The following is a 144,179-nucleotide window of genomic DNA, read 5'->3' as shown; positions in this document are numbered from 1 at the left end:
GATTAGGAACGGGACATGGGCAGAAATGGTCACACAAGTGAGAAAGGCATAATAATGATTTTACTATTAACAGCCGTTCACACAGTTTCTTCAATACGAGCACCAGAGACATCGACCGGATGCTGTATAGCGCCAGATTTGCACCTTGTGGTCAAAATTGGAACTAAATTTTTACCAGCATTAATGCATTCGCGTATCTACCAAGTTTCGCTGTCATGCGATAACTGCAGGCCACACTGGACCCCTGCATGTAGCTGCACCGCAATTATAACCGCTCTACACAACAATTTGTAATGATCGATGTGCTTCTTAACACTCGTACCTTCTTCCCCAGCATCGTAACTCCACTCTCAGCAGCGCCACAGGTATCGTTCTGCTCTGTAGAGTTTTCTAATCTCCGGCGCCGACTTTCTTGGGAGAGACCAGTACAGTCATCGCCTTGTCGCCTGCTGCTGGTTTCATCGTCTTTCGCCCACTTTCAATAGATCGCAGCGCGTGAACTTCTACGAAGTGATGCTCACAGCCAGTCGTTGGAGCAGCACAAATCGCCTAAATCTGTAGCTTTCCCCTGCCCCCGCGCTGAGAGCCAACAAAATGGTTTATCTGTATTCCTGATTCAACTTTATATCTCACATTCTGCCTCAGGTACGCCACATTTAACCTGGGAGTGCTCAAACGCACGGCACACTGGTCGGTAGAACATCCTGGCAGACCGGTGTACGTCTCGGTTGCGCTCTGAAACTGCAGTGACAGCCATAAATTACTAGTAGTGAACGGAGCAGATTTCTAATTTTTATTATTCGTTAAGTATACAGGGAAGTGGACAGCGATAGCGGAAGATGAAGGATAAATATGAATACAGATGAAGGATAAATGCGAATACCATCTACAACACACACAAAAACCAAATGGTAATTGCAAAATTAAAATGAAAAACTAACACTTTATAAAAAAAAGTAAAAGTATATTTTGCATTTAGTCGTCACAGCTGGATAAATTTCGAAGCAAAAAAAGTAGTAAATGAAGCGAAAAAATCTAAAGAAGAACGAAGGTGTTAGGCAAACAAGACACCAATGCTGCATTTCGCAAACGACACTGTCTTCCCTGCCCATGGTTAAGAAATTTTCAAGAAAGTAAGGGAAACGTCCGTTCGATGGCGAAACCAGTAGACACGAAGCACGGGTTGAGGAATTATAGGAAATCATCGTTATTCTTTACAAAGGGGCCATCCCAGTAACTGCTTCAAACGGCCATGAAAAGCCTAAATGCGAGTGGCGAAACGGAGATTTGAACCAACATCCTGCCAAATTAAAACAAATGTTGAACTGACTGCATAGGCTGCTCGACAGCAAATTCGGGTGAAAGATAAACAAATCGATGATAAAAGTGTTGGGGACAGCACAGCAGAGATTTAGAACTTCTGAAAGTGGCAGTGGACTAAAATGAAGAACTCTGGTAGCTATGAAACAAGATCTCAGCAGATGCTTGACATAAAGGGAAAATAATGAGCTGATTAGCACGAGCGAATATATCTTCATGGACTCCATGTTAATATCAGGCACCTACCTAGAACGGAGGAACAACTTCCTGAAACAGTACGTCCGCAACTCAGCATTGTATGCATGTGAAACGTGGAGCGTGGAATACTGTGATTGAAAAATGGATGGATTTGAAATAGGTGTTGCAGATGAAGGGGACATAGTTCGAAATGAAGAGGAAATACAAAAAATTGTAAGGAAAAGAAATTGTGGACAACTAGTACCAGAAGAATCGATACCAAGCGGCCCCTCCCGTCGGAAGTTTGAGTCCTCCCTCGGGCGTGGGTGTGTGTGTTGTTCTTAGCATAAGTTAGTTTAAGCTACTTTAAGTAGTGTGTAAATCTAGGGACCGATAACCTATGCAGTTTGGTCCCTTAGGAATCACACACATTTGAAGAAACGATGTGTGTTAGTCCGAGTCAGGGGATCCACAGACAATTCGCTTCATAACGAAGCAAGCAGTTCGTTCATTCATTCATTCAATTATTCACACATCGTGTTCCATCAATGCCATCATAGATGAGAGCCTTCGTGTATGTAGGCCTGGCAGAGGCGACACTATCTGCTACTTCTGTGTGCTAGCAACCAACGACAACTGGTGCTGATCTTTTCACACTGATAATGATTATGGCTACTTCTGGATTACTTTCTGTAGACATACAAGGTGAGCAAAACAAAACTGTCTTGGAAAATATTTTTATTGTAAGCCTGACGCAGGACTCTTTTAATGAGCATCAGATGACGTCAATGCAATGCTATTTTCGATTTGTTGTACTGTGATACATGCGTGGCAGCTATGCCTGAAGGACAGCGGCAATAGTGTTTTCAATGTTCTATTGTCGCTCTTCCAACGAGCGAGGACTATTTTAGTATACGTGACTCTACAATCTCTACAATTTTCCCCACAGGTAAAAGTCACAGGGATGAAAAGGTGGTCTAGTTGCCGGGAGATTCCACTGCCCCTGTTGATTGTCCTCTCCTCGTACAGCACCGAGTGCACTCGTAACAAAGTTGTCAATGCTGTCTGTGCTTTCGCTCCATCTACTGTAGCTGAACGCATCCATACAGTCGTTCATCTTTTGTTAGTTGATCCTCATAAGGCTTAAACAGTGTTTAGACATATCAGTTAACATTAATATCTCGCTGAAAGAATCGTGTTTCGACTGGGACACTAGACATCGTGCACCAAACACTAACCTTGAGATTATGCAACGTGGCTCAAGAGTACTGATATCGGTTTTCTGATGCATAATTCCACATGTTCAGTGAACTCATGTACCCCGACAGGCTGCACCTGGCCTCATATGTAGAAATGAAAACTGAGAATCCAGCTGTCCTGACTGCACTTCACTCAGAAACCAGCGGTAGAGTACAACATGAGACAGTTCTCTTATAAATATATCTCGGGCCGGTTTCAGTTTGCTCTTCACTTACATAGTAAGTCAGCTAGGGTTTTATGCAACCTGCAACGCCTTCACATACCAGAAAAACCAAACAAACAAACAACAACCGAACACGCCTCGGAGGCCCAACGGAACCGACCGGCCGCCTTGTCATCCTTAACCCCAAGGCGTCACCGGATGCGGATACAGAGGGGCATGTGGTCAGCACATCGGTCTCCCGGCCGCTGTCAGCTTTCGTGACCTGTGTAGCTACTTCTTAGTCAAGAAACTCCTGAAATGGCCTCACAAGGGCTGAACGCTCCCACTTGCCAACAGTACTCGGCAGCTGCGGAGAGTGACCCATCCAAATGCTAGCTACGCCCGACAGCGCTTAACTCCGGCGATCTGACAGCGACTTATGTTGCCACTGCGGCAAGGTCGTTTCACATACCACGGACAAAATTTTCATATTCTCTCCCTCGCTATGCGCGATCTATTAGTCCTGCAGAAAAACCGAACAGGTCCTTTTTGTAGTAAATTTAATATAGTTAAATTTTGTACCAGGATACGTTTCCGCTGGAGGCCATACTTTTCGAATTATTGAAGAAAAATCTACAAACGTGACCCTCGAATATGTTTTTCCTGAACACCGTGGTCTCCATCACCTCACGCCATTCTTCGACTTTCCGCCCTTACCCTAACCGACGTTCGTTTCGTACCAGTAGTTCCACAAACCCCCATGGTTATACTCACCATTCCACCTCACGAAAATGATCATTTTCCCACGCCATTCGCAGCACCATTATACCATTGCAGTATTATTGTCACTGCACTGTTATTATATTTTAACTGTGATACAAAGACATTCTAAACATTTTAAAAATCATAAAAATTGATCACCAAACTGTATTATAGCTCCTACTAAATACGTATAATCTTTTTTCTGAACAGCGGTTTTGTTCGCTGCCACCCCATCCGCCGTCGTGGCGAACAGAAATTTAATAATAAAGAAATAAAAGAATGGGCGAGGGAAAGGGGAATCATTCTACCTACATACGCGCTGCAAGTATGGAAATCCAGTGACATAAACGACTTTGTTTAAGGACAGACTGTTACGGCCCGGTGTCTGGGAACAAGCATTTTGAAAACAGCGGATCTAGTCGGCTGTTCGTGTGCTACTGTCGTGAGCACCTAGAGAAAGAGGTAAAAGGAGGTGAAACCACGAGTAGACGACGTACGCATATTTCGGATAACACCATTCAGAGCACATACTTAAACATGCGGCTCTGCGGCAGGGCTCTGCGGCAGACGAGCCATACTTATTCCCAGTTCGACCCAACGCCATTCTCAGTTACGACTGCAGTGGGCATAGGTTCATTGACGTTGGACCGTGGATCAGTGGAAACGTGTCGTTCGGTCAGACGAATCAGGTTTCGTGTTACACCTCGTCGTGGTTTCATACCCCATTATCCTGACAAACGGCTGCTAGAAACATGCTCCAAGGCACGGACGCAAGCCGATGGGAACAGATTACGCTAGGAAGTACATTCACCCAGACTTCCGTGGGACCTGTGATAGTAATCAAAGGCTCTGTGTAAGTCATTGCGGACCACCTGCTTGATATCTTCCCCGACGGCGATGGCGTCTTCCAACAAGGTATCCACCCATTTCAGAAAACCAAAACCGTGCTACAGTGGTCTGAAGGGTTTGATACTAAACTAACATTGATGTCTTGGTCACAAATTCGCCTGATAAGAGCCCCATGGAAAACATCTCGTATGCTAACGAGCGAGAGACCCGCATCCACAATCCAGCAGCCCGTAAATTACGGAAAGTGAATGATATCTGGTGCCATATGTATCTCTCAAAACCTAGCAAGTATTCTGGTTCATCAATATACATAAGCAGAATAAGTAGCTACTTTAAAAAATTCACTGCTGTTTCTCTTATTCTACTCAGCTACTACTTTTATTTAATATTTCAATTTATTTAACATGTAACATTACCTCTTTTTTCTATGCCTTATTTTGAATATGATCCCCATGCACGAAGCACACTTGCATATAATGGTCTCATTACGTACGCAGGTGGCCACGAATGTTACTAAGGCAGCGTCTTTCGAAACATTTATCCCTGCAAGGCGTCTACATTCGTCTACCACACCAAATCAAGGAGGAGTTAAGTTTTTCTGATTATTAACATATTCGAGATCTCTGTTGATCCATTGTGGACGTGGGACAGCGGTCGTTCAAATATTTACCAAGGAAATTCGCCGAACAGCCGTATGTTTTGAGAAGTTATTTTATTTGAATAAACAGTTTCGGCATATCGATAATGCCATCTTCAGGCATCTATGAACGAGATATCTATACTTGCATAACTGGAGCCGTTAGTATCTGGATTCCTTGAATTGGGTTTTGGAGTGTTTACTTCGAAAACATGACAATAGTTGTCAAGACATCCACTGGCTGCCGGCGAGACGACAGCTCTGTCCACTTGGAGCTGCCCGAGACCGCCATACGGCATTGCGGTACATGCAGCCTATTAGCCGAGTGCCACTAGTGGCGCCACTTTTGCCCCATAGATCTGCGCTCGCATACGAGATGCCACTCGAGCAAGTGCTCTCAGTCCCGCAGTCCTTTAATAACTTTGATATAAGACATGTGAACATTGTTCTTGTTACAGTCCATTACAACATTGTTATTTTTGTAATAAGTAAATAATTGTCGAAACACCAAATAAGGGGGACCGAGAAGTGAGGAAATTAATAAACTGTTGGGAAGTAAATATATTGAATATATAAGGATCAGTTTGTTATACTGAAAGGTATCTTGCAATTGGGGCTGCCGTGATAGAAGCACACACTGACAAAACAGAGGAATTGAGTTCCTGGTACAGTACAGTAAAAAAAATCTCATTCCAGAAATAGAGGAGAAATCTGAAAGCGAGAAGAATGTTTCAGGTTAGTTTAATACTAATTCAACTACTCCAAAAGATAGTTAAACAGTGTGTGTAATACAACCCTCTGACCAATCGTATTCGATGGCTTCTCATTTTCCTATCGTTTCGGCTTTTATTTTTAGCCGAAGAGTGTGGAGAAACAGTAATTCATATGAATTCATTTTCTCAGCTGATAATTTCCCGATTATTATTAAAAAATGGCGCCACAAGTTGCGTGATTCATAAATTCTGTGGCAACTAGCGCGCCACTCGTGACGTCACGGAAGGTGCCACTAGTGGTTCAAAAATGGTTCAAATGGCTCTGAGCACTATGGGACTTAACATCTGTGGTCATCAGTCCCCTAGAACTTAGAACTACTTAAACCTAACTAACCTAAGGACATCACACACATCCATGCCCGAGGCAGGATTCGAACCTGCGACCGTAGCAGTCACGCGGTTCCAGACTGAAGCGCCTAGAACCGCACGGCCACACCGGCCGGCTACCCACTAGTGGTGTTCGGCTAATAGCGTTCAACAATTCGTCGACATCGAGCTCGTTAGACATGGAACAGTTTACCAGTTCGTACAACATCGACAATGGATCTGCCCAATGCCGGCCTGAAATGCTGTAGAGAAACCACGGAAAACGGAAAGCAACTTGGATGGACGGGAAACTGAACTGTATTCCTACTGAATATGTTATGACCAAACGAAACTACAATGGTGCGGCAATAACCGAGGGTTCTTTGAGTGCCTTGAGAGATGGCTCATTGGAACTACAACAGATTAAGTATTAGTTCACTGTATTACATGAATGGTAAAAGGGTTTACTTAACTTGATACAGTCCATTACCTCACTCAGTGTTTGATAATTTACAACTGTCTCTGACTATTAAAGCGTCACTAGATAAATACAATTACAACTTTTCTCTTGGAGTACGATGTTAGTTCTGCTCGATCATGTTGATTGCTACAGCTGAGTTCACGAATTGGGCTGGGTTCTTCCATGCTCGGCTCTGTATTGACTTCCGGCCGAGGGTGCTGCTCTGCTGCGAGAGAGGGCTTGTCGTTTCCAGCCTCTCCCATTCGTCATCGCGGATTGCAGTGACATCACAAGTGCCTAATGGACCGATGTGCGTTGCCGGCTTTGTTGCGGCACCGCGATGCAACAGAAGAGACGACACATCCTAGTCACCTCTGAACTCCTCAGTAACGCTGAATGTGTGGAATGGGTACCACTGTGACGGTGGCAGGCGAATGACGTATTTCATTTCCACTGATCTCATCACAACCAGTGCGGTAGGCTACAACAATGGAAATTATACTTATTGCTGACAGTCAACATTCTTCAGAATGGCTGGTGCGACACTACGTATCACCTGGATGAAGATTATCCAGTTTGATGGGCAATGAAACATATCTTCCACACTGGAATGCAGGAAAACCAAATAGCATTGCAGCTTTATGCAAGAATTTTTGATAGATGCCACCACAGCAGAAAAACGCCGACTCATTATCCTGTGTAGCCAGAAGGCCAGACGTAATTTCCAGAATATTTGCTCATCCCTATTATTTTCGCACATATTTGCACGTACAATAGTGTAAGAAATGGAACTAAGTATGACCAATGTGCTTGGAAAAGAAATTTTAGATAATTCTTCGACGTTTATTTCTGCTTGCCTTCCATATGATGTACACTAAGATTTCCATACTGAATAAAATGTCAATAATATGGATGCAAATTTAATGCAGAAACAATTCGTTACATATGTATGTATTTGTATACCGAAGTCCGCCTCCGTACGCAGTGGTAGCATTACTGCCTACCACGCAAGGGGGTGGGGGTTCGATTACCGGCAGGGGACTGGATGTTGTGTGTCCATCACCATATTCATCATCACTGACACCCAAGTCGCCGAAGTAGGGTCAAATAAAAAGACTTGCAATACGGCGGCCGAACCCCGAAGGGGATATCCCGGCCAATAAATGCCATACGATCACTTCATTTTTGTATACCGAAAAATAATAAAATAAGCACTTAAGATATGGGCACACATTGTTTACATAAAATGAACGTACTGCAGAAAAATCCATTATAATAGCAGCAAAACAACAAACATCAAGGTTACTTTCACGCACTGATGTTTATGCTAATAAGAAATTACGAAACTGATATCATTAGATACGGTCTCCCACATAGGGCAGTCATAGGAAGGAAGGAAGGAAGATTAAGATTTAACTTCCCGTCGACCATGATAAGTTGGCAGTGTCCTGTCGTGACGGCAGTCATAGAGTGCTGCACTGCACGCCAAATAAATGTCAGTTTCTTCCAGATGGGTACATGCTTAAATACTAGCCACCGGGAAGGTTACTTTTCCCGCTGTATTTTCGCATTCGTCACCGTCTTAAGGAAATAATGCAGTGACGTTGGCGCCGCACGTCCGAATGGTGCCTTACGCTAGCCTGTTCGTAAACATATTGTTGTAGTTGTCATAAGCAATCCTCCAGACGTGGCTTTTCAGTGAGACGGACTAAGCCATAGAACACAGCAGACCATCCCAGAATTATCGTAAGCAATTAATGGAAATGCAGACGAAATCTAAATATCGATGTTAGGCTAAATCTGAATAGACGACTTCTAGAATCACTCCACCACATCTCTCGTCGCAATGCAGTTGCGAATGAACACAGAACATCCGGAGATATGAATGACACCTGAAACTCGATCCGCTAAAGCCGTTTGTGGTGCTACTCGTGACGATAGAAGAGACTTGTTTACATTTAGGGAGACATGAGTGAGGTTCTTTTTTTGCTTACTCTCTTATATGAGTTCATGAATACATGGGTTGGCCATTTCATGGTCACGTAATTATTTCAAGTCCGTATTGCTGATCGTAAACCTACTGAGACCGCTACCGCAACATAGTGCAGCGGTGCTTGGTGCGGATGTAGATGATTCGAATTCTGAGGCGTAAGAAAGTTTCATTACCAGTTGTATGACTGATATAGAGAGGAGAGACAGGGACGTATAGATTCTGATCACCCCATGGTTTGCCAAAGTGTTTGCTTAAGACCCACAACACTGTCTTATTAAGCGAGAGTATGTGATACTATTGATGGTGGTCTGCGTGCCTCTAACACAGTAGGTCACATGGAACTATTCGATAGAAGTAGACTATTCATCGGCAGTGGGCTTCATGCATTTCCTTCTTACTATTATTTAGCTGCTTCTTAGTAACTTTACATAAAATTACACTACATTACTCTAGCATTCACTACATACATTCGCGTGACACAAATTTATTTATATCACCAACCGCATAAAGAGAAAAAAAAAATTGATTTTAGTCATGCATATACAGGATGTTACAAAAAGGCACGGCCAAACTATCAGGAAACATTCCTCACACACAAAGAAAGAATATATGTTATGTGAACATGTGTCCGGAAACGCTTACTTTTCATGTTAGAGCTCATTTTATTACTTCTCTTCAAATCACATTAATCATGGAATGGAAACACACAGCAACAGAACGTACCAGCGTGACTTCAAACCGAGCGAGGTGGCGCAGTGGTTAGACACTGGACTCGCATTCGGGAGGACGACGGTTCAATCCCGCGTCCGGCCATCCTGATTTAGGTTTTCCGTGATTTCCCTAAATCGCTCCAGGCAAATGCCGGGATGGTTCCTTTCAAAGGGCACGGCCGACTTCCTTCCCCGTCCTTCCCTAATCCGATGAGACCGATGACCTCGCTGTCTGGTCTCCTTCCCCAAAAACAACCAACAACCAACCGTGACTTCAAACACTTTGTTACAGGAAATGTTCAAAATGTCCTGTGTTAGCGAGGATACATGCATCCACCCTCCGTTGCATGGAATCCCTGATGCGCTGATGCAGTCCTGGAGAATGGCGTATTGTATCACAGCCGTCCACAATACGAGCACGAAGAGTCTCTACATTTGGTACCGGGGTTGCGTAGACAAGAGCTTTCAATTGCCCCCATAAATGAAAGTCAAGAGGGTTGAGGTCAAGAGAGCGTGAAGGCCATGGAATTGGTCCGTCTCTACCAATCCATCGGTCACCGAATCTGTTGTTGAGAAGCGTACAGAACACTTCAACTGAAATGTGCAGGAGCTCCATCGTGCTGAACCACATGTTGTGTCGTACTTGTAAAGGCACATGTTCTAGCAGCACAGGTAGAGTATCCCGTATGAAATCATGGCGGTGAATCGAGGAAGTACGGTACATACTGACGAAACTAAAATGAGCTCTAACATGGAAATTAAGCGTTTCCGGACACATGTCCACATACCATCTTTTCTTTATTTGTGTGTGAGGAATGTTTCCTGAAAGTTTGGCCGTACCTTTTTGTAACGCCCTGTATATGTATCAAGGTGCAATCCAGTAAATCATCTAAAAGTCATGAACGAAATTTTGTGTATTACTTGCTACTTCTTCAGGGAGTCATGGATTCTAAGAACGGTTTTAAATCAATTTCAACAAAATCTGTGCTAAGACACCAATAGAAATACACAGGAAGCGAGATTATAAATTAATGTCCTGTCGATGATGAGGTCATTACAGACGAATCCCAAACTCGGATTGTGGCAGGAAATCGCCCGTGCTTTTGAAATGAGATAGTCTGGCATTTATCTTAAGTAATTTAGGATAATAACATTACATCTCGACACACAAGCTGAATGGGGAAAAAGATACAGGAAATTAGGAAAAGATGAGCATTATTTTGTTTGTGAATTCGGAACAGGCAATAGTCTAATCCTTGAAACGACGAAAACGATGACGGAGCACCGAAATCAAGATGGCAGGACTGGGTTTTGAACTGCCATACTCTAAATTCCCAGTGTTTTACCACTGCGCCACTTGGTTCGGCTATGTTAGTGTACTGAAGAACGTAACACTCATTTCGTTTAGTGGAATGTGACACGTATCGAAACGAGAATTTAGGCAAATGATAGGACACATAGGGGCATGTAAATTTAGTTCCTTAACCACTAATCACTTACCCCCGATTCTTTAAAGAACCGAACTCCATTCTAAGAAAAGCTAGTATCTCATGCATCTCAACTTTTATGATGTTATATCTCCTAAACTAAGTGCAGTAATATAATTTTGCAGGTACAGTCAGCGATACATCTGGATACTGTGGGCAAAATGTGTTGCGCATAGAGTTAGTAGTAAAAATGCAATAAAATAAAAAAGTTATGCCTGATGCAGCGTTTTCACTGCATAAACAGCGAAAACGTAATGATCGATCAAATTTTTTCCCTTTCATCATTTCGTGGCCGAAGTCTGCGAAAAAAAGTTTCTTAAAAGTTGAAAATCATATCTAAAATTTGTTGGAAGTCACTACGTGCTGTCATGCTCTAATATTGGATGAATATAATTTGGGTAACTTGCGAGTCGTGACTTACGCTGATTCAAGACCTACGAGTGGGGGCGTTCAGTAAACAATGCAACACGTTTTTCACTGGAAGCAGGTTTTTTTCAGGATTCTGATACATCACATTATTGCCCACTCTTTCTACTGGTCAACGAAGGAGCCAGCGTGTTGGTGCATCAATAAACTCCCCATCATCCAGGTTCTGCTTCCCGCGGAGTTCGTCCTGGAGTTGGTAGTCAGAAGGTGCGAGAGCACGGCTGTAGGGTAGATGAGAAAGAACAGTGAGCTCCCGTCGCGTGCGCAGGCTTGCGTCAGGCCTTTCGTTTTTGTGGGCAAGAAGAAGTTCGTTTGCATTTTTGTGGCGATGAAGACGCTGAAGCCGTTATTTCGACCTCACAGCTGTGTAGCGCCAGCCGGGACGCGGGCCAAAGGACGAGTTTGTGCGACCTTGTTGCGATAATGCCAGACGCCTCGCTCAACTCACAGTGCTTTTGTGATCTTGTAGGCATTCTCTAAGCGCCTACGAATATCTGCGATGCTCTGGTTTTCCGCTAAAATAAACTCAATGATAGCTCTCTCTTTGGAACGCACCTCCGTTACAGGCGCCATTTTGAAGGCTATATACAGGGTGGTCCATTGATAGTGACAGGGCTAAATATCGCACGTAATAAGCGTTAAACGAAAAAACTACAAAAAATGAAACTTGTCTAGCTTGACGGGGAAAACCAGATGGTGCTATGGTTGGGCCGCTAGATGGCGCTGCCATGGGTCAAACGGATATCAACTGCGTTTTTTAAATAGGAACCCCCATTTTTATTACATATTCGTGTAGTACGTAAAGAAATATGAATGTTTTAGTTGGACCACTTTTTTCGCTTTCTGATAGGTAGCGCTGTGTTAGTCACAAACATATGGCACACAATTTTAGACGAACAGACGATAACAGGTAGGTTTTTTAAATTAAAACACAGAACGTAGGTGCGTTTGAACATTTTATTTCGGTTGTTCCAATGTGATACATGTACCTTTGGGAACTTATCATTTCTGAGAACGCATGCTGTTACAGCGTGATTACTTGTAAATACCACATTAACGCAATAAATGCTCAAAATGATGTCCGTCAACCTCAATGCTTTTGGCAATACGTGTAACGACATTCCTCTCAACAGCCGGCCGGAGTTGCCATGCGGTTCTAGGTGCTACAGTCGCCGAGCGGTTCAACTTTCCCCACAGAAAGAGATCCGGGGACGTCAGATCCGGTGAACGTGCGGGCCGTGGTATGGTGCCTCGACGACCAATCCACCGGTCATGAAATATGCTATTCAGTACCACTTCAACCGCACGCGAGCCATGTGCCGGACATCCATCATGTTGGAAGTACATCGCCATTCTGTCATGCAGTGAAACATCTTGTAGTACCATCGGCAGAACTTCACGTAGGAAATCAGCATACATTGAACCATTTAGATTGCCATCGATAAAATGGGGGCCTATTATCCTTTCTCCAATAATGCCGCACCATAAATTAACCCGCCAAGGTCGCAACCATCGTGGATTTTCCGTTGCCCAGTAGTGCATATTATGTCGGTTTACGTTACCGCTGTTGGTGAATGACGCTTCGTCGCTAAATAGAACGCGTGCAAGAAATCTGTCATCGTCCCGTAATTTCTCTTGTGCCCAGTAGTAGAACTGTACACGACGTTCAAAGTCGTCGCCATGCAATTCCTGGTGCATAGAAATATGGTATGGGTGCAATCGATGTTGGTGTAGCATTCTCAACACCGACCTTTTTGAGATTCTTGCGCAATTTGTTTGCTACTGATGTGCGGATTAGCCGCGATAGCAGCTAAAACACCTACTTGGGCATCATCATTTGTTGCAGGTCGTGGCTGACGTTTCATATGTGGCTGAAAACTTCATGTTTCCTTAAATAACGTAACTATCCGACGAACGGTCCGGACACTTGGATGATGTCGTCCAGGGTACCGAGCAGCATACATAGCACACGCCCGTTGGGCATTTTGATCACAATAGCCATACATCAACACGATACCGACCCTTTCGTCAAACGGTCCATTTTAACACGGGTAATATATCACGAAGCAAATACCATCTATCTACAGCGCCATCTATCACAAAGCGAAAAAAGTGGTCCAACTAAAGCATTCATATTTCTTTACGCACTACACGAATATGTAATAAAAATGGGGTTTCCATTTAAAAAAAACGCAGTTGATATCCGTTTGACCTACGGCAGCGTCATCTAGCGGGCCAACCATAGCGCCATCTGGTTTCCCTGTTCACGCTAGACGAGTTTCGTTCTATGTAGTTTTTTCGTTTGATGCTTATTTCGTGAGATATTTGGCCCAGACACTATCAATGGACCACCCTGTATATAGCGCCGTTGCCAACCGGTTCACGAAACTATGGGGACTGAAGCGGGAACACTTCACGATGTCCAACGACAAATTCCACATTTTTCCAACCGAAATTGACTGAGAAAACAATGTATAGCATCACTTATTGAACTACCCTCGTACATGCGGCTTCTAGGTGTAATACTTGATTTATTGTAATAAACCTTTGACGTGAGATTGTAGCTCTTCATAACTAGACTATGACAACAGTTTCTTTTTAAGTTCGGCCAATAAACGTATGAAATATTGAAACTCAAGTTTTTGTTGCCCCTGGCGCTGTTAGATGGGCAACTTGCAACTGGGAATGTGTCCCGGCTCAGCCGTTATTTATACAGATTCTCTTAGTTCTTGCGTCAAGCAACTTGTCGAAGAAAGTTCGGGTTTCTTTTTAATCAAATGGTGCATTTTTTTAAATTCCTGCACTTGCAAAGAGGAGACAGCGATACAGCGCTTGCTATTGCTGGTATTGAAATATCTCGCTCAAGTACCTGAGACACATGTTAAAAGTGAGAAGCAAGTACGCGAAAATCCACTATTGTGTCTGCTGCATGTAACGATGGAGTCTGTTATGAAAGCGCGCGTTGGTGGTATGTACATCACAATAACAGCTGAAGACGACGACCGGATGGACACCATAGAAGTAAACAGAAGAGTGAAATTGGTCTAGATTATATGTAGTATAATAAATTGGATTTTCAGAACTAACTATCACGTTCACATTCGGTATGTAACATCAGACTTGTCTTGCGGTCGTGAAGCGTGGAGTTCTAATGCAAAGAAACCCATTCAAAAACACTAACGATTTTTCAGAGAAAAACCGAGAGTTGAATGCTGGGAGTTACTAGGAAAAACAGGGTATCAAACAACTGAATCATGGAACAGACCAGAGTAAATGTGTAGTTCCAAGTAGATCGTAATGACATGAAATGGAGGTCTGCAGTACATGTAGTCTGGAAAAGGGATAGCAGTTTGTTCAAAGGATGTTCTTTGCTGCTTCGAAGAGATATGAAAAGATCGAGTCTACTAGCAAATGTAAGGTGAGTAGGATACATTAGGAAGCATATAGGAGAGACTGAGATGCGCATAGCAGTAGACTGTGTTTCATGAAAAAGGCAGGGGAGATCTTTCTTTTTTTCAAAACAAGAAAAAAACTATTATCTTTCGGAACGTGTCCATACAGCTACCTCAGCACTGGAAATGTCGTACCACAGTTTGTTTTAACAGTTCAGAGTATATATAGTTTAGTCTAATAAACTGGCTTAATAAAGAACTCCAACATAAAACAAATTTTGCACCCACAGTTTACTGAAACGAGTGAAGAAGACGAAAATACAATACAGAATATACAGAGGTAGTACGCTTGAAAAATCCTACTGGAAAAATTAAATCGCCATTGGTTCACATTTGACACATTCCCAATTCAATCCACGTGGCTATATATCTGAATTAGGAATAAAATGTTATTTTGTATCCTGTAAGAATTGTTTCAAAAGGTGTGGATAGAGAATTGAATATTAGTGCAGGTCTATAAGAACCAAAATGGTTCAAATGGCTCTGAGCACAAAGGGACTTAACATCTGAGGTTATCAGTCCCCTAGAACCTAACTAACCTAAGGACATCACACACATCCATGCCCGAGGCAGGATTCGAACCTGCCACCGTAGCGGTCGCGCGGTTCCAGACAGTAGCGCATAGAACCGCTCGGCCACTGCAGCCGGCTATATAAGTACCGTTTGGACGAACATGAGGACGGTGCAAAAGTACCATAGTTGGGTATTACAGCCATACGTATAAATAAACCAGTACTCAGACACGTACGTATAGGAGGTACATTGTGACACACATTTACAGGCTGAGTGTTCCATACTCTGCTGAGCAGCACGTGGGAGTATAGTAAGTTAACTGTGTTATGGTTTTCCCCTGGCATTTATAATTACCAAGCGCAGCTGATTTGCGGCGCAGGGAGCTATATCAGGATAATGACACTGTTGACGAACTCATACAGTATTTTATACGTCGCTATATCGTTGGATGCAAACAACATTTGGAGGCTACTTGGATGCTGAAGACGAAGAGCCCGAAGACTATTTGCAAGTACGTTTATGTGATATAGAGGAGATTTTTATGTAGCAAAGGATGACAAATAGTTGATGATGATTGAAAGGTTGAAGGTAGGCATGGTAGTCATTTCGCTCAGGCCTTGCGAAGAAAAAACAGTGGGAAATGCTCCCCACTAACACCAACTTCAGTGACGCTATCCTGTCCAAACTTTAACAAGGAATTGACCCACAAAGAGATCCAGACGGTGGTTTTTGTTTATCTGCTTTTGCTGAAAGAGAGGAAGCTAACTGTGGTTAGGGCTACCGATTCTCTTGAAAGCATCTCTTTAGTAGCAATACGAGAGCTTCTGTTAGGTATCGGCTGAAGAACGTGGTAATCATTTCGGCACTAATTTCAGAAAGTAAAATACCTTTACCATCTTTACACTTACATTACCTGCTATCTGTAGTTAATGGTACATATGAGCTCTGCTTTACTATGAACATGTGTATAATCGAGAAAAGAGGAAAACGCGAAGAGAAAAGGGAGCAATTACGGCAAATGACAACCAAGATTTATCCACAAACCAGAATTGTGCTACCCGCATAGGTAAGCAGTTTCTTTTTTTTTTTAACTTCGAACAGCATGTGATTTAGAGACAACTGAAATCCGCTCGTTATAATCCTAATGCGTTTTGGTTGTGAACTGAATGTAGCTTTCTTGTGAAACTTACAACGCCCTGTCATAATGGCGTTATCTGCTGATTTTTTTGTAAAAGCGAAATCATCAAACGCCTTTAAACTGCCGCAGACCAGAATTTCAGCAGTGTTTGGTGTGCGACAAAGTGTAACTTCAGTAACTTCAACGTCTTCTTGGAATATCCCAGGCGTAGGAAAAAGGTAGACTGTTAAAACACTCCTCAACAGGATCGACATCTGGTCTCAACTGCATCACGAATTACTTCGCTGCCTGCAAAAAAATCAAAAAAAGTGTTTTTAGGACTTGCAGCTACTCCAGAAGTTGCAAGGCATTTCCTGTTTCAAGACTTATCCGATTACGCTACGTTTGTGAACGTCTCTATAAGCCAGATTTCTTGTGATTGAAGCTTAGCGTATTGTGTAAACCTTCCGTCTTTGTGTTTAGCAAATAAGCTTCATTCTTTGAGCACAAGTGTTCACAGGTCTGACACATGTCCCGAGCTCTGCCTCAGCCCCCACGTCCCCTAATGGCAATCATTACCGTTCATAGCAGTTCTTTGCTCTAATAACATTCGCGCATCCCTTGTCTCGGTATTCTGCTTCCCCGCGCTTCCAGATCCCTGTGTGACCTGCTTAATGCTGTAACTACGGCGACTGGCGCCCAGAGAAAGCACTGAATTCCTCTCCCAAACCTGCCCCCGTGCCGACATCACCAGCCTTTTTTGTTTAACCTTCTTCGCTGCGTAGCCCGTTTGATCGTTTATTTAGATTACATGTCTTTACAGTGTTGTTAAAGGTAGACATTTAAATAATTATATTTTGTATAAAACAGTTTCAAACATGAAGCGTCACACAATCCTAAGTCTCACTGCTTCCAATAACAATGCGACTGATTTTTTTATTGTATCGTTCCCGATCAACACCACGCTGCAACAAACAAAGCAACAAATGCAAGAAAAACTCTTTATTGTTTCGCTGCGCTGGTTGACTTCGCATAACGAGAGTGGCACCATGTGGTGGCTGAAGGCAAGAAATAAGCATCTGCATCAGGGAAAGATCAGTGTTATAGAACTGTTGCTCAACACAGTCCAGTACGAATGACCGCAACTCTCCTCTTGACACATCTCCACCGCGTCTCCATTTTATTGCCCTTCACTCCAATTCCTTCTGCTTCTTCTTCTACTTCTCCTTTTTCCCCTCTCATACTTTGACCTCCCCCTTCCCCTTTGCTTTTGTACTTCATCATTTCTTTCGACTGGTTCAAAACCGCGCCCCTGTCTAGTTATATTTCAGATGTTCCTATAGCGATCGCAAATTTAATCCATGCCATCGGAAAATATTTTAGTTGGGGATGAGTTAGTTACATACACGCAAACAAGCTGTAGGCTGTGTGCCTGGTACCACCCCTGTATCGATCTTTTGATACAGTTGGCAGCATTTTACATTGTAATTTAATATATCATATGAAGGGCTTATTTCAATAGTGGTACAAGTCCATTACCTCCACTTTTCTGCCTATAATGCTTCTGAAATTATTGATCCAAACAAACAGAAAGGTTCATCTCTAGCAAGAAGCCATATGCTTAAATATTTCTGGTATCTCAACTCCAGATTTTTCAGCGCTCATTTAACTTTAGGACTCTGTATCTCAACATGAACAAAAATGGACTTGTACCACTACTGAAATAAGCCCTTTATATAATGTCTCCTGTTACGGTTAGTAAAACTAATAAGAAGCACTTGTAATTAAAGTAGCTCTTCATTACTATTTCAACCTAAAAATATTTCAGTTTCCACTCACACTAGTTTCAATCTGCTTATCTCCTTTTTGGAATATTTCCCTTCAAATTCACTATATCTAAAATGAAATACCGTTTCGGACAAGCATAATTTCTATTAAGCGCACGCTATCGCTAATCCTAAACGCTTTAGTCACGAAACGTCAGACGTGTTTCGACATTACTTCTCATTACACTAGTTTCCCCTGAAGTCTATTATTAATAAGTCTTCTTTTAAAGCACATCGACTTCTAACATTCAGTCAACATTTATCTCACTTGTAACAAATGCAATATTCGGCATACCACTTTTTGTTGTAATTTCGGCAGGATGGTATTACCTGTCACATTTCACGCGAAACAGTGGTCATCTACATCATATGACTTAACCTCTTTCTATTATTCTTTGGGGTTATCTTAAATCATTGGTGTAAGTCAACAAACCCCAAAACATACGCAAATAAAAAAATGGAAAAGCGGCATGTTGCTGGCGAAATGCAAGTGGAGTTTCGTCAGGCAGTAGTAGAGAATTTCACGGGCAGAGCTCTTCGTTGTAGGGGAAGCGATATGCCAGACATCATTTTCAGTATCTGAAATGGAGAAGTGTGATAAACATGTGTCTGTATTTTGTTAAAGTGTTTTGAAAAAATAAAGTTTCAAAATATTGATATCTCCAAATCCGACGTTGGGAGAATTTCAGCTAGATTATGTAGCTGTTTCTCAACAAGATACTGAGGAAATTACGAATGTGAAAGTTATAAGGGATGGTGAATTTGATTCTGATCAATACCACTCTAAAATTAGGTTAAACTTCTACGTAATAAAATGCAACAAAAATCACGAAAAATAAAAATATATAATACAGACAGACTGACTGCAACAAAAGTATCAGTTCAAAAATATCAAGACGAAATTAAAATAGGTAAACGTGGCAACTGATCAGAACTATCTAAAGAAATTAATAATGCTGAAAACGGAAAGTATTTGGATCAATAAAAAAGAAAAAGAGAATGTGATGCAATGAAATATGTGAAGAATCTTTAACAGAGAGGCACATAAAATGTAAAAAGTAGAGATGTTCCAGAAAAACTGAATGCTACGATCAGTTTGAAGAGAAAAGAAAGGAAACAGCAAGGATAATTAAAAGAACTAAAAGAGACTTCAAAAAGAGGAAACTTGCAGAAATTGAGATCAAAACTTTTCAAAAAATACTGCCCATGATCTCTATTAGACATTTAGACTGATAGAACATCAAACCAGAAGTGTGTGTTTCATACATAAAGATGGCACGCTTGTCTTAAATAGAAACACTGAAATTTGCGAAATACTTGCAATATATTTTGACAAGCTTCTTAACTGTCCACAATGAATCCATAAGATGAAATTCTCAGACACCAATGAAAATCTAGAAAACGATTTACTTCCGAGTACCAAAAATATTGAAAAAAGGAATTAAAACCTTGAAAAACAATAAAGCTAGAGAAGACTCTATTACAGTGGAAATTTTACCAAAAGCTGAGTTAAAACTAATCTCTGAGAAAAGTTGAAAAACAAAATAACAGGATAGTGTAAGGTAAGAAAGGCAATAAACAAGACGTTAACAACTACAGACGAATTTCTTTGCTACCACATGCACGTAAAATATTTTCCAAGATTTTACTAAACAGTTTAGAATCAACGCTGGACAATCATTTACACAAATATCATGTTCTGAACAAATATTTAATCCGAAGTCAGTCATTCCCGACAGATTTTTGAATTCAAAAGATATAGTAGTAATATTTATTGGTTCCGAAAAAGTCTTAGATTCAGTTGACAGGCAATCTACAGACATCCATGAATTTGTTGTAATGTCTAATTTAGCAAGTCTAATGCGTGAAACAAAGATGTAGTATCTAAACTGAAATTTATGGCAGAATCATCTCAGTCCTTCGAAATAAGCACAGGCATGCAGCAAGGTGATGACATCTGCTGTATCACAAATTAATGTTTTAGAAGAAATCCCAGTAGGATCAGCTTCAAATCATCATCATCATTGAAGACTGATTATGCCTTTCAGCGTTCAGTCTGGAGCATAGCCCCCCTTATAAAATTCCTCCATGATCCCCTATTCAGTGCTAACATTGGTGCCTCTTCTGATGTTAAATCTATTACTTCGTCCAGGTACCTTCTCCTTGGTCTGCCCCAACTCCTCCTACCCTCTACTGCTGAACCCATGAGTCTCTTGGGTAACCTTCCTTCTCCCATGCGTGTAACATGACCCCACCATCTAAGCCTGTTCGCCCTGACTGCTACATCTATAGAGTTCATTCACAGTTTTTCTTTGATTTCCTCATTGTGGACACCCTCCTGCCATTGTTCCCATCTACTAGTACCTGCAATCATCCTAGCTACTTTCATATCCGTAACCTCAACCTTGTTGATAAGGTAACCTGAATCCACCCAGCTTTCGCCCCCATACAACAAAGTTGGTCGAAAGATTGAACGGTGCACAGATAAATTAGTCTTGGTACTGACTTCCTTCTTGCAGAAGAGAGTAGATCGTAGCTGAGCGCTTACTGCATTAGCTTTGCTACACCTCGGTTCCAGTTCTTTCACTATGTTGCCATCCTGTGAGAATATGCATCCTAAGTACTTGAAACCGTCCACCTGTTCTAACTTTGTTCCTCCTATTTGGCACTCAATCCGTTTATATTTCTTTCCCACTGACATTACTTTCGTTTTGGAGATGCTAATCTTCATACCATAGTCCTTACATTTCTGATCTAGCTCTGAAATATTACTTTGCAAACTTTCATCACAACTAAGTCATCCGCATATGCAAGACTGCTTATTTTGTGTTCACATATCTTAATGTCACTCAGCCAGTCTATTGTTTTCAGCATATGATCCATAAATAATATGAACAACAGTGGAAACAGGTTGCAGCCTTGTCTTACCCCTGAAACTACTCTGAACCATGAACTCAATTTACCGTCAACTCTAACTGCTGCCTGACTGTCCATGTAAAGACCTTTAATTGCTTGCAAAAGTTTGCCTCCTATTCCATAATGTCGTAGAACGGACAATAACTTCCTCCTAGGAACCCGGTCATATGCCTTTTCTAGATCTATAAAGCATAGATACAATTCCCTGTTCCACTCATAACACTTCTCCGTTATTTGCCGTAAGCTAAAGATCTGGTCCTGACAACCTCTAAGAGGCCTAAACCCACACTGATATTCATCCAATTGGTCCTCAATTAATACTCGCACTTTCCTTTCAACAATACCTGAGAAGATTTTACCCACAACGCTGATTAAAGAGATACCTCTGTAGTTGTTACAATCTTTTCTGTTTCCATGTTTAAAGATTGGTGTGATTACTGCTTTTGTCCAGTCTGATGGAACCTGTCCCGACTGCCAGGCCATTTCAATTATCCTGTGTAGCCATTTAAGACCTGACATTCCACTGTATTTGACGAGTTCTGGCTTAATTTCATCCACCCCAGCTGCTTTATTGCACTACAATCTATTGACCATTTTCTCCACTTCCTCAAATGTGATCCTATTTCCATCATCATTCCTATCCCATTCTACCTCGAAATCTGAAACATTACTGATCGCATTTTCACCTACATTGAACAACTCTTCAAAATATTCCCTCCATCTGCCCAAGGCATCCACAGGATTCACCAGCAGTTTTCCTGACCTGCCCAAAATACTTGTCATTTCCTTCTTACCTCCCTTTCGAAGACTGCTAATTACACTCCAGAATGATTTTCCAGCAGCTTGACCCATAGTCTCCAACCTGTTTCCAAAGCCATCCCAAGATTTCTTCTTGGATGGTGCAATTATCTGTTTGGCTTTGTTTCTTTCTTCAACATAACTTTCTCTGTCTACCTGAGTTCTAGTATGTAGCCATTTTTGATAGGCCTTCTTTTACCTTTTACAGGCTGCCTTGACTGTGTCATTCCACCAAGCTGTTTGCTTCATCCTACTTTTACACACTACTGTTCCAAGACATTCTTTAGCCACTTCTAGTACTGTGTCCCTTTACCTTGTCCATTCCTTTTCCAATGACTGTAATTGACTACATTCAACTAACTGGTACCTTTCTGAGATCGCTGTTATGTACTTGTGCCTGATTTCCTTATCCTGAAGTTTCTCCACTCTTATCCTCCTACATATGGACCTGACCTCCTACACTTACGGCCTCACAATCCCAATTTCACTGCAGATTAAATAATGATCAGTGTCATCAAAGAATCCCCTGAATACACCTGTGTCCCTCACAGCTTCCTGAATTTCTAATCTGTTATTATATAGTCAATGACAGATCTGGTTCCCCTGCCTTCCCAAGTATACCGGTGAATGTTCTTATGTTTAAAAAAGGAGTTTGTGATTACTACGCCCATACTGGCACAGAAATCCATGAGTTGTTTCCCGTTCCTGTTGGCCTCCATATCCTCTCCAAATTTACCCATAACCTTTTCATACCCTTCTGTTCGATTTCCAATCCTGGCGTTAAAATCACCCACGAGCAGAACACTGTCCTTGTCCTTTACTCTGACAACTACATCACTGAGTGCCTCATAAAAACTATCCATCTTATCTTGATCTGTCCCTTCACAATGCGAATATACTGACACAATCCTAATTTTCTTGCTAGACACTGTCAAATCTATCCATATCAGTCGTTCGTTTACATACCTTACAGCAATTACGCTGGGTTCCATTTCTTTCCTGATGTAAAGCCCTACACCCCATTGTGCTATTCCTGCTTTGAGTCCTGACAGGTAGACCTTGTATTCTCCCACTTCCTCTTCTTTCTCACCCCTTACCCGAATGTCACTAACAGCTAAAACGTCCAGCCCCATCTTACTTGCAGCCTCTGCCAGCTCTACCTTCTTCCCAGAGTAGCCCCCATTGATATTAATAGCTCCCCATCTCATTACCATTTGTTTGCCAAGTCGTATCTTAGGAGTCCCTGGTTTGTCAGTTAGAGGTGGGACTCCGTCACCTCCAAAGGTCCGAGGAATTTTGCTCTGATTGTTGCCAGCATCATATTTAAAGTACCAGGGAAGCAGGTTGCTAGCCTTACTTGCCCCGAGTCCCATTGGGTTCTACCCCTAACGGCTGAGGGACTAACCGGTGGATTTGGTAGTCTTTGCCGTACGAGCACAAGGGTGACCACGACTCAGAATATGTCCGAGATGCCCAGCATTATTCCAAAGTAACTGGTATCCCGACTGTCGGGACCACTTACTTGGCCACTCATACGTTGCCCGTGGTTCATGAACTAGGACATGACTACAGGAACCCACACCATGAACCACATCAGCTTCAAAATTTAACAAATTTTTTAAAAACATTAAGAATGCACTGAAATTCTTGAAAATTGAAACGGTTAAAAAAATTAAATATCTTGGAGAAATAATCCAAGAAAATGGTTTGGAAGGAGCTGCTATAGAGAAAAGGATACATGAAATGGAACGACTTATGTTATAGCTAAAGAATCTTATAACAAAAAAGGCTTGTCTAAAAATGCAGAAATGCAGCATTACAACACAGTAGCGAAGTCAGAAAGTCTATATGAAAGTGAACCTGTAACATTAAACTATAATGTAGATAAATTAGAAGTACTGCGAAAGCGAAACATTAGGAAAATATTAGGTCCACGATAAACTATGGACACCTGGAAATTACGAAGTAAAAATGAAATTTATCGAAACACAGAAAACATATCTGCCCTAATGGTAGAACTGGTACTTTTTGGACATTTTTATCGAATGCAAGACGGTAGATTTTAAGCCAAAAAAATCTTCCGTGCGAACTTAATTACGTATATAGACCGTTCATTCATTCCGGGAATCGAGAATCTCGCCCATTTTTGCCCGTTATCGACGTTGATACTGGCAAGATATCGGTCATAGGAATTCCAAGATTATTGAGATTGTTTTAATTTTAATAATATAAATGTGAAACAAAGTCATACAGGAAGCAGGCGACCATTAATAATCCGTAATTCTCCATTAAGGCTGACTGGACCGCAATTGCAAAAGTCAAACATCAGGCAACGAATGACTTTATTGCTGATACGGCGTGTTTCGGAATTTATCCAGCGTCAGGTATGTAGGAACGACTACTGCACGACCTTACTTCTTGCCAAATTTCATGATTCTGGGCCAAAGGAAAGTATGCTATAGGTTCTGATGAGTGAGTCTGCGAGTATTGAACTATGTGGCGTAAATGGCCGTACATTTTGATTGCTTTGACTAAGAAGCTTCAATTTTTTACTCCGCCAAGGGATCGTAGACTTTAGTAGGTGATACATTTTAGCTTGATATGTCTACCCATTCCTGAGAAAAATGTTTTTACCGGTCGCTTCAGACAGACAGAAAGACAGACGAACAGACGGACAGCATTGCGATCCTATATAGTTCCGCTTTTACCGACTGACGCACGGACAGCGCCGGATTAGTCACGTAGCAGGAGTTAGCAAATGCTACGGGCTCCGCGCATTCGGGGGGCTCCGCACCCGGACGCGAAAACTCTTGTCAGGACAGACTATTTTTTTTCTTTTTTTTAGACTAGTGAAAAAGGTGAATTATCTCACCATTTGGTTAAGTTCGCAATATACTGCCAACTGTTTTGAAACATCTCTGTTAAATTCGTTTCATAATATTTAACTTGTATTTCATGTTGTCACGTCCAGTCATTTGTAATTTAGTTTTGTACTTTGTGTTTGTCCCTCTTCAGTGGCACACATTTACATTAAAGTATCAATTTTTCCAATAAGCACCTAACCCTACGTACATTGCCTATATTTTGTGCTCTCGAACTTCCTTTTTCTCTGTATCATCTATATGAGTGAGTGTGTATACTGAATTTGTCTTTTACACGCTAACAGTGCACCGTCTGGCTGTCTGCTGTGGTAGGAACAGTGTAGCCAACGTAGCTTTGTCAGTCAAGGCAAGGAGATTTGTACCCTTTCGTTAGTCATTCGACAGTAATTAAGTTGGTGGTGGAAATGACCCCTCTTTTCACTTCCGGCTATCTGGGGGAAGTTCGCTGCAGGGAGAGCGTGTCTCGGTACTTGGAATTAGACCTTTCGTGAGTGAAGACGGTACTCTTAAGAGCGACTTGGCGCTGGTGAGTGTGTTAATGAGTGATGGCATGTAGCTATACAACTGCTATACGCGATTGATCTGCTAGTTCATTTTCATGTTCGGTAGTCGAACTCTTATATTTTTCAGAGTGTACTCACGAGTATATTTTTCTGAATATAATAAGTTTTTCCGTTCCTCAGTTTGCGTAAGCAGAACACGAGGTGTAGGAAGTTCGTTGCTCCAGCACAGGTTTAAAATTCAGTAGTCTGACTTCAATTTTAACTGGAATTATGCGTGAACCTTTCTCGTGTGCATGTGTTTTATTTCTTCTATTTTTCATTTCGATTCAGTTTTAACATTGTCTAGCTTTTTTCATACCACTTAGTGGTGATGTCGCCATGTGTAATTCCAGTACCACGTTGAATAAGTTTTATTCTTAATTCCGCATGATATTTTATTGCTATTTGTGTCTATACGGTCTACACTTGCGTTCCTGAAGTTTTTACGAGTCTTAATAATTTTGCATTGTTCATGAATATTCACGTCATCTGCGGGTAGTTTCACGCAAGCGTAGCTTAGTTTGATGTACGAGGTGATGCAGATAAATTTCTTTGTTGGAAAGTGTTCCATAGTATTCTTATTCATAATAATTCAGTTATAGCGGTAGGGCTGAACCTCCGAGCCTCTGACTTACTGTGATGGGTAAAATTCTTTTCACCTGTATTCTTATGTGCGAATCGTGTGTCTTTGTGTGAACTTCTCCCATGCGCGCGTAAGATTTCATTTATCACCGCAATGTGCTCCAACATCCAATATAATAGTAATATGAGTTAATTAATTACATAACAGGCAACGACATATCATAGTTTAGAATTATTTTGTGAATTTTTAGTAAGATGTTTTACTTTAATAAACTATGTTAAACTGTGATGACTGTTTCTCAGACAAACCCCTCCCCTTTTGTTAGATTATCTTTAATACATTCCACCTGGCGTTTCTGAAGCTCAAAAGGCAGGCCTCATGTTTATAGAGTTTTGTCTGATTATCTTACTCTTTTTGCAGAGGCTTAAGCTCCTGCTTGTTCTGAGTTAGTTCATTCAACGTTTGTACTTAAATTGTTCCCATATGCTCATTCGACATATTCATGTGGACCTTTTTATTGATATTAATACGTTAGTAATGCTTACCAATTCCGTGATTAATTCAGTTCTTATATTAAATTTTCTGAAATTTGATTAAACTGCGTGGCGACCCAGTAAAATGTTATGGCACACGAAACGTACAGTAGACTACCGAGTTCCACAATGACTAAATTCCCCCAGTTTCTGTTTGAGAATCACTTTCCAGATAACAGTTCACCCATTAATAACCACTGAGTTTCGTTAGCTTGTAATTCAGTTTCTGTTGGATACTAGCAAGAAAGCCCGATTTATGTCGACATGAACGACCATTTAGGATGAAGTACATCACCAAGCCAAGGAATTTTACGCGGTTGCGAAGTAAACATCAGACTTAACAATTGTGCATTATGCTAAAACCTCAACCAACAGAGAGGCCGGAAAAATTATATATTGGACGAATTTAATGTGCGACCTTGGGTTGCTTAAGAAGGTAAACGAGAAAAGCATCCAGGTGACCTAATGTGGAAATATCCGGAACTTGAATCTGAGGTACATTCCTATGTGTAAAAATAAGAGGAAAGGCGGGATGCCAGTCTCGCCAGAAATAATCCAACTGTTTTCCTTGGAAACTGAAAGAGTCTTAAACGCGCCACAAGGAGAACTGCGTGTATTGGTTGGTGGCGTTGGCTTATGCAGAGAAATGGCCTTGCTCTCCGACTAAGTACTACATCAGTAAAGAGAATTCCAGTACATTTCGAGGAGAAACTAGTTAACTTCCAGCAGCATGTCATCTGGTTGTGAAAGTGTCTCTCACACTGCTGACGAAATGCCAGTATTTTTTGACATGCCGAGTAGTACGACAGTAGACATGAAAGGGCCGAAACATATCCCATTAAGAGGAAATGGGAATGAAACAAATAGAATAACCGGTGTTAGCTATTACAGTCAATGGGGGAAAGTTACCCCATTATGTCCTTCTTATGAGAAAAACTATGCGCGAAGAGAACTTTGAGGTTTAGTGATTCGCAGCCAAGAAAAGGACTGGATGACAAGACAATTGATTTTTCACTGGCTGTCTACCGCCTGAAATCGCAGACATCTACATCTACATCTACATGGTTACTCTGCAATTCACACTTACGTGCCTGCCAGAGGGTTGATCGAACCATTTTCATACTACTTCTCTACCATTCCACTCTCGGATGGCGCGTAGGAAAAAGGAACACCTAAATCTTTCCGTTCGAGCTCTGATTTCTCTAATTTTATTACGTAGGAGGGTATCAACAAAATATTTGCGCATTCGGAAGAGAAAGTTAGTGATTGAAATTTTGTAAATAGATCTCGCCGCAAAGAAAACCACCTTTGTTTCAGTGACTGCCACCCCAACTCGCGTATCATATCAGTGACACTATCACCCCTATTACGCGATAACGTGAAACGAGCTGCCCTTCTTTGCACTTTTTCAATGTCCTCCGTCAATCCTACCTGGTAGGGATCCCACACCGCACAGCAATATTCCAGCAGAGGACGGACAAGTGTAATGTAGGCTGTCTCTTTAGTGGGTTTGTCGCATCTTCTAAGTGTTCTGCCAACAAAAGGGCAGTCTTTGTTTCGCCTTCGCCACAATATTATTTATGTGGTCTTTCCAATTTAAGTTGCTCGTAATTGCAAGTCCTAGGTATTTAGTCGAATTGACAGCCTTTAGATTTGTGCGGTTTATCGTATACCCAAAATTTATCGGATTTCCTTTAGTATCCATGTGGATGACCTCGCACTTTTCTTTGTTTAGTGCCCATTGCCATTTTTCGCACCATACAGAAATTCTCTCTAGATCATTTTGTTATTGGAATTGATCGTCTGATGATTTTAGTAGGCGGTGAATTACAGCGTCATCTGCAAACAATCTAAGGTGGCTGCTCAGATTATCACCTAGAACATTTATGTAAATCAGGAACAGCAGAGGACCTATAACAAATGGTTCAAATGGCTCTGAGCACTATGGGACTCAACTATTGAGGTCATTAGTCCCCTAGAACTTAGAACTAGTTAAACCTAACTAACCTAAGGACATCACAAACATCCATGCCCGAGGCAGGATTCGAACCTGCGACCGTAGCGGTCTTGCGGATCCAGACTGCAGCGCCTTTAACCGCACGGCCACTTCGGCCGGCTCGGCCTACAACACTACCTTGCGGAACGCCAGATATCACTTCTGTTCTGCTCGATGATTTGGCGTCCATCACTACGAACTGTGACCTCTCTGAGAGGAAAGCACGGATACAGTCACACAACTGAGACGATACTCCATAGGCACACAATTTTATTGGGCATTGATTGCTTAAACAGCCAAGCTTTTTTTTTCATGATTTTAAGGAAGATCTAAGTACTGAAGTAAAAGATTAATTAGCTGCACAAAAGATAGGCCTTGTCGTAATACTCAGAGGAATCACCTCAAACTTACAGGTGCTAGATGTGCCCATAAACAAGCCGTTCAATACAACCTCCAGAAATGTATCCAGATTGGTTCCCGGAAGGAGATCATGCTCTTAAACCGTTTCGTAAGATTTAGAAGCCATCAATCATCCTTCAGTGAGATTGCATTTTTGGCCTTCCACATCATTGGATTCCATCATCAAGGGGTTCAAAAAATGAAGCGTATCGAATGCTCAGGATGGCGGCGAGGATGACGTTCCGTGGGAAGCGAATGAAGGAAACGATGGAAACGGAAGTGAAGAAGTGAACACCTGTACTGATAGTGAAGAGAGGGAATAAAACAAAATATGGGACTGGTATGTTAGACGCCAATGTGTTGTTATCATATGTTATATAACTACGAGGGCAACTATTTATTCACAAGCGACACAAAAGAGGTGCATGCTTGCACCTATTACTGTCCTTCAAAGTAGTCACCAGCGTTGTGTAGAACCCGTTGCCATCGATGTGGAAGGCGTAGAATACCGTTAGCAGATCCTGTTCTGTTGATGGCGCGAATGTAGCAGCGAAAATTTATGGTGATTCTCGTGTACGACTGTGATGGTGTTATCCTAACGCATCGTCTACGGCAGACGTTCAATGCAAAGTATTATTGTTCGTTTTTGGAGCAACATCTGCGACCAGCTTTGCGAAAGAAGCGGCGACACTTTCAGCGCAGCCCACACATTATTTTGCACGACAATGCGCGGGTGCATACAGTGCAAGCTGTGGCTGCCCTGTTCGGTCGATGGGACTGGGAAGACGAAGGAACCATTTCATGCCATTCGCTTCAGAACTGTTCCAGAGATTGGACAGGCAGTAGACCGCTCCATTCGCACTATGAACAGAACAGGCTGTGCTATCAGTATACTTCCACATCGCTGGCAACAGGTTCTACACAACGCTGGTGACTACTATGAAGGACAGTAACAGATGCAAACATGTAACTCTTTTGTATCGATTGTGAATAAAGAGTTGCCTCTATTTAAGTTCCAAAGAGTTGCCTCTATTTAAGTTCCAACCCTCGTATTTTCGGTAAATACTTACGTCTTATATGTAAGTACAATTAGTTCATAAGCCCACTCGAAGCGTAAATGGTTGCGAAAGCATACTTGACCTCTTAGCAACAAATAATCCTGGACAAATAGTGAGTTGTTGTTGTTGTGGTCTTCAGTCCTGAGACTGGTTTGATGCAGCTCTCCATGCTACTCTGTCGTGTGCAAGCTTCTTCATCTCCCAGTACCTACTGCAACCTACATCCTTCTGAATTTGCGTAGTGTATTCAGCTCTTGGTCTCCCGCTACGATTTTTACCCTTAACGCTGCCCTCCAATACTAAATTGGTGATCCCTTGATGCCTCAGAACATGTCCTACCAACCGATCCCTTCTTCTAGTCAAATTGTGCCACAAATTCCTCTTCTCCCCAATTCTATTCAATACCTCCTCATTTATTATGTGATCTACCCATCTAATCTTCAGCATTCTTCTGTAGCACCACGTTTCGAAAGCTTCTATTCTCTTCTTGTCCAAACCATTTTCGTCCATGTTTCATTTCCGTACATGGCTACACTCCATACAAATACTTTCAGAAACGACTTCCTGATACTTAAATCTATACTCGATGTTAACAAATTTCTCTTCTTCAGAAACCCTTTCCTTGCCATTGCCAGTCTACATTTTATATCCTCTCTACTTCCCATCATCGGTTATTGAGTATCGTAACGAGTACAGAGATTAGCGACCACAAGGCAGTTGCTGCTAGGCTGAATACCGTAACACCTAAAATCATAAGAAAGAAACGCAAAGTATATCTGTTTAAAAAAGCTGATAAAAATGCTCTTAACACCTTTTCAAGAGACAGTCTTCATCCCTTCCAATCTGATCATGTATGCGTAGAAAAGTTGTGGAATAGTTTCAAAGAGATATTATCGACAGCGATTGAGAGATATATAGGGGAAGGCGGAGCAACATGGGGAACCTAACTTTAAACCCTTACAAAAGGGACAAAAAGAAACATATTCAAGTAGGTTTGATTATCATTTCTTTACTTAACCATTGAATTACAATAGCATGCAAAGAAACCTGCAAACTTGTTACATTTAGTTAGAAGTATCTCGATTTGAAACATAAACTACCAATTCCCCGTCTTGGCCCATATGCGGGGTAAGATGGGGAACTAGCAGGAATTCATCTCTAAAGCTTAAATAAGGACTGGAATAACGAAATCATGTGACCATAAGGTTTCGAAACATGGTTCTGCGAATTGTAGACTCAGGTATTACGTTTTATTTAGGCCTCTTACTTTCACATAGCACACAAGTGTGGACAGCCTCGTCATCATCACTTTCCATCCCTGCACAAGTGTCGTGGGCCCAGCGTCCGCAGCTAACACACCGTATCCTTCAGAGAAGTCATAGCAGTATAAACATTCTTCACTCTCTTCCTCGTTGTCATTCGACCTCAGTTTATTATCCCTTGAGCATGAAGGGGTGGTTAAGACGTCAGTAACGTTCGTCACTTTTTCGTTGTCGTTATGTCCTTTTGGTGGTATCCCAGGTTTATTAAACGTCTTTGAGAAGAGTATTCGTTTACATGCAGCACGTTTGGCGACTCCTTTTCGTTTAATTTCTTCAGATAGTTCACTCCTATAATGAGATTCGGTTAAAACAACGGGTTTTCCACGCCTGTTAGATGGTTCCCCTTTGGTTTTTTTTATCCACCTTTGGAATAGCTAACACCATTTCAGGGCTGGTAACCTGAAAGTTAGACGAAACAGAGGCTTGATCGTCAGTTGTTAATTGTTCAGGCGTTTTACTTCTTGACAACATCTCTGGTATTTGGTCTTCCGTTTCTGTAACTTCAGATGTGTGAGATTGATGAATGTCTGTAGTTGAACAGGGAAGGTAATCACTTTCTTGAAACACATTTCTGTTTACTGGCCAAATGCCTGTTTTCCGAACCCGTTCACTGCTGTGGACATTGTAGCTGAATGAATGAAGGCTTTGCCAAATAAACTTGTGATCTGATGCAGCGTAACAACTTTTCCAGGATGGGTGCGAATCCACGATTTTACTTCATCTTCGTAAAATTTACTGAGAGGTTTTATAAATGCCACGTCCAATGGTTGAAGACGGTGTGAGCAGTGTGGTGGCAAACACAGCAAGACAACCCCATTTTCGCGGGCCACATCTATTAGTTCTAAATTCTTGATGTGCGTTTTGTGGCCGTCCAATATGAGAAGTATTGGTCTTTCCTTTGACGCTCCAGTAAATGCAATAAACTCCTTAAACCAAGTCAAAAATATTTCTTTCGTCATCCAACCAGTTTCGTGGACTTCTGCCCAGGCACCAGGGGGCAGGCCAGTCTCAAACGCTTGTTGCATTTTTTCGAGGATAAATTGACATAGGTGGTACGTAGCACCCCGACTCTGAAACACAGATTTCCGCAGTCACAGTCTGGTCCCTTTCTGATGAAGTAACAGCTCCTACCTGTCTGCGCTTTTTCAAAGCAACCACCTTTGTTTGACCTTTGGGAATGACTGTTAAACCAGTCTCATCACAATTGAAAATTCTGTCTCCCGTAAACTTGAATGTGTCTAATTGACTTTCTAACAGATCGAAAAACCGATCTACAGCAAGTCGATTAAAAGCCATTGCTCATGCGATTGATGTGGCCTCTGGTTTTCGTATTGTTAAGGTAGGATTTCGTGCAAGAAACCCATTTAACCAATCTCTTCCAGCAGATTTGGCTGCAGTATTAAATGGATGTTTGATGTTGTTTCGTTCAGCTAGCTGAAAAGCAAGATCACAAAGTTCTTTAAGTGTTAGACCAAAATACTGTCCTTCCATCTGTGTTAAGTAGTCTTTCAGTCCTGCCTCTTGTTCTGGGGTAAACACACTAGTGATTGGTCCTAACCTTTTCACAACTGTATAGCCAGGATTAGCACGTTTCTTTGCCACATGTCGTTTAATCGTTGTCTGTGGCACGTTGAACTGTCGAGCAGCCCTGAAAGAACCCATATGACCTTCTATAACAGCATTTACAGCGCCTTCCATTGACTCCAATGACCAATCTTGCCTAGACGTTTGTCGCCGATACTTGCGAACCATCTGAAATAAAACACGTGGAACGTACTATTGAGTCAGATCATTCCTGGTAATCTATATTATATAGTAAATACCATATTTCCAAAAGTCAGTCGTTAAAGCATAGCCAGAATACTGACTTTGCACGTTTTATGTATTTTTATTCACCACATAGCCTAAGGCATACTTTGTAATTAATTAGGAAACGTTGGAGTAACGAATACCATTCTATTTACAATTGTATTCAACGTATAATGTACGTGTTCAAAACCCGCAGCGAGGTAAACACATGAGACGATAAGAATGTAATGGTTGGACAAATAGTAGGGGCAAGACGGGGAAGATCCCCATCTTGCCCCACCCCGTCTTCCCCCCTTCCATGCTGTCAGGTTATGTTACGCCTACATGAACACTATTTGGTGAACATTGACTATTGACACAGCAGTTTACTGTTAATAAGACGTACTATTCAGTGCTATATATACAGTCTGGACAAATGTTCACGAAACACATGTTTTAGGACCTCGAAAGGTGTAAAACATTGCAAATCAGTATAACAATTGTACGTACCTTGCAAAGCTCACAGAAACCGCCACGAAACTAAGGTTCAGCAATGTCAACACACTGGGACCTGTGTATTGATGATGTTGACGTAGCTATCCACAGATGGCAGCACTCTAGCTTATAGCCCTTCCCCGTTTTACCCCACCTCCCCGTCTTGCCCGCCTTCCCCTACTACATAAATTAATAGGTGATGGTACTGATCCCCCATGGTGCACAAAACGGGTCAGATCGCTGTTTCGGAAGCGGCGAAAAAAGCATGCCAAATTTAAAAGGACGCAAAATCCCCAAGACCGGAAAAGTTTTGCAGAAGTTCGAAATATAACGCGTATTTCAATGCGAGATGCTTTTAATAATTTCCACAACGAAATTCTGTCTCGAAATCTGGCAGAAAACCCAAAGAGATTCTGGTCATATATAAAGCACACAAGTGGCTCCTGGCTCTGAGCACTATGTGACTTAACATCTCTGGTCACAAGTCCCCTAGAACTTAGAACTACTTAAACCTAACTAACCTAAGGACAGCACACAACACCCAGTCATCACGAGGCAGAGAAAATCGCTGACCCCTACACAAGTGGAAAGACGCAATCAGTACCTTCACTGCCCGATAACAACGGTGAAGTCACTGATGACAGTGCCACTAAAGCAGAGTTATTAAACCATGGAGGTAAAAATAAGAGGAGTTGTCATGACGTCACAAACTTGAAGCCGACCCAAGTGAAGATCCGCCATGTTAGCTACTCCAAAACATTCGCTTCTGGTGGTTTGATTCCGTGTAGTCGTGAAGTGTTTTGATAAAAATTGCCGCCTTGCGTCGCTTACGGGTGTATTAATCGTTCTGATTGTAATCTAAAGTTTAAACAAATCACTTTTCATTCATAAGTGGACTTAAGCGCTATTTTCTTATATATACTTGATATTCTGATGCACTGTAAAGTTTTACAGTATGGTTTTCTTTCTGTAATTTGACTTTAGATTTCCTATCAATCCAACGTGAAGAGCTCTCTGGATGTGAGCAATACACTTGGCTTTCATTGTTTGGTTATTCCCAAGTAACTGATAAGTCATGACAAGATACATCCTGGAAATGTTGACTAATGATTTAAAATGCAATAATTTTATATAAAAGCAATGTAACTACATGTAGTTAATTAAATCTTCAGTGAAATGTGTGGAACACCTGTTGCAGTGGTTAAATTATAAGTACTTAAAGGGTTACATATTTGTTAAAGCGAAGTTCCCTATCTAAGTCCAGGCTATTTAGATCATTACATTAATCGCTGTGTTGTCATGTTACCCTGTAAATTGCTGTTATTTGCCACATTGAATGTCACTTTGTAGGAACAATTTAAAAACAAAGCAGATGTGTAAACTACAATGGGCCTGACAATCTGAAATCAATTCTTTTCCTTCGTAATTTAACGAATCTTTCACTTTGTTGACATAACAGATGGCTTGTTTATATCATTCCTGCATTCATATATGGGACACCAAAGGAAATAAATTTGCATTTGACTTGAAAATGCAACGAATGCAAATCAGTGCCTCTAAACTATCAATAATTGCTTTGGAGTTCTGGCTTTATCAATTATCGACACAAACACAATGAAAGTGAATAGAAATGGATTTCGAAAGCACGCTTTTCATAGCACGTACTTCTCTTCTCGGTAATTCGAAGTGTATAAACAAAAAGGAATTGCAGTACTGAGGCCAGAAGCGTCATATTTTCGTGTCGTATTACTGTATCGAATACGCATTTAAGACCAGAAAAACGCTTGAAGTTGCGTTCCTTATGCTGTGTTGTTCACTAAAACAGCGTAACATTTACTATATAAAATAAATATCGCGTGCACACGACAGAAATAACGAACAAGAAGCAATTGTAAACACTCGTCTGCTAATGTTTTGGGGGATCCAAGATGGCGGCAGGCCCCGCCCACTGGCTTCAAAACAACGTACAGCCTAAGCCTGTAGCGCCATCTCCCCTTATTCTACCTCCATATATTAAACACGGTTTTCCGAAACTCCTTCACCAAAGCAGACGAGGTAAATATTCCTGAATTCCAATCAAGTACACCTGCCAAGATGAGAAACATAGAAGTAGATATCCTCCGTGTAACAAATCAGCTTAAATCACTTAATAAAGCCAAGACCTCCGGTCAGTTTGTATACCGACCAGGTTTCTCTCAGAGTATGCTGATACAATAGCTCCATATTTAGCAATTATATACAACCACTCGCTCAGAAAGGTCCTTACCTAAAGACTGGAAAATTGCTCAAGTCACACCAATACCCAAAATGGGAAGTAGGAGTAATCCGCTGAATTACAGGCCCATATATGGAACATATACTGTATTCGAACATTATGAAGTACTGTAAATAGGCTGTTTAGGTTTTTATGTTTGTAACGCCATGTAGCGCTCTATATGAAAATCACTGACTGTGCCGTGTGCAGTCTGTGGCTGGTTTGCATTGTTAGAATTTGCTATTGTAGTGTTGGGCAGTTGGCTGTTAACAGCGCGTAGCGTTGCGCAGTTGGAGGTGAGCCGCCAGCAGTGGTGGAAGTGGGGAGAGAGATGGCGGAGTTTTGAGAGCGGATGATCTGGACGTGTGTCCATCAGAGAGAGTAAATTTGTAATACTGGATATCATGAACTATATATATATATATATATATATATATATATATATATCGGGGCGGTTGGTAGACCCGCAACCGAGCGCCTCCCCAGGTGGCGGATAGGGGAACGCCTCCTAGATATAGGTGGTACCGAGGAAATGAAATACTCGGGGCGGACCAAAACTACTAGTAGCGTCCGTTCCCACAGCGGGCGGCTACAAAAGGCGTCTGCTCCACATGTCAGTGGCGGCCTCAACCAACCTCCTGATCTGGAAAGTCAGGTTGTACTCGGCAGCATGCCATACATTCAACTACTAAACATCATGATGGTACAACGAGAAAAATCTCATTACCCCGGGCGCCAGTCAATAGACTGGGATTGTCGTGAGCATCGGATTCCGGCGGCTCACGGACATCATGAGAAGAATCGGAGCTTCTCAAACTCCCTCAAGACCAAACGCAAACACTACATCGGCACACTCAACGTGAACACACTGATGAAGACAGGAAACATGAAACAACTGACAGACACTCTCGAAAAATTTCAAATCAAAATATGTGCACTGCAAGAAACACGATTCACAGACGAAGACCATTTCAACACGGAGAATTTCAGAATATACAAAGGAAAACCATCGAGACAACTGAAAAACCTAAGGCTTTTTGGCACAGGATTTGCAGTACACAGGTCCATCACGGACAGCATAATCGACTTTTCGTCACCAAACGAAAGAATCAGCACCATCACAGTGAAATCAGCCAATAAATTCTACACAATAATCAACGCACATGCACCGACTAATGACTACAACAGGAAATACCCGGACGAAATTGGTGACTTCTGGACGACAATGGAAGAAACTATCAGAAAAATTCCTGCACATAGAGTCAAAATAATACTGGGAGACTTCAACGCCAAACTCGGAAAAGAAAAGATATACAGACATATCACAGGAAAACATACTCCACACAAGGACACCAACAAAAACGGAAGACATCTGATAGACTTTTGCAAAAGCCACGACCTCGCCATTATGTCAACAAAATTCAAGAAACCAACACGAAAACTTACCACATGTAAATTCCCCAGTGGAAAGCAAGAACTACAAATCGACCACGTAATAGTGCAGAAAGACTCACAAAAATAAATTTTGAACATAGACACCCGTAAAGGCTACTTCGACTCAGACCACCACCTACTACAGATCAGGATTCGTCTTTTGCCCAATAAAAAGCTCCAGAAGAACAAAATTGTTAGACCAGATCCAGAATACGTTACTTTAAACCAGACACAAATATTATACAAAATTAAAATGGAGAAAACGACAGACTGGACCCAACTTTCACGAAGAATCCGAGAGGCCATGAAACTAGCACAAGCACCACGAACACGGAAACACCGTTGGTGGAACCACACATGTGACCAGGCTATTGACCAACGAATCAGTGCATGGAAAAAATTTAGTTGCCATAAATCCCAAGAGAATTGGATGAACTTCTTGAAAACACAGAAGCAATCAAGCAAAATCATTCGCAGTGAAAAACGACAGTATGACAAACGGCGACTGACAGAGATCGAATCGGACTTCATGAAGAACAATACAAGAAACTTCTACAGAACGTTCAGAGAAAATATGACTGGATATCAACCACCCAACTTGTGCTTCAGAAGACCGGATGGAACCCTAGAAACCAATACCAAAAACGATTGTGACATTCTGGCAAAGTACTTTCAAAAACTGCTCAACACGGACCCCCCCCCCCCCCCCCCCCCATGGAAGAAATGATAACAGAAACGAGCACATACAATCCAGATAGTGAACCTCCAACTCTAGAAGAAGTTAAAGAAATAATAAAGTCACTCAAGAATCGTAGAGCACCAGGAGAAGATGGCATCATCGCGGAAATCTGGAGTTACAAGACCCAGAACTCACCAAAGACATCCACAGGATCTTGGAAGACATCTGGAAGACCATGAAAATTCCTGACGACTGGAAAACTGCCCTGATACACCCACTACACAAAAAAGGTGACAAGACTAACCCGAACAACTACAGAGGAACATCCCTACTACCGGTCACATACAAGATCCTCTCTAAAGCTTTACTGAACAGACTAGAATGCCAAACCGACCACTTGATTGGGGAATACCAAGCAGGCTTCCGTAAAGGGCGGTCTTGTGCGGAACAAATTTGGAACCTGAAAATGATTTTACAACACAAACAGAACCTGATCATTACCTTTGTTGACTTCAAAAAGGCGTACGACTCTATCGACCGGAAAACTCTCTTCAAAATTCTAGCAGAATACGAAGTAGACAACAAAACACGGGCTATCATAGAGCAAACTTTAACCAACACGACCTCCAAAGTAAAGTTCTGTGGGGAACTATCAGAGCCCTTTGAAATTCGCACAGGTGTCCGACAAGGCGATGGCCTCTCACCTCTCCTTTTCAATCTGGTGTTAGATAAGGTCATAAAAGAATGGGAAACATCGCAACAGGGGATAACCTTAGAAAACCTACAGATTAAATGCCTGGCTTTTGCAGACGATTTGGCGATTGTCACGAAAGGTATAAAGGAAACAAAAGACGCTATTGAAAAACTGCACGAAATCGCTTCCAAAACTGGACTACAGATCTCTTACGAAAAGACACAGTTTATGAGCACAAAGAAACTCTCATCTCTGAACACAAAGTATGGCACGATTTACAAAACAGCAAACTTCAAATACCTCGGTGAAACACTACAAATGAGTGGACATAACAGAGACTCAAACGAAGAAAGAAAGACTAAACTGGACAAGGCATACAAAGTAGTGTGGAATCATTACAACAAGAAGTCTATCTCACAAAAAGCCAAATTACGCCATTACGACACGGTGATGCTCCCCGAGGCACTATACGCAGCAGAGACCACACTAATCCTAGGGCATACACGTATCAGACAATTAGAAAAAGTAGAACGGAAAATACTTAGGAAAATATTTGGCGCAACTAACAACAATGGAATATGGATCAAGAAACCTACAGAGGAACTGTACAAACATACGGACACAATCACAGAAAAGATTAGAAAACGCAGACTACAATTCTATGGACACCTATACAGAATGCCATCACACAGGCTGACCAAACAGATCTTTGACTGGGTAACCACTAGAAACAACAAATGGGTGGCAGAGGTAGAAAACGACTTGAACCAGCTCAACATAACAGCAGACACAATAAACGACAGAATAAATTTCAGAAACATCATTAAGAAAAGTAAACTACATGAGATACAATGCGACAAACGAACAGGCATAAAATGGACCGAAGAACGCAAGCAAGATCACAGCCAGAAGATGAAAGAAATATGGGCAACCAAAAAGGCAATCAAGATGAAGCCGAAGACACAAAGCCGACAAGAAGCATGGACAGAGGACCGGAAACAGAAACACAGCGAGCGAATGAGGGAAGTTTGGGCAGCAAGGAAGGCAGCAAAAGGAACTGGCCATGTAGTTTAGTCCAAATGCGCTCTTTAAGGGCAAAACACCAATAATATATATATATATATATATATATATATATATATATAATGACTTTTGAACACTATTGAGGTAAATACATTGTTTGTTCTCTATCGAAATCTTTCATTTGCTAACTATGCCTATCAGTAGTTAGTGTCTTCAGTAGTTAGAATCTTTTATTCAGTATAGGCGCACACTGTACTGCAGTAGTTTGAGTAACGAAGATTTTTGTGAGGTAAGTGATTCATGAAAGGTATAGGTTATTGTTAGTCAGGGCCATTCTTTTGTAGCGATTTTTGAAAGTCAGATTGCGTTGCGCTAAAAATATTGTGTGTCAGTTTCAGCACAGTCATTTATAATTTTTCTAAGGGAACGTTTCAGTACCTCGAAGAAAACAATTTACTGACACATAGTCAGCACGGATTCAGAAAATATCGTTCTTGCGAAACACAATTAGTTCTTTATACTCATGAAGAAATGAGTGATATCGACAGGGGATGTCAAATTGATTCTGTATTTTTAGATTTCCAGAAGGCTTGCGACACCGTTCCTCACAAGCGTCTTCCAACCAAACTGGGTGCCTATGGAATGTCGCCTCAGTTGTGCGACTGCATTCGTGATTTCCTGTCAGAAAGGTCGCAGGTCGTAGTAATACACGGAAAATCATCGAGTAAAACAGAAGTAATATCCGATATTCGCCAAGGGTGTGTTATAGGCACTCTCTTGTTCATGATCTATATTAACGATATAGGAGACAATCTGAGTAGGCGTCTCAGACTGTTTGCAGTTGATGCTGTCATTTACCGTCTTGTAGAGTCATCAGATGATCAAAACGAATTGCAAAATGATTTAGATAAGAGGTCTGTATGGTGCGAAAAGTGGTAATTGGCACTGAATAAAGAAAAGTGTGAAGTTACTCACGTGAGTACTAAGAGAAATCCGCTAAATTTCGATTACGTGGTAAGTCACACAAATCTGAAGGCCTTAAACTCAACTAAATACTTAGGGACTACAATTACAAATAACCTAAATTGGAACGATCACATAGACAATATTGTCGGTAGAGCAAACCAAAGACTGCGATTCATTGGCAGAACACTTAGAAGGTGCAACAGGTCTACTAAAGAGACTGTTTACACCACGCTTCTCCGCGCTCTTCTGGAGTATTGCTGTGCAGTGTGGGATCCGCATCAGGTGGGCCTGACGGATGACATCGAAAAAGTACAGAGAAAGGCAGCTCGTTTTATATTATCGCGGAATAGGGCAGATGGTGCCACAGACATGATACGTGAATTGGAGTGGCGATCATTAAAACAAAGCTGTTTTTCGTTGCGACGGGATCTTCTCATGAAATTTCAATCACCAGTTTTCTCCTCCGATTGCGAAAACATTTTGTTGGCACTCGCCTACATAGGGAGGAAAGATCATCACGATAAAATAAAAGAAATCAGGGCTCCCACAGAAAAATTTAAGTGCTAGTTTTTCCCACGCGCCGTTCGAGAGTGGAACGGTGGAGAGACAGCTTGAAGGTGGTTCATTGAACCCTCTGCCAGGCACTTCATTGTGAATAGCAGAGTAATCACGTAGATGAAGATTCTGTTAATTTTCCTCTTCTCACATGGAACCACTTGAGTGCGACGTCGCGAGTTCACCTTTAGTAAGGTTAATTTGAAAGTCTTGTGTTAACAATTATGACAGGAAAGATGTTAGTTGCTAATGACTCTCCATGTACATAAGGAGGGCGACAGAAAAAGAGTGTCCGGGAGCTGCCGAGATCAACCTTTTTGGGGTGAATGTGTTACACATCACAAAATGGACATCTTTAACATTCAAGAAATGTTCAAAACAAACCATTAACTTGCGCCAAGAACACCGAATGAAAAATGTCGCACCACAATGATCGCAAAGGTTCGCACCATCAAGATCGAAGGCGAACTCCTTGAGAGTTACAAACCTCGCAGGACGTTCATCCAGGTATCCACTCCTAAAAAATGTATATAGAATCATATTGGTGTAGCGGGGTGATGAGATCTGATCTAATGTGATGGCATACTACCGAATGAGAAAAAGCTTGTCGTGGAGCTTATCGTGAAACTGGCTATCCCATAACGGCGTAGCTGCAGATAGTGCAATAATATGTTTTATAGGCACGGAAAAAACAAATCTTCAGAGGCTGATTGTGTCCACTGGTTCCCGATTGTATGAATTGCAATGTGACACATTTTTCAGGTGGTATAGTTTGCTCTAAATGAGTATGATTTTTATACACAGACCAGAAATCAAGCAAAAGCAAGTTATTTTGGTCAGATATTGGCCAAAATCAGTGCTCATACCATAGTTGAGATTATCTTACGTTCATTTTTCCACTCTTCCGTGCTGTGAAGTAAGTATTTCCTACTGCCCTTGCAAGATCCGCACACGAGAAAGAATTGTAGGAGGCAGAGCACTTCCAACTTATAGCAGAACAATAAATAACCTTCCAGCCAATTTACCACCCAGATTAGCAGTCGGCATAATTGTATACTTATGCGTTAAGGCATTGATGTTAGTTGGTCTTGGCACAACCCTCATAGTAGCTCTAATTTCTATGGTTCCTTTCATATGCATTTCCTCTTCAAATCCCGATTTGTCGAAGCAGAAAAAAAAGGTCCTTACTGACCGATGAGACATGTTTGTTTATCTTATCTAAAAATTTTCTGGCCGATTCCGCAATTTGCTGTGCATCGTCAAGTTGACGCTTTGTTTGAACTTTCATTATCTTACGTCTTTCAATTCTGTAACACTGCTTGAAGTTATGCAGCCATTCAGTACTTCTCTTGAAATAACTGTAATCTATATCGCGCGCAATTTGATATGCATAAATTAGTAGGTCACTATCGTACACATCCTGCAAACTGTATCGAGCATCTTTGAAACGCACAAACACCTGTTTTTGTAACGGGTGCACCTTGTCCCGCCATGAATATCCGTAGTTTTTCTTATGCACTACACAGTCAAATTGCTGCGGACTTATTCGAAAACTGCTCATAATTGGCTTTTTACTATGCTGTAGATGATCTTTCGTGTACGTAAATTATGTTTAGCACCCGCTTCTTGGACAACGATTGTTCCTTATTACATTTCACTGGAGACGTGATTTATGGTGACCTGTCCCATAAGGATGATGAACTACATGGCGCGACACCTGTTTTGGTATCAGCTTTCACTTGCTAAGCACGTATCGTTACCATTGTACTCGACAAATACATTGTCCGCACAGACGAGCGTATACCACACCTCACAATTCCACTGACTCATCTTACAGAAATGCAAATACCGGTATTTTAGCTGCCACATCTTTCTCACTCTGCGGAATGCCTTAGGTTCCTTCCTGACAAAATGTCGACTTCGGCAGCTGTTGTAGATTAACACAATGTTTGCTTTATTTACCGCTGCCATTGGTCTGTTAACGTACCAACACCACTAGCACAGTAGTACTGTTGTGAGTTACTCGTCAACTAAGCAGTCCACCTGCGCTCCGTCGCTTCATGCTGTGCTCACCATTGGGTATCTCTATTCCCGCCCCGTGTTGCCATTTGCAGCCAATATTTTGGTTGCAGGGTAGACAATATGTGGGGCATCGAATGCCGTAAACATCATTGGCCTTTTGGTACCTCGCACTCAAGGGATTCCTAGTCAGTGTTTGGCTTATTTTCGCGCATTTTTTTAATGGTGCAAATGGCTCTGAGTACTATGGGACTTAACAAAAATCAAATGGCTCTGAGCACTATGGGACTTAACTTCTGAGGTCATCAGTCCCCTAGAACTTAGAACTAGTTAAACCTAACTAACCTAAGGACATCACACACATCCATGCCCGAGGCAGAATTCGAACCTGCGACCGTAGCGGTCGCGCGATTCCAGACTGCAGCGCCTAGAACCGCTCGGCCACTCCGGCCGGCGGGACATCTGAGGTCATCAGTCCCCTAGAACTTAGAACTACTTAAACCTAACTACCCTAAGGACATCACACACATCCATGCCCGAGGCAGGATTCGAACCTGCGACCGTAGCGGTCACGCGGTTCCAGTCAGCCTAGAACCGCTCGGCCACACTGGCCGACCTTTTATTTATGTATTCCTCGAAATTTGGTGGTGCGGCTTACATGCGATGGCGACTTATTATATGGCCAATGAGGTATAACGTTTTGATAATTGGACTGTTTGGAACTCCACGAAACGCGTCATACAGTAGCCGGTTGCACCTTCTGGACGTCTTCCTCCGCGGCTCTCGAGAGCACTCCAGGGCGGCGGCCTGTCCAGATACGCAGCCGTATCGCGATCAGTGAAAGTCCGTCGCTCGCGGTCTAATTGCTGGGACGCAGGCTGGATTCCAAGGTCGGCAGGAAACCGGCCGGTCCTCCGCCCCCGCGCACCCCCCACCCCTCCAACAGGCGGTGCCGCCTGGCGTCGCGACGCCACGTCTATAAGAGGGGCGGCAGCGCGCAGCCGCCTCCAGTCTACCGCCTGCTGCCGCCGCTGTCGAGATGTCCGCCCGCCGCACGCTCTTGCTCCTCTTCGCTGCCGCCGTGAGTACTGACGATACCGCACTCACGCCGAAACTTTCACCCTAATCACTCTTTCTCCGCCTCTATCATTATTATTTTACCTTCTCAAAAGACGTCCTTGTCGCCTTTGACTGTTAACACACATCAATCGCTTTCAAGTGGGGTACGGCGAATATTTTCTTCTTCGCTACCTCCAACAATTTAAAAAAATACGTAACTTGCATATGGATGTTATGAATGGCAGCTAGCTCTAAATGTAGAAGAATGTACGTTAATGCGGATAAGTGGGAGAAAGGAACGATTGACGTTCGGATACAACATCAGTAATGTCCTGCTTGACACAACCACGTTCTTTTAAGTATCTGAGAGTAACGGTGCAAAGCGATATGAAATGGACCGAGCTTGTGACGACTGTGGTAGTGGAAGGCGAATGGTCGACTTCGGTTTACTCGGAGAATTTTGGGGAAGTGTGGTTCGTCTGTAAAGGAGACCGCATATAGTGCAATCTATTCTTGAGTACTGCTCAGGTGTTTGCGACCCGCGCCAGTTCAGATGAAAGGAAGACATTAAATCAATTCAGAGGTGGGCTACTAGATTTGTTACCAGTTGCATGGAACAACACGCAAGTATTACAGAGATGCTTCGGCAACTCATATGGGAGTTACTAGAGGGAAGGTGAAGTTCATTTCGAGAAATTTAGAGAACCGGCATTTGAAGCTGACTGCAGAACTAATCTACTGCCACAAAATACATTTCGCGTAAGGATCACGAAGATACGAGAAATTAGGGCTCATACGGAGGCATAAGACAGTCGTTTGTACCTCTCTCTAATTGCGAGTGTACCAGGAGAGCCGGGCGGTGTGGCCGCGCGGTTTGAGGCGCCATGTCAAGGACTCCGCGGCCCCTCCCGCCGGAGGTTCGAGTCCTCTATCGGGCATGGGTGTGTGTGTGTTGTCCTTAGCGTAAGTTAGTTTAAGTAGTGTGTAGGTTTAGAGACCAATGACCTGAGCAGTTTGGTCGCTTAGGAATTAACACACATTTGTAGCAGGAAATGAAGTGACTAGTAGTGGTCAACGTACCCTCCGCCACTCAACGTACGGTGATTACAGAGTATGTACGTAGATGAAGATGTAGATGTGTCATCACTAACGACGAAAATCGACACGGGTGAAAGCATACGATAATAGGAAAAGCGGAACCTTGCCAGCGATCATGAGTGTTCAAACGAACGGTTTACGAAATAATGGCCACTCACTTCATTACAAAGTACTGTCCCAGCTAGTATGAATTTTTTTTATATTGTGAACTCTTCTATTAAGTCCCAGACTAATTGGACTCGAATATCTCTTGTAGCCAATGGTTCGTGAATGAGCTACATACTCCGTCAGTCCAAAAAGTTCCGAGTTTGGAGTAATAAATAATGGAGAAAAATTAAGATGGTGGTTTTATTGCTTTAGGCGTTCTACAGAGTCTTCATCCTACTTAAGTACAAAGCACACGACGCCCATACAGCCGTGTGAGTCAGAAAAATCCTTTGGGATGTTTTTCACTTCGCGGTCACATTGGCTGAATGTCGGTTATGTCGTCAAAGCATAGTGACCCGTCATGAGAATTTCTGCACTCGGTCGTTTTGTGGTATGCTCGTAATGATAACACAGAGTCTCGTCACCCATGATGACTTTTTTGGGAAAAAAATCCGTATTTTGCATTTCAATCAAGGTGTGACACGCGTACAAGTGTCGTTGTTTTTGTTAGGGAATCAAGGTGCATGGAACAAACTTAGCACACTTTCCTCTTCTTCAAAACGTTCTGGAGAATGTCTTGAACACTTCATTCGGAGACATTGTTCCATTGCGTTTTGTGACACAGCAACGCTGAAACTAGGGCCTAATGTCCGCTACGTAACACTGCCTGCTCACAACGTACTGGTCGAATGCACATCGGTCGTTAACAGTTGATAGTTCAAGCTGCCACCATAGTCACTGCTTATAAACCAGGAATAAAATCAGTCTCAGAACTTTTTGGATGGGCGGTGGGCACGTGTTGCTGCTGATGTATTGTAAGACGACCTCTACGGAACCAGTACAGTTCAAGATGCATAGGTTAAGCGAGCCTGCAACTTGGTTTCCAAGATCACCTTACCTCTATCTTCTATACTTTACTGTCTGGCATCACCTTAAAGTGAGGTATACAGCGTTGTCATTGATATAACAGAAGAATTGCAGCAGCAGATTCTTCCGTCTCGCCAAGATTTACACGGCTCTGCTTGCCAAAATTTTGTAGCTCAATGGAGAGAGGAGCATCCAAACATGAGGACGAACCGTGGAGCATCTTCGTTGACAGGTACAAGTGCGAAGTGAATTGTAACAAGTGACGTATTTCTTTTTAAGCTATGGCTTGGCTGAAATTTGAGCCCAGTTTAGATAGGGACCTCACCGAAAAGTCTACATATGCAACACATTTGTGCTAACTAGGACTATACTTCACACGGAAGTCAGTGGCGGTTCATAACCACACATTTACAGTTAGTTTGCAAATGGCTCGTTACAGACCGATGTTCATTGGGACAGTTTTGCTTCTATTATAGTATATTCCTCAATGTAAGTTAGATTAAATAGTGTGTAAGCCTGGGGACCGATAACCTCAGCAGTTTGGTCCCATAGGAACTTACCACCACCGCCATCAGGCAGTAAAGATATGTTGTGATTTAATGTTGTTTATGCAAAAGATCCCAACAACGGTGACCTTAAATACTGAAGCTATGCAGGTGATTTGACAAATACACATTTCAGACGTATTTTTAAATTTTAACATGTGTTGACGCACAACATTTTCACTGTACCCCACTCGACACTGGCTAAACGGGGGAAAATGCGCTACTGTACTTTATGAATAAATTATTTTAACAATCAAAGAAAACAACGATGGTTTTCAAGAAGTTTTATACGACTGTGTACCGCAGGAAGGAAAAAAATGCTTATTACACTTATTAACGAACTGCAACTGCTCGCCACTAACTTGAATGACTTTATTATGTTCTACACTAACATGTTTCGAGATTTTTGTGTCATCTTCAGACGTCTGTATTGAAAGCTGAGAGTAGCGCCATATTGTAACAACTAGTATAAAGAAAGAAAACCTTTCTTGAGGAAGTAGTAAATACGTAACATTTTCTTCTACAGCGCAGTCAAAACAAGGTAGATAAAAGGACTCCAATTTACTCCGGAGGAGAAGACGTGTTAACTTACTCAGCGCTTTGCTGTCGATACAAGTGACTCGAGGTCGACTTGTAATGTTTCTCTGTTGCACACACTTATTACACTCACATCATTATTGCCCAAATCCATCGATCTTTTACAGACGTTCTACACGGTTGTATGTCAGGCTTCAAATACAAATTGGCTACTGTTTAGTCTCCGATTGGCTCTAGGACTTTTTAAGGTACTCAAGTGATTTCCATCTCAATTGCAGTCATGTGTATCCGAAAAAAAGTCAACAGTACTTACTAGATCTGAAATATTGTGAAAACTACGGGCATGTGGTATACACCATTTTGAACTTTACAAGTGTGTGATGTTAATTTTAGTGATTAGAAAATCGAATCAAATTTACAAAGAACTCGGCAGTATGAGCACATTTCTCTGTATGGCGTTGCATCGTGTCTGGCCTGGATGCACGCACCGATTCAGTTGAGAAGGATGTCATAAAGCTGTTGAATCCTCTCCTGCAGCTAGCTGGCCAACAATTGTTGTAACTGGTCCTCGATATTCCGGACACTGGCCCTGGGGCGGAGTTGATGTCCGAGTCTGGTCCCACACATGTTCTATCGGCGCCAGATCTGGGGATCTGCCTGGCCGCAAGGAGGACGTCACCATGTCACCATCACGCAGACACTGCCATGTGCATACGTGCATTGTTCTACTGAAAAATGTCACCACGATATTGGCGCGTGAGAGATAATGCATGGGACACAGGATGTTCGTAACATAGTGTTGAGCCGTCAGAGTTCCCTCAGTCACCACCAGCCGTGACTTGGAGGCATACCGAACGCCATGATGCCAGCAGTAACACAACTTGTCTCTCTCCAGAACATTTGAATAATGGAACCTGTCCCTAAGAAGCCGCCATGCTCACCGACGATGGTCATCCGAAGAAGCGCAGAACGGCAATTCATCGCTGAGCCTTATACATCAGCAGACCATGCGTCCTGGCCACGGGAACCACTCCAAGTTCAAGGTCTGTTCAAAAAATTCCGGAACATGATTAATTTCTCGCCAAAGATGTGTTGGAGCGAAATGCGGTTGGCATCCCTGCATACGCCTGTGTTAAATGTGTAATTGGCGGAAGTTTCATTGTTGTGTGTCAGTTATTGTTCAGTCCTGTATTGAGTAGAACGTTTCGCCGCACAGTTTGCGAATTTCGAGATGGCAGAGTTAGATGAACAACGCGTCAGCTTTAAATTTTCCTCTAAACTCAAGGAATCCTTTACAGAGACACACCAAAAAGTTAAAGATAATTCTCGTTCACGACGCTCTTCGACGTCTACAGAAAACACTCACGTGAGCAACGTCAGCGAAATTGTAGGTGCCAATCGAAGACTGATAGTCCGAGAGATTGCACAAGAATGCAACATTTCAGCTGGATCATGTCATGAAATCCTTCCACAGCATTTTGGAACGATTCGTGTTGTCGCCAAGTCCGTCCCACAGCTCATGAGTCAAGACCAGGAAGACGTTCGCCTCGCAATATGTGAATTTTGATCGCGCAAATGAGAACGAGTTGTTCCTTAAAAGAAATAACTAGTGATGGGTCTACAGTTATTTATGATATGGACGAAGATTCATTCTTCACAATGGGCTGAGAAAGGTTCTCCAAGACCAAGAGAAGCTCGCTAGGTCAGGTCACTTGTCAAAGTCACTGATAGTTTTCTTTGACTTTGAAGGATTAATTCATCATTAATTCATGCCACTGGGGCAAACTGTTAATCGATGGTAGTATCGGGACTTACTGCGACGCCTGCGAGAAAATGCTTGCAGGGAACGGCCTGAAATTTGGCGAGAGAATTCATGGCTCTTGCATCACGATAACGCACCCGCACATTAATCACTGTTGGTGCTTGACTTTTGCACAAAAAACGAAAAGACTGTGCTGCCTCAACCTCCGTTCTCTCCAGACCTGGCCCCTGTGGACTTTTTTTATTTCCAAAGTTGAAAACCCCGTTGAAAGGACGAAGATTTGCAACGACAGACGAGGTAAAAGAAAATTCGCAGACGGCGCTTCGCACGTTCCAGAAAGAGGCGTACCAAGACTACTTCCGGAAGTGGAAAGGGCGTTGCGAGCGGTGTATCAATTGCGGGGGAGTGTATTTCGAATAAGACCATGCACAATAAGTAAAAGGAAAACGTAGAAAAATTTTCTGGACAAAGTTCCGGAATTTTTTGAACACACCTCGTAGAGGGGTTTCTGGTGTGTTGTTAACTTGGGCCTACGCAAGACACGGCTTTTTCCCTCGTTCGGCTGCTGCTAGTCTCCGACCAACCGTACGGGATGACGCAGAATGTTGCAACGAGACTCCTATTTGTTCTCGCGGGCTATGAAGTGATCGGTGCACAATACGGCGATCCTCCACTGTAGTGGTCAGACGTGGTAGACTGGAACCTTGAGGACAAGGATGGCTGTTCTCAGTCCCCCTTGCGATCCGACACTGGGCCACACTCACATTCGAATGCCCCACAAATCTGGATACAGCGAGATTCGACCTGGAGGCCAAATGGAGACCCACAATGTGGCGTCTTGCAAATTCCGTCGGGTGCTGACAACTCTGTATCACACGAGTAGGCGGTATCGCCGTGTTCTTCACAGTGATTACTCAACATCTGACACTGTTTCCGCCTCTTGGCCCAGTATTACACTATCATATTTCTTTGACAAAGATATACAATCAAATATTCATCAAATTTCCTTGACAAAACTCTTTGACGTGGTGCTAAAAAGGGATATTACACTGTCATCATATATTTCATCGAAGTTCAAGATGGCAGACAACAACTTGTCCACCTCCGTAGCGCAGCGGTAGCGTGACCGCCTGCCACCCTGGTTCGATTCCCGGCAGGGGACTAGGTGTCGTGTGTCTATCATCATCATTGACTCGCAAGTCGCCGAAGTGGCGTCAAGTAAAAGACTTGCAATACGGTGGCTGAACCCCTAAGGGGATATTCCGGCCAATAAATGCCTACGATAATTTCATTTTTTTACTATGCGACGCAGCTGTTTGTACAACAATTGCAGTATTGAGTATTTGGAAGAGAAGCGGCGGAAAAGCCGCTTGGGTGAAGCCGTGGGTTTTACGTCGAGATAAGAAAAGCATTCAACAAAATTTGTTACGTGAGGACGTCAAGTCTTATATAAATTACTTAGGAATGGATGAGAGTGCGTTTCGGTGTTTGCTCAGTAAAGTGGCTCCTCATATTACACAGCAGAATACTCACTTGGGAAAATCTGTATGTGCAGCAGACAGGCTCACCATAACAGTGCGATTTCTTACTAGAGAGAGCTACTCTAGCTAACAACACAGCATTCGAACACCATACTACACATTAAGCAAAATAATTCCATGAACGTATGAAGCGATTTATAAAGCACTGAATGAGAAATGTCTGAAGATAAATAAATGTTTAATACACTATATAGGCATTAAGAACTATTTTTAGTTTTGAATAATTTGATTAATAGAATCAGTGTTCCAAAAACTAGAAAACTGATAAAAAGAAAGAAACAGATGAAGCACTTTTTAACTTGTGCCACCCAGAATTCAAAATCAGAGAAAGTACAATAGAGAGCTAAGAATTTTTATTTTAGAGTGTGTCCTCATCCTCTATTCTGGGCCCGCATCTCGTGGTCGTGCGGTAGCGTTCTCGCTTCCCACGCCCGGGTTCCCGGGTTCGATTCCCGGCGGGGTCAGGGATTTTCTCTGCCTCGTGATGGCTTGGTGTTGTGTGCTGTCCTTAGGTTAGTTAGGTTTAAGTAGTTCTAAGTTCTAGGGGACTTATGACCACAGCAGTTGAGTCCCATAGTGCTCAGAGCCATTTGAACCATTTGAACCTCTATTCTGGCTTGCTGAAAAGCTTTGTGGGTGTTTCTACATGTAGAGGTGGATGGTTGTAGCTGCGATTGTGGATTTGAAGTCGCCTGCAGTATATTCCACGATTAATAGCATGTACTATGTCCCTTGCTCACCCCCCACCCCAGTCGAAGCAGGGCTATTAAAAAAGAGTCTAAGGAAAACACCAACTAGACTTTTCAGCCATGTTTGGAAAAAAAAACCACTACAGATGCCAAGACAGCTGTAGCGATGCCAGCGCTCCAACCGGTTACATTTCGCATTGTGGTGAACAGAAGACGAAAGACTTTTGTGATCAAATCTACAGTGAGGCCCTAGATTTGAGCGTATTTCCTTGACTAAAGGCAAGATTTGACAACGTTCCCTTTGACGTAAATATTTGACGTATCACCTTTGACAGATAAAATATGATAGTGTAATACCGGCCTATCACGGCTAGTAACAACCTTGAACAGCACTAATGCACTGTGATGGCCATTCCACCCGTCACAGAGACTAGGAACTCGAATCATATACATAATCGCAGATGATAAAGTCGATACGCCGTTTTCTGTATGAAATAAAAGACGCTATTGTATATATATATATGTTTACATGAAAATACATGTTATTACTAATTGCACAATTACCAAACAGATAATCCAGTCGCCGCCATTATCGATTACAGCCTGGCATTAGCCCTCTCTCCGGTAAATCACCCACGTTTCCAGCCTCTAAATATCGTTTGACACACTTCGCAACGAATGTCTTTAACTTCCTACGAATTTTAGCAGCAGCTCCATATGAAAGCTTTGGTCCCTTTGGATGATTTACAAGGAGGAACACTGCCTCACAACGCTTCAGATATTGCACACGTTTTAAACTGCAACAGACAAAACAAAACATTCAACTCTCACACTATGTTCATTATGTTTTAACTATGCCGTCAGTTTTTTTGGCGATAATATAAAAATATCGTTTATAAAAACTCTGAAGAACAACCCAAAGAAGAAAAAAAATCAAGTTCTGTCTTGGTTCTAATTCTACGTTAAATTGTAGGATGGTAGCGGCTGCATGAGTGTCTTGAGGTAAGAGGAACACAATGGGGATACCACATGTAACAGAACAATGCGTAGTAAAGGATTTTAATGTTTCGGGTTGATGGCTGTTTTAACTTGCAACAAAAGTTGCAACGCATCGATAACACGCGCTGTGATTACTTTAACATTGCAATGACCTCGAACGCGATAATACATAGGCGTCGTAGCACTGTATCACTTACTTTCACAAATTGAAATTTTCGATTAATTAAACAGATTAGATAATTATAACTTGCAAACTCCTGAAACTTATTATGAGTTATCAACCGCTGAAATGTCGCTAAAATATTGCACCCCCCCTGGACAAGACACAACAACAATTTACAAATATTAGCAAATTGCTTTCATTGTTTAATGCCAGCATTCAAATAAAATGAAATTAATATTTTCAAATAAAAGAATACCGAGCTGACGTCTTTTATTATGGGAACTGGCAGTTACTTAATTTAGATTTATTCACAAATTTTTCAAAAGTACACAATTTTGAATAATTCTATTAAATTCTGTTACGTATTTGCAATATTCGTTCTTGCAAACAGGAATCTTGAAATCAGAAATTTACTCCAGATAATAATGGCATCCATCAATAGTGTAGTGAAACACTTACACTCTATACTGATGCAAAATACCATTTTCTCAGAAAATTACTTTTTCAAAACAATCACTGGATGCTACAAATTAAGTAACCAATCACTCTAAGTATCAACCTTAGAGTGTCGTGTTGCTGGCACCGTCGTACGTCACCTTACGGTTAGTTTAGTAGGCGGCGACAATGGCGCATTATTGCTCCACATGCGAATGCCGTCGGCACGCGGGCATTACTTAACGCTGCCGTGGCGTTCTTCCTGCTATTTCTCGTTGAGAAACCATTTCGTCACGTGAAACACAAAATAAGTTCTCCGATGTTTCGGCAACGTGCCACGTAAAGTACAAGGCAAGAACGCTCAGTACGTTACGAGCAGAAAGCAAGACGCCATGCTGTACTTGTGTTCAACAGAATCCCATATTCGATGGGTTTTATGTTATACGCTACACTCTATAAACATACACTGTTATTAGGCACCAGCACGTTGAATGTCTCGAGATGGATCGTTACTGGTACGAGCTGTAATAAAATGACTGGGAAAGTCATACTGTTGCTTAAAGAATTTTCGTTTTTAGCTGTTTTCGTATAATAGCTCGTGTGTAATGAGAATAAGCCGTTTTTAATCAACGACCCATATAAGATTCGTGAAAACATGTCGTTCTTATGGTTTATTATATAATTAAGAATGAATAACATTTTGGAGAACAAAATTTTAAAAAATACTAAGCGTTGTTGGCTGAAACACTGCATCAGAGTACCCAATTTTTTTTGTTTTTCACCTTCACATTTTCCAAAATGTTGTTGGATTTTCATATAAAATGAATTAATAAAAAAAATTCTGTAATATTTGATGTTTTGTAAATATGAGTACGTTCTCTGTCAGAAGTGTGTGTGTATGATTTGGTGAACTTTTATAAGCTGAGTGGAAATGTATCTTCCATTTTTGTCTTATTACACGTTACGGGATATTAAAATTTTTATTTATGTATACCACAGAAAGAACAACATGATTAGCGTACGTCCAGGAAACGAAATGTTCGTTTTAACAGAGTTAAGGTAGGAATTCTAAGCACATCCATTTTTGTGAACGTACTGTTCGATTTTGCGAGCCAAATAAATCCGACACCGCCAGTGGAGAGCGCTGAGAGCGCAAAATCACGCCAACCAGTTCGTGCCACGTGCCGACGGCGCTGCGTCTCGTGACGTGGGATATCCCGCCTGCGCGCACGTTAACGTTAGCTGCCTCGTTCCGTCTGCCGGCAGCTGAAGTTTGCGACAATTCGTTAACATCGTGCAGCGCCATAAACTGTTGACCAAATTTTCTTCTCTGCCCACTGGGAACCCACGAGTGTCACGCTTGCGAGAAACCGTACGCCGTTACGTCACGCCACATAAAACGCATGAGAGCTCAGTTCCTCTGTTTACGAGATAGCCTCGCGTTTGTAGCCTGCAGCTATAGACAGACGCCTGCAATGCCCGAATCCTTCGCTCGAGCGACGCCCGCAACCGCGAACGCCAGTATCCATTCATCATTAGGAAGACGTACTACTCATAACTTTTACAATTCTCTTTGCCCTATAGCATCCCAGTGATTACAATAGTTACACATTAACTTGGTAAACATGTAATTCTTGATGAAACTGCACTTCATAAAAAGGACAGGAAACGATAAATCTGACTATTTTACTTTATACTTGAGAAACAAAAAAATTGTTCATAACTGACACTATGTTGGGACGTTACAGAGGGAGAGTTGGGTTTAATGCCCAGTCGACGAGGGGGTCAGTAGAGACGAAGCGCCGGACGCTGTGGCCGAGGAGTTCTAGGCGCTTCAGTCTGGAACCGCGCTGCTGCTACGGTCGCAGGTTCAAATCCTGCCTCGGGCACGGATGTGTGTGATGTCTTTAGGTTAGTTAGGTTTAAGTATTTCTAAGTCTAGGGGACTGATGACCTCAGATGTTAAGTCCCATAGTGCTTAGAGCCATTTGAGCCATTTAGAGACGAAGAGCATGTTCGATCTGATACGCAAGGAAATCGGTCTTGTTGTCCTGAACGCATGTATTCAGTCTTTCACCTTTAGAGGCTTAGAGAAACTACAGAAAACCTAAATCTGAGTGACTCCACGGAGATTTGAACTTCGCTCCTCGTGCGAGTCCAAGGGCTTCATCACTGTGTTGCCTCACTGGGTTGGCCTCATCGAGAGAATACTTTCAATTTTCGCCGGTAGTGAGTTACGGAATGAACGTAAAATCTAACCCAGAATGGTTGGACATCAAGATAAACATTTGAGCCTCTATAAAAACGAGCTAAGTGTATTAAAGACTATGGCCGTCTCGCTGTCAATAGATACACTGTTTCTTGAAACATAACCTGCAACTTCAGGAATTTTCTTATTTGAGATGTGTGATCGTCCAGCTGTTTAACGAATATGCACATGTTCAGAAACCAAAACGGGAAGGTAGATTAAGGTTTATACGAAGGGTTTCAGCGTCAGGGCATTGACTAATCAGGAGAGGAATAAGCTTTCATATACAGAGGGAATCGGCTTGGCATTCAACTTACATGGGTTAGCCAAATCATGGGTGGCGAACGCTGGATAGGCTCCCTCCATTAAGGCATGGTCGTTTTCCTTGCGCTGCTGAGTAGAAGCTCTGTTACCAATCACCGCAATGTCGTGTAAACTTCAGAGTTTAACTTCGAATTTTGTAAAATTTTTATGCGTTATACATGTGCAACACTACCACTGTGGAGAATAAAGATTTCCACTAATTGCACCATCCAGTCACCTTTTGTTTTACTCTTCAGCTTTTATTTTCCATTACCCGTTTCGAATTGCCTAGCGATTCATCATCAGATGGTACATATTTGTTGCATGTTAGCAGCATTGTAGGGATCGTGTAGCTGTGGCAAAATGTATAAACGAAACATATAAGCGCCGAACGTGGCGAGGATTATTCACTTTATGGGATTGATTGAGTTGCGTTACTTGCAGTTATTAGTGGGCAACTAAATCGATATCATTATGTGGATAATCCTAGACACATTTAGTGTTTACATTTTTCGTTTATACATTTTGTCACAGCTGCACGACCCGGTGCAAACATGCAATAAATATGTACCACCTCATAATGAATCGCTAGGTGATTCGAAACCGGTAATGGAAAATAAAAATTGAAGAATGAAACGAAAGGCGAGTGGTTGCAGTAATTTATGGACACCTTTTTTTTTTTAATTTTGTGTTTACGGCTGTTCCGTCGTAAGCTACATTCGTCGTCTTTAAAAACGAGACGCATGACATAGTTAAACACACACTCTCTGTAGGAATTTTGCGAGGAGTTCTTCTCTTTGTCCCGCATATGCACATGTTCGACATGGCTATTAAGGGATTTGGTACGGTTAATTTAAAGGATCCAGCATGAAATTTTCACTCTCCAGCGGAGTGTGCGCTGATATGAAACTTCCTGGCAGGTTAAAACTGTGTGCCGGACCGAGATTCAAACTCGGGACCTTTGCCATTCGCGGGCAGGTGCTCTACCAACTGAGCTACCCAAGCACGACTCACGCCTCCTCTCCACAGCTGTAATTTAATTTAAAGGGTGAACGGACACACTTTCTGTCGCCACCTCGGGACAGAATATGTGTACCTCAACTATCTGCGTGTAGTGTTATTCACATGAAAGTGAGTGAAAGGATTGAAAAATTTTGCATATCTTGTAACTGAGTTGAGGCTTGGGTACCAGCCCAGTCTTCTCCTAGTGAAATGTGGGAAACCACCTAAAAACCACATCCAGGCTGGCTGGCACGCCGACGCTCGTCGGTAATCCGCCAGGCGGATTCAACGCGGGATCGGCGCACCTCCCTGTCCACGCGGATATCCGGGCGAGTGGAATAGACTAGGAGTACCCTGGAGGAAGAACTCCGAAATACCTGATGAAGAATCCGTAAACTAATAATGCTTGGATGTGCAGGCGCTGTTACTTCACATAGCAGAATAATAACGTATTTCGTGTGACTGCAAGTACGTCCATTAACAACGCAGTGGTATTGCGGAACTCCATCAACAACAGAATATCATTTTCGGTTGTAGTATTACGATTTCGCTTAAACTGCGACTTGTTGTGATTCAAGAAGGACAGTCGAAATAATGGCGGAGGACATTCCCAAACGCCACGAACCTAGCTGGCCGAGCCGAACTGCGCTCAGTCTGCGTAAAATGCGGCTCTAATCCAGGGCGGACGGGATTCGTTGCGGGCGACGAATATCAGGACAACGGCGGAGGTGAGTTTCACTAATTAGTGAAAAGCCACAGCTAGTGATCAGCCACGGGGGACAGCTTGAGTAATGGCCTATCGGTCCTGTTAGAACTTCGGAGGGGAAACTGCTGAAACACGGACTACAGTAAGAACATTTAATTATTCACAATTTTTTAAGCTTCGGACTAATTTAGAGAAGGAACTGTTTGGAGAACGTTGTGCTGATGAAACGGCGTTGCTCCCGTTGTGTCCGTATCAAGCAATTATTATAGATTAACACGAGAACATGCGAATATATCTGAATCATATAAATAAATATGCGTCGCCTTAACTAGTCACATTCTTCCAATTAAGGTCAGAAGAGGAGTGGAATTTATGGGGAATATTCACAAGTACTACCAGCTCCACCTCTAAGCCCTGCATGAAACACTTTAGTCCAAGCGCAAAAATTCTGCTTTACAGAAGACTTACCCCCCGCCCTTACCCGATTCCAACTAAGGAAGAGAGAATGACATAGTTGAACTTTAAATGTTACAATAGGAATGTATAGAAAAATAATACGTTTGTTTGTGTTGCCATCTTCCGCAGCAGCTGTTAACATCTGTCTTGAGCTGACTGCAATGTAATTAAAGTCAATTATAAATAGTGCAGCGCAGGAAATAACGCAAAATGCCAAAAACTGCAGATATGAAATGAAGCCTTTTGACGTTAACCACTGCTAGCAAGAGGGGAAGGTGCAGACTATGTAAAGAAACCCCTTAACTAGCTTACAGACCAACTTCATAAAGAAAACACTGTTTTTAACCTACAAGAATAAAAAAATAAATATACGAATGTGTGTATCCAATTTACAGAATACCACAGAAGACGTTTTGTAAATAAAAGCGAAACTTGTCTGGAGTAATTTTTTTTAATTACATTGCAATCAGCTCAAGACAGATAACCTATAACAGCAGATATAGAAAAATAAGGGAAAAGGATAATCAGGACGAAAAAAGATGAAGTGTAGCAGAAAGGGGAGCAATAGCCTATCAAATAACAAAACTGAGGGATACGTAGTAGAACAAACAAAAGCAGATAGGAGGAAGATTGTGCAGTGTATACGAGACGAGGGAGGTGTTAAGAGCAACCTGGCACAAATGAAAAGCTTACGCCAGTTAACGAAATAAGAATTGCTCATATTTGGGTGTAACATTGTTCGGGAATGAAACAGAAACAGTAAAAACATGAGAAGACGGAACTGCAAGCTTCTGAAATACGGTGCTGCATAAGAATGACATTAATGGATGGATGTAGCAGAAAACAAAGAGATACTAGAAAGCATGCACGATGCAGTAAACATATTTAACGCCGAAATAAAGTTTAGTGAGATATGTGCTAAAACATTCAGGAGCCGAAGGCGAGTTTCACTAATTTGTAGAATGGACAGTTACAAAGGGCGAATCGGAGAGAGAAAAATTATACGGGAAACTGTAGGAGAGAATATCTAGTGTGACAGGTATAAAGAGATTTGCATTGGGTAGCAAGCGACGGAGGACAGCATAAAACCAATCTAAGTAGCGATGACAGTTTGACGAAATATAATGTTAAGAGTAGCACCATTCTATACTACGAGTACGTGTCACAAGATGTATAAAAGAACACATCGCTGTATTAGACTTGAAATATGTCATCATTTAACAGAAAAAATTCACAATATATTTGTACCCTAATTAGTTCATCACCTACGCAGAATTTTCACCTTTATTAGCTGATCAAATTATGCTGCTCGAGTACTTCACATCACCAGCATTGTATAAATACGATCTGTATGTTTTAAAGAGAATCAGAGTAAGAATATTATATGCAACGTAATCATCATTTCACTTAAATAAAAGCTAAGGAGTTGTGTGAACGCCTAGATTTTGCTTTATTATTCTGATTCAGTCGAACGAAAGTATTCTACCTAGTTCCTTTTCTCAGAAACTTCACTCCAGACCCTTTGTCTCAAATGTTTGTACGTCCAGTACTTCAATTACTATATGACGTCGCACAAAATCAGGCAGCCTCCTGTATCCGCACTACGTTACGCATCTAGTACAAAAAAGGGCCACTGTTTTGCCTTAGTGGTATGATCCATAAATATTTATTACGTCGAAAAGAGACCACTGAAAAGTACCGCATTGCAGATGGCAGGCTGTTGTTGAGCGTGTATTGTATTGAGAAACGAACAAAGGGCGCAAGGAAGCTTGTCGGTACCGACTGTATAAGCAGTAACCCGAGTTTCCTATCCGGCGGAAAGGCTTCCTTTCTCTGCAGAACAGGAACCACCTACGCGAGACAATGGCCCGTGGACGACGCGTGCAGAGACCCGACCGTGACCGACGGAACCCCTCAGGATCGGGAGAAAGCGGCCACCGTGCGGAAGTTTCCGGACTGGACGACTGGGCGGTCATTACGCCAAGCGCATATCCTTTCCCTTTCTCCTGGATGCCTCTGAAAGGCTGTTGTTCACGATTCAGGCTTAATGAGTTGCTGACAGTCCTAACTGCATGATCTGGTGGCATCAGAGGTGTACAAATTCTGCTTCCAGCCTGCCTGCCCCTATCTTCGCCGCAACCATTAAAGCAGCTCAGCCTGCCACAATGAATACACAAAGCACAGTTGTTAAAGCAGGTCAGCTTGGATTTCCGCAAGCCTGGCAAGCTTCGGGGACCAATTCAGCCTGCAACTGACAACAGGTTGCGCTATTAATCTAACGTGACTAGCTAGGTATATGTTTGCGTAGGTAGTTTCACTACAGGTCATTTATTGTAACGGTGGGAGCAACAAAATGAACAAATGAAACATAAAGGAGATTGAGAAGAAATTAACCAGTCACGAAACAGAGTCCAAGTCCAGCAGTGGAAAAGTTTACGTGTGTTTATGACGCAGCTTTAAACAAATCAGTAGATGTCCCGAAATGCAACTTGTATATAAAGTTACTAGGACTTGTTTTCAAATTTGACCAGCAGTTTGTCTCTCCATGAATATTCTGAAAAATGGTCCAAATGGCTCTAATTACTATGGAACCTAATATCTGAGATCATCAATCCCCTCGACTTAGAACTACCTAAACCTAACTAAACTGAGGACATCACACACATCCATGCCCGAGGCAGGATTCGAACCTGCGACCGTAGCAGCAGCCCGGTTCCGCGCCCCGAACCGCTCGGTCACAGCGGCCGGCGAATATTTTGAAAAGAGGGCGATGACTTACACGGCTTAGAAGTGTGCGGAAATGTGTGCTAAGGACTTGAGGCCTTTTAGCAGTGTAAATACTTTCTAAATTTAGAGCAAACACTGACTGAAATACGAAAAAATATCACTCAGTGGATATTAAAAACCACATTCTGGAGGTATGTAACATAGTGCGAAGCAATCTTGGTATAAAGGAAAAAGCCTCTTCATTTAGGCATGTAGATTTTAAATTAACATAATATGAAAAACGATCTGCCTGACTGCTACAACGCATTTGGAGAGTTTAGAATGAACTGTTTTGGCGACTTAGAATGAATTCAGCGAACTCGTAATACACATCCAGGAAAAAGTAATTAAAGTTTGTATAACTAGGGTTATTTTGGCTGAAATACGCCAAGGTTGCAGAACCAGACTTACAACACTTTACTTTAGTTGCCGTTCCTGTATAATAGACACCTTCTGGTTCTTAGGTGGAAAGGATCTCGACTGTCAGAGATGGTTCTACTTGCCACAGAAAACATGTGACCTGACGATGGTTCGAACTGAGAAAAGCCAATACTAGTCGAAAGGGCAAAGGTGCAGAGAAAACCGTTCATACCGAAATAAATAAATAAACTCGAAGTACGCCGAAAAGCAAGAAAAAGAACAAATAAAAATCCGCTATTTTCTGGACTAAAGTGACCCAAAATGATTGCTGGGGTAAAAAAGACTTTTTATCGACTTCCAAACCCTACTCATAACACTGCAATGGAAGTGTATACAATAAACTGGTAAATAGCGTAGCACAGCGGGAAGACGGCAGGCAAGCAAGACTTCTTTAGCCTTCTTTAGCCGCTGCGTAGTCTTTGTTTGTATACACAATGTAGATGAGTTACTTTTGGCTAATTTGTGCAGTAGTGCTGAATTGCTAACCACTTGGACGTCCAAGCGTATCATGTTGACATTTACTGCACTTTGTCTTCATAGTATTGCAGTTGTAATAACCAACAGTGTAACAATGAGGAATCCTACACAAATTATTGTGCCAAACGAGGTGCAGGAAGGAAATACTCACAAGAGATGACAGCTCTACTCTTTGGGGGCGTTTGTGTTGAGACGAAGGGTTTTGAGAAGTTAAAGCTGTAGGCCGGATTACGATTCGAATTTGTAATCTCGACTTTCGTGGGCAGTGTGCTACAGTGGGTTCGTCAGACGTCCTGCGGTAGCGTAATTGGTAACATATTGCTTCCGAAAGGTAAAGGAGCCCTGAGTTCGACTTATAAGCAGGCATTCATGTTTACGAGGGGCGTTCAACGACTAATGCAACACATTTTTTTTTTTTTTTTTTTTTTTTTTTTTGTCGGCCAATATCGGTTGAAAAAATGCAGAATTTTGTAGGGCATGGTGGAACATTCCTGCTTCAGCGCCTATAGTTTCATGAAGATCCAACATGGTGGCCCTAGACGTAGCTTTCGAAATGGCGTCTGTAATTGAGGTGGGTTCCAAGAGGAGAGCTGTCTTCGAGTTTCTTTTGGCGGAAAACCAGAACGTCGCAGTTGTTCATAGGCGCTGGCAGCATATCTACGGAGACTTAGCTTTGAACAAAAGCACAGTGAGTAGTTGGGCGAGGCGCCACGATCTCCTACGTACCGGCCTGTTGCACACAGCTGCGACTCCTGCAGTGTTGGGACTTCAACGTGTTCATCGCCACAAAAATGCAAACGAACTTCTTCTTCTCCAAGACAACGCAAGGTCTCACACAAGTCTGCGCACCCGAAAGGAGCTCACAAAATTTCTTTCCTCATCCAGCCTACAGCCCGTATCTCGCATCTTCCGACTTCTATATGTTTGGCCCAATGAAGGATGCACTCGGCGGGAAACAGTACGTAGGTGATGTGGAGGTTACTGACACTGCAAGACTTTGGCTCTGAGGTCGACCAGTAGCGCGGTGCCATGCGGGCAAACAGGCCCTTCAAGTAAGGTGTCCAACGGTGGTCACACTGAACGGAGATTATCTTGAGAAATAGGGTTTTGTAGCCAAAAGAGTGGGTAATAATACGGTGTATTGCAATCCTAAATAAAGCCAACCTGCTTCCAGAACAAAAGTGTCTCATTACTTGTCGAACACTCCTTGTATTTTGTCACAAATGTTTTAGCTACATACAGGGTGATTCAAAAAGAATACCACAACTTTAAAAATGTGTATTTAATGAAAGAAACATAATATAACCTTCTGTTGTACATCATTACAAAGAGTATTTAAAAAGGTTTTTTTTCACTCGAAAAAAAGTTCAGAGATGTTCAATATGGCCCCCTCCAGACACACGAGCAATATCAACCCGATACTCCAACTCGTTCCACACTCTCTGTAGCATATCAGGCGTAACAGTTTGGATAACTGCTGTTATTTCTCGTTTCAAATCATCAATGGTGGCTGAGAGAGGTGGCCGAAACACCATATCCTTAACATACCCCCATTAGAAAAAATCGCAGGGGGTAAGATCAGGGCTTCTTGGAGGCCAGTGATGAAGTGCTCTGTCACGGGCTGCCTGGCGGCCGATCCATCGCCTCGGGTAGTTGACGTTCAGGTAGTTACGGACAAATAAGTGCCAATGTGGTGGTGCTCCATCCTGCTGAAATATGAATCGTTGTGCTTCTTGTTCGAGCTGAGGGAACAGCCAATTCTCTAACATCTCCAGATACTGTAGTCCAGTTACAGTAGCACCTTCGAAGAAAAAGGGACCAAAAACTTTATTGGCTGAAATGGCACAGAAAACGTTCACCTTAGGCGAGTCACGTTCATACTGAGTTGTTTCCCGCGGATTCTCAGTGCCCCATATACAGACATTGTGACGGTTGACTTTCCCGTTAGTGTGGATAGTTGCTTCATCACTAAACACAATCTTTGAAACGAAAGATTCATCTGTTTCCATTTGAGCAAGGATAAAATCACAGAAATCGATTCTTTTAATCTTATCAGCTGCAGACAATGCTTGAACCAATTTCAGACGATAAGGTTTCATAACCAACCTTTTTCGTAGGACTCTCCATACAGTTGACTGTGGAATTTGCAGCTCTCTGCTAGCTCTGCGAGTCGATTTTCCTGGGCTGCGAACAAATGCTTGCTGGATGCGTGGTACATTTTCATCACTCGTTCTCGGCCGTCCAGAACTTTTCCCTTTGCACAAACACCCATTCTCTGTAAACAGTTTGTACCAACGTTTAATACACCACCTATCAGGAGGTTTAACACCATACTTCGTTCGAAATGCACGCTGAACAACTGTCGTCGATTCACTTCTGCCGTACTCAATAACACAAAAAGCTTTCTGTTGAGCGGTCGCCATCTTAGCATCAACTGACGCTGACGCCTAGTCAACAGCGCCTCAAGCGAACAAACGTACAACTAAATGAAACTTTATAGCTCCCTTAATTCGCCGACAGTTAGTGCTTAGCTCTGCCTTTTGTCGTTGCAGAGTTTTAAATTCCTAAAGCTGTGGTATTCTTTTTGAATCACCCTGTATATTGTTTTTAATGCTTGAATTACCCACGAAATTACAGAGATTTGCATCACTAATTATGGACCATCTACTTAGGAATACCTGGCGGAAGGAGACAGACTAAATCCATTAGGCAAAAAAATCGAAAAGAATCATAAAATTTAGCAGGCTTAATCTTGAGAATGGAAGTATGGACCTACAGGGAGACACTGAATCCTTCAACATGACTGCATAGTCTTAACCGTAATCGCGTCAATACCTGTATCGTTACAGCTCCAGATAAAGGTGGTAACGAACGAGGATCCCGACCTTATTTCAAGTAAACGTATTTGTATGTTCTCGTTCCACTACGGAGTGTTCTTTTTCCCTGCCAGTCTACATGTTGGAAACTGTCTCTGTAGTCAATGGACTCCTAATAACTGTAGAAGGTTCGCACTTCACCTTTGTAAAGAGACCTCAGAAGTCGAGGTCGAAAAATATTATGTTGTCTGCTCAACGCAGCTTCCTTCAATAAAATGTGTAATCGTGACAGTCTTTCAATGACGGGCAAGTCATTTGCTCCAAAAGATGGTGTTTTATATTTATTTTTTTATTCCTAGCAAGTAATATAAATTTAGCTTGTTCACAAATATCCTACATTGTCTGTCACATACTTTATCAAGTCGTCCAGATTATTTACAACCAAAAATCTCTACAGAACATTCAGGAATAGTTCAGACGCCCAGCATGTTCTGTGAAGAGAGAGGTCTTCGTATGTTTGACGCAAAGCTATTCCAACATTGTCGTAATTTAAATCATCGCATTTCGATGACATGTTAAGCCATTTTTCTGTTAGTAAATGATAAGCATGGGTTTTACGCCAACTGCTTTCTCCTCCATCGTTTCTATGGTTCTGTAAATCTGTTTCGTAATCGGTACATCACATGGTACGTTATTCCTTCCAGTAATGGATGAGTATGCTAGGTTCGTTTTTTAAAGACCCTGCAGCGAAACGTGGGCAGTGATGGAACATGTAGTTACCTGTTAGACCAGATATTCTGGAGATTCAGGTATCGTTCCCTAGATCGTCACAGGATATTTACCAGATGAGACTGAGCAATAATTAACGACCTGGATGCGCATCAAAGAGAAACGGGATTCATAACATTCGTCTGCCCATCCACATTTAGCAGTTTCTTTAAAATTTAAATGATGCCAGATTGCTGTTTTTGCTTCCGAAAGACAACGGCGAATTTTCCTTTGCATTTTTGACGAGTTCGAGTTCGTTCTCTGTCGCTAATGAATGTGCCAATATCTTTATTTAACCTGGAAAGTAACTCCATAGCCTCTGTTACAGCTCAGAAGACATTGTTGGCGTTTTATCTGTAATTCATTGTAATGACGCAGCTTTCAGAAGGTGGACTTCGGAACTAATACATCCCTCACACAAAAAACGAAAGAAGTCGGAACCTGCGAACTACGGAGGAATATCGTTGAGACCAGTAAGCTGTAAGATATTCTCAAAAGCATTACTGAATAAAGTGAAAAAGCAACTACATCCACAATCTCGTAAATACCAAGGAGGTTTCCGAAAGGCAGATCTTGCGGGGAACGAATCTTGAATCTGGAACAACTGGTAGTCACGTATCAAAAAACAGAGGAACAAGAATTTCGTACTCACATTTGTAGACTTCAAAAAAGCCTATGACGCAGTAGATCGATGAACACTGTTCAGAATTTTGGAAGATGTGACTCTGGATAGAAAAACCAGTGAACCGATTAAATAGATCTCAAGCAACATGACTTCCAAGTGTAAGTTCACAGGAAAAGTTCCAGAAACTTTCAAGATCAAATGTGGAATCAGACTTGGAGGCGGACTCCCCCCTTTGCTTTTTAATTGTGTTTCAGAAAAAGTGGTCAGTGAATGGCGACGAGATATAAAAGGTGTGGGTGGTATAGGATGCAAGAGAACAGGAATGCGGGTACATTGTCTGGCATTTGCAGACGGTATTGTTATACCGGTTTAAAGCAGATCTACAAATATCTATCGAGAAGACGCAGTATATTACGGGCAGTGAGACAGCTCCTCGATCGATACCAATAATAGAAGGGAAAATTCAGAAGTTGGAGAGATTTAAATTCGTTGGAGAATGGGTAGGGAAAAAAAGAAGCAAAGGAGCGTGAATAAACAATATGAATTTAGAGTACAAACTAACTATGAACATCTATAATAGGAAAAATCTATCAATGCTAAACTGAGACACTGCCACACATTGATCCGACCTGATGACATATGCAGCAGCAAGTCTGAATCTCTTAACAACAGCATTGCTTAAGAAGCTACATCGTATGGAACGAAGGATTTCCGGGAGGATATTGGGATCTCGAATAAAAGGAGATATTCAATACAGAGAGCGAGCGAACCAAGAACTGTATACCCATGCAGATAGAATCTCGGACACCATCAGGAAGAGGAATAGCGTATTCCAAGAACACATCCTTATTACGGACCGTGGGAGATTGAAACACCAAATAATACAATTTATTGCAACAAGTACGCTAACAAGTGACGTACAAAGGGATCTGGAACAAACAGACGTTCAGAAAAAAGAAATTTTCAGCAAGGTGACTTTCAAACAAAAATGTAGACAGTCACAGGTTTCTAGGGCAGAACCGAGAGTCAAATTATAATTTACAGAAGAGCGAATAATGTTCCGAAGCATGACAGCGAAATAATACTGGACAGATATAAAGACCAGAAGAATCAAAACTGACGCGAATTAACATGGTCTTCAGATGGTCGAAACGAGAAGAATAAGAAGAAAACGAAGAAGAAAGAAACTGAAGAAGAAGTAATGACCTTGTCGACGAGTGAAAATGGAATCAAAATCTTCGCTGATTCTTCCTTCCTGGACAATAGTAACTGGATAACGCTTTCTAGAGTAGTTTGCTAGAAATTTTCTGAATTCCATGTGATGCTTCATCGACAGACAAAGCGCAACTAGACCAAGCTATTTAATCCGACTGTGACTGTCTAGAAGGAAGTGGTAGAAGTGAAATCTGTGCCGAGTGTTATTGTTTTATAGAAGAACTGGGAGAAATCGCTCAGATGGTGGCAGGGTGCTGAGCTGCAAAACACGCTTCTGAGGGAGGGGCCGCCATCACGCTCTGGTGGCCACCAAGGAAACTACTGCACAACGATTCCTGTCGTCGGCTGGAGAAATTAACACGCAAAGAACTAAGCTGACCTTTTCTTGCTAACACTTCGGACGATTGCGCTCTGGCGACTTCGAGCTGTATGAAAAACATGTACGGGCTGTGATTGCGCAACCGACTTGTAAAAAGAGAAAAAAGGAGCAACAGCGGAAGGAATCGAAGGTAACCGACATTTCTCACACAGTTCAGTGAACAATCCGGATTGTGTCATTCACATCTACTCTGCGGACTACTTCCCCTGTTATTCGTGGTTGGTTGGCAGGACAAATGACTGCCTCACTTAACTGTAAGTGTGTTTATGCGGCATTTGTTTGGGTATCCTTAATCGTATTGAAATTATCGCTCTCGGTATTGTACGAATTAGTGTTTAACTCGACGTATGTCTTCTTTGTTTTAGCAAATCCCACTGTCTTTTAGCACGTTAGGGGTGTACGTTGTTCCGCACTCGGCTAACATACCAGACGACCTTACGTGACGAGTGACATTAGTGCTCCGCATCTACGACGTCGAAATTCTGCCTGGGAGTGTGCACATTGCACAGCGTTTCTACATGTTGTGCCACCATTGAGATCTTATCAAGCATTTCCACTCGTAAATGTTCTTAAGAATTAACAATGGAAATAACGTAGATTCTGGTGAGAAGTGGGTGATGAGAGCAGGTGATCTCGTCAACAACATTACTTGCTACTTTGTAAAAAAAATTCCTCTCATAACATTATCCCAGAATTTCAATTATTATCTGTGGAAAGTCTTTACCACTCTGTTCTTTTTGGACTGAAATTCTCATTCCCTAATGGAGACAGGCAAATGTCGGAAACTATGGTGTATCGGAAATTAACGTTTGGCCGCGAAACGAAAAGGGAGATTAGGCAAAAGAAAAAATAAAGAAAAAGAACACCTAATCTGCTACCAGCAGCTTGATGCGGGCTTCATAAACTTGTTTTATAGTTCTTGCCTTTTGCGACAATTGTCTACCAAATAAGACATCCGAAGCTGACTCATTGTCTAGTTTTGAGAGATAGCATTTTCTCCCTCTTTCAACTGATGATTGCTTCTGTTAGTAAAGGTGGTTGTTTGCCTTCTCAAGATAGTGTCCCACATTTCACTATCATCTCATATCTGTAATATACAGGGTGACCATAAGTACAGTTCCGGTTTCAAAATGCTGTAAAAAGAGAACCTTGCTCAGAATGACATTAAATTTGAGCAGAATATTATTGGCGCAGGGTGAAACGTCATGGCACAAAAAAACTTTAACGAAAATTTTACCATTAGATGTTACTGAAGGCGTCTTAGGCAAATGGGATCGGATACAAGTAACAGATGAATTGAAATATGACGGCTGTGGATTGAGTTCACATTACACCATCCGTAATGTTCAATGTGCATGACTGTACAAACTTGCAGTCAACAATTGTGGCACTGTTGCTTAGGTAAGGCCATCGGCCATAGGATAGGAAAAATCAGTTTTTAACTATGCTGAGACCAAAAACCGCATCAAACGCAAATCATCGGTTTTTACTTGTCCTAGTGCCAAAAACCGCATAAAAAGCAAACCTACAACGGTTGTTAATTGTCATTGGGTCAAAAAGCGCATAACAAAATGACTTTGGTTTCTAATTGTCGTGAGAATGGCCCAAGACATGTTCATTATGCTGGCCACCGTTTTCTGCCATTAAGTTGAAATCGAGAAAAAGCGTATTCCACAACAGATCGGAGTGTCTCGAGGGTCACGTTCAGAGTGTGTTGCGCAGCGCTTGCCTCGAATTCAGCTAGCTACGTTCATTGTTAGAGCACTGAACACAACATTTTCAACTACCCCGAGAGCCACAAATCAGACGGATTAACGTGATCCGGAGGACGTCAGGCTATAGGGAAATGATGGCTGATTAGCATTTCCGAAATGCTTGTGCAGCAGCTGCTTCACTGGCTGTGAATACGACTATGTGTAAACATTTCGTCTAAGTTTGAAATTGCTAAGATTCTATAACCTCTGATGACGAATACAGCATTAGGAGACGAAACGAGAGGCACAGAAATACGCACTGAAGCACATCCCATTGCCCATAAGACATAATTCACCAAGGAGCAACCGCACGGGGTAGCCGTGCGGTCTATGGAGTCCTGTCACGGTTCGCGCGTCTTCCCCTGTCGGAGGTTAGAGTCCTCCCTATGTGTGTTGTCCTTAATGTAAGATAGTTTAAGTTAGGTTAAGCAGTGCGTAAGCCTAGGGACCGGTGACCTCAGCAGTTGGGTCCCATAGTCCTTACCACAGATTTCCAATACCAAGGAACAAATAAGTAAATAATCAGTTAAATACCCTATAGGATGTCCCCAATCGCTACTACGAGAATTGTGAAAATGAGATTAGTTTCAACACAGCAAGCAAACAACGTATGCGTAGAATCATTCTTCTCCCGATCCGCCAGTGAACTGCAGGAAGTAATAAATTGAAAGTACTCTACATAACGTATTTCATTTCATCCTGATTTGCTTAGTACATGACGTTCACATCAAATTTAAGTCATTTAATAAAAATAAACATATTGCTAATATCTGACGATTTTGCTTTCGTTTTTTGGAAAGAGACTGAAACAGGGAGTTACGCAAATTAGGCCAAATCTTTTTCACTAGCGGTGCATTTGACGGTGCGGCAACCATGATTAACTTTCATCTTTCTGTAAAGCGTAAAGTAAATTGGAAATCACTGCCATCTTAACTCATAACATTATACACTTTCCTCTGAGCGAAGAATAATTATAAGAAACGGAAAAAATGGATTTCAGTCCGCTTTCAGCAATTCATGCATGTTACTGATACCGACGGCTCATAGGTGCCTAACGCATAGGTGTCTTGCCAACTGTCTATATGAAGGTTTTCAATCTTTCTCCTAAGAATTTAGACGAATGCCAGGCATTATTTTCTCCATCAGGAAGATAAGAGGGAACCGAAAAATTAAATTAACGAAAAGGAAGTTCCTTAGTCTATTTGCAAGGAAGTTACTGTATACAAATCAGTGTGAGAAGAGTGCCTGCTCTCCCGTTAGGCCATCATGAAATAATTATCCGTTCAAAGAGCGTATCGTGATTTTCTAAAACCTCTTCTCTCGGCTTAAAAACTGAAAATCTACTTTCTCGTAAAAGGCACTGAGCATAGCAGACAGATTCAGAACGAATACCGAATCGCTGGCGGTTGATGCCGCTGTCCAAATGAAGTGCCATTACAAAAGACCTATCCGGATTCATTGAGCAATAGATGAAATGACTTACAATCAAGCTTTAGAGGAATTCCAGGCATTATATTCCCGATATTCTTCTGTCTGAACTAATACTCTGTCACTCTTAAACTTTAACGTACTTCTATACTTTGAGGACACACATTACTACAGTCACATTTGACATTATCAGTGAGATAATAGGAGAGTACGTCACATGTGATCACGATACATTCTGCGTATACAAGCTGAACAATAAAAAGACGGTAACCATATTATGTTTGATGTGATTTAAAAAGCACTTTAACAAATACAAGGGGGAAAATACTAGTTGGTATAGGTGCAGAGAACATTTTTTGAAACATCTATATCTACTTAACTGTTCTACAAATCACACTTAAGTGATTGCAGAGGGTTTGTAGAAACACTTTCAGACTATTCCTCGAACGTTGCACTCTCGAATAACACGTGGAAAAAATGAACACCTAAATCTTTCAGTGCGAATTCTGACTTTTCTTAATTGGTTGCGATGGTCATTTCTCTTTACGTAGATCGGGGTCAACAAAATATTTTCACATTTGGAAGGGGAAGTTAGTGATTGAAATTTCGTGTAAAGAGCTCGCCGCAACCAAGAACTCCTTTCTTTCAATGATTACCTTCACAACTCTCTTATCGCACCCGTGACATTCCCTCCTCTATTTTCTTAATTTGGTCAGGGTCCCATATCGCGCAACAATACTCCAGAAGAGGAGGGACAGTCGTACTCCAGGCAGTCTCTTTTTCTTGCATGTCCTGTCAATAAAACGCAGACGTTGGTGCGACTTCCCCAAATTTTCTGTGTGATGATTCCAATTTAAGTTGTTCGTAATAGTAGTACCCAGGTCTTTAGCTCAGCCGACAACCTTCCAACTTACGTGACTTAACATGTAACCAAAATTAAACTGACATTTCAGCATTCATGTGAAGGACAACACATATTACCGTTTAGGGTCAACGCCAACTTTCCGCATCACTTAGTTATCTTGTCCAGACTCGTTTTGATCTTCTGATGACTTTACTAAACGGTAAACACGACAGCACTATCTGCAAACAATCTAATAGAATCGCTCAGACTATCTCCTAAATCGTTTATATTGATTTGACTATTCAGTTGTCGCTGTAGGTGCGAAAGTGGAACGACAGAAGCAAGTAGCACATCAGGAAATCGATGTGGAAGCTCTGCAGCGCCATTTTCTTTTCAAGTAAGCGGTGAGCTACTGCCTGAAGGGCTGTGAGAGATGGCCGTCGCTCTGATTAACAGAATATGCTTCACTTCATAACCAGAGAAGTGCAGCATTAGCGTTCAGCAACCAGACTTGCGGCTGGTGCTCTGAAAGAGAGAGATAAAACGAATTAAATGGTGCATAGCTTGCCCATAGCAACTTCATCTACAAAAGTGGCGGAGCTTCATTTTCAAATTTATTTATTTTTAGTTTTGGTGTCGCAACTGTGTAAGTGCTTAACAGCCAGAAGTTTTCTTCTTTGAGTCATCAGTTGGTAGTTTCACCGATCTGCTGAACACTGGTGGATCATATGGGAAACAGTTGCACATAAAACTTCACCAACGTCGCCGGAAGTGCATAATACTGTCCCAGTACTATTAAGGTCCGGAAAAAGCTTTCTGTCATTCCTTCGGACGACTCAACCAAGTAAAAGGCCTGCAGTTAGTTCACAGGCTTTTCCATGTAGACATTTTCTTCGATACATGTCGTCTTTCGGTTGCGCAGGATTTACCAGCAAGTCTATGCGGCGACTTGATCATCCCAAGGGAGTTTAAAGTATGAAGTTAATACTTGAGATCTGTACATCTCTTTCTAAATACCTGAAGTGGATACAGAACCATGTACTGCCTTGTTGCAGAAAACAAGCTATTTTTAGGTAGATTTGAATATTTTGGATACAGGTTGCAGAGAACTTATAATCCTTCCATCGACAGATGAGCCATTAAGAGGAAAATAATTTGATGTTTTTGTTAACACATGGGCACGTCATTTCAAAGATATACCACAGATTCTCGAGATATTCAAAGTAATTGTGCAACAGTAGTGGTGAAAGTAGTTAATTTCGTTAATCTGAACCGTGTACTGTGAGTAGCTCATAGACAGTACACCGTGAAGATTAGCCCGTCACCTGACGCTTCTTTGTGCTGCAATGCTGGTAATAGGCATAAATTATGGTTAAATAGTCTCACAAAGCTGTTAGAGCCGTACGAATAAGCTCACTGGATAGTTCTTGCCGTGAAGTTCCCCTTTCTAAACACTTTCACTGAAGTAGAATGGTGGATTACACGGACCGCTGAAAGCCACTGATAATTTCGCAGTACAGAATGTCTCATTGCAAATACTTGGGTAAGTAATTCATTCTTTAAATCGTCTTTCTGTTGTCTGTACCAGAGTCATTAGTTGCTTTTTTCTGCAAGAATAATTCCATCGTGGCTGTTGTCTCTTTCCTCAAGTAATAGATCTACGAGATAAGTGATTTAATGAGCCTGACATTCGTGATTGAAAGCAGAATTCTGTTGGTTCAGACTATGAGGACTCCTTATGATAATGTTTACAACTGTTTGAGCTTGAGCCTAGCAACCAGACTGGTTCAGACTCACACGTCCTCAACTATACACCCCTGCTTGCAATTCTCAAACAGTGTCAAGTATGATTAACTTTTGTCATCCCTCAAATGAAAAGTGTCATTTTCAGATTTGTGGTTGCCTGTGCATTCTTTATGATTGGGTACTTTAATCAAAAATTCCATGCTTATGATGTTAATACGCGACTATTGTACTCAGTGCGATAACGATAGAATGAAGAAAATTATGTAAGTTAGGGCTGGTATGTCATCGTAACAATAGCTTTGAAAAATTGACGTGTGAGTGCAAGAGCGCCGATATGACAGTTTGTAGGGGGGGGGGGGGGGGGAGGGGGGCAGCAAGACCTGGGGCCATTGAGTATTTTTAATATTTTTGAAGACGAATGGTGACTTTCAAGTAGCCATTAAAATGGTCGCTGTTGAAGGGCCCAGGCGAGGCGTACAGCTCGGTGTAGTGCAGTTATCAAATGAACACGAGTGAGCCTTCGGCTCCGAAAGCCCACATCAATCACGTTTCGTTGAATGGTTCCCACGTTGACAGTTGTTGATGGCCCAGCATGGAAAACTGCAGCAATTTGCGGAAGGGTTGCACTTCTGCCACGATGACATTGTAATTCTGTCAGAGACAGCAAAGGACTTGGAAGAGCAGTTGAACGGAATGGACAGTGTCTTGAAAGGAGGATATAAGATGAACATCAACAAAAGCAAAACGAGGATAATGGAATGTAGTCAAATTAAGTCGGGTGATGCTGAGGGAGTTAGATTAGGAAATGAGACACTTAAAGTAGTAAAGGAGTTTTGCTATTTAGGGAGTAAAATAACTGATGATGGTCGAAGTAGAGAGGATATAAAATGTAGACTGGCAATGGCAAGGAAAGCGTTTCTCAAGAAGAGAAATTTGTTAACATCGAGTATAGATTTAAGTGTCAGGAAGTCGTTTATGAAAGTATTTGTATGGAGTGTAGCCATGTATGGAAGAGAAACATGGACGATAACTAGTTTGGACAAGAAGAGAATAGAAGCTTTCGAAATGTGGTGCTACAGAAGAATGCTGAAGATAAGGTGGGTAGATCACGTAACTAATGAGGAGGTATTGAATAAGACTGGGGAGAAGAGAAGTTTGTGGCACAACTTGACTAGAAGAAGGGATGGGTTGGTAGGGAATATACTGAGGCATCAAGGGATCACAAATTTAGCATTGGAGGGCAGCGTGGAGGGTAAAAATCGTAGAGGGAGACCAAGAGATGAATACACTAAGCAGATTCAGAAGGATGTAGCTTGCAGTAGGTACTGGGAGATGAAGAAGCTTGCACAGGATAGAGCAGCATGGAGAGCTGCATCAAACCAGTCTCAGGACTGAAGACCACAACAACAACAACAACTCGTTAAATGGTCGTACGGGATGATGGTGATGATAATGTTTGGCTTGTGGGGCGCTCAACTGCGCGGTTATCAGCACCCGTACAAATTCTCAGCCGTTGCTCAGCCCAAATCCGTCACTTTCATGAGTGATGATGAAACGATGATGACAACACAAACACCCAGTCATCTCGAGGCAGGTGAAAATCCCTGACCCCGCCGGGAATCGAACCTGGGACCCCTAGATCGGGAAGCGAGAACGCGACCGCCTGACCACGAGCTGCGGACGGTCGGACGGGAAAATCCCCACTTCAACGCTACCTCGGAGACGCTACGTCCCATCACTCGTGCGCCGACTATAAAAACAACGTTCAGACTCCCTTAAACGTTGATAACTGGTCCTTGTAGCAGCAGTAACCGATCTCACAACTGCGCCAGACACTTGTCTTATTTGGCCGTTGCTATCCGCAGCACAGTCCTGTTTACGTATCTCTATATTTGGATACGCATGCCTATACCAGTTTCTTTGACGGTTCAGTGCAGACTCACCGGAGGAGAAACACCCCTCTGAAGATGTCCAGCGAAGCACTGGACGAAACGTTAGGAGCTGAAGAGTTTCATGGACCACGACCTTACATCCCGCAAGGTTTACCAGAAGATAGTATTAAAAATGTTCTTTCGCAGTTATTAAGCAGAGCCATTCCGACATGCTAAAATCAGTAGGCACGATACAGATTTACGTAACCAAGTTATACTCGCAGTCGTAGATTATATACACGGTACATCACTGCTGTAATCAATTGATTTTACGGTGAAGTTAGTCTGGCGACCGTGTTCCAAAATTATCCAAGTTCATTTCAAGAGACTAAATTGTTCAGACAGGGTAAATACTTTTTTCCGTGAAGGATCAGTACAAACTTTAATCTTTTTTTCTTTAATAATTCCACATCAATAATGTAGTGATTGACTGAGTCGACATTGCTTCGGTCGGCTCTGAGCTGTATATGTTTCTTAATTAGATTCGACAGTATTCGGAACCGACAGCCTTGCTTCCGAGATGTGTAGGCACACGATTACACGGACAAGCGTTTTATCCTCTTGGAGTGTGGGGGACGTTCAAGCTCTCTAGTATTCTGCGTGTCGCTGGGTCTGCGAGGGACCACCAAAGCTTAAACTTCGAAAATAGTGTGCAGTGCAAAAGCGACTCTTTGGCAGAAATTGTGAGCGGAGAGCGGATTCAACCTGGCCTTTTGGTCAACAACACCAGCTGTGGCACACAGAAGCTGGTATTTACTGCCCGTTGGAGTGACGGAGAGAAAGCCCAGTGCCGGGGGAGATACAGTGGCTGCACGCACTCGTGATGCTGTCACGTCGTTACCATGGTAACCAGAGCGGGACTTGGCTGCGGACGGTTGCCGGCGGCTTTTCCCAGCACCGGTCGCGGACGAGACTCTTTCAGAACCCCCTTCGCTAGGGCAGCAGTTGGAGTTTTCAGCCATGAGTATTTGTATTACGAGATGGTATCTAAAAGTCGCCGAAATTTTACTTTCAGTTGCAAATAGTTACGAGTACTATGAAATACAATTAAGTGTCTCCCCACACGTTCTTGTAGATTCAGTGTGGTAATGTGGCTGCGAGCTGATTGGTCAGGTTAATGAATGGTAAGCGTATTTCTGTTGTAATGCTCTAGTGTGTTTTCCTTTTTGCGATGGCTGATCTGAAGGAGCAGCGTTTTGTGTAAAGTTTTGCTTTAAACATGGGAAAATCGCTTTAGAAACGCTCCAAATGTTAATTCCAGCTTTTGGAAGCAATGCGTTAGGTATTTTAGTTCAGGCTCAGACTTACGGCAGGTGAAAGCGTTCCAGAAACCGGAGAACATCGACTGACGATAATGATCGTTTCGGTCGGTCATCTGCTGACATCAGACCAAGAAAATGTTCAGAAAGGAAGCGATCTGCTGCTCCAAGATCGTAGACGGACCATACAAGACCTCTGATACGCCTTCGGAATAAATTACGGTAAATATGAACGCCTTCTGTCAGAATAAATGAACGTAACAAGGATTGCCGCTAAGTGTCTTCTAGGTCTGCTTGAAGACAATCAGATGCAACATCGCGTGGAAGTCAACAGGGAAATTAAACAAATGCTTCAAGACGATGCGAACCTTCTTCCAAAATTTGTCACTGGAGACGAAAGTTTGGTTTATGGCTGTGACTCCGTGACTCTGAAACTAAATACCAACCGTCGCAATTAAATAGCTCTTTTTCACCTTTGTCAAGGAAGCTCGATAAGTAAGGACTAACACTAAGATCTTCTTCATAAAGAAATCGTCCCTCCTGGTTAGGCGGCTAGTAAACACTTCCATCACGACACGATGTCCAAAGACGTTCGAGGGAGGACATGTGGAGAAAACATGCACAGAAGTGGTGTACATACGACTGGGTACTCCATCAAGACACGTTATGAAAGTTGTTCTTCAACGGCAAGACTCACCAGATGTCGCTCCGTTTGACCTTCCCCTTCCCCACGATGAAAATCAAGTTGAATGGGCGGAGACAAGATACAGCGGATGAGATTCAGGTGAAATCACAGAAGGTACTAAACGCAATAAGAAAGAAAGACTTTCGGAATTCATTTCAAATATGGCAGAACGTTGAGCAGTCTACTTTGGAGATAACGGTACAGAATAAGATCTAAGTAAGACGTAATAATTTTAATTAACGTATTTAGGGAACTTCTGGATGCCGCCTCTGCGGCTCAAGCAGTGTCGCATCTATGAGTTACAGCGTTTTAGCTAAGAATGTCGCTCTGGTTGAGAAAGCAATATCACGCAAGATGCTTGCAGCAACGAAGGCGTAAAAATAAAACCGGCACACACGAGGTAAACTCTTCACAGTATAGGGATACTCCTGGTATTAAACGGAGGTGTGTGATTTAGGAAAAGTCCGAGACTGTGCCTTTGAACGTGGAAGTCCCTGACGATGACACAGTTAATTATATATGACGTTAGAAATTTCTGAAATTCTTGAATTAATACAACAATCGTCTTAGAATTTGGTCTCACACGTAATACGACTTTAGTCTGCGGATCTTATAAAACAGCGTCAAATCGCCTTTCAGATTCCATCTATAACTGCAGATTTCCCCATAAATGGCTAGATTAGTTCACCCACAGTTCTTAAACTGTAAAGTAAAGAGCATTATATGTTGAGCAGAATCATGGCTATTAGAATGCTACGTTGTTAAATCCAATCTTTCTTTGATGTCTGCCCTCGTTACGTGCAAGGATGAAGTGAAATGATGGCAAAACTCGGAAAGAACGAAACGAAAAATGTTTAAAAATAATTCTACCTGTGGATGATAAAAATCAAGAGAACATATAATGTGTGAAATGCAGAATTGTTACGTAATAGCTCAGACAAGAAGTTTGTGGTTAAACAATGTAGAAAGAGTAACGTAGAAAGGGCAACTTGACAGGGTGTTTAATAGCATAGGCCAGCTTAGCTGATTGTGCAGCATAAGTTGCGAAATAACTAGCGATGAAATTGAAAAATGAAGTAAAATTTATGAAGGACTAAGAATGATGTGATGTACACGAATGAAGGCAATTAAGACGTATACTAGTGAAACACTATTTATTGAAAATTAACACACAGGAAACGTGGTGTCACCAGGTGAACCACTTAGCTGTTTCAGCTCTAAACCAATAACGTGTAAATACCTGAACTGGAGTCCGCCCCGATAGCTGTGTTGTCAGCGTGACGGATTGCCATCCTACGGGTCCGCGTTCGATTCCCGGCTGGGTCGGAGATTTTCTCCACTCAGGGACGGGTTATTGTGTTGCTTTCATCATCATTTCACCCCCATCCGGCGCGCAGGTCGCCCAATGTAGCGTCGAATGTAATACGACCTGCACCAAGGCCGCCGGACCTACCCCGCAAGGGGCCTCCGGGCCAATGACGCCAAACGCTCATCTCCATGTACCTGAGGTGGAAACTGTGGATGTCCTTATTGATGTTTAGTTTAAGTGGAGACTGTTCAGATATGTTACTATGAAACACGAAGAATATGATTGTGTATAAGGAATATATTCGTTGGCTCCACGTTTTGGATTCTGTCGTTATTGTAGGCTTTCTGCGTGGGTTCATAGCCACCTTATAGTGAACATGTAGTCCAGACATTGTCACTCTGTATCTGGCGAGGATGACAGTTTTAAGTCAAATGCTGCCAATTTAAACTCGTTCATTTGCACGTTGGTTTGTGCATTCCCCTCAAGCGCCTTTGAGTCTCTAGATCTAAAGTATATTAAGTACTTATCTGCCACAAAATTAGCCACTTTCTATTCCACTCTTGGACTATTATAATAAGCTACCAATTTATGCATCGGACGTGAGATGCCCAACAAGTTTTGTTTTATGCAAAGTCTATTCGCGATTCACAATCGTCTATTGAGACAATAGCTTCATACTTTGTTCTGTAGTCGCTATGTAACAAAAGTGAAGGCTGAAACACTATTTTTTTCCGAATCTGTTTCAGTTGAGAAGTTTGCACTCGGCAGTTTCTTCTTCCAATAATGACACAGACGCAAAACTTTTAAATGTGAAGATAAGTGACTGTAGAATCCAAAAGTACATGTGATGGCACTCGATATGGAAACACAGTTAGATCTTAGCCATAAAGGCGATAAACGATAGAAGGTATATGGATCTATTGGCCATTGCACCTAATAGAGTCCTTTTCGGACTATGCAGATTATGTGACAGAACTGGTTTCATATCCAGCTACATTCGTTGTAGAACACTGAACCAACGACGTATCCTTTGTAATTGTAAAAAGGCCCTTTTCGTCCCATATTCCAAGAAAGTAAGCGGAACTAATAAGCAGATCTACTGAAGCGTAGTACTTGCAAGAGTCTTAGCTTTATAGAACATGTGTCGTGGGCACCCACAATGACTTTCTCGCAGACCGAGTACCACCATCTCACGCCGATTCCGCAACGAACTCAAACGCCATCTAATTCACGGTCTGTAACTAGTATAATCTTCTGCAATCTTTCCCTTGTTTTGAGATACGACATGTGTGGCAAGGAAAGCAAGAGAAAACCATATCAGTACAGCTGGACGGATCTTAGCTTCAGTATTTTAGTGGACTTCCATAGTCAGTGAGCCTTTTTGTTTGCTCGAGCAGTGCAGGTTTTCTGAACTTGTTACAAAACATGTTATTATTACTGTTATGCAATTTATTTAAAGGATAAACATTTTGGTCATTTTGGTATTCTCCTGAGTCTGTTTTGTGAATCTTTAGCTCCCATGAGGCAGTTGTGCAGTCTTATTTCCTCTGTCTCTTAAGCTGTACCGGAAACGATACGCCCCTGGGCTGACTCTCTGTTTTGAAACTTCCACGACAAAGGATTTCAGCGCTCGCGTCTAAGTTTCCTCCGTGCGCTTAGCCCATTTGGGTCGGCTGAACGGCGAATTGGTGCGACAAGGACAGCGTGAAATTGTCGCGAAGCCCAGATAATCTCAGTCGCACGGGAACGGCTTCGCAACTGTTTCGCCACCACGAGTTTCTCTGAAGAATACAGACCTCCGTGCTACTCGCTAGACGATTATTCGAAGATTTTTCCCTTTTGCAGTTACTGCTTGCTACCTTCAACGAACGTGGTGGCCATGGTTGTCTAGCGGGGGAGCCCTCGGTGTCTCAGGTACGGTTCCAGGTAGAGGCGGGCATTTTACTCTTTACCGTCACTTCAGGACGATCCCAGGTCCACTCGGTCTGCTGTCAGATGAGTACTGGGGATATATCCTGTGGTAAAAGGCGGCCAGGGTGGAGGGCCCGACATGCCTCACCTTCTGAGTGCCGTTGGGAAAAAGGCTGTAATTTGTCTACCTACGGTTAGGCTAATAGCCGGGTCACAGGTCTGCACCACAGACTATACTTTACCTAATGTTTAAAAACATCTGGCGATGAAGCTGATTGGCTCATGAGATCACTGGAAGTATTGACATTCGGTCTATGCGATGATGGTTGTGCTGCAAGCATAGTACAAAGCAGTCTGGCTTGCGAATTATTTAGTATCCTCGTGCAAATTCACTCCGTAATTTTCAATAGTTTGAACGCATACTGCACGCTATGTCTTCTACAATATGTTCTCCATTTACAACTTGAGGCTTCCTCAGTGTACCGTTAACTCGCCCCTCTCTCTACAAAAGATTTTGAAAATCTTTTGTCTTCGTTTCCAGTGTTTCTCTACTTTTGATCTTTAACTTGCCTTATGATCTTCAACGTCTTTCTTCTACACCAGAAACAGACATTTCTCTTTGTCTTTCTATCTTTTACATTGCAAACACTCATTTCTATCTTTTACCTTTCATCTCTTCGTCCAAGATTCACTCACATATAGCGTAGCACTAGAAACATATGGTTCAAAATATTTCTTATTCAGTTCCTCATCCGTGTGCAACACCAACACGTTTCGTATTTTTAAGAAGGCTTTTTTCGTAAAATTTCAATGTCTTCCTTTCATGACTCGCTTTGTCTACTTGCCATTGCTAGGTACAGCGTGTTAACTTTTAAGTTGTCCACCAACTCCCTAGTCCTGAATTGGTAGAAGTCGATAGATGTCGGAAGGGACTGATCGGTTATCATTTGTTTTCGACTGAAGACAACGTTACCTGGCTGACGGCACCATGAGATGTAGGATACTGTGTTACTGTGTTGTACTTCACTGTATTTCGTACAGTTTTTGCTTTTCTGGTAATAATCGTACTTAATTTGTTACAATTAGGATCTTTACTAAACATGTCAATACGAGACTACTGAGTGTGTATCTTTCGACATCTATGGGTTACCGGCCCATAGCAAAATCCCCATCAAGGAGGACCAGGTATTTGTTGTTCGAGGTCGATGTACAGAAAAAACTAATACTTACCAGTGTACATTTGGAACAATAAAGAGAACACTTAAGCTTAAAACAAGGAAAGAGATACAACTGAAATTTTATAAAGTCATGGCAGTTCCCACTTACACTGATGAGCCAAAAAAATATGACCACTTGCTTAATAGCTTGTTTGTTCGTATTTGGAACGAAATACATCACTGAGTCTGCATATCAGGGATCAGTTTGCTGGTAGGTTTGTGGAGGCATGTGGCATAAGATGTCTACGCGCAGATAATGTAATTCGCGTAAATAATAAGCCGTTGATTCACGTACCCAGTGATGGCGCCCAATAGCGACCCAGATAGCTTCCATAGGATTTACATCAGGTGAATCCGGTCGCCAAGATATCAACGTGAGTTCACTATAATGCTCCTCAAACCACTGTAGCACGGTTATGGCTCGGAGACATGGACAATTACACTGCAGAAAGATGATATCTTCTTCGGGAAAGACATGAAGCATCACACATGAAGGGACGCAGGTGGTTTGCAGCTGCCAGAGTGTCTTCAATTACTACCATAGGTTCCATGCAAGCGCAGGAGAATGTCTCCCATAGGATAATGCTGCTACCACCAGCCTGCGTCCGTGACACGCTGCATGTTTCGAGCCGCCGTTTGTCTCGATGACGGCGTTTCTGCAAACGACCATCGACCTAGTGTAACAAAAATGTGTTTCATCCGAAGAGCCGATATGTTTAAAATTATCGACGGTCGAATCCCCATGGTCTCATGCCCACTGTAATCGTAATTGACGATTTCGTAGGATCAACATGATAACACGTAGGGTTGGTCTGCTGCGGAGCTACATGTTTAACAATGCACGATGAATGATGTGCTCCGAAACACTTGTGCGTGCACCAACATTGTGCTCTTTCGGCAGAGATGCCACAGACCACCACCTATCCTACGTTACAGAGCAGACAAGCCTCCGAGCCCTACGTTCTGTGAAGTCTCGAGGACGTCCAACCTTTTAGCGCCTAGTGGTAGTTTCACGGTTCTTCTACCACTTTACGCAGGTGCTCACGACAGTAGCACGTGAACATTCGACAGCTTCGCCGTTTTCGAGATATTCGTTCACTGGCTCTGCGTAATAATAATCTGCCCTTTGTCAGAGCCGCTTATGTCAGTGGATATCCCCATTTGTAGCCCATATCTTCGCTAAGGTGAACCACCGTCCGTGTCTGCTCTGATTACATACATTTGTTACTGCGTCACGTGCTCGCAAAGCCACCAGGCTGCATTCAGCGTCGCGGTGGTCATTGGTCATATTGTTTTGGCTCATCAGTGCATTATATGGAACGGAAAGTTTGACAATGAGAAATCAAGATTTAGGGTAATTAGAAGCATCATAAAATATATTTCTAAGATCTGTGAAACGCTGTGCCAGGGACGACAAAATTAGAAACGAAGTAAGAAAAGAAGAATTAGTGACGGTATCAAAAACCCAAAACTAACCCAACACAAAGATAATGTAGGTTACATGTATTTCGTATGTCACTAGAAAGACTTCCTCAGCTAACAATAAACCGTGGGGCAACAGAAGTGTGGGGAGACCGAGGATGAAGTGGTGAGACCGGAACTGGCCCTAGGCCTAACCCTGGAGTGGCAGAAGAAGAAGGTTAAACATGTCAGTATATAAGACGATTTTAGCTTTGATTACAAAGCTTTTGCGGAAGCATGAACGACAGAGTAAGTGTGCCTCCAGTGGGGGAGGAAGATGGGCCTTGTACCGTCAGCACGGCTCCTCACCCAGTGGCGGCTGGCGGTCTACGAGTGTGTGGTTCAAATGGTTCAAATGGCTCTGAGCACTATGGGACTCAATAGCTGAGGTCATCAGTCGCCTAGAACTTAGAACTACTTAAACCTAACTAACCTAAGGACATCACACACATCTATGCCCGAGGCAGGATTCGAACCTGCGACCGTAGCAGTCACGCGGTTCCGGACTGAAGTGCCTAGAACCGCACGGCTACTGCGGCCGGCTTACAAGTGTGTGATGCGCGGGCTTACTTCCTCTGCACCTCTCTCCCACCCCCTCCAGGAAGGGTATCTAATAACGGATTTTACTTCTGGGATAGATTCAGTATACTTGGAAGCATACATGATTGAATTTGTAGGCCGGCCGGAGTGGCCGAGCGGTTCTAGTCGCTACAGTCTGGAGCCGCGAGACCGCTACGGTCGCAGGTTGGAATCCTGCCTCGGGCATGGTTGTGTGTGATGTCCCTAGGTTAGTTAGGTTTAAGTAGTTCTAAGTTCTAGGGGACTGATGACCTCAGATGTTAAGTCCCATAGTGCTCAGAGCCATTTGAACCATTTTTTGAATTTGTAGATGCTTTACAGGTGCACAAGCTGTAAATTCTAGAACACAGAGCTGCCACCTATGGCAGCAAGAACTGCTACGACATGGCTGGAAATCGATTCGAAATGAACTTGTATGACAGATACGGGTGCGTCATGCCATGCTACTTCAGCTCTGTACCAGTTTCATTAACTGTAGTGGCTGGCGAGTGGTCGCATGATGGTCTCTCTACAAACAATGGCCGAATGTTTTCAGTGAGTCAGAAGTCAGAACGTGCTGACCAGATGAATAGTCGAAAACTCTGTACCCAGGTAGGTTAGGGCAGAACGAAGAAATTCGGCATTACAAGGATTGGACAAAAATACGGAAACATCAAGAACACAATACATTACTGTGACCAATATGATGTAGGAAAACTGTTGACACTCATGACAGTTTCCAGTCCTCTCGGATTCGATAGATACAGATCACGTATGGTGTTGAAAGGAATGTTATATCATTCTTCCCGTAAGATATTGGCAAGTTCAGATAACGATGCCGCAGGTGAATAGCGATCGTGCACCCTTCTCTCTTAAGTAGACCACAAAGACTCAATAATATTGGGATCTCGTGTCTGTGGTGGCTAGGGGAAATGTGACATTCATCCTCGTGGTCACAAGACCAGTCCAGGACGATGCGAGCTGTGTGAGAGGTGGCACTTTCGTCTTGGAATGGAGCAATGGAGAGGAAAACCTTATACTATGGGATGGATCTGATCAGCCAAAATGGTCACCAAATCCTTGTCAGTAATGCGACTTTGCACAGTAGCCATGAAACCCATTGAACACGACGATATGGTTGTCCAATTCATCACTGAACCCCTGCCAAGTTTCACTCTTGGGACGTAAAGTGGGACAGAAGTTGGAAAATTGGAAACGTGACTCATTCCACCAAATAAATTTCATTCAGTACCCAATAGTTATGACTTCGGCACAACATTTTCCTTTTATGGGCATTCCCTTCACTGATGAGTGCTTTTAGAATTCCAGTTCGCCTTGCAATACCCTGTTTATGGATCTCCCTTCGTGTTATTTTGATGCTGACAGGGTTTGTGAGTGCGACATTCAGTTCTGCAGTGACTATTCCATCAGTCGTCCTTCAGTGACTGTCTTTCACGATCGCTCACTCAATACACTTCCTTTACTTTGCGACTTAGCGCATGACCTTTTTTCCGTTCGCCTCATTTTCAACGTTCTTCTCTAACACATCTCAAATGGATCTGTTCTCTTCAGTTCTGGTTTTCCCACAGACCATGTCTCACTTACATACAACGCTGTGCTCCAAACGTATATTCTCAGAAACTTCTTCTTCAAATTAAGACCTAAACTATGTGATCAAAAGTATCCGGACACCCCGCAAAACATACGTTTATCGTATTAGCTGCATTGTTCTGCCACCTACTGCCAGGTACTCCATATCAGTGACCTCAGTAGTCATTAGACATCGTGAAAGAGCAGGATGGGGCACTCTGCGGAACTCAGGGACTTTGATCGTGGTCAGGCTATTGGGTGTCACTTGTGTCATACGTCTGTACGCGACATTTCCACACTCCTAAACACCCCTAGGACCACGGTTTCTGCTGTGATGGTGAAGTGGAAACGTGAAGGGACACGCACAGCACAAAAGCGTAAAGGCCGATCTCGTCTGTTGACTGACAGAGACTGCCGACAGTTGAAGAGGGTCGTAATGTGTAATAGGGAGACATCTATCCAGACTATCACACAGGATTCCAAACTGCATCAGGATCCACTGCAAGTACTATTATAGTTAGGTGGGAAGTGAGAAAACTTGGATATCATGGTCGAGCGGCTGCTCATAAGCCACACATCACGCTGGTAAATGCCAAATGACGCCTCGCTTGGTGTAAGGAGCATAACATTGGACGATTGAACAGTGGAAAAGCGTTGTGTGGAGTGACGAATCACTGTACACAGTGTGGCGATCCGGTGGCAGGGTGTGGATATGGCGAATGCACGGTGAACATCTACCAGCGTGTGTAGTGTCGACAGTAAAATTCGGAGGGGGTTATATTATAGTGTGGTCGTGTTTTTCATGGAGGGGGCTTGTCATTTTGAGTGACAGTATCACAGCTCAGGCCTAAATTGATGTTTTAAGCACCTTCTTGCTTCCCACTGTTGAAGAGCATTCGGGGATAACGATTGCATCTTTCAACACGATCGAGCACCTGTTAATAATCCACGGCCTGTGGCAGAGTGGTTACACGACAATAACATCCCTGTAATGGACTGGCCTGCACAGAGTCCTGACCTGAATCCTACAGAACACCTTTGAAATGTTTTGGAACGTCAACTTCGTACCAGGCTTCACCGACCGACATCAATACCTCTTCTCAGTGCAGCACTCGATGAAGAATGGGCTACTGTTCCCCAAGAAACCTTCCAGCACCTGATTGAACGTATGCCTGCGAGAGTGGAAGTTGTCTTCAAGGCTGAGGGTGGCCCCACACCATATTGAATTCCTGCATGACCGATGGAGGGCGCCACGAAACTGTAAGTCATTTTCAGCAAGGTGTCCGAATACTTTTGATGACCTAGTGTATGTTTGATTCTAGTAAACTTCTCCTTCCCTGTATGCGGTATGCTCGTAAATGATCGATACGGTGCCTGTTGAAATACTAAAAACATCGGCTCCCTTGGTTACCGAAACACTCACCATACGAGCACCAATAATTTGCCCATGTTCGAATCCACTTACCTCCGACATAATGCATTCACAACTACACAGGAGGCTGTGCTGCCCACGACTGACACTTGCTTCTAATTAAGACATTACACAGTAGCCGTTCGTGGTCGAATGCACCTGCAGAATTGGCCAGCATCTGCATTTCTGTTGAAGCATGCATTTCTCGCGGTTTTTGCATATTTTTGTCCAGCCCACGTATGTTACCCCGCTGGAAGACAACGTCACGGAGAGGATAGATGGGCTAGAGCCATCAGCTTTAACACGTCAGAATTGTAAAGGCTGCTGTCCAGATTAACCAGAAGTCACAGCGTTGTGTAACCGACGGCACCCCATGCCACGCCAGCTGTTGGGCTTGTATGAGGATGAGGAATGTAATCTGGCAATGTTCGTTCTTCTCGAAGCCTCCACACACGGATACGTCCATAGTGATGTTGTATACAAGACCAGAACTCGTCTCAACAGACGCCGTAGTACCTCTCAAATATCCATCATTGTCGTTGGGCGCACTTCTCTCATACCGCATCAAGTGAACCTCTAAGGTCCGTTTCACACTGCGACAATGGTAACGGTCACCGACAGAGATATATTCGTTTAAACTGGAGCATCACACCAGGACACTACACTGCCTCACTGAGCTACTGTGACGCAGCAGTGACTCTAACACTTGGTTTCTGTACTGACGCCGTCGTACTGTCCTTATGGATACTTGATATGGATGCTTGATTTTGTGCAAACACACTCTTATTCTGACTCAAGGTAAGTGACGTGGCCGAACGATGCTGCGTGGCCGAGAGAACAATGTGTGTCTTCTCAGCCGCTAGTCACGCGAGCTGTTGAGATCCTGCATGGCATTGAGAATGACTCTCTTGACTCGTAAATTGCATATTCGCATGGCAGTCGTTCGATCCCGATGAACGTGACAGCAATATCGCGGAAAGATTCTTACGTAAGACGTAGCACGATCTCCTAATAAACAAACACCTTGCAAATGCGATTTTTGATTGAGAAACCGCTGTGCAATACTTCCTTACACAGAGTATCCCAGGAGGAAAGGTCAGTGTTCAGGGATACGAAAGGAACAATCATTTGAAGCAAAAAACTCAGTACAGACATATGCCCTATTCCGAATGGTTTCCGAGATTTTAATGATCATTGTTATTTATTTTCTGTGTTATTATTCAATACATCGTCAGGTTTACACACGTACAACAGTTATTAAATCTTACAACACGCGTTTTACGAAGTATCAATTGAAAATTACGTATTATTTTATCTCACTCACCTCCAAGACTTATCGTACACGTTACATTGCCGCTGTTGAACTGTTCACCATAAATATTCAAATATCTCAACATCAACGTCAGTCTTGTGCTCTCTTGTGACAACCAGTTAACTGTACTACCACGGCCAATGCAGAGATTAGGGTAACGGCGGTTGAGACGTTTCCTTGCACGAGTGGTAAAATGTGAAGTTGGTCCATCATGCTGGAAATACATGGCAGTCCGCTTGCCTAAAGGAATGTCCTCAAAGTGTCCAACAAATGAATTTTCCAAAAAATTCAAGTAATCCTGTCCCGTCATTCGCTCTTCTAAAATGACCGGGCTGTATTACCTATCATTTCTCACCGGAAATTTATCGAAAAATGAGTCTGGAAAATGGTTTCCACAGTAGCGTGTGGATTTCCCTGCGATCATCGGTTGACTCTATTCCGTGTAATGATGATTGTCATTTAACCAGTCACAAAATTCAAGTAGACAGTGTGAAGATTGGGGACACGCTGTAAGTGAAATGGGTACAAGTTTTCCGCATGTAATGTACGCCATACAAAAGTTCATGGGACATCGATTCGTGCAGAAAGTCGCTGTTTGTTGGTAGCAGGTCTACGTTGCACCATTTCAACAATGTGTCTCTTATCCTGCCCGTGTTGTTGAACTACATGCTCAGAACCAAAATGGGAACTTGGAAGAATATCTGCTTCATGCAGCCAGCCGCTGTGGCCGAGCGGTTCTAGGCGGTTCAGTCCGGAACCGCGCTGCTGCTACGGTCGCAGGTTCGAATCCTGCCTCGGACATGGATGTGTGTGATGTATTTAGGTCAGTTAGGTTTAAATAGTTCTAAGTATAGGGGACTGATGAAAAAATGGCTCTGAGCACTATGGGACTTAACTGCTGAGGTCATCAGTAACCTAGAACTTAGAACTACTTAAACCTAACTAACCTAAGGAGATCACACACATCCATGCCCGAGTCAGGATTCGAACCTGCGACCGTAGCAGTCGCGCGGTTCCGGACTGAGCGCCTAGAACCGCTCGGCCACCGCGGCTAGTGGCACTGATGACCTCAGATGTCAAGACTCATAGTGCTTAGAGCCATATTGAACAATTTTTTGTTTCATGCAATGTGCTTAAACCTGAGGTAAACAATCTACGATTAGGAATGCGACGTTTCGGAAAGTGCCAATGGTATTCTTCGCAAGCAGCAGGAGCTCCACTATCGCAGAAACCGTAAACATACATTGTATCTACATATTCTTCATTAGTGTAGATGTGTGGCATTTTAGTCAACGCCTGTACAAACACACTTAAAACACTCTCCGTCCCTCCCGCTACTTCGCTCGCAACACACCATAGACAACTGCGCGTTCAACGGGCTAGTTTGCCGGCCGGAGTGGCCGTGCGGTTCTAGGCGCTACAGTCTGGAGCCGAGCGACCACTACGGTCTCAGGTTCGAATCCTGCCTCGGGCATGGATGTGTGTGATGTCCTTAGGTAAGTTAGGTTTAATTAGTTCTAAGTTCTAGGCGACTGATGACCTCAGAAGTTAAGTCGCATAGTGCTCAGAGCCATTTGAACCATTGAACGGGCTAGTTTAGTGGCAGAAATACATGGCGATCAGTAAGGTTGAAAGAAATAAGGTGAACTGGCTACAATAAAACGTTAGAGAATGTGGGAAGATAAGACGCATACGTGCGCATCACTAGCCGAAAAAGAAATATACATCAAATGTGTTTTATCTCGGAAACCATTCGAAATAGTGCATATGTGTGTGTGGTGTATGGGAAGGCGTCGCCTTTGAGTGACTATAGGAGGATACAAAATGACTCAGATAAAATCTCTAGTTCGTGTGATCTTTGCCAGCTAGCTCCAAATGTAGAAGAATGTAAGTTAGTGCAGATGCGTAGGAAAAACTGAAGTCTTTTTAGTTGACGCCACTTCGGCAACTTGCGTGTCAGTGATGATGAAAAACACACAACACCCAGTCTCCTGCCGGGAATCGAACCCAGGCCCCGTTGCGTGGTATGCGGTAACGCTACCGCTGCGCTACGGAGGCGTACCGATGAGCAGGAAAAACAGGCACTTAATGTTCGACTATAGCATTGGTAGTGGCTACTTGAAACAGCCATGTCGATTAAATATCTAGGTATAATGTTGCAAAGCAATATGAAATGGAATGAGCATATAAGGATTGCAGTAGGGATAGCGAGTGGCTGACTACAGTTTATTGGTAGAACTTTAGGGAAGAGTGGTTCATCTGTAAAGGAAAGCGCCTATAGGACACTAGTGCTATCCATTGAGTACTGTTCGAGTGTTTGGGATCCGCACCAGGTCATATTAAAGGAAGACATCGAAGCAATTCAGAGGCAGGCTGCTAGATTTGTTACCGGTAGGTTCGAACAACATGCAAGTATTACTGAGATGCATCGGGAACTCAAATGGGAATCACTGGGGAGGAGGCAACTTACTTTTCCAGGAACACTATTCCGAAAATTTGGAGAACCAGCACTTGAGGATGACCGCAGAACGATTTTATTGCCGCCAACGTACATTTCGCGTAAGGATGACGAAGATAAGAGATACTAGGACTCGTGCAGAGGCATGTAGATAGTCGTTTTTGCCTAGCTCCATTTGCGAGTGGAGAGGGAAATTTTGGTAGTGGTACAGGGTACCCTCCGCCACTCACCACACAGTGGTTTGCGGAGTATTTATGTAGATGTGGATGTAGAAGTTTCTTGCTTCAAATGAGTATTCCTGTCATATCCCTGAATACTGACCATTACCCTTGGGACACCCTGTAAACAGAAAATAAAGGACGTTAGTTCAACCTATTTCGAACGGTTCCAGTGAAATGCTAATCATTTGCATTTCACGTTAATATGACGTTTATGGCTAAGAAGGGATGGGTAGAGGACAAATGTAAGGATGTAGAGGCGCATATCACTAGGAGTAAGATAGATACTGCCTTCAGGAAAATTAAAGAGACTTTTGGAGAAAAGAGAACCACCTGTATGAAAATCACGAGCTCAGATGGAAACCCAGTTCTAAGCAAAGAAGAGGAAGCAGAAAGGTGGGAGGAGTATATAGAGGGTCTGTACAAGGGCGATGTTCTTGAGGACAATATTATGGAAATGGAAGAGGAGGTGGATGAAGTTGACATGAGAGATGTGATTCTGTCTGAAGAGATTGTCAGAGCACTGAAAGACCTAAGTCGAAACAAGGACCCGGGAGTAAACAACATTCCATCAGAACTAGTGATAGCCTTGGGAGAGCCAGCCCTGGCAAAATTCTACCGTCTGGTGAGCAAGATGTATGAGACAGGTAAAATACCTTCAGACTTCAAGAAGAATATAATAATTCCAATCCAACAGAAAGCAGTTGTTGACAGATGTGAAAATTACCGAACTATCAGTTTAATAAGCCACGGCTGCAAAATACTAACACGAATTCTTTACAGACGAATGGAAAAACTGGTAGAAGCCGACCTCGGGGAAGATCATTTTTTATTCCGTAGAAATGTTGGAACACGTGAGGCAATACTGACCCTACGACTTATCTTAGAAAATAGATCAAGGAAAGGCAAACCTACGTTTCTAGCATTTGTTGACTTAGAGAAAGCTTTTGGTAATGTTGACTGGAATACTCTCTTTCAAATTCTGAAGGTGGCAGGATAAAATACAGGGAAGCGAAAGGCTATTTACAATTTGTACAGAAACCAGATGGCAGTTATAAGAGTCGAAGGGCATGAAAGGGAAGCAGTGGTTGGGAAGGCAGTGAGACAGGGTTGTAGCCTATCCCACATGTTATCCAATCTGTATATTGAGCAAGCAGTAAATGAAACAAAAGAGAAATTTGGAGTAGGAATTAAAATCCATGGAGTAGAAATGAAAACTTTGAGGTTCACAAATGACATTGTCATTCTGTCAGAGACAGAAAAGGACCTGGAACAGCAGCTGAACGGAATGGACTGTGTCTTGAAAGGAGGATATAAGATGAACATCAACAAAAGCAAAACGAGGATAATGGAATTTAGTTGAATTAAATCGGGTGATGCTGCGGGAATTAGATTAGGAAATGAGCTGCTTAAAGTAGTAAATGAGTTTTGCTATTTGGGGAGTAAAACAACTGATGGTGGTCGAAGTAGAGTGGATATAAAATGTAGACTGGCAATGGCAAGGAAAGCGTGTCTGAAGAAGAGAAATTTGTTAACATCGAGTATAGATTTAAGTGTCAGGAAGTCATTTCTGAAAGTATTTGTATGGAGTGTAGCCATGTATGGAAGTGAAACATGGACGAAAAATAGTTTAAGTAAGAAGAGAACAGAAGCTTTCGAAATTTGGAGCTACAGAAGAATGCTGAAGATTAGATGGGTAGATCACATAACTAATGAGGAGGTATTGAATAGAAATGGAGAGAAGAGAAATTAGTGGTGCAACTTGACTAGAAGAAGGGATCTGTTGGTAGGGGATACTCTGAGGCATCAAGGTATCACGAATTTAGTACTGGAGGGCAGCGTGGAGCGTAAGAATCGTAGAGGGAGACCAAGAGATGAATACACTAAACAGATTCACAAGGACGTAGGTTGCAGTAAGTACTGGGAGATGAAGAAGCTAACACATGGTAGATTAGCATGGAGAGCTGCATCAAACCAGTCCCTGGACTGAAGACCACAACAACAACATGACGTTTATTGCATGCCGCCATGATGATGCTGCTATTTCAATGGCTAGCAGTGAAGATCGGTCCGAGATGGCCAGTCGGCTTGTAATTCAGAACTTGGTGATGCCAGAGTCTGCCTCCGCGACAAGATGAGCGCGACTGAGAGGCGTCCTTGAGAGACCGCGAACCGGTGAGCTCGTGGCACGAATACCGAGAGCAAAGCGACAAAGGGTGCACGCTTGGCCGCTCGCTGCACGTGGGCTCGGCGCGCGCTGTGACTGACTACCGCCAGCGCGGCGTGGTCACCGCGGCCTTGGCTAGAATCTGCTTGCGGTTCGCGTCACAGCAGATGCCCACGGTTCCGGAGAAAGCTCACGGCAGCCGTCGCCCCGGACACCATCTGCAAAAGACACAGCGGCAGCAGGAAAGCGTGTCGTATTTTGGCGAAAGCCCGCTGGCTACGCAGCTTCACGCAAAGATGCTGGTACATGCAAGAAATGAATAACACAGAAACGAATTTTCCTACTACTTCATACATATTTCAGACTCTCTCTGTATGCTGACCATAGTTCTGGACGTAGATTATTTGCTGCCGTGTGCGTCCGCTTGCTAGGCGCAGCATTCTCAGGGTTGTCTTTCGGCCAGATAAATATTTCGAAACCGGGAGCTAAGATACGAGCCTGCTTTCGTAAGTCTGGTAAATTTCCTTTGAAGAATGGAACAGTTTTGTTGCGCGTTCATGGTTGTTCCAAGGGTCGTATAAAGAATTTCTACAGTGTACAGCGTACAGTTCATTGTTGACAGCAGTCTGAATTGGTCAGCGTGTCGACTGCAATTGAAAACGGAGAAAACGAAATTTCGCGCTGTTACTGAGCACTTTTATATGAAGAGTCGGACTACCGCACAAATCAAAACTGAATTGGATGTATCTCTCGTGGACACTGCACCATCATTGAAGATCATTTACTTTTGAATTAATGTATATCGAAGGCGAAGAGCGCTCCGCCCATCTGGTTGAGGTCACCACAAAGGTAACCATTGTCAAAATCTGCGATATGGTTATACAAGACCGCCGAATAAAAATTCGCGAAATTTCTGAGATTACGCATATCAGCCGAGAGAGTGTACAGTATCCTGCACAGAGAACTAGCTGTGACGAAATTGTGTTTGACGTGGACTCCGCAACTGCTCGTAGTCGATCATGGTGCATCCGGCACATTTTAGCACAAAGTCTGGCGATGTTTAATCACAATCCGTAAGACTTTTCTGACTGTTGATAAAGCCTGAATCCATTATTAATCACCAGAGTGAAAAAAAGACAGTCAAAACAATGGACGGAGGCTGGTGAAACTTCACCGAAGAACGTGAAGACCAGTTTGTCAGCCGGTAAGCGATGGGCACTGATTTTTGCGATTCTCAAGGAATAATGCTCGTAGATTACTTGGACAAAGGCAGAACCATAACTGGATCCTACTCTGTTTCACCGCTGGATCTTTGAAACTAATGTTGACTTAAGGAAGGGTCTAGGTTGGCACGCAAAATAGTGGTCTTTCCGCAGGATAATGCATCATCCGACAAATCACCGTTCAAGACGGCGAAAGTGCTTGGATTGGGATTTGAATTGGTTCCTCACCCAACCTATTTACGAGACTTAGCTCCAACTGACTTCTTCCCGTTCCATAACTTGAAACTTAGGCTTGCTCGAAAGAAACTTTCATCGAATGGGGAAGTAATAGCTGCAATCAGCGAGTATTTTGCTGAGTTTGACATAACCTATTTTTCCGCTGGGATGAAAAAGCTGGAGGATGGCTGGACCAAGTGTATATCCCTTAAAGCAGACTATCTCGTGAAGTAAAGTGAGTTGTTTACGAAACAAACATTTATCTATTCTTTGTTACCAGACTTATGAAACCACCCTCGTACGTAGCACTTTCATATGTACTATCTTACGAGCCGTTAATGTTGGAAAAGGTGCAAGTAACCGTTAGCACGAAACACGTCACGTGTCCACATCATGATCGCTTGATTCACTGATACTGCTGGGTGGAAACGGACGGCAACATACAACGACGCATGGAGATTCTGGGAATCTTCGTCTGCGCCGACCACTTCCTTGTCGATTTTGCTGGTGAACGAAGCAATGATACATTTAAGTGTTCCGTGAGCTCATTATCATTGTCATGTTTCTTGGGCCTGTCGCAGAACCAGAAGTAACAGCCTTTCGCTCCAGTTTCTGAAGATTAGCCTCCGTTAGGGCGTCTTCCTTGAAGCGATTAAAAACGTTTCCATCCTATGTCACACCAGTTCGTTCCGTTTCTTTCACCCCTATTCTAAGAAGATGTTCTTCAACAGTGAATCTGCTTGCATCCGCCATCATAACACAAACAACGGCATCACCTTGATAGCAAAACGGAACACGATCACATGCCGTAGCGTTCGGCAGAACCACAAACAAAACACCACCACATATGCCGTACTTTCATGGAATGACGCTTGCATTGTTGTAATCTGAGTAACATCTCTACAAGACAGACGTACTTCGTCAAGGAGCATTATTTGCAACCTTGAATGCATTTACAGATGTTAAGTTACTTGTATATTTTCCGATCGTGACTTCTTGCCCACCCTATATATAGGCGTGTGTGGCAGCGTCTGTAATGTCCCCAACACTCTGATCGGTTGAACCACTTGACCATGTGATAGATACCGGTACCGAATACAACCGAATCGAAATGCGGAAACACACTCAATTCACTGCCGAGAATAATAATGGCAACTCACTCAACTACAATGTTTTGACATGCAATTAATAACAAATACTGATTATTCACGGAAATAAATGCAAGTATTTACAATGGCTAGATAATTTACTTGCTTGAGATAATTTGGACAGTTTTGAAATTGTAGGGCACCAGTCCAACTGGACAAACTTCAGTCCAAAATCTTTCGATCACAGTTATGGTGTACGCATCTATAATTGCTAGTACAACTCGATTATGTAATTTTGTAGCATGCCTCCTAAAACAAATATCAACTGCGGTTACTAAATTTAGCATGTCCTACTCACTCTGCTCGATAAGTTTGACAGAACATTTTTAATACTATAATACGTACTGTGATTACTGCAGCACTGAAAGGACATTCCGCACAACAGTACATAGATGTCGGAGCATCATTTTCACTAATCTATTTTCAGATAAATTAATAAGATCATAAAAATAAAACTTTCGAACAACAGGAACTCATTATGAAATATCAACTGTAAAAACTGTTGAAATACTGCACACAAATCAATCAACATAAAATAACATCGTATTAAATATAAACAAATTTCTTTCAGTATTTGTATAGGGAAGAATTTAAATTGAGTTAAACTAAACAATTACTTTCAAATAAGCTAATATTATGCGATCTGGAATGTAGTTTAATTAAGATTTACTCACGAAATTTTCAAAGGAACAAAGTTTGAGATAATTCTATTAAAATCGGTTACGTATTTATGATATTCGGTCATGCCAGTAGGAATCAGGAACTCATCATAGGTGGTAGTGACATTGGTCAATAATGTAGCCAAGCACACAGTGTTTAGACTGATACGAAACATTATATTATAGTAAAATTACTGTTTTCAAAAAAGTCACTACCATTTAAAATTTAAATTACTGGTAACTTTAAGCGTCAGTTATACAGTTCAAATCTTGTGGAGAGATTGGTCGGCGGTGACAAAAGCGAAGAACTGCGAAGTTTACGACAACTCGTTAATATAACGAACTGTTGTCACAGTTTTCTCCTCTGCCACGAGTGTCACGCTTACAAGAAATCGTATGCTGTTACGACGCGCCTCACAAATCCACAGCGAATGCAGTCTGCCGTTTACCAGCCCGCCTCGCGTTTCTAACATGCCATACGATCAATTCATTTCACGACATGTACAGCGGCCGAATTCATTCTGTCGACCACCGCGCAAGACGTACTAGTTAATAACCTTTAAAGTCGCTTTTCCCTATCGTATCCCAGTGACTACAATAGCTGTAAACTGACATGGAATTTTAGATTAAACATTGATTCACAAAACTTGCACAGATAACGATAAACCTAATTAATCTGTTACTTTACATTTGAAAAATAAAAAAGATATTCGTTACTGACATTGTGCCGTGGAGTTACATGTCTTTCAAAATAATCAGTGTCAAGCCTATAATTGCTGTAGAACTCTGTGTGGCTCCATTGACGGTAATTAACAAAAATCATTACGAACCGTCTAAGTCAGAAATTTGACTTTTACCAGACAGTTGAGTAAGCAGGATTCAGAAAAGGTTGCATGCAGTACATCTGAACATATTCAAGCAGTATGCACAATGATAGAGAAATAACATCCCACTTGACGTCGCCTTCGAAGGCTACCAGAAGGTGTTTGACACGATAGAAGCCTGGGCAGTATTGAGAACGATGAGCAAAGTCGGTATTGACTACAGATATATCAATTTAATCCGCTACATTTACAAGAATGGCACTTTACGTGTGAAAATAAAGGAAGACTAGATCACTGGCAAGGTTCCAAGACATAATCTCACCTACCTTATTCACCTTGGCTATAGAGGATGTGTTCAAGTGGGGGCAGAAATGTATCGACATAGATGGAAAACGTCTCAATAATCTTCGTTGCATCTGACATCATCCTCTTCAGCAACGACACAAACGGTCAACAAAAGTCCGAGAACTCAAAGTTTCTTCCTAAGCTGTAGGCCTCAAAATTCACTTTCAAAGGCCAAAATCACGCGACCTGTCAGTATTGCGGAGTCCATCTCAGCCCACGCACTAGATATAGCAAATCAATACATGCATCTGGGACATGAAACCTGACTTGGAAAAGATAACCAGACAGCACAGATCACCTGGATGACATTCGGGAAACTTGGTTACATTCTCCGTAAATCGACTGTCCTTATAAATAAAAAAAAAAGGGATGATTTATGACACACGCATCCTGCAAGCAATAATACACCCTTTCGAAGCAATGACACAACAAATCTCATCTGTGTCTGTCAAAGGGTAATAGAGAGACCAGTAGCTAGAGTGAGAGACAGGGGCACGAACGAAAACAGAAGAAGAACGGGGATCTATGACGTTGTTGAGACGATAGCTCAACTGCAGTGGCTTTGAGCAGGACAAGCGGTCAGGAGAAACTTCATGTTGACAGAAACACATATGCAGTGGCGTCAGAAAGAGTCAAACAGGGTTGTCTGACGTCGTCTGACGAGAGGCGAGAAAACAACCAACGACATATGGCAAAAATTGGATCCAGGCCGCCCAGCAAACATTGACATGGAAATCTTTGGAAGAGGCATAATTAGAGGCCGAAGAAGAAGAAGAAAAGATGTAGTAGATGGATGTTGCGGTTTTGTGTCTTCTTAGCCTTCATTTTTGCTTTGTTTTGGTGACACATTGCAACTGTTCCACGAGTTTTCTTGCACAAAAGAAGCAGGGTATCCTGAAGCGAAAAATGATTTGACTTTACATACCTGGACAAAGAAAAGTCTACATTGTGCTTAAATAAAACTGAAATTGATGAAACAATTAACATAAAATAAGCTTTTTTAACAGTGAAACAATTTTCATTAAATAACTTTTTAACAGTGAAAAAGTCAGCTCCACTGATGGAGAAAAACACAATTTTTTGACGTTATTTCAGACACAAGTTTGTATATATACTTTTTCTTGAGCATTTAAAAGTCGATAGTTTGAAGTGTTTTGACAACACTTCATATTCTTTCACAATTCAACAGTGTGGACTGTATATCGTAAGAACTTTGTCAAGAACATTCGCTATGATTTGTGCTTTGGCAGTTGAGAAATTCCATCTTTGTTCGTTCCTTAGTTCTGACAGTATACTCCGACTCTTTGTATCACGGATGGTGTCTCGTAACCTCGTTTTCACCGTTCGGTACCGGGTTAAGCGAAGTGATATTCCGTCCAGCATAAGCACACCACAGTCCGAATTTCTTTCGACCCGTTTCCGTTTACTTGCAATGTGGATTGACCTGGTGTTCTCTGAATAATGAAAAGTGTGAGATCATCCACGTAAGTACGAAAAGAAACCTGTTAAATTTTGATTATGCGATAAGGCACAAAAATTTAAAACCAGTCGATTTAGCTAAATATCTAGGAATTACAATTACAAATATCACACAGATAATGTCGTGGGGAAGGCAAACTAAAGACTGCGTTTTATTGGCAGAAAACTTAGAAGGTGCAACAGATCCACTAAAGCGACTCCTACATTACATTTGTTTGTCCTCTGCTGGAGAATCACTGAGTGGTATGGTATCCTCACTAGATGAGCTTGACGGAGGACACCGAAAAAGTGCAAAGAAGTTTTGTATCATCGCGAAATAGGGGAGAAAGTGTCAAAGATATGATAAGCGAGTTGGGGTGGCAACCGTTAAAACAAGGCGTTCTGCATTGCGGCGAGGTTGTTTAATGAATTTCGATCTCCAACCTCCTCCTCTGAATGTGAAAAGATTTTATTGTCGCCATGCTACGTAAGCAGAAATGAACATCGTAATAAAATAAGAAAAATCAGAGCTCGTACAAAAAGATTTAAGCATTCATTTTTTGCACGCGCTGTTAGTGGAACGGTAGAGAGTGAGTTTGAAGGTGGTTCGAAGAACCTTCTGCCAAGCACTTAAGTGTGAACTGCAGAGTAGTGATGCAGATGTAGATGTGGGTGGACGAGTATGTGGCCACTGCTTGTCATTCGCTATCCAGCTATTATTATCGTCTCCCTCGATCTGACGTTTACAGCGCGTAGCTAACAATGGGCGACATCTGATGGGCGCAAGCGAATTAACTAAAATTCGTTCTCTGTTGTCGTGGGAAAAAGAAGCTATTTATCCGAATTAATCATAGGTTGCAGAAACGAGAGATAATATTTATAAAATGACGAAGATTGCGAACTGTTTGCATGCCACTGTCTTGAAAGTGACTCGATAGTGAACAAATGGCATAAAAATGGCAATAAAATGAAGTCATGGTCGATTGTAACCCTGAAAACAAGTACATGGAAAGGAATACATTGTTTTAAAAATTAGACCGATGAGTGTACCGCTTTGAAATACTTGGATGTCAGTACTCCCGTGCAACATTACACCTTCCCACACCATAACACATGGAACACCAAAACATCCTGTTCGACATTAATACTCCGTGCATTACGTATTCCCACATCTCCCCATATGAGGGCACGTCTAGCATTGTCGAACATGATCATTTCGGTGGTCCAGGTGGTATTGTGTGAGGAGGCTTAATGTTGCATGACCGTACTGATGTCCAAATATTTGAACATGGCGTACTAATCGGTCAGCGCTATTTGAGACACTACACTCCGTACCGATGTGCATCTTTTCAGGGATGCATTCGGCTCTGACTTAATTTTTACAGCTGACAGTCCGCGACCGCATCGAACAGCGCAGATGCTCTTGGAACGAGAGGATACTCGGCGAAAGGACTGGCCTGCCCGTTCCCAAGTCTCAAATCCCATCTCACAGGTGCGCGAGGAGGTGCGGAGATGTATTGCTGCACGTCCATGTGCACCAACGACTATCTAACATTAGTCAACCGCGCTGCTGGAGGAATGGAGTGCCTTATCACAAGTACAACTTGCCAGCCTGGGAGGCCGAATCTGTACTGTAGTGCAGCTGTTCCTTCTATAGATGGTCCAGGTTTCATCGAGCTGTGTTACTTGCCAGTGACACGCCCTGTGAAAGTTACTTTCGTCCCTAAGTTTTACACAGCAGTCCATTTAGTCAAAAATAATTTCCATACTCTACTCCACAATCATAAATGTTTCGTGTCAGCGTCTTACAAAGTTAGTTTAAAGACCACGACTTTAAAAGGAGCTTTTGTTTTCCGATTATGCCGCGCAGCTGATATTCATCCACTGCTGCATAACTAGCAGTCATTCCTATTTAAATTAATACACTACTGGCCATTAAAATTGCTACACCAAGAAGAAATGCAGATGATAAACGGCTATTCATTGGACAAATATATTATACTAGAACTGATACGTGATAACATTTTCACGCAGTTTGGGTGCATAGATTCTGAGAAATCAGTACCTAGAACAACCACCTCTGGCCGTAATAACGGCGTTGATACGCCTGGGCATTGAGTCAAACAGAGCTTGTATGGCGTGTACAGGTACAGTTGCCCATGCAGCTTCAACACGATACCACAGTTCATCAAGAGTAGTGACTGGCGTATTATGACGAGCCAGTTGCTCGGCCACCATTGACCAGACGTTTTCAATTGGTGAGAGATCTGAAGAATTTGCTGGCCAGGGCAGTAGTTGAACATTTTCTGTATCCAGAAAGGCCCGTACAGGACCTGCAACATGCTGTCGTGAATTATCCTGCTGAAATGTAGGGTTTCGCAGGGATCGAATGATCGGTGGAGCCACGGGTCGTAACACATCTGAAATGTAACGTCCACTGTTCAAAGAGCCGTCAGTGCGAACAAGAGGTGACCGAGACGTGTAACCAATGGCACCCCATACCATCAAGCCGTGTGATACGTCACTATGGCGATGACGAATACACGCTTCCAATGTGCGTTCAATGCCATGTCGCCAAACACGGATGCGACCATCATGATGCTGTAAACAGAACCTGGATTCATCCGAAAAAATGACGTTTTGCCATTTGTGCACCCAGGTTCGTCGTTTCGTACACCATCCCAAGCGCTCCTGTCTGTGATGCAGCGTCAAGGGTAACCGCAACCATGGTCTCCGAGCTGATAGGCCATGCTGCTGCAAACGTTGTCGAACTGTTCGTGCAGATAGTTGTTGTCTTGCAAATGTCCCCATCTGTTGACTCAGGGGTCGAGACGTGGCTGCACGATCCGTTACAGCCATGCGGATAAGATGTCTGTCATCTGGACTGCTAGTGATACGAGGCCGTTGGGATGCAGTACGGCGTTGCGTATTACTCTCCTGAACCCACCGATTCCATATTCTGCTAACAGTCATTGGATTTCGACCAACGCGAGCAGCAATGTCGCGATACGATAAACCGCAATCGCCATAGGCTACAATCCGACCTTTATCAAAGTCGGAAGCGTGATGGTACGCATTTCTCCGCCTTACACGAAGCATCACAACAACGTTTCACCAGGCAACGCCGGTCAACTGCTGTTTGTGTGTGAGAAATCGGTTGGAAACGTTCTAGGTGTCGCCACCGGCGCCAACCTTTTGTCAATGCTCGGAAAAGCTAATCATACGCATATCACAGCATCTTCTTCCTGTTGGTTAAATTTCGCGTCTGTAGCACATCATCTTCGTGGTGTAGCAATTTTAATGGCCAGTAGTGTACAGAAAACGCATTACGTTCAGTCAAACTTTATTAATTAAGACTCGTTTCAGAGTATTCGTTCGGCAAACAGGTCTCAATTGAAGTTCTTAATTGAGTAAAATTGCTCTCAGAAGACAAAATTTGGCAGTAATTCCTCGTTAAATCACACAAGATGCGTATTATCCTTGTGGGCTCAGCATCACTCATTACAAGCAGTTTGGGCTGTGGAGTTACGGGATCGATCTAACCTCTTGATCTATGGAAAAGCTTGTTTGAAATACCTTCCCATGGAAGTCTGCACGCAGTCTTTCTCTCAGACCTTTATCGCGCTGTGGATATAGTCACAAGACGATTCTCATTCATTTCCTACGCAGTTCAGACACCATTACTAAGAGAATCGCACGTCGCTGTGTATCGTGTGTTGCTGCTCATACTGTACACTGCCGGAAAAAAATGCAGCACCTTCAAAAACTGTGCTCGATGGCACCAGGGTGTAATATGTGCATACTGAAGGGTTGTAGTATTAGTGATTCACTCGACACGGTCAATGACGATAAGTCGGCGCTCAGGAGTCCTGTCTCTGGACCCTTTGATTTTACTTTGCAGGAAATAACTGTGTGAATTTAGAGATGAGCAATGTTTCTAACATTCATTATAGGGTACACCCACACCCCACCGACGAATACTTACGCCTGTTGAGCAGCTTCAGCCATTTGAACGGGATCGCACTGTAGCCCTGATGGAAGCTGGATGGACACACCGTCGGATTGCAATACATCTTGGGTACGATATATCGCTGGCGTGTCGCTGCTTTCAACAGCGGTCAATGGAACACTCCCATGCCTGTAGACCTGGTTTAGGATGTCTTCGTACTACAGACGCACCTCAACATCGACGCATTGTGCGATCAGCGGTGACCGACCGAACGTCATCCAGGCACTAAATCCAGACACACGTTGCATCTGCTGTGTCATAAGGGACCATATGAACCGTATACTTGTAGCAGGATTAAGATCACGTGTGCATCTGGCCAGGCTACCGCTAACGCCACAACACTACCAAGCGTGGCAACTCCGGTGTCGTAAAAGAGTTAACTGGGGAGTAAAATGCCGCTCTGTTGTCTGCAGGTTCCGTCTGTGTGAGAGCGCTGGACGCATGCATGTGTGGCGCATGGTGAGCTCCTATTCCAGAGTGCATTCGCCACGGCACACAGCTCCCACACCACGCTTCATGGTATGGGGGGAGGGCAGCATCCGTTACAAATCGCGGTCACATCTGGGGTTCACGTAGGGTAGAATAACCAGTGCCCGCTACACTGCACAGGCTGTTACCTCTGCGCTACTGCCATTTCTTCGACAGAAATGTGATTGCTTTTTCGGAATGATAATGCACGTCCACAAACGGCTGCTGCAACGGAACGTGCTCTTCGTGGTGTACAGCTACTGCCCTCACCAGCAAATTCATTAGATCTCTCGCCAATGGAACACATACGGGAAATGATGAAGTAGGAACTAATTCATTTTCCAGAGTTTGCAAGAATCATTCCCGAATTGGATCAAGATGCTTGGGACAGTCTGTCGCAGAATGTCGTTCGGCACCTTTGTGATCGTTTACATACGAGAATATAGACCTGCATTGCCGCCGGAGGGTGGAAGGGGGAGGGGGGGTACGGTCCACTGGATTCTGATGTGAGTGTCTGACCACGCTCTACTGTGATCTATGTGTTTCATTTGGCCTGAATTTATTATCATATACTCCTACAATCATGAACTACCTCTCACCTCACAAGTCAATAAAATTACTTTATCACTGACGATGTTTAATCTTTTCCGTTTGTGTAATAGTCACCCCTCAATACGTGCTGATTAGCAAACTGATAACCAGTGACAACAAACTGGAATCGTATTCGGGAGCACGGCGATACAAATCCCCGTCCAGCCGTCAAGATTTAGGGTTTCCTTGATTTTCCCAAATCGATTAAGGTGACTGCTGGGATTCTTCCATTGGAAGGGTATGGCAGGTTTACTTCCCCCAGCCTCTCTAACGACGCCGTCGTTGATGGTACGTGTCGAGGCAGAGTCACCACGGCCGTTGTGGGACACTACCCTCGTCTGTCCACTACAGCCTGGCGCAGTTTCTTCCGAAACCGAGCGGAAAACTCGACAAGCCGTGCTCAGCCGTTTGCGGCCGATTTCACCTGGGCTGCGTCCTTATTCCTGAAAGCTCGGTGGGCGAGCTTAAGTGCGAGTCAGTGCTGGGCTGTGTTCGTAAGAAGTGCCACCGCCTGTCGGCAGCTGCTGGGAAACGGAGCATGAAGACGACAAACCTTCCCTACACGCATCCGCATCCTGAAGAGTCCTGCGAAAAGGACCCGGCGAGCAGGAGTTACGTGCTTGTACGTAACTGAAACCGGAAATAAAACTTCTGTTCATCATAACCAGCATATCACTTGAAACGTCCGCTTTATTAGGCCGTGGTCGAGGTATAAAATTTGCTCCTAACGTTTCCTCTCCGACCGCGGGCGATATCTTCAGAGGTAAAATGGCTAACTGCAACCAGAACTCGAGGGAGCGCCGATTATATAGGTAATGTAGAATGCACAATAGTCTATCACGTGACGTCGGCTACGAGATTATGGCTGGTATTGCCAACATTCTGGATTGAAAGTAATCGATCGCCATTCTTACGTTGCAATGTGGACATCCAAATTTGGTCTAATTTAACTCCTTCCTCTTCTCTGTTACAATTTTTTTGGTGTTTATAGATCTCAATAGCCTCTCTATTCATTCGTGCATGACATCTCATGTCATACATGAAATGTCATATCGAAAACATGTCATTGTCATGCGCATATGTTTAGAGAGGCTATTGAGATTTATAAACACCTTAATAATTTTAACAGAAAAGAGGGAGGTATTAAATTAGACAAAATTTGGATGCCAACATTGCAACCTAAGAATGACGATCGATTACTTTCAATCGAGAACGTTGGCAGTATCACCGATAATCTAACGGCCGACGTCACGTCGTAAACTGTCGTGTCCTCTACATTCCCTATATAATCAGCGCTCCTCGAGTTCTGATTGCAGTTAGCTATTTTATCTCTGAAGATGTCTCCCGCAATCGGAGTAGGAACGTCAGGAGAAAGTTTTACACATCAATTATGGCCTAATAGCCCAGACGTTTTAAGTGATGTCAGTACCAGCTCGCGAGGGTGTCTGCCGTAGCATCCCGAACGAGATAGCGGCGTTTCGCGTAGTCGTTATTGCAAGTCATATCAACAAAAACAATCACCTTCTTAGCAGCAGGCATTAAACTTTAAAACATTTATTTAGACGGGTTTCGCAGAGTTTGCTTTGTCATCGAGTGGCAGTTCTTGTTGTTAACTCAGGGGCACTGCACCTGGGAAATCAGCGACGTCAAAATACCTAAAATCTATAAAGTTTACCACGTTGATTGATGAATCCTTCTGATGGACTGCGGACAAGAAATATTTTGGAACTAACGCAGCATATCTGCAGTCTTGTTCGTCTCCGTCGTGTATTTTTCGCGAGAGATCTGTATTTGAGCTTTGCCCATTCGTTGTTTACAAAATTTCATTTTTATACTGTAAAATGGGATAATCAGAAACAGTTTTCAACTTCAAAAGAAAAAAAGCATAATTTTAAAAGTCGTAACATGAAAAATCAAAGTTATATGGGATTATAGGTCTTGTACTTAACTATAAACTTACATTTAGTTTTGGAACTTGGCTCATGAGTTTTGGAATCATATTCGGGAGGATAGCGATTCAAATCCCCACAGAGAGGGATGAATAGAAACAATAGTGTTAATCTTATTATTTTTTCTATTTATTTATCTTTGGGTTGAATGTGTTTTGCGTAGGAGAATGAGAAAGAAAGTTCATCTTTTTCTAAAAAGTTTTATTCAACAGAAAAATGGAAAGTATTGCATTAATTGTACTTTTTATCCTGTTTTCAAAATAAAAAATGTTACATCTCTAATTACTTTATTGTAAAATCATATCGATGAACCTGGTTTGCTTGTAACACTGACATAATGTTCAAAAATGATATCTTTGAATCTACATATCGTACCACCAGAAGCAACGAAGCGGTTTCGAGCAACATCTCCTTGACTAAAATCGACTCATTTGTTATTATAAACGTTTTTAGTGGACCTAGTTCAAAAAATAAAAAAACACCAACGTAGCCTTCGCCTTCTAATTAACAAAATTTAATTTGTGTACTCTCTAAAAGACTACTTACTTTTTTCCTGTAATTTAATCACAGTTTAATCTCTGAGGTTGAGAACAGTGCCAGATAACTATTTATTTCTGTCAGATTCTTTATCTCATTATTACTGTTTCTATTTGCCCCACAAATTCCGGAAACACAGCCATACATTTTCAGTTAACCAAACCACGAGTCAGGCTAAAGTATATTTTAAAACTGAACATTTGTTTAATGAAACGGAACCGCAAATTTGCTTATCATGTACTGAAGTTAAAACTACTCAATTTAGTCTGGTAGGTACTTACTATCAAAGTTCGAAGTTAGCAGACTCAGTATCCTACCTATATTTGTCACAGAGTGAACAAAACATCAATTGACTGTGCCATCAACATTTAAATTCTTAATTTCTCAGTTAGTTTGGTTCATTACCAACCTAGACGAACAATCATATTCCCATTTATCTTCCGACGTGATAGCACGGAACTTTTTTTGGAAGTTTCGTTTCCATTCACCACATTTTACAGCGTATCAGTGGCTAGTATTTTTACACATTTCTGCATAAATGAGAACGGTTTTTAGTTTATTTTACAAATATGTTATGTAAATTATTAAAAAATAATGTATACTACTTCATTTGACTTATGATTAATATTATACATTGCTTAATTCTAATTCTGAGTTTTATTATGCAAACTAAATTAGGCTGCAATTTGATCTACTCTGGAAAATAATACTTCTAGTTGTACAGCATATATTATTTTCTGAAAAAGATCAAATTTCAAACCTATTTAGTTTATATAATAAAACTCTGAATTATAATTTCACCTATTTTGAAAAAAAAAATGTATGCCTTTGTACAGCATGCACCATTCTTTAGTATGGATAGGAAGTAATACACATTTCTTTAAATTATATCGATGACATATTTGTAAAAAAGTTAGAATAGATTTCATCATGTGAAAGTTATTTGGAAATGTGTTAAAACATTGTATAACTCAAGTATAAAAATAACCTTCGCTCACCATGATACGAAAATAGCTATAAGGTATCTGTAAGCCAGCACAGGATAATTACTTGTAACTTCTCTGGTAAATATAAACAGTGAGTGTGAAAAGCTCAGATACAGAGCTCTCGAGGAAAGGACTGAACGAAGATGCAAAGGACTACAGGATATCATTTCTAAAATATTTCTCCTTACTAATCCACCAAAAGCATTCTACAAACGAAGTGATAAATTTAAAACATTGTAGGTATTTTAGCATAGTTGGTTCGCTGGGAGCAGAGTACCTGAGCTAAACGCTGAAACTGCCACCTTACGATCGAGCAAAGCCTCCGGAAAGCAGAGTAAATAAAAACTTAAAATTTAGTGACTGGTTTTAAACAGTCACGGAAACAGCTAACTAAAAATTCTTCCATTTTATGCTGTGCTCATTTATTTAACGTTGCAATGACAGCACTTTCTGCATTATGAGCGCGTAATACAAGTTTAGAATAGGCTATTCGAGATGTGAAGACGCCCCAAGTTGAATTAGCACATAGGTTCTCAGTCATGAAGAAGCAACCAAATAAAAAACCAACAATTTCTAATAAGTTCCCCGTTTGTCCATCAGTTTTCGCCAGTGATGTAAATCACGGCTCCCGGTGCAACAACAGTTTATCTAACACGACCTGCTCCGACTCACAATCAACTGACAACAGCTGGCGGCACCAAGTGTGTACTTATCTTTCCGAAGTTCAGACTATCGTAGACTTGCTACCTACAATGTTATCACTTGATAGTGACTCTGATCAGGATGGAACAACGTGCAGATGAAACTAGAGCTCAGTTTATCGTCATTGTTGTCATCCCATAATTGCAGATTGTCTCTCTACATGAACACTGAGAAAACGGTACAGCAAATTCTGTTACCGTTGTCTTTGGTGCTTCAACACGTCTGCAGCATACGTACTTGTTTGATAGTTGACACCACTAGTTTCTTTCGTAACTCGTCCACTGCCGACAAGCTACTACAACATTGTGAAGTAGATGAGCTTCTCAACGAAACATAAGCTACAAATTCGACTTACAATCTCACAGGAGCGCACAAGGCGCAGACGAGTTAAGTGTCAGTCTGTAACCAATTCTGTATCATTCTTCTGGGATTCCTAATTTTGCAAAGGAAGGAATCTCATGCACAAAAGAATAGGAGGACACTTTGCCATTGTATTGTTGAAGGATTCTCGTGGACTGGTTTAAGGAAATAGTGATAAACCTAATTCAGGATGATTGGGGGAGGGGGGGGGGGGGGAGATTTGACAAAATTCTTTAACACCTGCGCCACTTTGCTTACCAAGAACGTGTGCAAGAGAGCTTTCGTGCAGTCTGTAAGAACATGATAGTAATAGCAAAAACAAGATATGAAAGCCGCTGTCAGGCGTGGTGATCTATTCAGGATGGCCTCAAAGGGCAACAATTCGGTTGCGAGATCCGAACAATAGTTTTAAGCCGTCAGGAAGTTTCAACCAGGATATGCCCTATTAAGGACGCCCCTAAGAGCCGTACTGCGGATAGTTATCTTACACATGTAAAAGAAATTACGTGACCACTTGTTACTTCAGTCAGATTAGGTCAGCATATGACTGTTGCTGTTGTGGTCTTCAGTCCGAAGAGTGGTTTGATGCAGCTCCCCATTCTATCCTATCCCATGAGAGTCTCTTCATTTCCGAATAGCTACTGCACCCTACATCTTTCTGAATCTGCTTGTGTATTCATCTCTTGATCTCTTTCTACGATTTTTGCCCCTCACGCTTTCCTCCAGTACTAAACTGGTAATTCCTTGGTGTCTCGAATGCGTCCTATCAACCGATCCCTTCTTCTAGTAAGGATGTGCCACAGATTTCTTTCTCCACAGTTCTACTCAGTACCTCCTCATTAGTCACGTGATCTAACAAATTAATCTTCAGCATTCTTCTGTAGCACCACATTTCGAAAGCTTCTATTCTCTTCTTGTCTAAACTGTTTTTCGTTTCACTTCCATGCACGATCACATTCTATACAAATACTTTCAGAAAAGACTTCCTGACACTTAAATACGTACTCGAACGTCTCATTCTGAGGATGTTTCATTGTGTTCAGTTCGGGACTGCGGGATGGCCAGGTCGTTTCAGGAATGTTGCGTCCACAAACCATTGCGTCAAAGATGCCGCTTTATGACAGGATACATTGTTTGCTGATACAGACAACCATCATCGTCTCCAAACTGTTCCTATGTTGTACGCAGTGCACAGTGCCGTAAGATGTATTCACATCCTTCCGCATTTAGCGTTATCTTAAGCGCAATAAGCGGATCACACCCTAACCATAGAAAATACCTCCATACTGTAAACCACATTCTCTGTTCTCCACTGTTGGCACTACACATGATAGCAGGTAACGTTCTGAAGGCATTCGCCAGATCCAAACCGTTCTGGCTGATTGCCACAGGATGAACCGTGATTCGTCACTCCAAATCACTTGTGTCCAGTGGTGTAACCGTTTACGTAACCTTAAGGTCGCTCCAGAAATGAATGGCTTATGAGATTCTGCCTTAGTACTGTACCCTTTTCTTTTTAACTCCCTGGGCACAGTCATTGTTTTAGTTGGGTTGCCGGTAGCACCTTGAAACTCAATAGTGATTCCTTCTGCTGATTTCATGGTATTTCTTTTCTACCACTCTCCACAAAGCTCGTCAGTACATGAGGTCTGCTTGGTCTTAGTCGTGGTCGTTCCTTGGCATTTTCACTTTACAGCCGCATCACAATTTGGGTAGCTTTTAGAAGGGTTGAAATGTTCGTAATGGATTTGTCCGTGACATCCAATGATGGGTCCACGTTCAGAGTCACCGACCGCTTCTGCTGTTCCTTCTTTCTATTGACAACGCAGTATTCCCCACCTCCTTTTATACTGGCGCGTTCACCTCCAGTGACATCTAGTGGTCAATTACGTATTACATAGGGGTATACGCTTACCTTTTGTCGTGTAGTGTGCAAGCAATAATTCTTCCCACGACTCACGAGTGAATAGATGGGGAATAAAACAATTTTTGCAATGGGAAGTGTCCTCTTTTAAACACCTCTGTAGCCTATAAATGTAGAAATGCCGCATCACAACTATGGCGCAAAACATTCCACAGCTTTAAACCTGCAAGGAGAAATTCAGCATTCCCTCCAAATCAAAATTAGTCACGTGCTTGCTGGAAGAACCTGTGCCGAAGTTCTTCTACGAGGTGAAACCCCTTTGTTGCTGCTGGCACGACCCAGAAACAGGAGGTCATGTCGGACTTCAGTGGTTTTGTTTCCTTTTTCTCTTCGAGACGAACTGCTGGGAGTGGTGAAGCGTGTGGAAGAGAGAGAGAGAGAGAGAGAGAGAGAGGGGGGGGGGGGGGCATGGCAGAGGAACTCGACTGTTCACCGTAATCGTCAGTCGACCATATAATCCAAACAAACGCTGGCTCTGCATTACCTCTCGAAGCTCAACCGAAATGGGCAGTAACTCCAAGACAAAGGAGTCGTGAAAGGCTCATAACACACGCAGCTCGTCACAACGCCGGAACAAATTTCAGCGCAAATACGTGCTCTGTCTCTTTCTGCATTAATGAAATGTATATTAGTTATGCTCGTGAGCGTCTGCAGAAATTAATCCGAGAGGGGGAGGGGGCAACAAGACTAAAATTTCAAGAACACTTTTGATACCGCCTGTCACAAGTGGCTTCTAATCAGACTGCGTGCTTATGGAGTATCGTATCGGTTGTATGACTGGATTCGTGATTTCTTGCCAGAAAATTCACAGTTCGTACTAATTGATAGATAGTTATCAAAACAGAAATGCTAGCTGGCATTCCCTAAGGAAGTGTTATAGACCCTCTCCTGTTCATAATATACACAAATGATTTAGGGACAATGCGATAAGCCAACTTAAATTGTTTGCAGATGATACTGTTATTTACCGTCTAGTAAAGACATCAGAAGATCGAGACCAGTTGCAAAATGGTTTAGACAAGATATCTGGTTGGTTCGAGAAGTAGAAATTAACCCTATATAATGAAAAGCATGAGGTCATTCACATGAGTACTAAAATGAATCTGTTAAATTTCGATTACACGATAAATCACACAAATTTACATGCCATCAATTGAACTAAATACCTAGGAATTACAATTACTGATTAGTTAAATTGAAACGATCACACAGATAATGTTGTGGGTAAGAAGAAATAAAGGCTGCGTTTTATTAGTAGCAAACTTAGAAGTTGTAACAAATCCGCTAAAGGGACTGCCAACACACCGCTCGTCCGTCCTCTGGAAGAGTATTGTTATGCAGTGTGGACTCCTTACCAGATAGGATTGACGGAGAACATCGAAAAAGTTCAAAGAAGGGTAGCTCGTTTTGTACGATCGTAAAATGGGTAAGAGAGTGTCAAGCAACAGTTGAGGTGGAACTCATTAAGACAAAGGCGTTTTTCGTTGCGGCGAGATATTTTCGCAAAATTGCAATGCAAATATCTCCTCCGAATGCGAAAATATTCTGTTGCCGCCCACACACACAAGATTAAATGATCAACGCAATTAAACAAGAAAAATCGGAGCTCTCACGGAACGATTTAAGAATTCGTTTTCTCTCCCGCTGTCCAAATGTGGAACGGCAGAGAAATAGTGTGAAAGTGATGCGATAAACTCTCTGCCAAGCACTTAGGTTTGAATTTCTGAATTGTCGTGCAGATTTAGACAGTTATCCACTTAATATTTGTGTGGTAGATAACTTCGATGCTTAAAAAATAAGCATATTTCAATACTATATGGAAAGTACATATTTGTACGTTATTAATACGAACATCGACGACACGTTTTAGATTGTACGATCTGAAATTATATCCTCATATGATTAAAGCCAGGGTACCCGTCAAGGTATGAAATAAAGCTAGAAAATATTCCCACCAAATATATTCATGTTTCCGTAATGTCAATCTCTTATAACTCTAAAATAAAAAAATTTGAAAACCTTGAAATTTCACCTAATTTTCCCCTCTTTCTAGTACAGAAAATAGTATTTTCGCTATTCGCCTGCTGCATTTAGGCCTAGGCCTATATATTTAATGTAGATATTCATATCTACAATGAACCACTGCAGAATCAACTGTAATAGCTCTGTCGCGTAAAAGCGAATGTACTCGTAGAATCAGCATGCAGTCGTTAGTCTTCTTTGCCCACAGACAGGCTAAATTACTGCTGTGATTATGTTTTGCAGCAAGGAGAGGGGTGCGTATTCAGTCTACTACTAATATGTTCATGTTGAGCTGAGAATCTGCGTGTCGCATCCATCCTGATTGCATAACAGCGACGAAAGTGGCGGTGCACTAAGGAATATGTATTCATTCCTAAAGTAGTAGTACATCTATCGCTCTCGACAACGTTACACCTGCAGTTTGGAGGGGTGTCAGACAACCACTGCCAGAAATGAGTGAGGCTGTCTAGACCTCTACCGGCAACTATATGAACTGCCAGCTTAATAACTGGCGCCAAGACAAACTTTTAATTTCGACGTGTAAGCAAAACTTCACCCGAAGTTTCGATTCTCACTCCTGAAGAAGGTATGGTCTTATGAAATATCATCAACCTTTCTGAAACAACCTGTGCTATTGTTAAAAAAAGACGTTACGGCCATTTTAACGCTCCCTTCAGTTCAGCCTTCATAATGCTGAACCCAGTGAGGTTTTACAGTGGTAAGACACCTGACACGTATTCCAGAGGACTGTCTTGAAACACCCGTCTGACCATGAGGATTTAGGTTTTTCGTGATTTCCCTAACCACTTCAGGCGCATGCGGAGATAGTTCAGTTGAAAGGGTAGAGCCGAATTACTTCTCCATCGTTTCCTAATCTGAGCCAGTGTTCTATCCCTAATGGCCTCGTCATCGATGGGATGTTAAATCCTACTTCTTCTCTCTCCTAAAAAAAAGTCTGATGTGTATACTAATGCCAAACTCTGATGGCTCCTAGGCCTTCAGTACTCGCGCACGCTGTCCCAATTATGTCACATTTGTCTAGGTTGTCGGGCGACCTTTCAACGTTTACCGCGGTAATATTAACCTTGTGGCTAACTGAATCATTAACAAGAACATAATCACCTTCATCACTGTTGTCGGAATCCCTTGAAAACATGACCACCTTCCTATGTTTACAGGTCTAATAATGTCGCTGTCACTGTAATCGGTCTCAGGACCATAAAAACATAACGAGTATACTCACACAGTTATCCGGATCTTTATTCTCATTAGGAATGTCTGAGTAATCATCATCAGAAAACTCCGAAAGTATTTCAGATTCGTTCATTCCCTTCCATTTTCTAAAAGCAGGAGGAACCTAAAGACGAAAATAGTAACTATTTTCACTATCAAAATACAATCAGAATGCTAAATAAACAAGAAATATATGAAGACAATCAAGTTTGATGCTTTGACTACTAGTATAAACACCTAAATAAACGGAGTAATTAAAAATTTCGGGAATACATTTGTCTAGGTAACATATTTAAGTGATTAACGTTGCAAGATCACAGGTTAATGTATGCGCTAGCTAAGCCCTGGCAAATGTGAAATGTTGGTACATTAATAACGTAATCGCATGCATGCATTGTGTTGTATAGGTGCCGGATGTCAGTTTGAGGGATTGAGTTCCACGCCTGTTGCATCTGGTCCGTCAAAACAGTGACGGTTAATGCTGTTTGAGGATGATGTTGGAGTTGTCATCCGACGACACCCCATATGTGCTCGATCGGAAACAGATCTGGTGATCGAGCAGGGCAAGGCAACATGCCGACACTGTATAGAGCATCTTGGGTTACAACTGCGGTCTGTGAGCGAGCGTTAACCTGTTGGAAAACGCCCCCTGAAATGGTGTCCGTGAATGACAGCAAAACAGGTCGAATCACCAGATTGACGTACAAATTTGAAGTCATGGTGTGTGGGATAACCACAAGAATACTCCTGCTGTCATGCGAAATCGCATCTCACACCATAACTCAAGGTAAACATCCAGTGTGTCCAGCATGCAGTCATGTTCGCTGCATGCCCTCAACTGGCTACATTTTAACCAACAAGCGAACATCACTGACATCAAAGCAGAACCAGCTTTCATCAGAAAACACGACAGACCTCCAGTGAGCTCTCGCTTCAAATAACCAATTTGTAACGGTTCGCTGTGTCACTGTGGTGCCTAGTGCTGTTCACATTGCTACGGCAGAGTGAGATAATTAAAGTTAAACCTTCAAAACGTTGTAGAAATAACACCACTGGTTAGACTGACGTCAAATTGCAACGGAATAATATTGGAGAATGGGGAAAACGTATGGCAGCGGAAAAAATAGTGTGAAATTGGCGCTGTATGTGTCAGAATAGGTAAATCGAAACACCTATCATGCGCACGACCTATTGAAGTTGGTATAAACACGCCGGGTACACAGCTTTTCTTCCTTTCGTGTCTGCCACGTTCGCCATGACTGTCTCAATGCAGGATCAAGCTCTGCATGTAAAGCTGTATTACACGAATGGTGACTGTGCACACGTCGCCCTGCAGGAGTTCCGGACACTGAAGGGTTTGAAAAAAGGCGTTGATCCGATAACTGCCGTGGGTCTGGAGAAAATGATTCGGAAATTCGAAATGATGGGTACTTTTGATATGTAACCAGTAAAGGGAGGAAACGAATTGATTCGACATCAGTGGAAGCAGTGGCCACAGCATTGCAGGAGGAGACGAGTGGTGGTGTGCAAACGCTTAGTGCATGGAGAATTGCCCGAACATCGGACATACCCGTGAGCACGGTGCGTAAAATCCTACGAAACATCCTTCTTTGCTATCCATTCAGAATTACCCGTGTGCTCGAGTTGCTTCCTGTTGACCTGCCAGCAAGAGAGACCTTTGCTTTAGAATTTCTTGCTCGCGTGGAAATGGACAACGACTGGCAGTGGAAGATTTTGTGGATAGACAAAGCGCAATTCCATCTGACAAGATATGTCAGTACACAGAACTGTCGAATATGGGCCGCGGAAAATCCACACTCAAATCAACCAGTACCACTTCATCCTGAAAAGGTCACTGTGGGGTGCGGGTTTACGGCATCATTTAACATACGGCCCCATTTTTTCGAAGAGACAGGCGTTTCCGGTCCTATTACCTGCACCATCATTGGTAAGCGTTACGAGTGTCTTTTGCGCGACCACATCATTCCAGCTGTCCAACAGCGTGGTTGTGTTTTAATGGGATAATTTTTATGCAAGATGGCGCACCTCCGCATATTGCACATCTAGTTAAACAGCTGCTGAAGCGCCCTTTCGGAAATGCTGGAATTATCATCCGGCATTTCCCTACAGCCTGGCCGTCCCGATTACGTGATCTTAATCCGTGTGGCTTCTGGCTGTGGGGCTATTGGAAAGATGTGTTCAGTGTTCCGATTGCAAACTTAAGCTGTATTGAAGGCACGCATTGCGCAACACTTCCTGAATGTGACTGCGGAAACACTTCGATCAGTTGTGGAACATGCTGTTTCTGGATTTCAACTTGTTGCAGAAAGCGGTGGAAAGCATATTGAACATGTTTTGCGCCAGCCACGCGGAAATTAATAATCCGATTAGATTTTGATTCATGCTTTTCATGCGGTTTTTGGCCTCCGGACAACTAAAAACCAATGTGAGTGATGCCTTTTATACGGATTTTGGTCTCAGGACAATTACAAACCGATGTTTCCCATCCGATGTGATACGACCTTGCCGTGGGGGTAGGCTGACGTAACTAACCGTATCACACCTGTACACCCACGCACACTGAGTAGTACAGTTTGTTTAACATCAGACGTACACCTTAGGCATTGTGGTATGATTCATTTGTCATTTGTAGTCAACCGGTATTAAATTGTGATGCTTACAGCGCCATCTATTGCTACATTTTGTAACTATTTTTTCTTCTGCCACACCTTTTCCCCCTTCGCCGATAATATTCCGTTGCAATTTGATGTCATTCTAACCAGTGATGTTATTTTTGCAGTGGTTTGAAAGTTTAACTTCAATTATAATCACTCTGTATTTAAAGCAAACCTGGTTTGCTTGTAGCGCCACTCTGATGCGACTGGCGCGGAATTCTAATAGATTTCATCTTACAGATGCAGAAAGACGCCTACCGACTTTCGCTTATGAGGCATAGCTCCTTCTTGGTGTTGAGATTTTCTTTTTCGTCACAGCAGATGGCATTTACAAATAGCATATGGAAAACACCAGTTAAATCGAGATCCCTTCGCAATATGTTAATCAGTAAGATACTACGCTGTTCCAGACTCATCTTTGTACCCAGGATATTGCATGTCAGTTGTTTCGAACTAGTGTACTAGGAAGCTGGTTTCTAACTGTGCGTCTCGCTCCCTTGCGCAGGTTCAGGCGGTGCCGACACCGACGGGGCTGCTCCCCGTCCCCAGCACCAAGCTGGAGCCGCCGCCAATCCCTCAATCGGCCGGCGACTTCAGCTGGGAAGACGTGATCCCAAAGATACCCGATTCCGACGAGATGGGCATTCCCAAATGGGGCGACGAGCCCAGCGAAGAGCTGCAGCCGCCCCCGGTCGGTGTCTCCGTCGGTTTCCAGCTGAACGTAAGTGTCTAGGCTTGTAAACAGCTCACAAAGAAGCATCACCAACTCGACCTCGTATTCTATGGAGGAAAATGCACACTTGCAAGATATCAGCTTCAAAATTCGATTCCGCACGAAATCTTGGACCGTTATACCGCTAATACACAGTTAAGACCAAGGGCGCCCATACCCAATGGCAAGGGGAGCTGCCCCCCCCCCCCCCCCCAAGGTCACAGGGAAAGGAAAAAATATAGTGTACTCACGTATTTTTCTTTCAAGAAAATGATTCAAGGTCGAACAGTGGAAAATCCAGGATTGAATATGATAAAGTTATGAAAAGGATAGTTGCTACTCACCATTTAGCTAGATGCTAAGTCGTAGATAGGCATAACAAAAAGATTGTCAGAAAGTAGGCTAAGCTTTCGACCAACAAGGCCTTCACCGAAAATAAACAACATGCACAAACACACTCACGCAAAAGCAACTCACACACACTTGACCACAGCCTCTGGCTACTGAGGCAGGACTCAGTCTGTGTATTTCCGATGAAGGCCTTGTGGGCCGAAAGCTTACTTCTGACAGTCTTTTTGTTGCTCCTCTCTGCGACTCAGTATCTCCGCTATATGGTGAATAGCAACTACCCTTTTCATGGTTTAAAAGTCGGTATTAGGAAGTTTTTTAACAGGGTCGGAAATTGAACTTTTTCATACGTCATGTGGTACGTCACTATGCTGCCAACATTTACTGACAGCCGGCGGGGTGGCCGAGCGGTTCTAGGCGCTACAGTCTGGAACCGCGCGACCGCTACGGTCGCAGGTTCGAATCCTGCCTCGGGCATGGATGTGTGTGAAGTCCTTAGGTTAGTTAGGTTTAAGTAGTTCTAAGTTCTAGGGGACTGATGACCACAGCAGTTAAGTCACATTGTGCTCAGAGCCATTTGAACCATTTACTGACAGTATAGTGTGTATTACACGCGCAAACAAAATTGACACTCGGCGCGATGGCTGATGGGAGCGACCGTAAAGGCAATTCCCATTTACAGTCGCTCCCATCAGCCACCGCGCCGAGTGTCAACTTTGTTTGCGCGAGGACTATACACCCATGTATCACCAGTACACACGACGTCAAGAAACCTTTCTTGTTTTCTCTCGAAATTCTAAGAAAACGTGCTCGCCATTCTACAACGCCCTCCCTGTCAACCAGAAATGTTCGTCTATTTCTACATTTTTGAAAATGAAACCCCATATTCTTCAAAATTTTCCAGAAAGTGGTTCGGTTCCCCGAGAAATTAATGTCTACATCCTCATTCACCGAATTGTAAAGCTTTGGAAGAGTTTTCTTTTAACGTCGTAATATTCTAAGAACTTTCTTTTCAACAAACGCTCATCAAAGTCGTCAAGACACTTTGTCTTCTTCCTCAGTCTCTTGTTCCTTGGTGTCACCATTTTCTGACCACTCCGTCGGGTTTTCTTAACATCGTTCACAACATTGAACACTGTCCAATGTACATACTCTCTTTCCTACTGCGGCTGCTGCTCTCTCGAGAGCTCTTTCTAACGGTATTAGCAATTTATTCCCGTTTTTCTTCTCGACAGTACTGAACTACGTTATTAATCAAGACTTTTCCGTCTGAGCGTGCTCTTGGATAATGTATATTTACGCGATCACTGTACATTTGAGCAGACGCTTAGAATACGTAGCAGTAGGAACGCACTATGACAATGACGAGACTGCAATGCCGAGCCTCGTGAGTCGTTCGTGTACTGTCGAGTATTATCGGACGCGTTCGGTCGCGCCAGTCTGTAAACAAAACTTGCATCCCGCGTTCTGCCGTCGGCAATTGTAAAACTAACAGGTAATATATTTACAGGAGTTGCGCTATTGATCAATAGAAGGGCATTGGTTGTTTGTCTTGAGTACAAAAGTTCGCACTCGGGCAATAAGCGGGCGCAGTGGGGCAGAGCGTGTGACAAACAAGAGATAAGAGCAAGTTTAAAAACTGTACGTCCAGAAGGTCATAGCTGCGTAATATCAGAATAATGTCCAAATTGTCGCGCGGGATCCATTTCTGGGGCTGAAATCTTGCATGTATGCTTTTTTCTCCTTAAAATACGAGGTCGAGTTGGTGGTGTTTCCTTGTCAGAGGGATTTTTTTACTCGGAGAGTACGCCGTAGGCCTACTGCTGACACGTACAAGTTAAAACTGTGTACCAGGCCACAACCTGACAAACAATCTATATTACTAAACCGCTATCCCGGAACCTAGTACCAGTTGCAGGTTGCCTACGTAACGGTTTCCAGGAACAACAAAAATTTTATTTTCAATATTTCACGTGATTATCCACTTATTATTAAAACTTTTAATATGCTGTCATAATCTAATCATTAACAGGTATAATGTTAAGTCTAAAGTTTAACGCAATAACACAAATATTACAGTTAAAAACTGGGTGTTTGTCTTAAGGCAACGTAACTGACGGCGCTCAAATACTCCGAGTTTATTCATATGGTATTTGAAAATGGGAGCACTTAATGACTTCCGATAAACTTAACACACAATTTGAAAAGTTAAAGAAACTTTTTCTCGCTGACGCACTCCACAAAAACGATGAAAGGAAAAAGTTGTATCACTTAGCTACCATATTTTCGCAATTTGTGCAGTCAAACTTCAGCATTAAGTGTGAAATTTTAATGTATTACTTATTCACTACCAAATCTACTCGCAACAGTCTGCGGACGGTATCAAGATATACCGATGAAAGTTCCTGCAAAATTATATAATTGTACAACACATAGCTCAGCAGATGTGATGTCATAAACACTGGCTGGTTGGTTTTGGAGGAGGGGACCAAACAGTGAGATCATAGGTCCCATCAGATTAGGGGAGGATGGGAAAGAAACTCGGCACGGGAAGAAAGTCGCCCGTGCCCTTTCGAAGGAACCATCCTGGCGTTTGCCTGAAGCAGTTTAGGGAAATCACAGAAAACTTAAATCAGGATAGCCGGACACGGGTTTGAACCCCGTCCTCCCGAACGCGAGTCCAGTGTGCTAACCACTGGACCACCTCGCTCAGTCATAAACACTAGATTTTGCCTCAGAGTGCAAATTACCAAGGCAACATTCATCCCAGTATTTCACAATGACAGCAGTTAGTGAGACCTCTAACAAACTTTAAATATAATTTCAAACCATTCCTAAACTCCCCTGCAGAGTGAAAATCTCATACTGAACCATCCCCCATTCTGTGGTTAAGCCATGTCTCCGCAATATCCTTTCTTCCAGGAGTGCTAGTTCTGCAAGGTTTGTAGAAGAGCTTCTATGAAGTTTGGAAGGTAGGAGACGAGGTACTGGCAGAATTGAAGCTGTGGAGGCAGACCATGAGTCATGCTTGGGTAGCTCAGTTGGTAGAGCACTTGCCTGTGAAAGGTAAAGGTCCCGAGTTCAAGTCTTGGTCTGACACACAGTTTTAACCTACCAAGATGTTTCAAGTTTCATTCCTAATCTTTTCCTCACTTACATGCTCAAATACTTAACTCATGAGCTCATTCGTAAAGCAATCAGATGTTTTAGACATGGAAATTCATTCTTTAAAGAATTAGAGATGTACTGGTACCTACGTACCCTACCATTCCTTATCGTTCGCAACTGCAGCACCGTAGGCTTCCCCTCATACTCTTACAAAGTCTCATTAGGGTTTCATGATTCTGCAGGACTAGCATTTACAGGAAAACATAGGGCTACATGGTGGGAAATTTTTACAGTCTCAGCGTGAGGAAAGAAAATTGAAGACCTGTTAAATAATGATCAGTTTGGCTTTAACCAAAGGTACCTGAGAGGCAGTTCTCACATTGCACTTGATAATGGAAGCAGGGCTTAAGAAAAATCATGACAACATCAGATTTGTTGACCTACAAAACTTGTTTGACAATGTAAAATGATGTAAGATGTTTGATATTCTTAGGAAAAGAAGTGTAAGCTATAAGCGAAATTTGGATAGTACGGTGCTGAATATGTACAAGAATTTAAAGTAACAGATGAGACTGGAAGACCAAGATCAAAGTGGATTAGAAATGGTATAAGAGATAAATGTATTCTGTCACCCTTGAGACATGTGTTCAGCCACCCTTACTGTTCAAACTATAGGCATATATTGAAGAAGCAATGTTAGTAATAAAAGAAAGTGTCTGGAAAAAGTTGAAATTCATGGTGAAAGGATGTCATTGATAACATTTGCTGATGACATTGGTATCCTCAGTGTACACCAAGAAGGTCGCAGGAAATACTGAATGAAATGAACAATCTAATGAGCATACGTTACGGATTGTGAGTAGATCAAAGACAAACTAAAGTAATTACGAGTTACATTAAACAGTTTACTGGTACACTTGAGATCAAAATGGAGACTATGAAGCAGATGAAGTGAAATAATTTTGCTTCTATTATCTTGGGAGCAAAATTACATGTGGCAGTCAAACCAAGGTGGGCATTCCTAGGCAAAAGAAGGCTACTGGTACCAAACATTGACATTAACCCTGAAATTTCTGAGAATGTATTGTGGAGTGCAGCACTGTATGGATGTGAATCATGGACTGTGGAAAAATTGGAGAGAGAGAGAACTGAATTGTTTGAAATATGATGCTACAGAAGGATGTTGAAAACAAAGTAAACTGACAACATAAGAAATGAAGAGGTTCTCCTCAGAACTGATGACAAGAAGAACAAACACTGACAGATGGGAGGAGAGGATAAAAACTATACAGGAAGAAAGAGGTTTGAATGTATCCAACAGATAATTGAGGATGTTAGGTGCAATTGCTACTCTGATGTGGAGAGGTGGGCACAGGAGAGGAGACTGCACAAAGCTGCCCTACCCTCTCCACCTCGTCCCTGTGAACTCCCTAGCAGCACTGCACTCTCTGCCACCCCTACTACGACTGATTACCTCAGATGTTAAGTCCCATAGTGCTCAGAGCTATTTGAGCCACCCCTACTAGGCCTACCCCTCCCCACTCCAGCCTCTTCCTTAGCCCACCCAGTCCCCACTCCCATCATGCACTGGTGCTGCTGCTGGTAGTATGGCTACAGTTGCCTGTAGTCATGTGTGTGTGTGAGAGGCATTTGCATGAGTGTGTGTGTGCACGCATGCACGCACGTGTGTGTGTGTGTGTGTGTGTGTGTGTGTGTGTGTGTGTGTGTGTGTGTGAGTCATCTATTTTTGATGAAAGTCTTATGGGCTGAAAGCTTTATTTGGAACATTCTTTCTGTTGTGCCTACCTGTAACTCATCATCTCCGCTATATTGGACAATACTTACTAATTACTAAAAATAAACATATGCAGATATCACTTCTTTGTGTGTGTGTATGTGTGTGTGTGTGTGGGGGGGGGGGGGGGGGGGAGGGGTGAGAGAGAGAGATCAGTCTGCTGACTGATTGATGATGCAGCCCATGCAGCAATACTCAAGTATAGGTCGAATGAGTGTTTTGTAAGCCACCACCTTTGTTGATGGACTACATTTTCTAAGCACTCTCCCAATGAATCTCAACCTGGTACACGCCTTACCAACAATTAATTTTATATGATCATTCCACTTCAAATCGTTCCACACACATACTCCGAGATATTTTACAGAAGTAACTGCTACCAGTGTTTGTTCCACTATCATATAATCATACAATAAAGGATCCTTCTTTCTATATATTTGCAATACATTACATTTGTCTATGTTAAGGGTCAGTTGCCACTCTCTGCACCAAGTGCCTATCCGCTGCAGATCTTCCTGGATTTCGCTACAATTTTCTAATGCTGCAACTTCTCTGTATACTACAGCATCATCCGCGAAAAGCCGGATGGAACTTCCGACACTATCTACTAGGTCATTTATATATATTGTGAAAAGCAATGGCCCCATAACACTCCCCTGTGGCACGCCAGAGGTTACTTTAACGTCTGTAGATGTCTCTCCATTGAGAACAACATGCTATGTTCTGTTTGGTAAAAACTCGTCAATCCAGCCACACAGCTGGTCTGATATTCCGTAGGCTCTTACTTTGTTTATCAGGCGATGATGTGGAACTGTATCGAACACCTTGCAGAAGTCAAGGAAAATAGCATCTACCTGGGAGCCTGTATCTAATATTTTCTGGGTCCCATGAACAAATAAAGTGAGTTGGGTCTCCCACGATTGCTGTTTCCGGAATCCATGTTGATTCCTACAGAGTAGATTCTGGGTTTCCAGAAACAACATGATACGCGAGCAAAAAACATGTTCTAAAATTCTACAACAGATCGACGTCAGAGATATAGGTCTATAGTTTTGCGCATCTGCTCGATGACCTTTCTTGAAGACTGGGACTACCTGTGCTCTTTTCCAATCATTTGGAACCTTCCATTCCTCTGCCCCTCTACCTCTATTACAGGAGTATGAGCCAACAGATAAGTGGTTGTTACATGCCATCCAGGTTTTTCCATTGTTTGTAAGTATTGTCCAAACACTTCAGTGTGGCAGTTTCAGGTGGGAGTGTTTTAAACTATGACTGTGTAAGATAATGAAAGATGTTGAGCCTGCAGTACCTTGTTTATGGCACTACTAACCTCCAAAAACAATTGCCTGTTGTCTGTTAGGTCACTGATTGCTTCTCTGCTTTTGAAAATAGTGAAGAGGTAACTCCAGGTTCATTATGAGATTTGAGTAACACTCCCTCCAAAAAGAAATGGCAATAACTATCACTGTGTATCATTTATGCCTTCCCAGAAGCACAAACGATGGTTGTAGGCTGCCAGTCTTTTGAGAGGGAGGTGGAGCTTGTACTCTGCACCTTTCCTCTCCCCACAGTAGTCTAAATTCTCATTTTTTAAATGCTCATTGCCAACTCCTATATTAAAAGTGTCTACACTATGATTCAGTCCCAATGAATTTACCTTAGTACCGGTATGCAGGGTTACAAGTCCACCATTTCATTTTGTATCTGAGGTGATACCAAGATTTAGATAACAAACAAAAATTTCCAACACAAATAAAAATGTGTCTGAACCACACCAGTATGGCTACCATCAGCGTTGGTACCATACAATTGTTTAAATGAAAATGAAGATCTGTCTCAAGCAACACACAGAATGTGTTAGCTTCTCTGTTGCTGTCATAGAAATCACTGCCTTTCTTCATCTGAGGCCACTTCTTTTGAAATTGTGGCTTGTGATGTCTTTGTTAGGATGCCAACTGAGCCATATGTCATAACTACAACCTGTGGTTTTGCTTGACTTACATTTATATAACTTTGAGTCGAGCAGAAGGCCAATTACATGCAAGATTCAGTGCATTGTAATAAAAAGGACTGAAAACATACAAAAACACAAATCACTACAAAGTACCAAAATTAAAGTTAAGCAGAACACAGTTATTACAAATTTTAAATGACTGCATTCAATTTTGCGAGTACGAATCAGAAGTTGGATTTTGTGAAGGTAAAGTATTTTGAAAATTATCAGTGCACTTTTATTACTATTTTACTCAATTAAAAATCATGTTTTAAATGAAACAAGTTTTCTGAAATGAAGTACTTGACCTCCCACTTTGACTGAGATACCTCAACTGTTCCAAAAGGCCTCATAAGATAAGTAGAGCACCAGCTCTTGTCGCAGGCTTTGTGGGACTAACTCATGAAAGTATTCTGACAAAACATGTTGTGTCAGTGCAAATAAGAGATGATCCTGACTTTCAATAAAAGTTAGTCATAATTTCTGAAAGTAAAACCAAAAGTGAAAACTTGTGTTATGCAATGCAACCTTATGGAATAAATATGTGGTTAGTTAAATGACAAGCATGAAAAGACTCAGTAATTTTAAGTAATTTTATGCTATACCTAACAGTGTTTGTTATGTTAGATGAGAACCAACTATTATTATTGAAAATTTAAATTATAATGAAAAAATAGCGTTTTTTCTCAAGCAAAGCTATATTTGTGAATTGATTGCTTGCAGGTGGTCTTTATATAAAAATAGCAGAGGATTCAATAACACTGTATCACAAGTATTGTCACTCATAAAGAACTTTTTTTATTGTAACCCCACTGTATAATTAGACTCCATCTATCAGATTTGGCAGAGAATGTGGAGCAGAAAGTGATGCGATGAAATATTGAGGTATATTGTGTGAAGCTTGTTCTGGTGGTTCAGTTGGTAGCACGCTGCCTGTGAAAGGCAGGTTTGATTCCCAGTGTGGCAAACAGCTTTGGCTTTACACATGTTTATGTTTTGTTTTGTTTTATTTTGCTCCTGGGAGAGTATGTGCTATATTGGTGTGCAAGGTGCAAGAAAAAACCTGAAAGTAAGGTCAGAGCATGATAAGGGACATTGCTTTGAGTAAAATCTGCTCCTGGGAGAGTATGTGCTATATTGGTGTGCAAGGTGCAAGAAAAAACCTGAAAGTAAGGTCAGAGCATGATAAGGGACATTGCTTTGAGTAAAATCTGCCAGAGAACCATAGGCTGAAAATGCGCTATTACGGAGCTTTGGTCAAAAAACAGTAACAATCAGCAATAAGTGTGTGGATGACAATACCCCATAAAGAGATTTTCGCAAGAGGTTTTGAGGCTAATCTGACCATTAGAAACCAGCAGTTGAGTTATTAAGCATAATAACTATTATTTGGGTGCAGTTAGCTTAAATTTACACACTCCTGTATGTGCAGGCTGATTTTTTTGTCAGTTCATGGCTGTATTTCCAATAATTATGTATTTTTGATTTATGGTTATTAGTCAAATTTTAACTGTAATTTTTTTATTATGCAAGTATGACTTGTGTGACCTGTCACTTGATTCCATATGCCCTACCCTGCTCTTCCATTATTATGATTTTTATTCACCTCATACATACCAAACTAAAACTTTGTCTCAGATCAGGAACTGAATACAGACACAAGTGTTCCATGGGCAGCACTCTACCAGTTCAGCCAGATAAAAATGCCTCAAAGTCTGATTCAAGGTTTCAGCTTCCACTAGCTCTTCTCCAGTCCTTCCAGATTCCACATATTCTCTCTCCAATAATTCTACAGGACAAGCAACTACAAGAGAATAGCTGTAGTCCGTCTTAGCTACAGACTCATGATTGTAATTAAGATTAAGCAGAGCATACACCACGTTCAGAGTTTCATTCAAATAATGGTCTCAGAATTGTAGTTTACAAAGAATTCATTTATAAATCAATGCAATGTATATTATGAAGTAAGTAGGTAGTCAATAATATTACAGAAGCTATGGTAACTCTGTGTATCAGCTACGGTGTATTCTGCAAGTGGTCCATATATGGTACTTTGTCATCATATACCATTATGTGTATTTATGGTGTTCGAAGTCAGAAGAAGAGATTTACTGCCTAAAAGCTAACCTGAGACAGTGTAACATCATTACTGGCAACGAGGAACCATATATACTTGTTCACTAACCTTGAGAAGAGCCATTAACCTATTGGTAAGTAACACTTCCTAGAATAGGGTCATGTTGCTGTGGAAATGTGCACAAAATGAAAGATAAGGTTAGATGTAGGAACCACCACAGAACCTACAACGATATTATTTCATATCAATTTGTACACTGAAAACAGTAACTTCATGAGATCATTGGTCATGTTAAAGATCTGAACAATTGCAATAAACTATTTTATGAAGCAATATTGAATCAACAAATAAACACTGACTGTGGTGTCAATAATGTATCCCTGAGACATATAACTATAGAAAATACTTGAATGATGCTGTCATTACCATATGGAGCACATCATAATGGCACTGCAAACATTGGGACATGAGACAGACACCAAATTCCTCTACAAAAATGGAGTCAAGTATGACAGTGGGACAGACTGTGAGGCCTAGTATGGACTAGATGGCACAAGTTTGGGACTTCTATAAATTGCCGTTGGGAATGTCTGTTTTGACATCAGAGTTAACAGTAACTATAGAAGCACTGGAGTATCAATTAAACTGCACAGATGGCAATTCATGACGATGCAGTCCCATTCTTGAGCAGTGTGAAATAAAGCACTGTATGCTTGCCTATGTAACCAAAGACCCGTCCATTTACATCCTGCTGGAATGTCCAATGCTTGTGACCTTTGTGGCACAAGGGGACAAGAGGAAAAGGACACCCCCATCTATGAGCCAACACTCCAACCTATGAATCAACATGATATGCAATGGACTTCACCATTCTGAATGCAATGGCTGCAGCTTTTCAAAGAAAACTGAGAGAAGGTGCCCACAGCTCACTAATGCAGCCAAGAGCAGGAGAAAACACCTCTGAGGAATGCAGTAGTGTAGTTCTTAGGAACAGAAGAGTAACAAAGAGTTAAAAAGAAAACAGAAAAGTAGCTGCAGTAAACTTGAATTTAAATCCAAAGTCAGATGTGAAAGGAATATTGAGTACTTAAGCCACTAAACTGTTAATGAAAACAAGCTGAGTTGTTCAACAGCAGTCCAAAAGTGAATTACTCTGGTACACTGTCAACTTAATTTTGAGTCTATGTGATACCTGAAGTGAGTAAATATAAGTGACTAAATGTAAACTATCATCATCATGAAGAGCATCACTTTACAAAACTGGTATTCATCATTACCTACCATCAGTATGTGCTCGACATAACTAATTATTAATTTCAGTGGCCTACAGCTGATCATTTCCACAAAACATTTGAGTACTTTTTGGGCATAGTTATCAAGATTTTACATATGCAGCATTAGGTCTCTTCTTGCACATTTATTTTCCATAATATTGATTTGAGTTTTTATTAGTCTTAAGTGTTTAGCACATTTGTTTAGTTATTTCTGATTATTCACGTGCATTCTGACTACTATACCTGGGTGTATTGTTGCAGTTAGTTAATTCCCCAATTTTGTGAACTTTTATTACTACTGATCTGTTGACAAGTGTATAGGGAGACATAACAGCACTACCCTGCAATAAACTTATACAACAATACAGAAGCTTCAGCCAAAGAGGTCAATGATCATTACCTATAATGAAGACTGAAACTCTGATTACATATAAACTATTATGTTATAGTTTCTAATGGATTTTATGACATGTTTGGCACTTTTCATATTTTACTTGCAGGACAAAGACTCTGCAAAGCCCATCGACATTGAAGTGAAGTACAAAGAACAGAAGCTGTCTGCACCAGACAGCAAGCAGGCCCATCTGAAAGCCACTGTCCAACAGTTCCCCAAGAAGTACAGGCCCGACCTGCACAAAGCTGAGGGTGGTGCCAAGAAGAACCTGAGTCCAAAACCAGCAGTGCCAGAGCAGGTTAGTATGAAAAGATATAGGTCTACATATATCCTTCTCTATCTTACTCCCATCTTTTTCCATATTCCTGTGTTTATATGTCAACTATTAAAATCTTGTACTAAGAAATGTATTGGAACATTCAGTGGCCTTGGATGTATCAGAATATATCCTTTTTCTACGTACAAGTTTTATTCTTCATTCATCATATACAGATGATTCCATCATGACTGACAACCTTCAGATGGCAGAGCAAGCCATACATTAACAAAAGAGAAGCAGCTCTCAGCAAATTTATCTGTATGCTACATTAACAGTAAACCATGACTGGTGATTATACAGATAAATGTAACATAGTAAATTACCAGGAAGGAAACTACTTTGGAAAATATTCATCTTCCTTATTAGCTATATAAAAGAGCTCCTGTTTACCATCCACTGGTAGCTTAATATTCACTTGGATATATTAATATTTTTTCAAATAAAATGGTTATCTACATATTTAACAATAATTATGCAATTTTACAATAAACATTGCTAGTTACCACATATTTAACCAGAATGTTCAGTCTGTGAATTGAAATATCAGATAATCTGTAGGAGTGGTAATGGGAATTTTTTTAAATTTTCTTTTGAATTTGTAGGACTTTCAATTTATCTCTTGACATTGGATGGGTAGTTGTCATAGACCTCTGCAGCAGAGTACATTTTTCCACAAATTATTCTCTCTAGATTTACACAGGGACAAAACAAGGTAAACTGAGGTTCTTGTTTACTTTAGTTATATTTTTCCTCTGCATATAACAGTATCCTCCTGAAAGCCATGTGAGCTCATGTATGCAATAAATTTTCATTCAAAATTTTCCTGCAAGGAAATAGCTCTTAGCAGAAAACATGGCTATTTGTTTTTAATAATTAGTGGCAGAGATTATCCCCTTCATGTTGCAGGTAATTTATATTAATATAGAACTTGCAAAATATAGTATATGTTTGTTTCTTGTAATTCTGTGTTCACATTTTAAGTGAGACATTACAATGAGTGTACATTATGTGCAGGGATTAAAAGGAAGACTGGTTTCAGTTGCAACAGTATTTTTTTGGATTACATCCGCTAAACATGGAAGGTGCAAGTAATTTTTTACAAACCATTGGTGACAAAATCCTGCAGCTTCAACATGAGATTGAAGTTTTAGAACAGTTGATACTGAGAAACAACAGCAAGATGGACACGACAAGATCACAAACTCCAGTGATAACTACAGCATCACGAGCTCACACAGGCATTGAAAATTTTCTGCATGCAGTTTCATTCTTGCCTTTGCCTAGGTAAACTCTGCCCATGCAAGAATATCGGCAGAGTGTCACATGCATTAACTTTTCCCTTCAAACTCAAGTTGTGGAAATAGAGGTACTGAAACAAGTACAGTTCATCTCTTTGTCCTGGACATCCTTCTCTTTTAATGGAAGACTTCACAGATTTCCATAGCTGCTCGATGTTCAGTAAGATACGTAGCATTTTCTCTAATGTTACATTTATTGAAGCAACAACCTCAGTGAGAGAGCGTTTCACAAAGCATGGTCTGCACAGAAACAACTATGGTAAACGAATTCTGTGCAAAGAAATACTAGAAAAAAATTAGCAGCACATAAAAATAGGTACGTAGACCTATACTAGTGTCAATGAGGGAAGAAATAGCAGACACATGCTGTATCCAGTAGTGGACTCAAAACAGCCACAAGATGAAAGAACAGAGGAGAATACATCACTCTGCCCTCTAAAGGATGGAAAAGCAGTGTCATCAACAGCAGAAGAAGCTGTGACGTTACCTGCAGAAGAAGAAGCTGTGGCATAGGTCCTGCAGGCAAGATATTGGAGAGGAGTAAGAACACAGAAGCAAAAACAATTCAAGGAGCAGGATTTTTTGTGCCAGCAGGTAAAAAGAAAGGTACCATAGAAAATCGACATTAACATAAACATTTCTAATGTAAGAATCTTGCAGCAGAATGTACAGTATGCATTCAGTAAATTAGATCAGATAGAAGTACTAGTAGCTGCAGAGTTACCATGTATACAGAGTGTTACAAAAAGGCATGGCCAAACTTTCAGGAAACATTCCTCACACACAAAGAAAGAAAATATGTTATGTGGACATGTGTCCGGAGACACTTACTTTCCATGTTAGAGCTCATTTTATTACTTCTCTTCAAATCACATTAATCATGGAATGGAAACACACAGCAACAGAACGCACCAACGTGACTTCAAACACTTTGTTACAGGAAATGTTCAAAATGTCCTGCGTTAGTGAGGATACATGCATCCATCCTCCGTCGCATGGAATCCCTGATGCGCTGATGCAGCCCTGGAGAATGGCGTATTGTATCACAGCAGTCCACAATACAGGCACGAAGAATCTCTACATTTGGTACCGGGGTTGCGTAGACAAGAGCTTTCGAATGCCCCGATAAATGAAAGTCAAGAGGTTTGAGGTCAGGAGAGTGTGGAGGCCATGGAATTGGTCCGCCTCTACCAATCCATCGGTCACCGAATCTGTTGTTGAGAAGCTTCGACTGAAATGTGCAGGAGCTCCATCGTGCATGAACCACATGTTGTGTCGTGCTTGTGAAGGCACATGTTCTAGCAGCTCAGGTAGAGTATCCCGTATGAAATCATGATAATGTGCTCCATTGAGCATAGGTGGCAGAACATGGGGCCCAATCAAGATATCACCAACAATGCCTGCCCAAACGTTCACAGAAAATCTGTGTTGATGATGTGATTGCACAATTGCGTGTGGATTCTCGTCAGCCCACACATGTTGATTGTGAAAATTTACAATTTGATCATGTTGGAATGAAGCCTCATCTGTAAAGAGAACATTTGCACTGAAATGAGGATTGACACATTGTTGGATGAACCATTCGCAGAAGTGTACCCGTGGAGGCCAATCAGCTGCTGATAGTGGCTGCACACACTGTACATGGTACGGAAACAACTGGTTCTCCCGTAGCACTCTCCATACAGTGACGTGGTCAATGTTACCTTGTACAGCTGCAACTTCTCTGACGCTGACATTAGGGTTATCGACAAATGCACGAAGAATTGCCTCGTCCATTGCAGGTGTCCTCGTCATTCTAGGTCTTCCCCAGTCGCGAGTCATAGGCTGGAATATTCCGTGCTCCCTAAGACGCCGATCAATTGCTTCGAACGTCTTCCTGTCGGGACACCTTCATTCTGGAAATCTGTCTCGATAAAAACATACCGCGCCATGGCTATTGCCCCATGCTAATCCATACATCAAATGGGCATCTGCCAACTCCGCATTTGTAAACATTGCATTGACTGCAAAACGGCGTTCGTGATGAACGCTAACCTGTTGATGCTACGTACTGATGTGCTTGATGCTAGTACTGTAGAGCAATGAGTTGCATGTCAACACAAGCACCGAAGTCAACATTACCTTACTTCAATTGGGCCAACTGGCAGTGAATCGAGGAAGTACAGTACATAGTGACGAAACTAAAATGAGCTCTAACATGGAAATTAAGCATTTCCGGACACATGCCCACATAACATCTTCTCTTTATTTGTGTGTCAGGAATGTTTCCTGAAAGTTTGGCTGTACCTTTTTGTAACACCCTGTATTTATTATGTCAGAACATGCCTTAGCCTGGGTAAACTCTGCCCACGCAAGAATATTGGCAGAGTGTCACATGCATTAGCTTTTCCCTTCAAATGCAAGTTGTGGAAATAGAGGTACTGAAACAAGTACAGTTCATCTCTTTGTCCTGGACATCCTTCTCTTTTAATGGAAGACTTCACAGATTTCCATAGCTGCTCGATGTTCTGCATGTGCATTCTGGGGTCATCCAAAGACATGAACTCTACAGAGTGGTTGACGAACTTGTGGTTGAATCCTTCAGCTTTCAGAATCTTGTATGACTGAAACCCATCTGTAATGACTTTAGTACCAGGCCATAAGCAGTGCTTCATCAGACCCACTAAAGTGACCTTGTCTCTGGACAATACTCTCACAACGAAAAACTTCTGGGATGATCACAAATAATAGATCATAATGCCTGCCACAAGAGTTGCATGATTGATTTACAATCGCATGTTTGATATGTATCAGATAAATGGATTTCTAAAAGAATTAGTGGTACTCATAGATGAGGCTAGCAGGGAATTTCCTTATATTATTGTAGCTGGTGACCTAAATATTAACACACTAAAAGACAACTATTATACAATGAGTTTTCAAGATGTGATTAAAACTTATTGGCTTAATTTAGCAGTAGACAGTCCCATGAGATGCTGTAAAAATACAGAAGCATTAATAGATCAAGTAATCATTAATATACCACAGAGCAGACAGACCGTACAGGTCATATAGACAACCATTACAGACCACTATGAGTATTAGTTGAATTAGCAACACAGGAAGGCCAGAAAAAAATATTTAAAGAGTTTAGACAAACTAAGCAAACAATCATAGTTAGACTACAAAGGCTCTAATAAAGAATACTTATCAGAAAACTTAGATAAAGGCTGGGAATCATTCTGCAATAATTAGGCCATTACAGAGATGTTGCATGCCCATTAGTATGTATGGAAACAAATGAGAAGCATAATAAAAATTGGGTCACAGTAGAGGTAAAAAGGAAAAGGGAAGATGTGAAAAGCATGTATGAGAATTGTCGGCTAAGGCCAATGCAAGAAAATACGGATGCATGTAAGGAAAAGAAGAAGTCATACACCAAACTGATGAAAGAAACTAAATTGACATATTTTGAAAACAAGATAGCAACCTCAACAAATATCACTGACACCAAATGGTCTCTCATTAAAACCTTTTCCAACTCTCAAAATATTGCTGCTGCCTTGCTTGTATATATATATATGAAATACTAATTTACATGAAAGGGAGCATCTTAAAAATGGAAAATCTCTTCAGCCACAACTATGATACACACATATGAAACTAGGCAGAAGCCGAACCCACAAATGAACACAGGAAATACAAACTTACGCAAAAGAGGACTGTATCATACTGCAGCTATGTTATATAACCATTTTCCTTCTTACCTAAAATGCATACCAACATTAAATGCAGTCAAAATAAAGTAAAAACAGTTCTTGCTTGACCACTGCTTCTATTCTTTGTCTGAATTTATGGAACATCATAATAAGTAAACCTCAGTTACCAAATGACCCAGGAAATTACAGACCTCTAACTGATGTTTTACATCTGTACTCTCTGAAATAATAGAAACCATAATAAAAGACAGAATATTAAATTTTATACAAAAATGCAATATGTTCTCAGCAATGTACAACAGGGGTTGAAAAAGAGCAAATCTACCAAAATAGCAATAGCTGAATTCATAACAGTTGTAACTGAAACACTTGATGAACAGAAGAAAGTCTGCAGTATGTTCCTGTACCTGTCTAAAGCATTTGATTGTGTATGTCATGACATCCTATTCGAAAAGCTTCATTGTTATGGTATAAGAGGAAAGCAGTAGACATCATTAAATAGTTTTTGAAAAATAGAAAGCAGTGTGTAGAAATAAAGCTAAAAGTGAAAAATAATATTACAAGTGTCTTTTAAAATTTTGAAAATGCAAAATATGGGTTTCCTCAAGGATCCATCCGTGGTCCACTACTTTTCATTCTTTATGTCAGCGATATGACCAAAACAGTATCTGATAATGTAGTCATGTATGCAGATGACACTTCATTGGTTGTTACTGGTTCTGTAACAGATGACCTCCAAAAGAAGACTTCACTAAATATGTAAAGTGGAAACAATCATTCCAGGGGAAACAATCGCTTAATAAATGGAAACAAAACAATATACATGCAAATACAAGCAAACAAAAAACACACTTTGGACAACATTATTGTCGAGCTTGGAGACCTAGAACTAAAGGAGACAGACAGCTATAAATTTGGACTACACAAGCTACACAGAAGTAAAAAGATATCAACATGGTCATCAGAACAGCTTTAAACTTGTTACATTGGTCAATAATGTTGCCTCTGTGACTACAGAATCTTATTGTTGCTGGAAGTGTGTCACAGATGAACTGTATCTTTAATTTAATTTTTAATTATTAATTTATGGTATTTAAGTGCCAGCCATCATTGCATGTATTTTTAATGATCATTATCATTCACTGGGGCAATAGCTTAAATGTGTGCTATGCATGCTTTCATAACTTTTGATGGATTTGTCAATATAGTATTTATTTCTGTAAGTATAATGGCCAAGCTAGATGAAGATTTGATCTGAAAAATACTTGATAATGATACAAGTTCAATTCAGTATTTTCTGGAAGGCATATGCTGTTTTAAGAATATTCCCATAGGATTTTTAATTAATATTTTCATAATTATTGCTATTATTAATCTGAAGTTTTCTTTCTAAAATATGATTTATGACTGATTAACTTTCTCTAAGAATAGTGTGCATGCTGAAGGTATATTCTGGAGAGACTGATTTTTTGTTGTTTGCAGGAGCCTGCAGAATCTAGCTTTTCTGCTGTTGTTGCGGATGCAGGCACACAAAACTTGGGTGATGAACACTTGAGTAATACTGTTCATCTCAGCAGTGGAGGAGATCGAGTTGAATTTCAGATGCATGGTCAAAATGGACCAAACTCCTACAAATTTGGATTTGACACAGGCAATGTGTAAGTAAGCAAAGTTTATTACTCCCTATCAGATCTAAACTTTTTGAATTAGTTACTATCGGACAGGGAGCGCACAACAGGAAATCAGTGACCATAAGGCCTTTACAGCATTACTGAATAATGCTGTAAATAGAAATCCAAAGGAAGATAGCATGAGTTTCTGTTTATCAAGTGCAGCAAGAGACAGGTTTCAGATTACCGACAAGTCCACACAAAATTTTCATCTCCAGCACTAACAGTGCTGAGCAAGAAATGGTCAAAGTTCAGGAGCATCTTACAATTTGTTTTATACAGATATGTGCCAAGCAAAATTGTGCAGCATGGAAGAGACACATCATGGTTCAACAACCATCTTAAAAAGCTGCTATGAAAGCAAAGAGAGCTTCACTATAAATTTAAATGTAGCAAAAGCCTTATCTACAAATAAAAACTGAGCAAAGTCAAAATTAACATAACAAGGGCTGGGCATGAACTGTTCAACAAATTCAAAAGTAAAACTCTATATACTGACTGGACAGAAAATTTGAAGGTTTAGTCTTATATTAAATTGGTAAATGGATGAAAGCCATCTGTCCAGACACTATGTGACCATAATGGCACAGAAACAGAGAATGGCACAGAAAAGGCTGAAATACTAACCTCCTTTTCCCCATATGGGGAACACAGTATGTCATTCGGGATAGGAGTCTTCAGACATAAAAGTAACTTGGGGTATGTCCCAAGGGAAAGCTATAGGGCCGTTACTTTCACAATATATATAAATGACTTAGTAGAGAATGTCAGCAGTTCAATGAGGTTTCTTGTGAATGATGCAGCTATGTACAGAGAAGTTAAGATGCTAGAAAGCTGTTGTGAAATGCAGGGAGACCTACAGAGGATTGACACTTGGTGCAAGGACTGGCAATTGACTCTCAACATAAACAAATGTAATATATTGTGAATACATAGACAGAAAGATATGATTACATGATTGCAGAACAATCACTGGAAGCAGTTACTTCCATGAAATATCTAAGAGTTTAAGAACAGAGCTATATTAAGTGGTATGACCTCACAAAATCAATTGCATGTAAGGGAGTTGCCAGACTGAGATTCATTGAAAGAATCCTACTGAAACGTAAACTATCAACAAAGGGAGTAACATTCGGCCAATACTTGAAAACTGCTCATGAAACTGGGATCTGCTCCAGATAGGACTACTGATAGAGGAAATAGAGAAGGTCCAAAGAAGAGTACCATGTTTCGTTAAAGGTTCGTTTTGTAAGCACAAAAGCATCATGGAGATGCTAAATCAGCTACAGAGGCAGACTTTGCAAGAGAGGCATTCTGCATTATGGTATGGTTTACTGTTAAAATTCCAAGAGTGTATGTTTCTAGAAGAGTCAACCAATATATTGCCTCCTCCTATGTACAAGGTGTACGTAAAGTCTGGGAACACATTGCACAAGAACCAAACATTGTACAGATATCATACATATGTCATTTTGAAGAGAAACCCTGAAAGGTTTTTTTTTTCATATATACCGCCACAGCATAGTTTGCTAATTTGCCGATAGTCAGCACTAGTCACAAATGGCAAGTCCAGGTGCGGAGCAAACTTTCTTTGTGTTGGAGTTCGACAAAAACAAGTGTGCTACAGCTGTTCAACAGATGTTTAGAACCATGTATGGTAAGAAGCCACCAACAATGAAGGCCATTTACCACTAGCACCCCATTTTCATGATGAAGTTTGTGGGTTCCTGAACATGGAGCTGCCGCATCGATGGATCGGCCGTGCTACAAAAGAGGACAGCTGTTTCATGAAATGGCCTCCCCAATCACCAGATCTCACTCTGTGTGACTTTTTTCTGTGGGGACACATTAAGGATCTGGTGTATGTACCACCTCTACCATGTGATGTAGCAGAGCTTCGACAGAGAATACGGGAAGTGACTGCCACAGTCGATGATGCCATGCTGGGACAGGTATGGCAAGAATTTGATTATTGTATTGACATATGCTGGGCCACTTATGGTTCGCATATAAAATGTTTGTAAAAAAAAAAAAAAATTCAGAGTTTCTCTTCAAAATGCAAAATGTATGACATCTGTACAATGTTTAGTTCTTGGGCAATAAATAATTGAAAGTTTCCGGGACTTTATGTACACCCTGTATATTTCATGTAAAGACCATGAAGATAAAATTAGAGAGGTTCAAGTCCACACAGAGTACAGTTGTTCTTCCCAGTAACCATATGTTACTGGAACAGGAGCAGGAGGTAGTGACAATAGTGCACAAAGTACCATCCGGTACACACTGTAAGGTGGCTTGCTGTGTGTAGGCATAGATGTGAATGTAGATGTAACTCTAACCTAACTTAGAAAAAGCTATGTCAGAAACTCAAGGTCTTGTCTCCAAAGGAATGTTACTTTATTCATGAAGTCTACACGTCAGAAAGATATCAGATACAAAAGTTTTCTGAAAAAATTAAACTTTACTAGCAAATAGGGACTTAACATCAGTTTTACATAGTTGAACATTTGGTCATTTTATATTTAAAGCATGAAACTACGAACAGTGAATAAAGTATTGTGTTTATGTATTTTGCTAACTAGTTATGAGTTTTAGTTTCCTGATAAAAGACACTGAAGCTGCTGTTCAATGAATACATTCCTGTAACTTGAAATTTAAGATGTATGCTGTATTCAGTGTACACTTAGATCCAATATAATAATTTATAGTTTGCTTGCAGGCTTTATATAATATTTGTCCCTACTTTGTTTAATGTGTCCTTGTAATCAATTAACTATTTATTATGTTATGACATGAACAGCATGAAAGAGAATTAATTAATGAGTAATGAACCATTCTGTATGCATTTACATTTGTAAAAATTGCAACAGCAAGATGGAGAGAAGATGGATACATTTGAGTGAAAGTAACTTTTTAACATAGATTAGGTACACTATGAAACTCAAATTATTAGGTTCGCAAAAATGTATAGAATCTCTGATCATGAGAATTCACAATGGGATAAAGTTTCCATATGTGGCAGGAAAAACTTCTAAACAATAAAATGTGGAATCCGAGTGCGTCTGGATATTTTCTATGGGAATCACTCCACACACAGTTTGCATGCAGATCCAGAATACATCAATACTGGTACCATGAGAAGTGACCAACTGGGTGTGTGATGTCAGGTGAATATGCAGATCAGGGAAGTGAAGTTCTAGACTATTCCTCCTCTGCATACAACAGAGCTTTGTTCTACAGAAATATGGCATATAGAGTTGCTTTAAGGAGACCAATACTTCAGGCTCTAAAACTTCCCTGCTGTTGGCCACCATTCAAATGCCTCTCAATACAGAAGATATCATATGCTGTGCCCAAAATACTGCCCCAAACTGTCACACTTGGTGCTTGTCCTTAATGCTGCCCAACAATGGAGCCTGGTCACCATGGTGGTGTCTAACACAAACATAACCATCACAGTGCAACAAGTTGAAGTGGGATTATCCAAAAACAGCACATTTTTCTGCTGAAGATACCAACCATAGCAGTCATATGCTCATTGAACCCTGTGCCATTTGTGGTTTTTTAACAGTAGAAGTTAACACAATGGCACGTGTGTTGCCGGTCTAACAGTGTTACAAACCCAATGTTCAATGACCAAGCATTCTGTCCCATTTGAACTAAGTCAAATACTGATATTGTGCTACATGATGTTTGCAAGGCACTTGTCAACTGATTTCATGTTCTCACTCCATTTACCAGGTCTTCCTTACTAATGTTTATGCGACACTGCCCATCTGCCCACACAAGAGAATGCACTGCTAGGCTTGTGTGTGTGTGTCATTTATTTGCAACTGTACTCACATATTGCTCATACATTGTTCCCAATATAATCTGACCATTCCAATAAAGTTTTACATTAAACTCCTAAATTGCAATGCAGGCAACTTTTTCCTTTTGGCTCTGATCAATGATTGCAAGGAGTCTAAGTTGTATCATTAAAAATGGACAAAGTGAGGAAACACTACAAACATCTATTGCTGATTGATATTTGTTGCATTAACACATATAACACCATGGATAATTAACTTGTTTTAAACTACTGCTCCTTTTCTAGAGTAAGTGCATACATTCAAATGCATGATTCTAAAGACACTCAAACACTGTGACTAGGGGTGGCTGTTTTGGTGTTTTGTATGATGTATTTACACTATAAAAAAGAGTGGTAGCTTAGAAGCCCATCTGTCTCTTTTCTTACATTAACAAAGCATCATATATTAATCGGTTGTAGGTGACTTGTTGTTCTATTTGCATTTTAATTTTTTGTTTCTAAGCTGGAATTTCCATTATTGTAGTTGTAAACTTGTATTATTGTAACTAATAAGGTCCTATACATTTAATTAAAATTATATTTTCTTTTAACAATATTATGAAAAGGAAAGTTCCTACTCACTATATAGTGGAGATGCTGAGTTGCAGATAGGTGCAACAAAAAGCCTGTCACAAATAAGATTTTGGCCAGCAAGGCCTTCATTCAAAAAAATAGACAACTCTCTCTCTCTCTCTCTCTCTCTTTCTCTCTCACTCTATCTCTCAATTCACACAAATGTGACTGCAGTCTCTGGCAACTGAAGCCACAGACTGCAGTCATGTGTGTGTGTGTGTGTGTGTGTGTGTGTGTGTGTGTGTGTGAGATCTGTTTTTGATGATGGCCTTGCTGGTCAAAAGCACAGTCTTTTTGTTGTGCCTCTCTGTGACTCAGCATCTCTGCTATATGGTGAGTAGCAACTTTCTTTTTCATAATATTGTTACATTCCAATGTTTGATATTTTCTTTTAAAGTTTTTGATAATTTGAGATTAGTGCATCTAGTAACAAAAATAAATTCAGATAAGTTTCATAATGGAAGTATCGTACATTTCATTTATAGTGACTAGTAGAATAATGCAGCAGATGAGGGTGCTAATTACATAGCTTCAATATTTTTGCTTTCATAGAGTAAAGTACAACAACTGACAAACCTTATTTTTGCCTTACTTAGGTTTACATACAATGTTTGATGATGAATATTCAACTACTCATTAGATATTCTAAGTACCTAATTCAAAGGTCTGCCTCCTCTGTACATTACATATCTTTTGTCTTTAACATTAGAACCTCTTGTAAGACTCTTACATTTACCACAGAAATTGCATCAAAAGTTTAGATATTCATAGGGAAATGTTGAGTACTATGCACTGACAATACTTACCTTTCTAATTAATTCCACCACAAGGAATTTTTTGATCAGCAGAAATTCCTGCTTACTGCGGAAAGAGTATTTTGTTACAAATGATGAATTGGTTAAAGGATCAATGTATACATAATGTGTCAGTATTCTTTACATTGTATGTTTAGGATCCAAAGTATTAAGCAATATCCCAACTGTCTTCATATTATTTGTATAATACATGCTGACATTCTTGATAAAACAATGATTTTCAAAATGATTTCATACAATATTCGCCCTCTTTTTGATAATAGTTTTCTGACCAATACTTAATTTACATGAACATATAGCATAAGGTGGCAGAGACATTAATTTCACAGTTGTAAGAAAATATTTTGACTACTATTTTGCATTTTTATGCATCACTTTTTGCTTTACACCCCACTGCTTATTTTTGAGATTGTTTAACGGCAGCTTGAAAAATATTGATGTATTTCTGGAAGCAATGCAGTGTTCTTATTTTTTTCTTTTTAAAAACAACAGGCACAACAGACTGATCCGATATGAGGAGCGTGATGCACATGGCAATGTGAAAGGGCATTATGGATTCTATGACAAAAGTGGTAAACTGCATATAGTCAATTACTCTGCTGATCCCCATACAGGGTACCATGCACAGCCTGGAGTTGTTGGATAATATGATCTCATTAACAACAAATACCACAGGAAAACAGTGTGCCAGCAAATTTGGAGTTGTGGTCTGTTACTATACTCAAGCTGATGGTGCTCGTAATACCCAGCATAATTGTGAAATATTTATTTCTCAAGTGTTTTGCAAAATCTTGCTGATATTCTCCCCAACAAAACTTATAATCAGTGGTCCATTTAGTATTTTACTGCAAAAGTTTTAAGGCCAGTTGTAATACAGGTTGTCTGATTCAGGACATCCAAGGTTTTTTTTCTGTTATCCAAGTGACATTCCTCCAACAATGAATGGATTTTGCTAAACTGTTACAGTCTCCTTCTGAGTGAACATCCTATATAGATGTTCATATTGGCATTATCATGACTATTTCTCAACATATGTGCACACTGAACATCCCACTAGCAATCATGAAAACAATTATCATACTTATAATCTAATTGGAAATTTAAGAATGAAATAGTCCAGTGAACAAATGCACTATATCAGTGACATTACAAATTGCACACATCTAAGTATGAAATCATCAGTTTTGTCTTCCAGCTGCAAGATTACAGTGTACATTTGAAGAGTGATGTGAAGTTCTTTTTTTATATTTTTGTATTTTCTTATACATTTTTTATAAATAAGTCTAGTCTCTAACTTGTTATCTTGTTGAGTTTTGTAAACTTCTGTGTAGCATGTTAAAGCATTGTGCAAACATGTCTGATTAAATTATGAAGTTTTTATTTGTTGCAGAGATAACTGTTTTATTGTATCCCCTATCCAAAAATTATCCATCATCTAGACATTAATAGTTCTAATTGTTTTCTTGAGGTTGAATGGAATTCCATTGAAATTCAAATATGCTGAAACAGAGTTCCAAGCAATTTTTACAACTGCAAGATGTCTCTTATTATGGTCAGAAAAGTGAAATAATATGGGATATGACTCAAGAATTCTCACACTGCATCAAATAATTAAAACACTCAAGGGATACCGTGTGAGGAAAATGTTTAGTTGCCCATGTCTTGTGACACACACTAACACCACCTTCTGTAAAAGGAGAACTGTGAAGTACCTTTCAAACATTTAGTTATTCTTGACTGAGTTAAATTCCCTGGAAGAGGAATATCAGTATGAGTGCTTTACTGTGATGAATGTTGCATCATACAGAGTTTCTTACAGTGGCAAATAATGACAGTGTGAATGCAGACTGTTCAGTATAGGTCTTTGTTTTTATACTAATGTTGTGGTACAAATAAACATCATCATATTGTGTTTAACAATAACTGTTCTGACTTATAATACTGTGATTTACTGTAATTGAAGCAGCTCTATGATACATTCATTCTTTTGTTCATCGCGTTCTATAGGTCACATAAAGAAGAACATTCAGGGATGCACACAAATTTGAGGTGTATATTAGCAAAAGACTAGGAAGTCACATTAAGCTAATCTGCATATTGTATTAACAATAGATTACCACTATATTGTTTGAAATTATTTACACAAGTCATACATTTGATTGGGTGAAACGGAAAGAAAGCTGATACTTTAAAATGTTGCTGCGTTCTCAGTTACTGTAAACTGGAGTTGCTTGAACGACTTCAGAAGTTTCAAGTGTTTTCAGTAAAAGAAATTTACATTGTGGAACTTACATTTATCTTTCACATGATGTCTTATTATGTACTAAACATCACCAGGTGACTTTACTGCACTTTTATTAATTTTATTTTTTTATTAATTGTTTTTTAGCAACTCAAGTTGCTCACAGTTGATGGATATGTTTGAGCTACTCATTTAAAATACATGTGTGACTCAAGTCAGAATTTATATGTAGCTGCTCGAGACTCAAACATTAAACACACAAGCATTAAATACACATGGCGAAAACTGAAAAACCGGGTACCGGTACAGGAAAAAAGCATACGCAAATGGACAATCAGATAAAAAGTGTCAGTCTCAAAGTGAAAGTACCACCCACAAAAAAACAGACAGTTATGGACCATTATATAACAAAAAATAAGCCCAACGAAAGTCATAACAACACACTAAGTCGAATTTCAAGCCATAAAATGCAGCAACAAGGCAGTCGTTAATGGACAGATGGGTGAAAAAGGAGGGGAAAAAGTGAAAATTGGGAACATTTTGACAGAAGAAAGGCAGGAACCCACAAACAGTGAACCAGCAAGCCACATGGCAAACACCATGACCATCCCATGAATACATGAGGATTTTTTACCACTAAGTACACTACCTCAAATAGTGAGGTAAGTGGTCAAGCAAGGAATGATTCCATCCCTGTCCCTAATTTTAAATTACCCCATAAAATGTTCAGTTGCTCCTGAATAAACTAAATGAAATAGCAATAATATTAAATGGTCTAAATGAAATTTCTGTACTATGCTTTACAGAACACTGGCTCAAACAAGATATGTTACAGCAAACATACCTTCCTTAGTTCAAAGTTGCAAGCAGGTTTTGTAGAAAATAACGACTTGTATGTATGTTAAAGAAAATATTGAATTCAATAGTGTAACTAAATACCATAAACTGTCCTGTGAAAAAGATATAGAACTCTCTATTGCTGAATTACCAAGGCAAAATACAGTTATTATTTGTGTATACAAGTCACCAGATGGAGACAAAAACATGTTTTATAATCACATGGAGGAACTCTTGGAAGAAATTCATTCTCCCAAGAAAAATATAATTATATGTGGTGACATTAATATTAATTTCTCGAAATCCAATAAATTCAGAGAGGACAATATAAATTTACTACAATCATTCAACATCAGTCCAACGGTAACTGAACCAACATGAGGAACACCTACCTCTGTATCTATTATTGATCAGATCTTGATAAATACGTACAAATATGCCTATAACACACAAGTTGTAAACATGGGTTTTAGCGATCACTATGCCCAAATTCTTGCAATGAATGTTTCAGGACATCAAATTCCCAGTCGAATACAACACACTGTAAGGAATTTCAGTATAAAAAATGTGGAATATTTTTGTTCTCTCCTAGAGGGTGAAAGTTAGAAAGATTTATATGACTGTAATGAGACGAATGAGAAATATGATAAGTTTATGGCTACATTGAAACATTTTATTTGAAATGGATTTTTCCAAGGAAACAACTATGTTGAACTCTACTCAAAAAACAAACAAGTGGATTGCAAAAGGGATAAGGATATCATGTCAAAATAAAAGGAGATTGTGTGAGTACTCCAAGCATAATACCAGTCCTGACTTTATTGCATATTTCAAAAGATACAAAAGAATACTAACACGAGTTATTTCAGAAGCAAAAAACCTAGAAAATGACAAAATATTGTATGATTACAAGAATAAAACTAAAGCAACCTGGCAAATTATAAGGAAAGAAATGGGTACCAGGCCAGTTAATCACAGTAATATAGAGCTGATTATGAATAAAAATAAACTAACTGATCCCAAACATGTTGCTAGTGCTTTCAACAATTATTTCTCAAATATAGCACAACAGCTAATAAGTACACACCATGACAAACAGCCAACCAGTCACTCAGATCAAAAAATTCATTCAAACACATTATTCTTGTATCCAGCAACACCTGAGGAACTTTCAAGAATCCTAAAAGAATTACCTAATAAATATTGAATGGGTGTTGATGAAATACCAGATGCTATTATCAAAGGTAGTGCAACATTTATTGTGGGACCACTAACAGACATAGTAAATTCATCTTTCGAGAGTGGTGTATTTCGAAATAATTTAAAAACTGCACAAGTAACACTTTGCATAAGAATGGTGAAAAAAGTGATATTGATAATTATAGACCACTTTCAGTTTTGTCAGGCTTCACCAAAATT

At 41.6% G+C, this 144,179-nt stretch overlaps 1 protein-coding gene across 1 annotated transcript; it reads left to right on the top strand.

The window, feature by feature from the left end:
* Positions 1-44,160: 44,160 nt before the first annotated feature.
* LOC126419106 (uncharacterized) lies at positions 44,161-140,576 on the top strand. The gene is made up of 5 exons (XM_050086205.1): positions 44,161-44,227; positions 116,263-116,478; positions 127,565-127,756; positions 134,256-134,431; positions 140,174-140,576. The coding sequence occupies exons 1-5, from the start codon at positions 44,186-44,188 to the stop codon at positions 140,325-140,327; spliced, it is 780 nt and encodes a 259-aa protein (XP_049942162.1). The 5' UTR covers positions 44,161-44,185; the 3' UTR covers positions 140,328-140,576.
* Positions 140,577-144,179: the final 3,603 nt, after the last annotated feature.

The sequence above is a fragment of the Schistocerca serialis genome, chromosome 9 (assembly GCF_023864345.2).
Source record: "Schistocerca serialis cubense isolate TAMUIC-IGC-003099 chromosome 9, iqSchSeri2.2, whole genome shotgun sequence".
Lineage (NCBI taxonomy): Eukaryota > Metazoa > Arthropoda > Insecta > Orthoptera > Acrididae > Schistocerca > Schistocerca serialis.
The sequence above is the reverse complement of the archived record's forward strand: the minus strand, read 5'-3'. Positions and strand labels throughout refer to the sequence as shown.

What these genes read in the sequence shown, in the direction of transcription:
- LOC126419106 (XM_050086205.1), top strand. Translation starts at nt 44,186, where the DNA reads ATGTCCGCCCGCCGCACGCTCTTGCTCCTCTTCGCTGCCGCC. An exon ending in CCGTCGGTTTCCAGCTGAAC is followed by an intron (nt 116,479 to 127,564) that starts GTAAGTGTCTAG and finishes TTTTACTTGCAG; the next exon opens with GACAAAGACTCTGCAAAGCC. An exon ending in AACCAGCAGTGCCAGAGCAG is followed by an intron (nt 127,757 to 134,255) that starts GTTAGTATGAAA and finishes TGTTGTTTGCAG; the next exon opens with GAGCCTGCAGAATCTAGCTT.